The sequence below is a fragment of the Oncorhynchus tshawytscha genome, linkage group LG16 (assembly GCF_018296145.1).
Source record: "Oncorhynchus tshawytscha isolate Ot180627B linkage group LG16, Otsh_v2.0, whole genome shotgun sequence".
NCBI lineage: Eukaryota > Metazoa > Chordata > Actinopteri > Salmoniformes > Salmonidae > Oncorhynchus > Oncorhynchus tshawytscha.
In genome coordinates, this window is record NC_056444.1 from 27,086,103 (window position 1) to 27,213,698 (window position 127,596).

At 43.1% G+C, this 127,596-nt stretch overlaps 3 protein-coding genes across 19 annotated transcripts in view; all 3 read right to left on the bottom strand.

Annotated features, from left to right (window-relative positions):
• Positions 1 to 9,983, bottom strand: part of LOC112253188 (E3 ubiquitin-protein ligase MARCHF8-like) — a 153,102-nt gene extending 143,119 nt beyond the window's left edge. Inside the window, exon 1 of one of the 2 annotated variants that reach the window (XM_042299048.1) lies at positions 9,860 to 9,983. The gene's annotated coding sequence lies outside the window, so the exon portion shown is untranslated. Of the gene's footprint in view, positions 1 to 9,587 lie in introns of both variants that reach the window. The other variant, XM_042299049.1, reaches the window with a different exon arrangement.
• Positions 9,984 to 39,422: 29,439 nt separating this feature from the next.
• On the bottom strand, positions 39,423 to 78,223 carry LOC112253186 (AN1-type zinc finger protein 4). 2 transcript variants are annotated; one of them, XM_024425198.2, is made up of 11 exons: positions 77,985 to 78,223; positions 77,742 to 77,823; positions 76,276 to 76,585; positions 67,269 to 67,344; positions 66,242 to 66,309; positions 62,729 to 62,918; positions 62,119 to 62,275; positions 59,107 to 60,402; positions 58,752 to 58,803; positions 42,683 to 42,800; positions 39,423 to 39,653 (listed from the first exon to the last, which is right to left on the bottom strand). In XM_024425198.2, the coding sequence occupies exons 3-11, from the start codon at positions 76,457 to 76,459 to the stop codon at positions 39,518 to 39,520; spliced, it is 2,277 nt and encodes a 758-aa protein (XP_024280966.1). In that variant the 5' UTR covers positions 76,460 to 76,585; positions 77,742 to 77,823; positions 77,985 to 78,223; the 3' UTR covers positions 39,423 to 39,517. The 2 variants fall into 2 exon arrangements, with proteins under 2 accessions (XP_024280966.1, XP_024280965.1); XM_024425197.2 differs by having other exon boundaries at positions 77,742 to 77,827.
• A 6,561-nt stretch (positions 78,224 to 84,784) lies between these two features.
• Positions 84,785 to 104,300, bottom strand: LOC112253184 (WASH complex subunit 2). Of its 15 annotated transcripts, none has more exons than XM_024425186.2 (29): positions 103,996 to 104,181; positions 103,402 to 103,545; positions 102,944 to 103,108; positions 102,396 to 102,464; positions 102,120 to 102,290; positions 101,789 to 101,882; positions 101,591 to 101,652; positions 101,395 to 101,451; positions 100,983 to 101,075; positions 100,625 to 100,709; positions 98,701 to 98,816; positions 98,446 to 98,500; positions 98,150 to 98,203; positions 97,466 to 97,645; positions 97,070 to 97,209; positions 95,615 to 95,713; positions 94,357 to 94,449; positions 94,165 to 94,266; positions 93,048 to 93,205; positions 92,790 to 92,913; positions 90,905 to 91,138; positions 90,532 to 90,714; positions 90,308 to 90,439; positions 89,989 to 90,123; positions 89,822 to 89,905; positions 88,849 to 89,004; positions 88,046 to 88,726; positions 85,730 to 85,889; positions 84,785 to 85,550 (listed from the first exon to the last, which is right to left on the bottom strand). In XM_024425186.2, exons 2-29 carry the CDS (start codon positions 103,543 to 103,545, stop codon positions 85,402 to 85,404), a joined length of 3,975 nt encoding a protein of 1,324 aa, XP_024280954.1. In that variant the 5' UTR covers positions 103,996 to 104,181; the 3' UTR covers positions 84,785 to 85,401. The 15 variants fall into 15 exon arrangements, with proteins under 15 accessions (XP_024280954.1, XP_024280955.1, XP_024280953.1 ...); XM_024425187.2 differs by having other exon boundaries at positions 100,625 to 100,727; positions 102,944 to 103,125; positions 103,996 to 104,178; XM_024425185.2 differs by having other exon boundaries at positions 100,625 to 100,727; positions 101,395 to 101,448; positions 103,996 to 104,177.
• Positions 104,301 to 127,596: the final 23,296 nt, after the last annotated feature.

Consider the following 127,596-nt stretch of genomic DNA (forward strand, 5'->3'; position numbering starts at 1 on the left):
ACAGCGAGAGAAAGAGAGAGAGAGAGAGACACAGAGAGACAGAGAGAGAGAGAGAGAGAGAGAGAGACAGAGAGAGAGACAGAGAGAGAGACAGAGAGAGAGAGAGAGACAGAGAGAGAGACAGAGAGAGAGACAGAGAGAGAGAGACAGAGAGAGAGACAGAGAGAGAGACAGAGAGAGAGAGAGAGAGACAGAGAGAGAGAGAGAGAGAGAGAGACAGAGAGAGAGAGAGAGACAGAGAGAGAGACAGAGAGAGAGACAGAGAGAGAGAGAGAGAGAGAGAGAGACAGAGAGAGAGAGAGAGAGAGAGAGAGAGACAGAGAGAGAGAGAGAGAGACAGAGAGAGACAGAGAGAGAGAGACAGAGAGAAAAAGAGAGAATGACTTTGAAAGTGGAAAATGAGAGAGAGAGAGAGAGAGAGAGAGAGAGAGAGAGAGAGAGAGAGAGAGAGACAGAGAGAGAGAGAGAGAGAGAGAGAGAGAGACAGAGAGAGAGAGAGAGAGAGAGAGACAGAGAGAGAGAGAGAGAGAGAGAGAGAGAGAGAGAGAGAGAGAGAGAGAGAGAGAGAGAGAGAGAGACAGAGAGAGAGAGAGAGAGAGACAGAGAGAGAGACAGAGAGACAGAGAGAGAGACAGAGAGAGAGAGAGAGAGAGAGAAGAGAGAGAGAAGAGAAGAAAGAGAATGACTTTGAAAGTGGAAAATGAAGAGAGAGAGAGAGAGAGAGAGAGAGAGAGAGAGAGAGAGAGAGAGAGAGAGAGAGAGAGAGACAGAGAGAGAGAGAGACAGAGAGAGAGACAGAGAGAGAGAGAGAGAGAGAGAGAGAGAGAGAGAGAGAGAGAGAGACAGAGAGAGAGAGAGAGAGAGAGAGAGAGACAGAGAGACAGAGAGAGAGACAGAGAGAGAGAGAGAGAGAGAGAAAAAAGAGAGAATGACTTTGAAAGTGGAAAATGAAGAGAGAGAGATAGAGAGAGAGACAGAGAGAGAGAGAGAGAGAGAGAGAGAGAGACAGAGAGAGACAGAGAGAGAGAGAGAGAGAGAGAGAGAGAGAGAGACAGAGAGAGAGACAGAGACAGAGAGAGAGACAGAGAGAGAGACAGAGAGACAGAGAGAGAGACAGAGAGAGAGAGACAGAGAGAGAGAGACAGAGAGAGAGAGAGAGAGACAGAGAGAGAGAGAGAGAGAGAGAGAGACAGAGAGACAGAGAGAAGAGAGAGAAAAAGAGAAAAAGAGAATGACTTTGAAAGTGGAAAATGAAGAGAGAGAGAGAGAGAGAGAGAGAGAGAGAGAGAGAGAGAGAGAGAGAGAGAGACAGAGAGAGAGAGAGACAGAGAGAGAGAGAGAGAGAGAGAGAGAGAGAGACAGAGAGAGAGAGAGAGAGAGAGAGAGAGAGAGAGAGAGAGAGAGAGAGAGAGAGAGAGAGAGAGACAGAGAGAGAGAGAGAGAGACAGAGAGAGAGAGAGAGAGAGAGAGAGAGACAGAGAGAGAGAGAGAGAGAGAGAGAGAGAGACAGAGAGAGAGACAGAGAGAGAGAGAGAGAGAGAGAGAGAGAGAGAGAGAGAGAGAGAGAGAGAGAGAGAGAGAGAGAGAGAGAGAGACAGAGAGAGAGAGAGACAGAGAGAGAGAGAGACAGAGAGAGAGAGAGAGAGAGAGAGAGAGAGAGAGAGAGAGAGACAGAGAGAGAGAGAGAGACAGAGAGAGAGAGAGAGAGAGAGAGACAGAGAGAGAGAGAGAGAGAGAGAGAGAGAGAGAGAGAGACAGAGAGAGAGAGACAGAGAGAGAGAGACAGAGAGAGAGACAGAGAGAGAGAGACAGAGAGAGAGAGAACACCCACACAGTAAAACATCATGTTAACTCAGTTATAAAGACTCATTGACTTTATTAGAGCCTCAGAAAACCCACTGGAAAGTTTTATAGTGTACAACATCCTGCTCTGGCCATGACTTCTGATAAGAGTAAATTCTCTTGATTCGACACACATTTCATCAGAGCCTTTGAAACCCCTGGAATGTTTCATAAACAATCCTCTCCTGACTAGAGAGGATATTTTATAGTCTTCACCTGACTAGATTTAATACAGTCCTCTCCTGACCACATTTTATACAGTCCTCTCCTAACTACATTTTATACAGTCCTCTCCTGACTACATTTGATACAGTCCTCTCCTGACTACATTTGATACAGTACTCTCCTGACTTCATTTGATACAGTCCTCTCCTGACTACATGTTATACAGTCCTTTCCTGACTACATTTGATACAGTACTCTCCTGACTACATTTGATACAGTCCTCTCCTGACTACATGTTATACAGTCCTTTCCTGACTACATTTGATACAGTCCTCTCCTGACCACATGTTATACAGTCCTTTCATGACTACATTTGATACAGTCCTCTCCTGACTACATTTGATACAGTCCTCTCCTGACTATCTCCTGACTACATTTGATACAGTCCTCTCCTGACTACATTTGATACAGTCCTCTCCTGACTACATTTGATACAGTCCTCTCCTGACTACATTTGATACAGTCCTCTCCTGACTACATTTGATACAGTCCTCTCCTGACTATCTCCTGACTACATTTGATACAGTCCTCTCCTGACTACATTTGATACAGTCCTCTCCTGACTACATTTGATACAGTCCTCTCCTGACTACATTTGATACAGCCCTCTCTGACTACATTTGATACAGTCCTCTCCTGACTACATTTGATACAGTCCTCTCCTGACTACATTTGATACAGTTCTCTCCTGACTACATTTAATACAGTCTTGTCCTGACTACATTTAATACAGTCCTCTCCTGACTACATTTGATACAGTCCTCTCCTGACTGACTACATTTGATACAGTCCTCTCCTGACTACATTTATACAGTCCTCTCCTGACTACATTTTATACAGTCCTCTCCTGACTACATTTTATACAGTCCTCTCCTGACTACATTTGATACAGTCCTCTCCTGACCACATGTTATACAGTCCTCTCCTGACTACATTTGATACAGTCCTCTCCTGACTACATTTGATACAGCCCTCTCCTGACTACATTTGATACAGTCCTCTCCTGACTACATTTGATACAGTTCTCTCCTGACTACATTTGATACAGTCCTCTCCTGACTACATTTATACAGTCCTCTCCTGACTACATTTTATACAGTCCTCTCCTGACTACATTTTATACAGTCCTCTCCTGACTACATTTGATACAGTCCTCTCCTGACCACATGTTATACAGTCCTCTCCTGACTACATTTGATACAGTCCTCTCCTGACTACATTTGATACAGTCCTCTCCTGACTACATGTTATACAGTCCTCTCCTGACTACATTTGATACAGTCCTCTCCTGACTACATTTTATACAGTCCTCTCCTGACCATATTTTATACAGTCCTTCCTGACTACATTTGATACAGTCCTCTCCTGACCACATTTATACAGTCCTCTCCTGACTACATTTGATACAGTCCTCTCCTGACTACATTTGATACAGTCCTCTCCTGACTAGTTATACAGTCCTCTCCTGACTACATTTGATACTACAGTACCTCTGACTACATTTTATACAGTCCTCTCCTGACTACATTTGATACAGTCCTCTCCTGACTACATTTGATACAGTCCTCTCCTGACTACATGTTATACAGTCCTCTCCTGACTACATTTGATACAGTCCTCTCCTGACCACATTTTATACAGTCCTCTCCTAACTACATTTTATACAGTCCTCTCCTGACTACATTTGATACAGTCCTCTCCTGACTACATTTGATACAGTACATTTGATACAGTCCTCTCCTGACTACATGTTATACAGTCCTTTCCTGACTACATTTGATACAGTACTCTCCTGACTACATTTGATACAGTCCTCTCCTGACTACATGTTATACAGTCCTTTCCTGACTACATTTGATACAGTCCTCTCCTGACCACATGTTATACAGTCCTTTCATGACTACATTTGATACAGTCCTCTCCTGACTACATTTGATACAGTCCTCTCCTGACTATCTCCTGACTACATTTGATACAGTCCTCTCCTGACTACATTTGATACAGTCCTCTCCTGACTACATTTGATACAGTCCTCTCCTGACTACATTTGATACAGTCCTCTCCTGACTACATTTGATACAGTCCTCTCCTGACTATCTCCTGACTACATTTGATACAGTCCTCTCCTGACTACATTTGATACAGTCCTCTCCTGACTACATTTGATACAGTCCTCTCCTGACTACATTTGATACAGCCCTCTCCTGACTACATTTGATACAGTCCTCTCCTGACTACATTTGATACAGTCCTCTCCTGACTACATTTGATACAGTTCTCTCCTGACTACATTTAATACAGTCTTCTCCTGACTACATTTAATACAGTCCTCTCCTGACTACATTTGATACAGTCCTCTCCTGACTACATTTGATACAGTCCTCTCCTGACTACATTTGATACAGTCCTCTCCTGACTACATTTATACAGTCCTCTCCTGACTACATTTTATACAGTCCTCTCCTGACTACATTTTATACAGTCCTCTCCTGACTACATTTGATACAGTCCTCTCCTGACCACATGTTATACAGTCCTCTCCTGACTACATTTGATACAGTCCTCTCCTGACTACATTTGATACAGCCCTCTCCTGACTACATTTGATACAGTCCTCTCCTGACTACATTTGATACAGTCCTCTCCTGACTACATTTGATACAGTCCTCTCCTGACTACATTTATACAGTCCTCTCCTGACTACATTTTATACAGTCCTCTCCTGACTACATTTTATACAGTCCTCTCCTGACTACATTTGATACAGTCCTCTCCTGACCACATGTTATACAGTCCTCTCCTGACTACATTTGATACAGTCCTCTCCTGACTACATTTGATACAGTCCTCTCCTGACTACATGTTATACAGTCCTCTCCTGACTACATTTGATACAGTCCTCTCCTGACTACATTTTATACAGTCCTCTCCTGACCATATTTTATACAGTCCTCTCCTGACTACATTTGATACAGTCCTCTCCTGACCACATGTTATACAGTCCTCTCCTGACTACATTTGATACAGTCCTCTCCTGACTACATTTGATACAGTCCTCTCCTGACTACATGTTATACAGTCCTCTCCTGACTACATTTGATACAGTCCTCTCCTGACTACATTTTATACAGTACTCTCCTGACCATATTTTATACAGTCCTCTCCTGACCACATTTGATACAGTCCTCTCCTGACCACATTTGATACAGTCCTCTCCTGACTACATTTATACAGTCCTCTCCTGACTACATTTTATACAGTCCTCTCCTGACTACATTTTATACAGTCCTCTCCTGACCACATTTTATAAAGTCCTCTCCTGACTACATTTTATACAGTCCTCTCCTGACTACATTTTATACAGTCCTCTCCTGACTACATTTTATACAGTCCTCTCCTGACTACATTTTATACAGTCCTCTCCTGACTACATTTTATACAGTCCTCTCATGACCACATTTTATACAGTCCTCTCCTGACTACATTTTATACAGTCCTCTCCTGACTACATTTTATACAGTCCTCTCCTGACTACATTTTATACAGTCCTCTCATGACCACATTTTATACAGTCCTCTCCTGAACGTGAGTTCTCATAAGAGGAAATGCTCTTCTATAGACACAAACTAATGTTGAAGATGATGAGGATGAAAAGGAGATCAGGGAGAGATAAGTCAGTATTTAGTGTGTATTGTGATGCCTTATTCCTGAACAATTTAAAAATAAAACACATTTGGAATCACACTTGAAAAATGACAGTTGACATACATACTCGCTATACACTCCAGACAGAAACACAAGTAGGCATTTTGAAACACAGCCATTGTTTGACGTTAATGAAATATGACAAGCCAAATATGATTGAAGCCAAAAGAGCTGCAAATGTATGTTGCACCTGGTAACAATCCATACAAAGATGACTATTATTGAGTACATTTCCTGAAAAGGCAAGGGCTTTCTAGGAAATAGTCTACTTGTCCTCGCTACCCACAATTAATTTGGTTTAAAAACCTATTTCTATTTAAATGAACACAATAGGGAATGAGTGATAACTGACAAATACATCTACTGCTACTCCAAACTCACTTTTAACTGCAAGGACATTCTTAAGAATCACCACCATACTGTGTCACACCTAGGGCTGTGATGGTCATGGAATTTTGGATAAAGGTAATTGGCCATTTTTCCTCTTCTCTCCTCCGCTCCTGACTGCCTGTGCCATAGAAATAGAATGAATAGAACGGGCATCCTCATTCTAGTCAATGATGGAGTAATGGGTGAACTGGCAGCCATTGCGAGGAGAAAGCAGGAAGTAAAAGCATGAAGTGTACCCATTAATATGTGTTGTAATTTGTTGAATCAATGCAACTGACTACAAAAACTACAGTGCATTGCATGACCACATCAATTAACATAATTTGAATGATCATTCTACATTAACATTGAAATGATTGCATTACAATACCAGGCAGCCATTTCAAGTGTACCCCCATGAGTTTACAAGTCAAATTGCCATACAAATGCCCGGCTGTCCCATCTTCAGTCAGCTACTCATTTTTGTATGATTTATTTTATTTTAACCATTACGATATATATATATATTTTTTTCATGACGGTATTCATCCATAACTACCAGTTACACAGTTATATGGTAATTGTGCCAACCCTAGTGACAGAGTAAAAAAAAATGAAGATTAATAGTTAATTGGATAAAATTACTCTCCTCAAAACGCACCTCTAAGAGAACGAATTATGAATTGATTTCATAGCAGACAGTAGAAAGTCGCTTGGCTTTCTCTCTTCTCCCCTGTCGTTTTTTCACCACGTTCATTGACAGCCCCCTGTCACGGGCTTTCTCCTGATTTAGCTTCTTAATTGGGAAGCTTAAATATAATTTCTCTCTCTGTCTCTTGACAGGTCTCTCTCCTCTTACGTTTGTAAGGAGGACTGTCAGCTTTAACAAAGAAAGTCAATTACCAAGATGTCTACCCAATGGAAACCCCTCTCTGATCACACAAGTGTCATGGCAGCTGCACTCATGGACAAACTCATGGACAAACTGCTGCCTGAATAGAAACAAATACAATACAACACAACTGCCTGAGTTTACTTTACTCTATGTTTCTTATGGAAGTACTGGCTTGTTGGACCTCTTGGTTTGACTTAAAACCCCTCTGACTATACGGACTGTTGACAATCCATCCCAGAATAGATTAGCTTTAACACAAAGACAGCAAGCTGATACTGTATGGAGAACACACAGCTGAAGAGAACAGCAGAGCAGAGCCAGGCCAGATGGGCTGTTCGCCACCCTTTAAGACCAATGGAATAGTCTCAAATAAATAATGCTATGACCCATTATATAACCATATGCTTTCTGTACATTGACACAGGAGTGCATATCCCCACTGCACATTCACACATTTGGTCAAATACATATTTTTAACCAACAGAAAGCAATCAGAAACTCCACAGTGACTGACGTTGTCCACGGTGTTTTGAGAAAGCCAACTACAGTATAGCAGGTATTCCCATGATGACAGATAGCAGCAGTATTAGTTACCGTAAGGCCCCACCACAGGAGACATTGTGTTATGCAGGTGTATGCCTGCATGCTACTCAAGATACAAGAGAGCAATAAGAAAAAGAAAGAGGATTGACACCCACCATCTCAGATTGTTCTGAAATCATTTCTGTAGCTAGAAACAGATCGGATTAACATTCCTGAAACATTATTTTGTTGAAATGTAATTTGATCTCAGAGAAATTAAGCTAATTGATTGCACTCAAATTCACCCTTTAAATGTTTAGGATTCACATAATATTCAATAAATATAGTACCCAGCATCCGATATTGACCAAACGTCTTCCTACCATTGAGTAAGAGGAATCCAATAAAATGATCAAAGCCACGGACCCCCACATCAACCCCACCCCAACAACCAGTATACACTATCAGCTCTATGTTTGACAAGTAGTATGGAGCTGTGGCTTATAGTATTGCTTATTCATCATTTGCAATCTATTCCCTGTGAATCTGGTGATGTTTTCCCCCATTCAGAGATATTAGCCATTGAAGTCGCTTGCATTATTTTACCATAAATTAGTGTGAAAGTACCACGGTTTTTCCACTAGATGCCGCTGTTCCTGTTACTGCCGTCACGATGTAACCTGTTGCTGGTGTGATGTAACACACACATACCCTGCCTGTTAAAGTACTGGACTATAATGTACACAGAACACATCAGGCTTGTTCATTAGCCTGTTGCAGTACTGTACACAAAACACAGCACACACAAGATTGCCCGCTCATACTCATTACATTCACATTTAAGTAATTTAGTAGATGCTCTTATACAGAGCAGCGACTTACACAGGCACGCATTCACACATGGATGCATAGCCTACACGCGAGCAAACACACCCACCTATCTAAAATACAAGGAGTCTGAGAAATTTGTTCAAGAATAAGGATCCAATTGAGGTTGATGAAGTCCAAAGCACTGCAGTAAATGCATTGGTGGGAAATTGAGTTTAGTGGCAGCGAAGAAGAAAAACGGATCCAACCGTTCATCATGATGAAGTGATACTGAAGTAAAGAGGAAAGAAAACTTGAGAGAGAAGAAGATGATGATGATGATGAGTCCATTTGAGGACATACAGAGAGAGAGAAAGATCTGCTCAGAATAATGATGCCAGATCATTAATGTATTTGCAACATTCACTATTTCCTCTCTCACCATTATCGCTCAAATTAAACCACAAGCTAGTTCCTAAACCTGCCCATTCATTGCGTCAAGATGGGCTACTACAGCTGCACCCTATCGATCGCATCTCTCTCTCCCTGTTCATTACCTACCGGGGACCCGCTCTCTGTTTATTACCTACTGGGGACCGGGCAGTTTCGAAAGAGACCGGATGGTGACCGGAATGTCTATGCTGGAACCACATGACCAAGAAAAGAAACACACTCATTAGGCTTTTGTCTATTAACTACATAAGGTACACGATTCGCAATAAACGTAATAATTGGAGATATGCTAGGTAAAACATCAGATCTATACAATGAAACAAACCTTCCCGTTGTAGGCTTGGCTATTGCGCAACAGCAGCGCAGTTTAGGTTCGCGCAGTTTGATTACAGATAATGAAATATGAAAATGAAAGCTACATTCTCATCCCTTCACCGACCCATAGTTTATCTAATATACTTGATGATAGACTAAAGAACAGCGCAATATTATTCATGTTCTCCTATCCTAGAATATTTCATCTGGATTATCTCACGTTATCACAAATAAAACATTATTCATGTCAACACTGGAATACCTAGTGGTTGCATTCCCAAAGAGGAAATGAATGTGTGACGGAAATATTGTGCAAATTAAATGAAAAACAGCAAGAATACCTATATAGCCTGGCGCTAGTTGAAATTAATAGCCTATTATGCAGAATAAAGCAGCTGATTCGCTCTGCGTCCACATATCGCTCATATAATATTTTAAGTAATATCACACCCACCGTATTTTTTATACTTCCGTATGTTGTAGAATTGCTGACAGTTATGTATTTCTGTAGGCTACAGCAGCGGTCGTGAAATGCAGATATTAACACAATTTTATGGTCCAAACTAGTCCATCAAGCCACGCGTCGTCTCAGGAAGAATTATTTTATAAAAGGCGCAGCAGTTACAATGTAGCCAGATAATTTACTGAGGTGCTCCGCGGTGATCAAATGCTCAAATCCCAGTTCAAAATGTACGCAACGTGCAGAACAAAACAATGAACACTCACCGCCGCTTTCTCCCGAACTAAATGGCGATGATGTTTTGTTTATTTCATAGCCCCCATCTGCATCTGAATGTACAGTAGACTATATGCGTCACTGACTTCCGCGTTAAAATGGAGTGAAAAAAATGTGACGGGTAGAAAAAAACGTCGTTAAAGGGCAGGCGCTTCAGCAGAGAAGGCGTCAAGTCATGTTGCATTGATTGATAAGGGCTGGTCATATTAATGTTGAGATATTTTCATGATGATGATGATGATAAGGATGATTTTCGTTGACTGTTAAAATGTACATACACCTGAAAACTATCCACACTGACTAAGCAAGATATTATGTATTCATTGTAGAGTATGTTTCTTCTTCTAAGACATAATGAATACAGACCATGACTAACCTGACAATGTCACATTTTATTGTAAACCTATTCACCTAAAGAGAGTAGCTATACTGAATAGTGAGTGAATAACCCTCATCTAAAACTTTATCCCCTGTTGACAGAGAGCTCTTGCTCCATCTCTGTGAGGCCTGTCACTGTGTTTGATGTGATTACTGATTCCCAGTCTGTCTCTGTGTGGTTGGGGGCTGGGGCAGGACAACAGGGCCTCTGTGTGTGTCTGGAGTGTGTGGGCACCTCACGGGGACCGGCGGATGCCAAAGGGACGCGCGTGTCTGGGCCACTGAGTGAGTGTGTGTGTGTGTACGTGTGGAGTGTGTGTGTGTGTGTGTGTGTGTCTGTGTGTGTGTGTGGAGTGAGTGTGTGAGAGAGAGAGAGAGAGAGAGAGAGAGAGAGAGAGAGCTTGAGGGAGAGGGGGGAATAGAGAGAGAAGGAGAGAGGGAAAATGAGGGAGAGCGAGTGAGAGTGAGAGTCATAATGACAGAGAGAATGAGAAGGAGAGAGAGACAGCATGATTAAAAACAGTTATTGTTAAGGACAGAAACAGTGAAATCCAAAGATTTATTTCAACAAGCTATCTTTCCATTGAGGGCCTCTTACCTCTCTCTCTCTCTCTCTCTCTCTCTCTCAGACCAAATGAATGACTGCTGTGGCATATCAAACTGTTGTGGTACACAGTATGACTGTGGTATGCCAATGCTCTTATGTGCTTATAAATCCAGTGCACTTTGAGATGGACTGAGGCATGGATTCTTCTGAGTGTTTCCTTGTTTTTCCCTGTTGAATGAATCTGGCAGAGGCATAACACAGTCATGTGTACCACAACAATTTGATATGCCACAGTAGTCATCCATTTGGTCTGAAGGGCAATGGGGGAGAGAGGGAACAGGAGAGGGACAGGGGGAATGAGAGGGGAGAGAGGGAAAGGGGGAGCGATAACAGTTTGAAATAAGAGTATATATTCTATATACTATAGTCTCTTGTGATTATGTTGAGTTGTCAAACATCTACACACACATCTACAAACGTCTACCCACCCATCTACACACGTCTACCCACCCATCTACACACACACATCTACACACTCACGTATCTACACACACACGGAAACCTTCACTTTGTCTTTGGGTATTGTTGTGATGTGGTTAGGCTAAGATAAACCTGTCAGACAGGTTGTGCTTAATCATCTTGTTGTCGTCCCCAGCCCCCCCTCCCCCTCCCCCACATTTCACTTCCTCCTCACGTTAATATTTGACTCAGCAGAGCATGGCACATTCATTCCACAGAGACACATTATCAGTGTGACACACACACTGCCACATTATCCCGGTGTCATTGTACATTTCTAATTCACCGTTAAAAGAAAGGAAGACAGCTTTTACAGTCTTTGTGTGTTCTGTCTGTTACAGCCAGTTAAGAGGAACTTGGCACAGTCATACGGTTGAACAATTCAGAAACAGAAACTAGAATCAAACAAATTCCTGTGTGTCAGTAAATAAACACTGCATTTCCCAGGCGTGGGTCAGCAGCAGGGGACTCTGGGAATGTTGATACATAAAGGGAGACTCATTGACAGTATTTTGTCTTTTGGCACTTGGACGAGTTAAATCAATTATGGCTGTCCGTGGCCTACTCCAGCCAAGCACTCCTATCTGCCTGGCCGTGCCAAACCTGGGTGCACTTCTCTTGACTTCAATTCTCTTGACTTCATTTAGCTGGCTATTGACTTGATGTCAAACAACGCATGTATTGCTTTATTCTCAGGAATAGATTTCTATCAAACTTGTTGGTCTTTTGAGAGGTATGATCAATACACTACGTTGAAGGATATTTTTGACTGTGATTGTTCAATTTTCTCCAAAAGTTGGAGGGAATTTGAAAGTGTGATGATATAATTACAGAATTCTACTGAACAATAGTAGTAACCGAAACACCAATTGTTAACACTATACTGAAAGCCTGCAGGTATAATGCATTATAATGCAGATACATTGTAAGTCTTTCATGAGCCTTTTATAATGTCTTATTACCATCTGATAATGATCCTTTTTTACACAATCGATAAAGTAAAGTCACCCCCACAGAATGTTCTCTGTGCAGGCGGAAGGGGCCAAGAAATAGGTAGAGGGAATAGGATGAGGGGTAGGGAGGGACAGTTGTCTCAAATTCCAGCTGCCCTGTTTGAGGATATGTGATTCAACACATTAAAGATTCTGAGTGTCGGAACGAGGCGCTAAATGAGGAAAATAGGACAGCAAATTCTAATGTTATGGCTGAATTACCCATTTCAAGTCCCCGGCCAAAGTTGAGCTCTTCATACAGGAGGAGGATATTAGGCAGGGACAAGAGATTGGTGTCCGTCCGTCCGTGTGTGTGTGTGTGTGTGATGTGTGATGTGTGTGTGTGTGTGTGTGTGCGTGTGTGTGTGTGCGCGTGCAAGGGACAAGAAGGAGAGACTGTGGTCCATTGTCACTGCTGATGCCTCTTAAAGGCCACTGATTCTGAGGTCCAATACTAATGAGTACCTCACTTTCTTCCTGCTGGACATGTAGACTATAAGAGCTGGTTCTGTGAACTACGCTGGGATGGTGAGTAAACCGATGTTCCACACCTGAACATTGTGTTGCTCATGTTAGCTCCCACTCAGAGCTGACATCTAGGTTTTAGCTCAGTGGGCTATCATGATCTTGAATTCTGCAGAAAACCTTGGCCAAAATGGAGAAACAACTGAATTGTCCAGATCTTTCCTATCAGTGTGGATGAAAGGGAATTGACAATAGGAGACTAGAGGAGACAAACAGAGGAGATGAGGAGAGGAGACAATAAGAGGAGATGAGGAGAGGAGACAATGAGAGGAGATGAGAAGATGAGGAGAGGAGATAATGAGATTAGATGAGTAGAGGACATAATGAGAGGAGATGAGGAGAGGAGACAATAAAATGACATGAAGAAAGGAGATGAGGCGAGTAGACAAAGAGAGGAGATGAGGAGAGGAGACAATGAAAGGAGATGAGGAGAGGAGATGAGGAGATGAGGAGAGGAGCAAATGAGAGGAGCTGAGGAGAGTAGACAATGAGAGGAGATGAGGAGAGGAGATAATGAGAGGAGATGAGGAGAGTAGACCATGAGAGGAGATGAGGAGATAATGAGAGGAGATGAGGAGAGGAGACAATGAAAGGAAAGGCCTAGAGGAGGCAAATCATTGCTTCTCGACTGCCAAGGCAGTCTGTTAACAGTGAAGTGAATGCACTTGTGCTCCACTTCTCCTTTCCTGGTGTGTTCTAATATGACTCATTACAACACAGACAATATACCAGAGAATAGTCTAGTTGAATAATTCTAGTCACCCTATAAAAGGTCGATAACTGGCTGTTAGAATGTAACAAATAAAAGGATTTTCTAAATTAACATAAAATGAAGAAAAGTAGCCTACTCACTCACATAACAAATGTGGTACATACTTTATGTGCATACCGTGGTACATCCTCGAACAGATTGTCTATCTGTGAGAAGCTACCCAGGAAAGGGCTGAAAATAGCCCATATTAAAATATTGTATGTAGCCTTAGAAAAAAGGTTAATGAACTCAATAACTTGTTAACATCAGATAATATTCATATATTAGCCATTTCTGAGACTCACTAAGATAATTCCTTTGATGATACAGCAGTAGCAATACAAGGATATGGCATCTATAGAAGAGACAGAAATGCTTATGGGGGAGGTGTTGCTATTGTTGTGTCTTTGGCTATGCCGGATTATGTGATATGACTTGCTATTCTATCAAATAATTTCTCCATAATTAATATCACCTGATTGAGCTAATCATGTAAATGTTATTAACTAGAGAGTCGGGCACCACAAAATAATATTTATAGAGCTGATATCTTCCAAATAAACTCTTAAAGACCTAGTAATATTTACATCCATAACAGTCAACATTAATCTTCATCTTACTTCAGTCTCATCTGAAAGTTGTAAATTCTTGGTTATCTGCAAGAACCCTGGCTAACAATTTGAATCAGCAATACAAAATTGGGATTCATAATTTATTTACTAAATACCTAACTAATCACACAGAATTACACATACACATAATTAAATCATCACTTGATTACAAATGACATCATAAAGGAAAACGTCCCTAGCGGGCGGAACAGATATGACAGATTGTTACACAAAAGAAAAGGGTCTGGGTTGAGTGAAAGAGCAGGAAGACAGGAACAAAGGCGAAGCTGTGCTATCGTAACTACAGTATCTTATGCATTCTAAATTACCGCCCATTTGGAAAAGGAAAATGCAATAAATATTTACTCTGAGCTGCACTTCAGTAGGTTGGTGGTAGATGGAAGGCCGTGTTGCCAAACCGAGTCCTTTGAAGAATGTCTCTGGTTGTCAATTGGATACGTTGTAGTTGGATACGTTGTACTATCAACAACATCGTTGTGCGATAGACGGGATACTATGTCTGTTTCTTCCTAACCTGCGTTTGCAGCTGCGGTCGCTAACTCAACAGCTAGGAGCTATCACTTCTGTAGTGAATAAGAGTTCAAAGTTCATACCATTCGCAACCAAAGCTCATGCTAATGTTGGCTTCGTTTTGAACCATTTTCTGAACCATTCTGACATAGGATCGTCATCCTACCTCATCGGAACAGGAAGTTCTATTGTCGTCAAGGCTTTATATAGGAAGTGAGAATAGGGCGTGTTTGAAAAGTTTTTTCGCCCATATCTCTTCACAGAGGGGGGCCACTGAGTGAACAGCCCTAATTTATGAAAACCCACATCTCACATTTTAGAAGCTAAAATCACATTTCATCCCATCACAAATAATTTCATATTCAAACATTTAAATTGAACAACAATTCCATGTGAATCTGATAACTCTGATGTGTAGACTTTCCACTGTATAGTTTATGTCATCTTATCATTGATGAGAATGTCTCAGATGTCAACCGAACTGACATCATATTCATTAAGTACCACCGCATATGTTCAATTGTTCGGATTACCAGAATATAGTTCACTTCCCCCCCACCTACTTATGTTCCCAGAATCTCTATGTTAACCAAGGTTTTTTTATATGTAACCTCAGTAGGTTAGAGAGAGGAAAAAGGGAGAAGAGGTATTTATGACTGTCACAAACCTATCCCCCCAGGCCAACATCATGACACTAAATATACTGTACAAAAAATATAAACACAACATGCAACAATTTCAAAGATTTTAGTGAGTTACAATTCACATAAGGAAATCAGTCAATTGAAATAAATAAATTAGGCCCTAATCTATGGATTTCACATGACTGGGCAGGGGTGCAGCCATGGGTGGGCCTGAGAGGGCATAGGCCCATCCACTTGGAAGCCAGGACCACCCACTGGGGAGCCAGGCTCAGCCAATCAGAATGAGTTTTTCCCCAAAGAAGAGCTTTATTACAGACAGAAATATTCCTCAACATTTCTGGGATCTTTTATTTCAGCTCATGAAACAGGGGACCAACACTTTAGATGTTGTGTTTATATTTTTGTTCAGTGTTTATTCAGAGCCATTTCCCTGTAATGCTTAGAGAAGATCTCAAGTCAAGTGTTATTGAAGTGCTGTGGTTGTGGGTTCATCTGCCTCATCTAAAGCCTATTGTTTTGGGGTGCTATAGGCCACCAAGTGCTAACAGTCAGTATCTAAATAATGTGTGTATCAAGGCACAAGGCGAGACCCAAATAAAGACACAGGAGGCAGATGGTTGGAGTATTACAATGTTTATTAATCCAAAGGGGTAGGCAAGAGAATGGTCGTGGACAGGCAAAAGGTCAAAACCAGATCAGAGTCCAGGAGTGGCAGGCAGGCAGAATGGTCAGGCAGGTGGGTACAAAGTCCAGAAACAGGCAAGGATCAAAGCCAGGAGGACTAGAAAACAGAGAATGCAAAAAGCAGGAGAACGGGAAAAACGCTGGTTGACTTGGAAACATACAAGACGAACTGGTACAGAGAGACAGGAAACACAGGGATAAATGCACTGGGGAAAACAAGAGACACCTGGAGGGGGTGGAGACAATAACGAGGACAGGTGAAACTGATCAGGGTGTGACAGTGTGTGAAATGCTTGATACTGTTTCCACATACACTACCGTTCAAAAGTTGGTCTTCACTTAGAAATGTCCTGGTTTTGAAAGAAAAGCTTTTTTTTTGTCCTTTAAAATAACATCAAATTGATCAGAAATACAGTGTAGACATTGTTAATGTCGTAAATGACTATTGTAGCTGGAAACGGCAGGTTTTTTATGGAATATCTACATAGGCGTACAGAGGCCCATTATTAGCAACCATCACTCCTGTGTAACCAATGGAACATTGTGTTAGCTAATCCAAGTTTATAATTTTAAAAGGCTAATTGATCATTAGAAAACCATTTTGCAATTATGTTAGCACAGCTGAAAACTGTTGTCCTGATTAAAGAAGCAATAGAACTGGCCTTCTTTAGACTAGTTGAGTGTCTGGAGCATCAGCATTTGTGGGTTCGATTACGGGCTCAAAATGGCCAGAAACAAGTAACTTTCTTCTGGAACTCACCAGTCAAATCTTGTTCTGTGAAATGACGGCTATTCCATGCGAGAAATTGCCAAGAAACTGAAGATCTCGTACAATGCTGTGTACTACTCCCTTCACAGAATTGGCTCTAACCAGAATAGAAAGAGGAGTGGGAGGCCCTGGTGCACAACTGAGCAAGAGGACAAGTACATTAGAGTGTCTAGTTTGAGAAACAGATGCCTCACAAGTCCTCAACTTGCAGCTTCATTAAATAATACCTGCAAAACACCAGTCTCAATGTCAAGAGTGAAGACGTGACTCCAGGATGCTGACCAGAAAAACTAAATCAACTCCATCTTTCATCGAATCAGATGGCTTATTCATCACAAAACCCTTTGATGTTGCCTATTTTTTTAATGATTACTTCATGGCCAAAGTGGGTAAACTTAGGCAGGAAATGCCAACAATGAACAGTGAGCCATTTTATTCATGAATAAGTAAAACAATAATGAAAGAAAAGTGTTGTAAGTTTGAATTTTATAAAGTTAGTGTGTGAGAGATGGAAAAATTATTGTTATTGATCAATAATGACAACTGACATGGAAGCTACTTCCAAGAGTGTGCAAACTGTCATCAAGGCAAAGTGACTACTTTGAAGAATCTAAAATATATTTAGACTTGTTTAATACTTTTTTGGTTACTACATGATTCCATGTGTTATTTCTTCATTTTGATGTCTTCACTATTATTCTACAATGTAGAAAATAGTAAAAATAAAGAAAAACCCTGAAATGAGTAGGTGTGTTCAAACTTTTAACTGGTACTGTATGTGTTATTGATTTTCAAATCTCTGACATATCGTGGATTCAGATGCTGTCTATCTAATATAACTCAGAGGGTTTTCTTTAATGGAAGCCTCTCTAATGTCAAACATGTAGGGAGTGGTGTACCGCAGGGCAGCTCTCTAGGCCCTCCACTCTTTTCTATATTTTACCAATGACCTGCCAGTGGCATTAAACAAAGCCTGTGTCCATGTATGCTGATGATTCAACCATATACAGTACTGTAGGAATGTATTCAGACCCCTTGACTTTTTCCACATTTTGTTAAGTTACAGCCTTATTCTAAAATGTATTTTTAAAAAAACATTTCCACAGCAATCTACCCCATAATGACAAAGCGGAAACTGTTCTTTAGAATTTTTTGCACATTTATTAAACACAAAAAACAGAAATACCTTATATACATAAGTGTCACGCCCTGATCTGTTTCACCTGTCCTTGTGCTTGTCTCCACCCCCCTCCAGGTGTTGCCCATCTCCCCATTATCTCCTGGGTACTTATACCTGTGTTTTCTGTCTGTCTGTCCCAGTTTGTTTTGTTCATCAAAACTACCTGCGTTTTTCCCCCTGCTCCTGTCTTGCCTATTGTTCCTGTTTTTCCCGGTTTTGACCTTTTCTGCCCACCCTGACCCTGAGCCTGCCTGACATCCTGTACTTTTGCCCCACTACTCTGGATTATCAACCCTTGCCTGCCTTGACCTGTTGTTGCCTGCCCCCGTTGCTGTAATAAACATTGTTACTTCAACACAGTCTGCTTTTGGGTCTTACCTGAAACGTGAGTAGTATTCAGTATTCATAAGTATTCAGACCCTTTGCTATGAGACTCGAAATTGAGATAAGGTGCATCCGGTTCCATTGATCATCCTTGAGATGGTCCTACAACTTGATTGGAGTCCACCTGTGGTAAATTCAATTGATTGGACATGATTTGGAAAGGTGGAAACCTGTCTACACTACCGGTCAAAAGTTTTAGAACACCTAATCATTCAAAGGGTTTTATTTATTCATGCCATTTTCTATAATAGTGAAGACATCAAAACTATGACATTTTTATTTATTTCACTAGGCAAGTCAGTTAAGAATAAATTCCTATTTTCAATGACGGCCTAGGAACAGTTTGTTGACGACAGATTTGTACCTTGTCAGCTCGGGGATTCAATCTTGCAACCTTTCGGTTACTAGTCCAACGCTCTAACCACTAGGCTACGCTGCCGCCCCAAATAACACATATGGAATCATGTGGTAACCAAATGAGTGTTAAACAAATATATTTTATATTTGAGATTGTTCAAATAGCCACCCTTTGCCTTTATGACAGCTTTGCACACTCTTTGCATTCTTTCAACCAGCTTCACCTGTAATGCTTTTCCAACAGTCTTGAAGTAGTTCCCACATCTGCTGAGCACTTGTTGGCTGCTTTTCCTTCACTCTGCAGTCCAACTCATCCCAAACCATCTCAATATGGTGGAAGTCGGGGGATTGTGGAGGCCAGGTCATCTGATGCAGCACTCCATCCCTCTCCTTCTTGGTAAAATATCCCTTACACAGCCTGGAGGTGTGTTGGGTCATTGTCCTGTTGAAAAACAAATGATAGTTCCACTAAGCCCAAACCAGATGGGATGGCGCATCACTGCAGAATGCTGTGGTAGCCATGCTGGTTAATTGTGCCTTGATTTCTAAATAAATCCCAGAGTCACCAGCAAAGCATCCCCACACCATAACACATCCTCCTCCATGCTTTACGGTGAGAAATACGCATGCGGAGATCATCTGCTCACCCACACCGCGTCTCACAAAGACACACGGAACTAAAAATCTCAAATTTGGAATCCAGACCAAAGGACACATTTCTACTGGTCTAATGTCCATTGCTCGTGTTTTTTTTGGCCCAAGCAAGTCTCTTCTTCTTATTGGTGTCCTTTAGTAGTGGTTTCTTTGCAGCAATTTGACCATGAAGGCCTGATTCACACAGTCTCCACTGAAGAGTTGATGTTGAGATGTGTCTGTTACTTCAACTCTGAAGCATTTATTTGGGCTGCAATTTCTGAGGCTGGTAACTCTAATGAACTTATCCTCTGCAGCAGAGGTAACTCTGGGTCTTCCATTTCTGTGGCGGTCCTCATGAGATCCAGTTTCATCATAGCGCTTGATGTTTTTTTAGGACTGCACTTGAAGAAACTTTCAGAGTTCTTGAAATTTTCCGTATTGACTGACCTTTATGTCTTAAAGTAATTATGGATTGTTGTTTCTCTTTGCTTATTTGAGATGTTCTTGCCATAATATGGACTTGGTCTTTTGCCAAATAGGTCTATCCTCTGTATACCCCCCCCACCTTATCACAACACAACTGACTGGCTCAAATGCATTAAGAAGGAAATCAATTCCACAAATTAACTTTTAAGAAGGCACACCTGTTACTTGAAATGCATTCAAGGTGACTACCTCATGAAGCTGGTTGAGAGAATGGCAAGAGTGTGCAAAGCTGTCATCAAGGTAAAGTGTGGCTATTTGAAGAATTTCAAATATAAAATCAAATCAAATTTTATTTGTCACATACACATGGTTAGCAGATGTTAGTGCGAGTGTAGCGAATTGCTTGTGCTTCTAGTTCCGACAATGCAATAATAACCAACAAGTAATCTAGCTAACAATTCCAAAACTACTACCTTATAGACACAAGTGTAAGGGGATAAAGAATATGTACATAAAGATATATGAATGAGTGATGGTACAGAGCGGCATAGGCAAGATACAGTAGATGGTATTGAGTGCAGTATATACATATGAGATGAGTATGTAAACAAAGTGGCATAGTTAAAGTGGCTAGTGATACATGTATTACATAAGGATGCAGTAGATGATATAGAGTACAGTATATACGCACTGCTTTTAATCAGGGCAAGGTGTCTGGTAAAATAACTGAATACAAACAGTGCAGCTATTCCCTCCGCAAGGCTATCAAACAAGCTAAGCGCCAGTACAGAGACAAAGTAGAATCTCAATTCAACGGCTCAGACACAAGAGGCATGTGGCAGGGTCTACAGTCAATCACGGACTACAGGAAGAAACCCAGCCCAGTCACGGACCAGGATGTCTTGCTCCCAGGCAGACTAAATAACTTTTTGCCCGCTTTGAGGACAATACAGTGCCACTGACACGGCCTGCAACGAAAACATGCGGTCTCTCCTTCACTGCAGCCGAAGTGAGTAAGACATTTAAACGTGTTAACCCTCGCAAGGCTGCAGGCCAAGACGGCATCCCCAGCCGCGCCCTCAGAGCATGCGCAGACCAGCTGGCCGGTGTGTTTACGGACATATTCAATCAATCCCTATACCAGTCTGCTGTTCCCACATGCTTCAAGAGGGCCACCATTGTTCCTGTTCCCAAGAAAGCTAAGGTAACTGAGCTAAACGACTACCGCCCGTAGCACTCACATCCGTCATCATGAAGTGCTTTGAGAGACTAGTCAAGGACCATATCACCTCCACCCTACCTGACACCCTAGACCCACTCCAATTTGCTTACCGCCCAAATAGGTCCACAGACGATGCAATCTCAACCACACTGCACACTGCCCTAACCCATCTGGACAAGAGGAATACCTATGTGAGAATGCTGTTCATCGACTACAGCTCGGCATTCAACACCATAGTACCCTCCAAGCTCGTCATCAAGCTCGAGACCCTGGGTCTCGACCCCGCCCTGTGCAACTGGGTTCTGAACTACCTGACGGGCCGCCCCAGGTGGTGAGGGTAGGCAACAACATCTCCTCCCCGCTGATCCTCAACACTGGGGCCCCACAAGGGTGCGTTCTGAGCCCTCTCCTGTACTCCCTGTTCACCCACGACTGCGTGGCCATGCACGCCTCCAACTCAATCATCAAGTTTGCGGACGACACAACAGTGGTAGGCTTGATTACCAACAACGACGAGACGGCCTACAGGGAGGAGGTGAGGGCCCTCGGAGTGTGGTGTCAGGAAAATAACCTCACACTCAACGTCAACAAAACTAAGGAGATGATTGTGGACTTCAGGAAACAGCAGAGGGAACACCCCATCCACATCGATGGAACAGTAGTGGAGAGGGTAGCAAGTTTTAAGTTCCTCGGCATACACATCACAGACAAACTGAATTGGTCCACTCACACAGACAGCATCGTGAGGAAGGCGCAGCAGCGCCTCTTCAACCTCAGGAGGCTGAAGAAATTCGGCTTGTCACCAAAAGCACTCACATACTTCTACAGATGCACAATCGAGAGCATCCTGGCGGGCTGTATCACCGCCTGGTATGGCAACTGCACCGCCCTCAACCGTAAGGCTCTCCAGAGGGTAGTGAGGTCTGCACAACGCATCGCTGGGGGCAAACTACCTGCCCTCCAGGACACCTACACCACCCGATGCTACAGGAAGGCCATAAAGATCATCAAGGACATCAACCACCCGAGCCACTGCCTGTTCACCCCGCTGTCATCCAGAAGGCGAGGTCAGTACAGGTGCATCAAAGCTGGGACCGAGAGACTGAAAAACAGCTTCTATCTCAAGGCCATCAGACTGTTAAACAGCCACCACTAACATTGAGTGGCTACTGCCAACACACTGTCAATGACACTGACTCTACTCCAGCCACTTTAATAATGGGAATTGATGGGAAATGATGTAAATATATCACTAGCCACTTTAAACAATGCTACCTTATATAATGTTACTTACCCTACATTATTCATCTCATATGCATACGTAGATACTGTACTCTATATCATCGACTGCATCCTTATGTAATACATGTATCACTAGCCACTTTAACTATGCCACTTGGTTTACATACTCATCTCATATGTATATACTGTACTCGATATCATCTACTGTATCTTGCCTATGCTGCTCTGTACCATCACTCATTCATATATCCTTATGTACATATTCTTTATCCCCTTACACTGTGTATAAGACAGTAGTTTTTTTGGAATTGTTAGTTAGATTACTTGTTCGTTATTACTGCATTGTCGGAACTAGAAGCACAAGCATTTCACTACACTCGCATTAACATCTGCTAACCATGTGTATGTGACAAATAAAATTTGATTTGATTTGATTTGATTTTGAATAATGTAGGGTATGTAAACATTATATTAGGTAGCATTGTTTAAAGTGGCTAGTGATATATTTTACATCAATTCCCATCAATTCCCATTATTAAAGTGGCTGGAGTTGAGTCAGTGTGTTGGCAGCAGCCACTCAATGTTAGTGGTGGCTGTTTAACAGTCTGATGGCCTTGAGATAGAAGCTGTTTTTCAATCTCTCGGTCCCAGCTTTGATGCACCTGTACTGACCTCGCCTTCTGGATGATAGCGGGGTGAACAGGCAGTGGCTCGGTGGTTGCTGTCCTTGATGATCTTTATGGCCTTCCTGTGACATCGGGTGGTGTAGGTGTCCTGGAGGGCAGGTAGTTTGCCCCCGGTGATGCGTTGTGCAGACCTCACTACCCTCTGGAGAGCCTTACGGTTGTGGGCGGAGCAGTTGCCCTACCAGGCGGTGATACAGCCCGACAGGATGCTCTCGATTGTGCATCTGTAGAAGTTTGTGAGTGCTTTTGGAGACAAGCCGAATTTCTTCAGCCTCCTGAGGTTGAAGAGGCGCTGCTGCGCCTTCTTCACGATGCTGTCTGTGTGGGTGGACCAATTCAGTTTGTCTGTGATGTGTACGCCGAGGAACTTAAAACTTACTACCCTCTCCACTACTGTTCCATCGATGTGGATAGGGGGTGTTCCCTCTGCTGTTTCCTGAAGTCCACAATCATCTCCTTAGTTTTGTTGACGTTGAGTGTGAGGTTATTTTCCTGACACCACACTCCGAGGGCCCTCACCTCCTCCCTGTAGGCCGTCTCGTCGTTGTTGGTAATCAAGCCTACCACTGTTGTGTCGTCCGCAAACTTGATGATTGAGTTGGAGGCGTGCGTGGCCACGCAGTCGTGGGTGAACAGGGAGTACAGGAGAGGGCTCAGAACGCACCCTTGTGGGGCCCCAGTGTTGAGGATCAGCGGGGTGGAGATGTTGTTGCCTACCCTCACCACCTGGGGGCGGCCCGTCAGGAAGTCCAGTACCCAGTTGCACAGGGCGGGGTCGAGACCTTAGGGTAGAGGTGATATGGTCCTTGACTAGTCTCTCAAAGCACTTTATGATGACGGAAGTGAGTGCTACGGGGCGGTAGTCGTTTAGCTCAGTTACCTTAGCTTTCTTGGGAACGGGAACAATGGTGGCCCTCTTGAAGCATGTGGGAACAACAGACTGGGATAGGGATTGATTGAATATGTCCGTAAACACACCAGCCAGCTGGTCTGCGCATGCTCTGAGGGCGCGGCTGGGGATGCCGTCTGTGCCTGCCCCCTTGCGAGGGTTGACACGTTTAAATGTTTTCCTCACGTCGGCTGCAGTGAAGGAGAGCCAGCATGTTTTAGTTGCGGGCAGTGTCAGTGGCACTGTATTGCCCTCAAAGCGGGCAAAAAGTTATTTAGTCTGCCTGGGAGCAAGACATCCTGGTCCGTGACAGTGCTGGTTTTCTTTTTGTAATCCGTGATTGACTGTAGACCCTGCCACATACCTCTTGTGTCTGAGCCATTGAACTGAGATTCTACTTTGTCTCTATACTGACGCTTAGCTTGTTTGATTGCCTTGCGGAGGGAATAGTTACACTGTTTGTATTCGGTCATGTTTCCAGTCACCTTGCCCTGATTAAAAGCAGTGGTTCGCGCTTTCAGTTTCACGCGAATGCTGCCATTAATCCACGGTTTCTGGTTTGGGAATGTTTTAATCGTTGCTATGGGAACGACATCTTCAACGCACGTTCTAATGAACTCGCACACCGAATCAGCGTATTCGTCAATGTTGTCGTCTGACGCAATACGGAACATATCCCAGTCCACGTGATGGAAGCAGTCTTGGAGTGTGGAATCAGATTGGTCGGACCAGCGTTGAACAGACCTCAGCGCGGGAGCTTCTTGTTTTAGTTTCTGTCTGTAGGCAGGGATCAACAAAATGGAGTCGTGGTCAGCTTTTCCGAAAGGATGGCGGGGCGGGGCCTTATATGCGTCGCGGAAATAGGAATAGCAATGATCCAAGGTTTTTCTCGGCCCTATATTTTGATTTGTTTAACACTTATTTGGTTACTACATGATTCCATATGTGTTATTTCATAGTTTTGATGTCTTCACTATTATTCTATGTAGAAAATAATACAAATAAAGGAAAACCCTTGAATGAGTAGGTGTTCTAAAGCTTTTGACTGGTAGTGTATATAAGATCCCACAGATGACAGTGTATGCCAGACCAAAAACCAAGCCATGAGGTTGAAGGAATTGTCCGTAGAGCTCCGAGACAGGACTGTGTAGAGGCACAAATCTGGGGACGGGTACCAAAACATTTCTGCAGCATTGAAGGTCCCCAAGAACACAGTGGCCTCCCTCATTCTGAAACGGAAGAAGTTTGGACCCACCAAGACTCTTCCTAGAGCTGGCTGCCTGGACAAATTGAGCAATCGGGGGAAAAGGGCCTTGGTCAGGGAGGTGACCAAGAACCCGATGGTCACTTTGACAGAGCTCTAGAGTTCCTCTGTGGAGAAGGGAGAAACTTCCAGAAGAACGAACCATCTCTGCAGCTCTCCACCAATCAGGCATTTATGGTAGAGTGGTCAGATGGAAGCCACTCCTCAGTAAAAGGCACAGGACAGCCCGCTTTGAGTTTGCCAAAAGGCACCTAAAGACTCTCAGACCATAACAAACAAGATTCTCTGGTCTGATGAAACCAAGATTAAACTCTTGGCCTGAATGCCAAGTATCACATCTGGAGGAAACCTGGCACCATTCCTATGGTGAAGCATGGTGGTGGCAGCATCATGCTGTGGGGATGTTTTTCAGCGTCAGGGACTGGGAGATTAGTCAGGATTGAGGCAAAGATGAACGGAACAAAGTACAGAGTGATCCTTGATGAAAACCTGCTCCAGAGCCCTCAGGACCTGACTGTGGCGACGGTTCACCTTTCAACAGGACAACGACCCTAAGTACACAGCCAAGACAACACAGGAGTGGCTTCGGGTCAAGTCTCTGAATGTCCTTGAGTGGCCCAACCAGAGCCTGAACCCGATCAAACATCTCTGGAGAGACCTGAAAATAGTTGTGCAGCAATGCTCCCCATCCAACCTGATAGAGCTTGAGAGGATCTGCAGAAAAGAATGGGAGAAACTCCCCAAATACAGGTGTGCCAAGCTTGTAGTGTCATACCCAAGAAGACTCAAGGCTGTAATTGCTGCCAAAGGTGCTTCAACAAAGTACAGAGTAAAGGGTCTGAATACTTATGTAAATGTGATATTTCAGTGTTTTATTATGAATAAATAAGCAAACATTTCTACAAAACAGTTTTTGCCTTGTCATTATGGGGTATTGTGTGTAGATTCATGAGGGGAAAAAACAATTTAATCAATTTTAGAATAAGACTGTAACCTAACAAAATGTGGAAAACGTCAAGAGATCAGAATAATTTACAAAGGCCCTGTTCCTGTCAGCAACCACAGCTAATGAAGTCACTGAAACCCTAAACAAGGAGTTGCAGTCAGTTTTGGAATGGGTGGCCAGTAATAAACTGGTCCTGAACATCTCTAAATCTAAGAGAATTGTATTTGGTACAAATCATTCCCTAAGCACTAGACTTCAGCTGAATCTGGTAATGAATGGTGTGGCAAGTTGAAGAGACTAAATTACTTGGTGTTACCTTAGATTGTAAACTGTTATGGTCAAAACACAGATTCAATGGTTGTAAATCTGGGGAGAGGTCTGTCTATAATAAAGAGATGCTCTGCTTTTTATGACACCACACTCCAAAAAGCAAGTCCTTCAGGCTCTAATTTGGTCTCATCTTAATTATTATGGTCAAGTGTTACAAAGAAAAAATGAGTTAAGCTGCAGCTGGCCCAGAACAGATCGGCACGTCTTGCTCTTCATTGTAATCAGAGGGCTCATATAAATACTATGCTGCCAGTCTCCCTTGCCTAAGAGTTGAGAGACTGACTGCATCACTTCTTCTTCTTATAAGAAACATTAATGTGTTGAAAATGCCATATTGTTAGCATAGTCAGCTTACACACAGCTCTGACACACTTACCCCACCAGCCATGCCACTAGGGGTCTTTTCACAGTCCCCAAATACAGAGCAAATTCAAGAAAGCATACAGTATTATATAGAGCCATGATTGCATGGAACTTTCTTCAATCGCACATTGCTCAAAAATGAACAGCAAACCATATAAAAAAAACTGATAAAGCAACACCTCACGGCACAATGCCTCTCCCCCATTTGACCTAGATAGTTTGTATCTATTGATACTGTAATGTAGGCTGTGTGTGCCGTTTTTAAAGGTATGTAGTTCTGTCCTTGAGCTGTTCTTGTCTATTAATGTTCTGTAATATGTCATGTTTCATGTTTTGACTAGGGCCCATAGGACTCTGGACAAAAGTAGTCCACTATACAGGTAATAGGGTGTTTTGTGTGGACCCCAGGAAGAGTAGCTGCTGCTATCGCAACAGCTAATGGGGATCCTAATAAAAAACTGAAAACTCAACACCAAATAGATTTCAGTCGATAGAGAATGTTTCCTACTTTATCTGATATTTTGGAATTCTCCTGGCTTACCTTTTCCTTTGCAAATGCACACATACACGATACATCTAAATTCTGAACTCATGCCAGTAATTAATATGAAACCACTCCTAACAAAGCTCACTTAGGTTACTGGAGGTAATTTATCTATTGTCTTCCTATCGATCTAAGCACAAATTATGGTTAGTCACTTTTCAGTCACAAACCATTGTGCTGGAGGTTGGACATCTTTTATAATGATGCGTCTCAAATGGCACCCTATTCCCTTTATAGTGCATTACTTTTGACTAGGGCCCATAGGACTCTGGACAAAAGTAGTCCACTATACAGGTAATAGGGTGTTATTTGAGATGCATCATTCTGAAAGACGTGCTTGAGGTTGGACAATGGTTTGTGACTAAAAAGTGACAGTCCAGGGCTGTTCTGACCCGGAGTCCTATTAGAAACAGATTGCCTGCACCCTGCTCTGCATCTGGGGGGGTCGATCAGCCATGTGAATCCATTTATGGAAACAAATGGCCTTTCCCTCATTTTCCCATGAGTGAGATTTGGAGCGGTGTTCTACCTTCCCCACGGTAATCCCTCCTATTTCAATAGTGATTTTGTAACAATAGTAAGTTATATGATGTGAGGTTCACAGGTCCTTTCCTTTTCTCTTGCCTAAAATCGGCTTGATTCTATTTCTCTTACAGACAGACACACACGGCTGTGACAAGTCATTGAGGTCAAGAGTGTATTACAGAGTTCTTATATCCGCAGATAAGCTCTAGACCCTGTAATGAGATGGAGTCTGAGTATAGAAACCTGTTCCCAGCCACTGTATCTCTACTCCAAGCCAAAGGGCATATTGCTGAAATCAGTTTCCTGAATGAGTTGGGACTTATTCCACTTTGGGTAAAAATTTCCCATAATCACAGATCTAGGATTATTTTACCCGTCTCAAATCTTAACCTCAATCATAAGGTGGTAAACACATAACTGAGTTTGGATCACGATGTCCTCCTGTCCTCTTGGATCACGATATTACTCCTGATCTGGGTCAGTGCTAAAAACTGACCCAGATCTAATCTGATTTCAGATTAGAAATATATAATTGCTTATGGATCTCAGTTCAAGACAGTGTGGCAAAACAATGGTCATTAGTCTAATCAAATTGTATTTGTCACATGTGACGGATAAAACAGGAAATGCTTACCGTGAAATGCTCACTTAGAATCTAGATGTGTAATGCCTGATCTATAGTATAGGGCCAAACTGAACCATTCTCTGCTACGGTGGATGCGGAACCGGGCCAGCCCAGTACAGCTTGGCTTGGCTCTATAGTGTGAATCAGGCACAGCAGTACTGGGCCTGCGAATAGAGACAGTTTTGTGGTATCCAATTGGTAGTTACAGTCTTGTCCCATCGCTGCAACTCCAGTACGGACTTGGGAGAGGGGAAGGTTGAGAGCCGTGCGTCCTCCGAAACACAACCCAGCCAAGCCACACTGCTTCTTGACACAACCCCTGCTAACCCGGAAGCCAGCCGCACCAATGTGTCAGAGGAAACATCATACACCTGGCGACCGTGTCAGCGTGCACTGCCCCCGGCCCGCCACAGGAGTCGCTAGAACGCGATGAGACAAGAACATCCCTGCCGGCCAAACCCTCCCCTAACCCAGGCGAAGCTGGGCCAATTGTGCACTGCCCCATTGGGTCTCCCGGTCGCGGCCCGCTGAGACAGAGCCTGTACTTGAACGAGGATCTCTAGTGGCACAGCTAGCACTGAGATGCATTGCATTAGATTGCAGGATGAACCCTTTAACCTCTCTAGGGTATGTCGCTAGAGCGCGAGCATCCAGTGAGATTGCAGTACGCCAAATTCAAATACAGAAATAATCATTATAAAAATTCAGAAAATATACAACTATTTTACATAGGTTTAAAGATTAACTTCTTGTGAATCCAACCACGGTGTCAGATTCAGATTTACGGCGAAAGCATACCTTACGATTATTTAAGAACATCGCCCAGCAGACAAATCAGACATCGCCCAACAGTAACCAGCCAAGTAGAAGAGTTACACAAGTCAGAAATATAGATAAAATTAATCACTTACCATTGACGATCTTCATATGGTTGCACTCCTTTTGTTCAATAAAGTCTCTTTATATCCAAAACCTCTGTTTTGTTCACGCATTTTATCCAGTAATCCACAGGCTCGAACGCAGTCACAACAGACAGACAAGAAATCCAAATTGTGTCCGTAAAGTTCATAGAAACATGTCAAACGATGTTTATATTCAATCCTCAGGTTGTTTTTAGCCTAAATAATTGATAATATCTCAACCGGACAATAACGTATTCAATATAAAAACAAGAAAGGCACTCGGTCGCATGCATGAAAAAGCTCTGTGACACGGCAGGGTCCACTCATTCAGATTGCTCTTACTCCCTCATTTTTCAGAATACAAGCCTGAAACAATTTCTAAAGACTGTTGACATCTAGTGGAAGGCATAGGAACTGCAAATTGAGTCCTAAGTCAATGGATACTGGAATGGCATCGAATAGAAAACTACAAAACCCCCCAAAAAATGACTTCCTGAATGGATTTTTCTCAGGTGTTCACCTGCCAAATCATTTCTGTTATACTCACAGACACTATTTTAACAGTTTTGGAAACTTTCGAGTGTTTTCTATCCAAATCTACCAATTATATGCATATCCTATCATCTTCTGGACCTGAGTAGAAGGCAGTTTAATTTGGGCACACTTTTCATCCAAAATTCCAAATGCTGCCCCCTACTCTAGAGAAGTTAAGAAACACCATCTCCATATCAAGGTGTGCTGTAATATGTTCTCCTCTTGACTTCTCTTCCCTCCTCATCAGAATGAATAATAGAGCGAGGTCTTAAATTCTTCATGTTAAAGGGATAATTTAGGATTTTGTCCATTTATCTACTTTCCCAAACAGATTAACTCATTGATACTATTTTTATGTCTGCGTGCAGTTTGAAGGAAGTTGCTAGCTAGCATTAGCGCAATGACTGGAAGTTTTTGGTAACTGCTAGCATGCTGATAGATACCACAGATTTCCAGTCTTTGCACTACGCTAGTTAATATTGGCTTTCAAAACTACCTTTAACTTCTTTCATACTGGATGCAGAGACATAAAAATGGTATCCATGAATTCATCAGACTCTGGGGAAGTAGAGAAAGGGCTGCATTGCCAAAATCACAAAGTAACCCTGTAATAAAAGCCAGCTTGTTGCACATCAGGTGGGTCTGGGCAGAGGAAGTGGGTCTGGGTGGGTCTGGGCAGAGGAAGTGGGTCTGGGTGGGTCTGGGCAGAGGAAGTGGGTCTGGGTGGGTCTGGGCAGGGGAAGTTCTATGTGGCATGAATCAGTTAATGATTTTCTATTCTATTTAACAATGAAATACATTGCCAGTCTCTGAAAAGGAGTGTACTACATAGGGAATAGGGAACCATTTCAAATTTGCTTAAATATCCTATAATTCACAGAATATAGGATCTCCCTGGCCTACTGTCAGGGTCTGAAATGTAGAGTACTACTTCTGTCACCCTGTTCGCTATATAGTTCCTATACATTGTGTTTTGTTGATGCTTGTGGACTGGTGATATCAACTTCCCTCCTTGGGAACATTTAGGTTCTACTGCAATACTACTACAAGTACTGCACTATTAAAGACCAGAGACCAACACCCTGTTCCCAATCGTGCACATCTTTTCACCAGTGCCCTAGTAACTAAGCCTTGACTGAGTCATAACGACCCATAAGGAAGGAGCCTATCTCCTGTTTCTGTAGCATGTGCCAGCTTGATGTACAAGTACCCCCCCTGGATAATGATGCTAGTCTGTTGCAGGGCACTAACCCCAATCAATATCCCTAATGCCGAGTGCCAAGCAGAAGAATCAGGTCCCATTTTTAGTCTTTGGTATGACTTGACCAGGGATCGAAACACCAACTTTTCAATCTCAGAGCAGACACTAACAGGCCACTGAGTTGGTCACCTAGTAGTTAGTGAACTAGGATAACTGGAGAATACCTGTCAGAGCCCATTGCGTAGGCAATCATCCTCTTATATCCCAGAATGTTCAGAGAGACATTTTTAGGAGAGAAGAGGCATGTGGAGGACAGAAGGTCCCTTTAGTACTGTTGTGCTTGAAGAACAGGATGCCTCTAGATTGTACTGAGTACAAAACAAAATACTTACAAGACCTCTCAAAGGAGGGTGATAAGAGTAGGCTCAGGGAAAGAGGTATGCTAAGTACAGTAGTGATAAGGAGGTATGCTAAGTACAGTAGTGATAAGAGTAGGCTGAGGGAAAGAGGTATGCTAATTACAGTAGTGATAAGGAGGTATGCTAAGTACAGTAGTGATAAGGAGGTATGCTAAGTACAGTAGTGATAAGAGTAGGCTGAGGGAAAGAGGTATGCTAATTACAGTAGTGATAAGGAGGTATGCTAAGTACAGTAGTGATAAGGAGGTATGCTAAGTACAGTAGTGATAAGGAGGTATGCTAAGTACAGTAGTGATAAGGATGTATGCTAAGTACAGTAGTGATAAGGATGTATGCTATTTAGCAGAAACTTTGGGTGTCCCTGGGAATTTAACCAACAATCCTGGCTTTGCAAGCACCATGCTCTCCCAACCGAGAAAGTACAGCAGATATATGGACGGATATTACAATTCACGTGCCGTTATCACATAAAATGAACATGTGAAGGTCGTGAGCTACGTCCAAACATATGATAACTGCTGAACTTGTAATGGTTACGTTCACATTAGGCATTTATGTTCCAGTCATTTCTCTTCACAGACAGACAACTGACCAGTTCTTGTATAAAAAAAACACACTACTCATTCAAACATGTTAGCAAACACATTACTGTTTACTGTTACATTTCTGCAACAGTTGTGCAATTAGTAAATGATACAAAATCATGTTTTTTTATAGCAATTGGCAGCCACAAACTGGAATTCTATATGACCGCCGCCCTCCTGCATTACCATAAAGTATAGTCGACAAACGTCCATAAATTATACAATTTGCATACTTATGTAAAAGCTGCACTTGTGAAGGTGGTAAATTACATTTTAATGGCATCAGACCGAGGCTCTGCATCTGTCCTCGTGCTCCTAGACCTTAGTGCTGCTTTTGATACCATCGATCACCACATTCTTTTGGAGAGATTGGAAACCCAAATTGGTCTACACGGACAAGTTCTGGCCTGGTTTAGAATTTATCTGTCAGAAAGATAGCAGTTTGTCTCTGTGAATGGTTTGTCCTCTGACAAATCAACTGTAAATTTCGGTGTTCCTCAAGGTTCCGTTTTAGGACCACGATTGTTTTCACTATATATTTGACCTCTTGGGGATGTCATTCGAAAACATAATGTTAACTTTCACTGCTATGCGGATGACACACAGCTGTACATTTCAATGAAACATGGTGAAGCCCCAAAATTGCCCTCGCTAGAAGCCTGTGTTTCAGACATAAGGAAGTGGATGGCTGCAAACGTTCTACTTTTAAACTCGGACAAAACAGAGATGCTTGTTCTAGGTCCCAAGAAACAAAGAGATCTTCTGTTGAATCTGACAATTAATCTTGATGGTTGTACAGTCATCTCAAATAAAACTGTGAAGAACCTCGGCGTTACTCTGGACCCCGATCTCTCTTTTGACGAACATATCAAGACTGTTTCAAGGGCAGCTTTTTTTCCCTACGTAACATTGCAAAAATCAGAAGCTTTCTGTCCAAATATGATGCAGAAATAGTAATCCATGCTTTTGATACTTCTAGGTTAGACTACTGCAATGCTCTACTTTCTGGCTACCCGGATAAAGCACTAAATAAACTTCAGTTAGTGCTAAATAAGGCTGCTAGAATCCTGACTAGAACCCAACAATTGTATTATATTACTTCAGTGCTAGCCTCCCTACACTGGCTTCCTGTTAAGGCAAGGGCTGATTTCAAGGTTTTACTGCTAACCTACAAAGCATTACATGGGCTTGCGCCTACCTTTCTGATTTGGTCCTGCCGTACATACCTACACGTACGCTACGGTCACAAGATGCAGGCCTCCTAATTGTCCCTAGAATTTCTAAGCAAACAGCTGGAGGCAGGGCTTTCTCCTATAGAGCTCCATTTTTATGGAATGGTCTGCCTACCCATGTGAGAGATGCAGACTCGTTCTCAACCTTTAGGTCTTTACTGAAGACTAATCTCTTCAGTGGGTCATATGATTGAGTGTAGTCTGGCCCAGGAGTGTGAAGGTGAACGGAAAGGCTCTGGAGCAACGAACCGCCCTTGCTGTCTCTGCCTGGCCGGTTCCCCTCTCTCCACTGGGATTCTCTGCCTCTAACCCTATTACAGGGGCTGAGTCACTGGCTTACTGGTGTTCTTTCATGCCGTCCCTAGGAGGGGTGCTTCACTTGAGTGGGTTGAGTCACTGATGGGATCTTCCTGTCTGGGTTGGCGCCCCCCCCCCCCTTGGGTTGTGCCGTGGCGGAGATCTTTGTGGGCTATACTCGGCCTTGTCTCAGGATGGTAAGTTGGTGGTTGAAGATATCCCTCTACTGGTGTGGGGGCTGTGCTTTGGCAAAGTAGGTGGGATTATATCCTTCCTGTTTGGCCCTGTCCGGGGGTATCATCAGATGGGGCCACAGTGTCTCCTGACCCCTCCTGTCTCAGCCTCCAGTATTTATGCTGCAGTAGTTTATGTGTCGTGGGGCTAGGGTCAGTCTGTTATATCTGGAGTAATTCTGTCTTATCCGGTGTCCTGTGTGAATTTAAGTATGCTCTCTCTAATTCTCTCTTTCTCTCGGAGGACCTGAGCCCTAGGACCATGCCTCAGGACTACCTGGCATGATGACTACTTGCTGTCCCCAGTCCACCTGGCCGTGCTGCTGCTCCAGTTTGAACTGTTCTGCCTGCGGCTATGGAATCCTGACCTGTTCACCGGATGTACTACCTGTCCCAGACCTGCTGTTTTCAACTCTCTAGAGACAGTAGGAGTGGTAGAGATACTCTTAATGATCGGCTATGAAAAGCCAACTGACATTTACTCCTGAGGTGCTGACATGCTGCACCCTCGACAACTACTGTGATTATTATTATTTGACCATGCTGGTCATTTATGAACATTTGAACATCTTGGCTATGTTGTTATAATCTCCACCCAGCACAGCCAGAAGAGGACTGGCCACCCTTCATATCCTGGTTCCTCTCTAGGTTTCTTCCTAGGTTTTGGCCTTTCTAGGGAGTTTTTCCTAGCCACCGTGCTTCTACACCTGCATTGCTTGCTGTTTGGGATATTAGGCTGGGTTTCTGTACAGCACTTTGAGATATCAGTCTGTGTGTAAAATAAAAAGTGGTTAATGTGAACCTAACTCACAGCTAAAAAATGTAAAGCAAGCAATCCAATGTTATTTGTTGTCTAGACTTTACTGCAAATGACACTCAAGTCTTGAGGGACAAAAAACAATACACTAATATTTCAGTTAGCCATGAAAGCCTTTATAATAGAACACTTGTGACCGCACACATAAATATTGCACTTGGGAAAAAAACAAAGTAGAAATAGAATGAAACAAACAGGCATTATAGTTTTGCTCTATTATAGTGTCCACTATAGACGATCATGTTCGCAAGGTACGTGTGCAAAAACAACGTTCACTGAATTTAAAAAAGTATAATCCCCCTCACACACACACACACACACGTGTGTTACTGTCAAGTTCAACACAACAAAAACAATGTCTTTAGGCAACACTGCACATTATTAAAATTGGACACTTTCTGCCTGTGGACATCTGTTCTACAATGTGCCAGCAAAAGTGAGAAAGGGGGAAAGTGTGTGGTGTTCCTATCAGCTCTATAGTGGCACCAGTTTAAGCCAGGCCCAGCTCCAGCTACACTTGATCCCTGAATCCACTTGTTTAAAAAGCAACGCCTCATTTTCACCTAATTCTCTCAGTCTAAAAAATTAACCATGTACTGTAGAGGGAAAACATTAGTTAACAGCTAGTGGTTAGTTCGTTAACATTTCATACAGACTGCCGGGGTCAGTAAGCAACTTGAGTCGTATACCAGTTAATACTATGGTGAATTGGTTAGGTTACTAATGTTAGCTCATCTGATGTTGTAACGTTAGCTATCTGACTTTATTAGCAAGCTAATTTTCACACCATAACCTAAATTATTTGATCAGATAAATTGGCAAATTATGCTCAACATTTCTCTGGCTATCTAACAGAGAATTCGATCCAGCTAGCAAGATACTTAAAAATGCTAATACTTCTCCCTCAACTCAAACTTTCCAGTTTTTTGGTTACAGCTCATGAAGTACACTTCATCACCTTCTCATCCCCGTCTCCGTGGTCAGGCTTCTCACCTAACGTTACCTCTTCGTTATTGTTCAGGGGACGCGCTGCTGTAACTGGCAAGCTGACTTTCCAGAACGCGCACCGATGCTGTAGTAAATTGGTTGTCTCTTCTTTCTTCAGGTCACGTGTAGCGCTGCATTCTATTATGTTAATGATTGGCTGAGCCTTGGATACAGCCAGTATTGCTCGAAACGCGCAGCACTCGTTCGCTTACAGCCAGTAGTGATCCAAACCCCTTGTGTTTGTTGTCCATAGCTTTTGCCTGCTCATACCATAACCCCACCGCCAACATGGGGAGCTCTGTTCACAATGTTAACAACAGCAAACAGCTCGTTCACATGGATTAATCCCAGTTGAAACCCGGATTCATCCGTGAAGAACACCCTTCTCCAGGGTACCAGTAACCATCGAAGGTGAGCAGTTGCCCACTGAAGTCAGTTACGACACCAAACTGCAGTCAGGTCAAAACCCTGGTGAGGAAGACGAGCATGCAGATGAGCTTCCCTGAAACGATTTCTGACAGTTTGTGCATAAAATCTTTTGGTTGTGCAAACCCACAGTTTCATCAATTGTCTGCATGGCTGATCTCAGATGATCCTGCAGGTGAAGAAGCCGGATGTTGGAGGTCCTGGGCTGGCGTGGTCTACGATTGTGAAGCTGGTCGGACATACTGCCAAATTCTCTAAAACACAATTTGTGGCAGCTTATGGTATAGATAAATTAATTCCTCTGGCAACATTTCTGGTGGACATTCCTGCAGTCAGCACGCAAACGTGAGACATCTGCGGCATTGTGTGACAAAACTGCACAATTTAGAGTGTCCTTTTATTGTCCCCAGCACAAGGTGCACCTGTGTAATGAGCATGCTGTTTAATCAGCTTCTTGATATGCCACACCTGTCAGGTAGATGGATTATCCTTGCAAATGAAAAATGCTCACTAACAGGGATTTAAACAAATATGTGTGCGCAATGAGAGAAATAATATTTTTGTGCATATGAAAAATTTCTAGGATCTTTTATTTCAGCTCATGAAACATGGGACCAACACTTTACATGTTGCGTTTACATTTTTGTTCAGTGTAGTTTCTCATCAACGGGAAGTGTTATACCCTTTAGTAAAATACGTGTTGTAAAGGTGATGCCAGTATGTACAGTTCCAGTCACAAGTTCACACACCTACTCATTCAAGGGTTTTTCTTAATGTTTTACAATTTTCTACATTGTAGAATAATAGCATAGACATCAACTCTTAATCAACACATATGGAATCATGTAGTAACCAAAAAGTGTTAATAGGGATAGGGGGCAGTATTCAGAAGTTCGGATGACTGACGTGCCCAAAGTAAACTGCCTGTTACTCAGGCCCAGAAGCTAGGATATGCATATAATTGGATAGAAAACTCTGAAGTTTCTAAAACTGTTAAAATAAGGTCAGTGAGTGTAACAGACAGGGCATGCACCTCGTTAGTTATCTCCGGTATTGAACACACTATTCTCAGTCTTAAATTGTATCGTTTATTTATATATTAGGGTACCTGCGGATTGATTAGAACCGTTGTTTGACTTTAGACTAAGTTTATTGGTAACCTTTGGGATTCCTTTGTATGCATTTTGAACGAGTGGAACAGGTGGATTACTCAATCAAACAAGCCAACTAAACTGACTTTTTTGGGATATAAAAAGGACTTTATCGAACAAAACGACCATTTGTTGTGTAGTTGGGACACTTGGGATGGCAAACAGAGGAAGATCTTCAAAAAGGTAAGTAAACGCTATTTCTGACTTTTGTGACGCCTCTGCTGGTTTGGAAAATGTTTTTAATGCTTTTGTATGTGGGGCAATGTCCTCAGATAATCGCATGGTATGCTTTGGCGTAAAACCTTTTGGAAATCTGACAAAGCGGCTGGATTAACAAGTAGTTAAGCTTTTAAATTATGTATGACACTTGTATTTTCATGAATGTTTAATATTACTATTTTTGTATTTTGAATTTCGCGCTCTGCAATTTCACCGGATGTTGTCGAGGGGGGCACTAGCGGCACGTCAAGCCCAAAGTTAAACAAATCAAAATATATTTTACGTAGCCACACTTTGCCTTGATGACAGCTTTGCACACTTTTGGCATTCTCTCAGCCAGCTTCATGAGGTAGTCACCTGGAATGCATTTCAATTAACAGGTGTGCCTTGTTAAAAGTTATTTTGTGGAATTTCTTTCCTTCTTTAATGCGTTTGAGACAATCAGTTGTGTTCTGACACGGTAGGCTTGGTATACAGAAGAAGATAGTATGGACTTTTACCATATTTCAGCTGTTATTGCCATAGTCATATGAAAAGATAAATGACATTTTCAGTCAATCCTGAAAATGTCAAGAACTTTTAAAGTTTCTTCAAGTGCAATCGCAAAAAAACCATCAAGCGATATGATGAAACTGGCTCCCGAGGATTGCCACAGGAATGGAAGACCCAGAGTTCCCTCTGCTGCAGAGGATAAGTTCATTATTAGCGTTACCAGTCTCAGAAATTACAGCCCAAATAAATGCTTCAGAGTTTAAGTAACAGACACATCTCAACTGTTCAGAGGAGGCTGCGTGAATCAGGGCTTCATGGTCAAATTGCTGCCAATAAAACACTACTAAAAGAAGACAAAATAAAAACAAGACTGGCTTGGGCCAAGAAACACGAGCAATGGACATTTGATCTGTCCATTGAGTCCAAATTGGAGATTTTGGTTCCAACCTCTGTGTCTTTGTGAGACGCAGAGTAGGTGAACGGATGCATGTGTGGTTCCCTCCATGAAGCATGGAGGAGTTGGTGTGGTGGTGCATTGCTGGAGACCGTGTCAGTGATTTATTGAGAATTCAAGGCATACTTAACCAACATGGCAACCACAGCATTCTGTGGCCTCTGCATTCACACAACCCAATTGAGATGATTTGGGATGAGTTGGACTGCAGAGTGAAGGAAAAGCAGTCAACAAATGCTCAGCATATGTGGGAACTCCTTCAAGGCTGTTGGAAAAGCAATCCAGGTGTAGCTGGTTGAGAGAATGCAAAGCTGCCATCAAGGGAAAGGGGGGCTATTTGAAGAATCTAAAATATAGTTTGATTTGTTCAATACTTTTTTGGTTACTACATGATTCCAATGTGATACTTCATAGTTTTGATGTCTTCACTATTATTCTACAATGAAGAAAATAGTAAAAATAAAGAAAAACCCTTGAATGAGTAGGTGTGTCCAACCTTTTGACTGGTACTGTATGTGCCCATAGAAGCAGGAGACAGGAGAGATGGGTACTGGATATAAAAACATGATACAGTAAGACAACAAAAACACTTCATTACGAAAAGAAAAACAGCAGCCTTCCCTCGAAAAAATGTCAAAGTCAAATATTGGTATATAAATAGGATAATTCTAAAGTGCATCTCTCAAAGACTGATTTGCAGTCCTATGTTTAGAAACAATCTGATAAAGCAAAAAATATAAAGATATAACATTATACGCTTGGAGTCATGCACTTCTGTTAAAACATGAAATAGACAGACATTCTGCTTTAAAAACTACAAAATGTACATGCAATACTTTTCTGCTCTGGAAAACAATCAAGGTTACTGTATGAGGAAAAGCGGATGAACAGTTCATTCACATTGTCCAGAGCGAAGGAAACAGCTAGCTACTAAAGTTAATTTGCTAATATTCTGTGTTCTCCGTTTTGTTCACACTTGGTGTTTGAAGTCGTTAAGTCAATTTAAAAGCGTGGTGATCATGTTCTTTCTTTTTGTTTTTAAATCATTCAGGTACATCTGTTATTTTCTCTCTCTTCATCCCAAAGAGGAAAGAGGAGTGCAGGGATAGAGGGGGGACATGGGGAGGGGCTCAGATCTTGGGCAGCTTGGGAGCGTTGACGATGGGGTTGGTTTCCTGGAGGAAGCGGCGTCCGGCGCTCTTGTAGTTGTACGTGCAGTCATGGGTCTCTGCATAGCGGTGGGTGGCGCAGAAGTTATTACCACACCTGAGAAAAATAACACAACAGCCCTATTCAGACAGTATGGCTGTGACTGTTCCATTTTAAACCTCCCGAAGTTGGAGGGGATTTGAAAGTGTGATGATATAATAACAGATTTCTACTGAACAATAGTAATAAGTAGAACACCAATTGGTAACACTTTACTGAAAGTCTGCAGCTACAGTGCATTTGGAAAGTATTCAGACCCCTTGATTTTGTCCACATTTTCTTATGTCACAGCCTTATTGTAAAATTGATTAAATTGTTTTCCCCCTCAATCTACACACAACACCCCATAATAACAAAACACTGCAAAGGGGCTGAATACTTTACGAATGACCTGTATATCTAGCTTTATTCAGACATCTATCCCTTCTCCATCCCAGAGGAACTGAAAGAGACAAAAAAAGTGTGTGTGTGTGTGTGTGTTGGTTCGTGCTAGGCAGCTAGGGCTAAGGAGTCATCCAAGGGCACAGTATTGAAAGTTGTTGCATCATCATTTCCAGTATTCCCCTTGACTGCTCTATAGTCCTCTCATCTCCTTTCCTTCATCCTAACTCATAAAACCATGGGTGCACCATCTCCTTTCCTTCATCTGAACTCATAACACCATGGGATGGTGCATCTCATTGGTCTAAACTGGATTCCTCCCCTCAAGTTTAAAGTTTTAATGTCACATGCACAAGTACAGTGAAATGCCTTTCTTGCAAGAACTAAACCCAACAATGCAGTAATCAATATCAATGTAGTACTAAAAATAACATAAGGTAGAACAAAAACACAAAGAAAAATAAGAACTAGAGAAAGTAAGCATACTATATACAGGGACCCCTTTCCTTTGTCTTAACGCCTGTAGAAAAATATTGGGCACCCTCCACATTTATTTAACTCTGACTAGCTATATTTTCATATCCGTTTTCAGATGAAGGGGAAACTACAGACTAGGGGCGTGTTACAACGCAACTGTCCTACTTTCAACCACACACACCAAGTGTAACACTATCACAGATAGCGCTGTGTGATCGAGTCCAAGTACAATTAGAATCTTTAGCACACAGCGTGACTCCAACATCAGATGGTTAAGCGTTATGACCAGGAGTTTACACAGCTCCAGTTACTCTGTTGCGTCACCACCACACACTGTGTTCTCTAAGCAAGGACAAGGAGCGGGGAGAGGAAGGGAGGAGGAAAAGGAGGAGGGGAGATGGGGAAGAGGGTAGAGATAAGAGTTGTGGTGGTGGAGACTTAAGCCAGCATGTGATGTGATATCTTGTTGATGACAAACTCCTAGACATGAACAATCCCTTTCCCAAAACATGTGTAAATATTGGACAATATATTGTGCCTTCCTGTATTATACTTATGCTAAAAAGTTTATTTTATTCCACTGAGCCATTATCTTTATGTTCATATTATTATTATCATCGTATTGTCGAGAAGGAACCTGCAACTAAGCATTTTGTTGGACGGTAAATACCATGTGTATCCTGTACATGCTAGGAATGTACACGGCTACATTTCTTCAAAAAGACGTTAGTATTCAAATGCCTCTTTAACACTGAAAAGACTGTCATTAAATTCAAATATCCATGTGACGTACAAGGATATACCATGACATTTCAAATAATGCATTTAATAAAACAAACATTTACATTTTTATGACGTGCATGGTGCGCCCTATAAAAAAAAAAAGACGGGTAGCCAACTGGTAACCTTCACAGTGTGTAGCTTGTTGTTAATGTTGGCCAATCAAAGTGGCAAAGAGGCTCAATGTGGAGCAAGTGGAGAAGGATGTTCACTAATGCAATGCAATATGGAATACATTTTTGGAATAATAAGTTTGCAATTTGAAGGAGTAGGAGACAATGAGCAACCAGCAGGTAGGCTGTTTTATATGAATGGGGTTGGGAGAAAGTGCAGGATGTGCGCCTCAATTAGCCTGGCTAGCTTGGCTGGCTGGCTAGCTATAGCTTCTCTAGGTTACAAGACATTTATCATCCCATATAATAGTGCATAACATTGTGGCTGCTACTAGTCAGCAAGTCTTGGCTGTAGCCAAATTGCGATGGTGTCTCTCGCCATGTCTGCGCGCTACACACACCTCCCAAATATAACACCCGGAGCCAGCTGCAGCAATAGCGCACCATCCTCTCTCCCTCACGCAGCAATTCTCAGGTTAAAAAGTACTTTAAAAAAAATAAACCTGTTTTGAATATCCGAATATCTGATGAATGATACTATACAATGTGAAATTATTTCAAACTAATAAAACGTCAAACTTTAATTCCTGGCATACCTAGTAGTAGGACAGATACACACAATTGTTTTATGAAGTGGTTTGTGTGAGAAGTACAGGCAGGATGTGTGATAACCCATGTGGCGTTTCACCTCAAGTTACCCTACAGGTACATTATATTCACTGTGTTAATGCAAGTTTTTTGGGACATGCTTACTAAATACAGATACTATATTATTGCTAATAGCATAGCTAATAATATGGACCATGCATTGGCTATATGCATGGTCCAATATGTTAAGTTGCACTATGAAGAAATCGCTCTGCCATTTCCTGGTTGCTAAAACTATAAAACAGAGTAAAAGATGCAAAAACAACAAAAACCTTCCAGGAAGCATAGAAATAGCAACATAGAAAAGATCTACCGCTTCGTAGACTTGCTTAAAAGTAGAATGATAGATCTATAACTAACTTTTTATGTGAATTTGATCGGGTCGCCCAACAAGTTATATATTGACACTAAAATAATTTATTGGGCTAATTTCTAGACGTGGAAATCATATTTTAGATGGTGTCAGCATCATTTCATTTTTATTTATTTGAGAGTATAACATCCTTTTAAAAGTCACCAGAACTGAGCTTCTCAATCCTAGTACATACGACTAATGAAACTAACTTCTGGCATCCATAGGAGTAGGACAGACACACAAAACAGACTTGATTGAAATACAATGATTAATGAGGGAGAGAGAGGCAGGTAGGGAGGGAGGGAGAATGATAGAAGAATTGAGAGGTGAACCTGCACTCGTAGCTGGTGGCCAGACCAGTCTTCTTGCCACAGAGGAAGCAGTGTTTAGATTTCTTCTTCTTCTTTGCCAGTGGAACCTTGACTGAAGGCAGGTGATATGCAGGGGGGCCTGGAGGGAGGAGACCAGAATAAGAAGATAGAAAGAACATAACTGAGTAATCAAAATAAAGTAAGCCAAGATCACTGAGGTGATATTAACATCAAATATATCACTCTTAAATTATGTTTAGTTTCCTAACTATTACCAAGGTAACACATAAAAGAAGAGGCTCTCTCAACTGAATGTCCTCCCTTGGGTCCAGTGAGGGAATTGTGATCACAATCTTACACTCCTCGCAGCAGATAGAAATGATTCCCATGTTAATTAAGTTTACGAGGGCCTCCCGAGTGGAGCAGGCACTGCATCTAAGGCACTGCAGTGTCAAGAAGCAGTACAGCTCGGTTGGGATTCAGAGGCATGGCTCTCGACCTTCGCCTCTCCCGAGAACGTACGGGAGTTGCAGCGATGAGACAAGACTAACTACCAATTGGATACCACTAAATTAGAATGAAAAAGGGGTAATATATACACACACACACAGTTGAAGTAATAAGTTGCCAAATACATTTAAACTCAGGATTTCCACAATTCCTGACACTTAATCCTAGTAAAAATTCCCAGTCTTAGGTCATTTTGGGTCACCAATTCATTTTAATGTGAAATGTCAAAATAATAGGAGAGAGAATGATTTAGTTCAGTTTTTACTTCTTTCATCACATTCACAGTGGGTCAGAAGTTCACATACACTCAATTAGTATTTAGCAGCATTGCCTTTAAATTGTTTAACTTGGGTCAAGCATTTCGGGTAGCCTTCCACAAGCTTCCCACAATAAATTGGGTGAAATTTTGGCTCATTCCTCCTGACAGAGCTGGTGTATCTGAGTCAGGTTTGTAGGCCACTCCAATACCTTGACTTTGTTGTCCTAAGCCATTTTGCCACAACTTTGGACGTATGCTTGGGGTCATTGTCCATTTGGAAGACCCATTTGCGACCAAGCTTTAACTTCCTGACTGATGTCTTGAGATGTTGCTTCTATATATCCACCTAATTTCCTCCCTCATGATGCCATCTATTTTGTGAAGTTCACCAGTCCCTCCTGCAGCAAAGCACCCCCACAACATGGTGCTGCCAGCCCCATGCTTCACGGTTGGGATGGTGTTCTTCGGCTTGCAAGCATCCCCCTTTTTCCTCTAGACATAACGATGGTCATTATGGCCAAACAGTTCTATTTTTGTTTCATCAGACCAGAGGGAAAAAAATACGATCTTCGTCCCCATGTGCAGTTGCAAACCGTAGTCTGGCTTTTTTATGGTGGATTTGGAGCTGTGGCTTCTTCCTTGCTGAGCGGCCTTTCAGGTTGTCGATATAGGACTCATTTTACTGTGAATATAGATTATTTTGTACCCGTTTCCTCCAGCATCTTCACAGGGTCCTTTGCTGTTGTTTGTGGTGGTTGAAAAACGAGTTTTAATGATTCCAACCTAAGTGTATGTAAACTTCCGACCTCAACTGTACACAAACTGTGCGGTTAAAAATAGGCAAAGAACAAACACATACATTTCTTTCCACAGGGCCATGGGGTGAGACAGAGATACAGCTTAAACCCTACCTTCTTCAAAATATATATCAACGAATTGGAGAGGGCACTAGAAAAGTCTGCAGCACCCGGCATCACCCTACTAGAATCTGAAGTCAAATGTCCACTGTTTGCTGATGATCTGGTGCTTGTGTCACTAACCAAGGAGGGCCTACAGCAGCACCTAGATCTTCTGCACAGATTCTGTCAGACCTGGGCCCTGACAGTAAATCTCAGTAAGACCAAAATAATGGTGTTCCAAAAAAGGTCCAGTTGCCAGGACCACAAATACAAATTCCATCTAGACACCATTGCCCTAGAGCACACAAACTATACATACCTTGGCCTAAACATCAGCGCCACAAGTAACTTCCACAAAGCTGTGAACGATCTGAGAGACAAGGTAAGAAGGACATTCTATGCCATCAAAAGGAACATAAATTTGACATACCAATTAGGATCTGGCAAAAAAAAATACTTGAATCAGTTATAGAACCCATTTCCCTTTAGGGTTGTGAGGTCTGGGGTCAGGTCACCAACCAAGACTTCACAAAATGGAACAAACACCAAATTGAGAGACTGCATGCAGAATTCAGCAAAAATATCCGTGTACAACTTATCAAAATCCAGAAAAGATACGTTAAATCCTATAACCACCTAAAAGGAAGCGATTCCCAAACCTTTCATAACAAAGCCATCACCTACAGAGAGATTAACTTGGAAAAGAGTCCCCTAAGCAAGTTGGTCCTGGGGCTCTGTTCACAAACACAACCCACAGAGCCCCAGGACAGCAACACAATTAGACCCAACCAAATCATGAGGAAAACCAACAAATGATTACTTGACACATTGGAAAGTTTTTACAAAAAATCTGAGCAAACTAGAATGCTATTTGGCCCTAAACAGAGAGTACACAGTGGCAGAATACCAGACCACTGTGACTGACCCAAACTTAAGGAAAGCTTTGACTATGTACAGACTCAGTGAGCATAGCCTTGCTATTGAGAAAGGCTGACGTAGGCAGACATAGCTCTCAAGAGAAGACGGGCTATGTGCACACTGCCCACAAAATGAGGTGGAAACTGAGCTGCACTTCCTAACCTCCTGCCCAATGTATGACCATATTAGAGACACATATTTCCCTCAGATTACATAGATCCACAAAGAACTCAAAAATAAACCTGATTTTGATAAACTCCCATATCTACTGGGTGAAAATCCAGTGTGCCATCACAGCAGCAAGACTGTTGACCTGTTGCCACAAGAAAAGGGCAACCAGTGAAGAACAAACACCATTGTAAATACAACCCATATTCATGTTTATTTATTTTCCCTTGTGTACCCTTAACCATTTGTACATTGTAACACTATATAGACATATCACATTCGTAATGTCTATTGTTTTGAATGTTCTGTATGTGTAATGTTAACTGTTAATATAAAAAAGTGAAATAATCAAAATTATCTACCTCACTTGCATTGGCAATTTTAACACGTTTCCCATGCCTTATATATGAGACAGAGAGAGAGAGAGAGAGAGAGAGAGAGAGAGAGAGAGAGAGAGAGCGAGAGAGAGAGAGAGCCAGAGAAAGTGAGAGCGCAAGATCAGGAGAGAGCAAGAATGAGAGAGAGACAGAAAAAGACAGACCGAGATATAGGGGTGAAGCCCAGGCGTAACAGGACCGATATAAACAGAGGTTAGTGTGACATAGCAGACAGGAGAATCTCCCAACCAGGTAGGCAATGGGCCATGAGATTGGATGTTATGTCCTCCTCACTAATCTGCTCTGATATACTATTACAGTATGTACTACACTGTTTCTGCTGCAGTCATTTAGCTGTGGCGCTGTGCCACAGCAAAATCACTGCTGCCACGCTCCCCCAAAAAATGGAATATGAAAAAAATAATTGTTGAGGCGCACTTTGAAGATCCTAGAACAGTCCACATTTACTTTCCCTCTGCAAACACCACAAGTAATGACTAGAAAAACCATCCTACTACGGAGTTGTCTGGTGTATCTATTGTCTGGTTTATCTATTTAGTTCAACCACAATATTTGTTGTATTATTTGTTATTTCTTTTCAGGTGGATTAAACTGAAATTGCAAACAACTTTCGATGGCTTGTTAAAAAAATAACTACACTTTGGAGATTATTTAGTTTTCAAATACCTGGAAGTGAACAGTTGTAATCTGACTAAAGGGACAAAGGCCATTCTTGAACATGGGGTTTCACCTCAAGTTACTCTACAGGTACATTATATTCACTGTGTTAATGCAAAAAAAAAGTGGGGACATGCTTACTAAATACAGATACTATATGCTTCAGACTATTTATTTATAGCCACCATGCTGCAAGCATTTCACTACACCCACAATAACATCTGCTGAAATATGTGTATGCAGCCAATAAAATGTGATTGCATCCGTTGGGCTACATGTGATAATGCTTATTGCTAATAGCATACCTAATAATATGGACCATGCATTGGCTATATGCATGGTCCAATATGTTAAAATTGCACTAAGAAGAAGAAATCGCTCTGAAACCATTTCCTGGTTGCTAAAACTATAATAGTTTATGTGACAAAATAAGCTGGTATAGTGTAGAGAATCATTGTACCATCATTAACAAACAGTTGTTTCAGCTGGTTTGTCAAAACCGAAAGTAAAAGATGCAAACACAAAACTTAACAGGAAGCATAGAAATAGCAACATACCGTTTAGTAGACTTGCTTAAAAGTAGAAAGATCTATAACTCACATTTTTATGTGAATTTGGTCGGATCGCCCAATAACTTACACATTGCTACTAACAATTTATTGGGATAATTTCTAGAGGTGGAAATTATATTTTAGATGGTGTCAGCATCCTTTTAAAATTCACTAGAACTGAGCTTCTCAGTCCTACATAAAATTACTCTGGGGGAGACCCCAGACCCCCAAAACAAGGGGAGAGGGACCCCTCCTTGAACCGCACCAAGATGACCTTTTCCCCCACTGCTACAAATGTTTCAAGAGGAAACACTGGTACGTTCTCAAAGGCCAGCCACACTAAGATGAGCTATTTGAAGAGAATCAGTTTGAGCAAAGTGAGACACAGAATCGCTCATCTTGATTACATAATGAGTTGTTATTTCGGATGCAAGGTCATTTGCAGATTAGTGATCTGTGCAGGCCGACTGCAATGTAGCCGATCTCAAAGATGTACTGCAAGCCTGTCCTTGGCTCATTGCATGGTGTGTATAGGTCATTGTGTGCACAAACGTGTGTGAACATGAGCATTCTCTCATTTACATAAGTTCACACACCCCTGAGTTAATACTTTGTCGAAGCACCTTTGGCGGCGATGACAGCTTTGATTCTTCTTGGGTATGTCTGTATCAGCTTTGCACATCTGGATTTGGGAATTTTCTCCCATTCTTCCTTGCAGATTTCCTCAAGCTCTGTTAACTTCTTCGATATAGGGGGCGCTCTTAATTTTTGGATAAAAAAACTTTCCCGTTTTAAACCAGATATTTTGTCACGAAAAGATACTCGACTATGCATATAATTGACAGCTTTCGAAAGAAAACGCTCTGGCGTTTCCAAAACTGCAAAGATATTATCTGTGAGTGCCACAGAACTGATGCTACAGGCAAAACCAAGATGACATTTCAAACAGGAAATGCCCCAGATTTTGAAGGCGCTGTGTTCCAATGTCTCCTTATACTTTGTCTTAGACTTCCCCAAGGTGTCTGCAGCATTGTGACGTATTTGTAGGCATATCATTGGAAGATTGACCATAAGGGACTACATTTACCAGGTGCTCGCTTGGTGTCCTCCGTCGCAATTATTGCGTAATCTCCAGCTGCGTGTATTTTTCCATTTGCTTCCGAGGAGAAACCCAACTGCCACGAATGATTTATCATCGAATAGATATGTGAAAAACACCTTGAGGATTGATTCTAAACAACGTTTGCCATGTTTCTGTCGATATTATGGAGTTAATTTGGAAAAAAGTTTGGCGTTGTAATGACTGAATTTTCTGTTTTTTTTCTTAGCCATACGTGATGAACAAAACGGAGCGATTTCTCCTACACAAATAATCTTTTTGGAAAAACTGAACATTTGCTATCTAACAGAGTCTCCTCATTGAAAACATCCGAAGTTCTTCAAAGGTAAATTATTTTATTTGAATGCTTTTCTTGTTTTTGTGAAAATGTTGCCTGCTGAATGCTAGGCTTAATGCTATGCTAGCTATCAATACTCTTACACAAATGCTTGTGTAGCTATGGTTAAAAAGCATATTTTGAAAATCTGAGATGACAGTGTTGCTAACAAAAGGCTAAGCTTGTGAGTGAATATATTTCTTTCATTTCATTTGCGATTTTCATGAATAGTTAACATTGCGTTATGGTAATGAGCTTGAGGCTATGATTACGCTCCCGGATACGGGATTGCTCGACGCAAGAAGTTACGTTTATTTTTTTATTTCACCTTTATTTAACCAGGTAGGCTAGTTGGGAACAAGTTCTCATTTGCAACAGCAACCTGGCCAAGATAAAGCAAAGCAGTTCGACACAAACACCACAGAGTTACACATGGAATAAACACACATACAATCAATAATACAGTAGGAAAATCTATATACAGCATGTGCAAATGAGGTAGGATAAGAGAGGTAAGTCAATAAATAGGCCATGGTGGTGAAGTAATTACAATATAGCAATTAAACACTGGAATGGTAGAATGTGCAGAAGATGCTTGTGCAAGTTGAGATACTGGGGTGCAAAGGAGCAAGATAAATAAATACAGTATGGGGATAAGGTAGATTGGATGGGCTATTTACAGATGAGCTATGTACAGGTGCAGTGATCTGTGAGCTGCTCTGACAGCTGGTGCTTAAAGCTAGTGAAGGAGGTAAGACTCTCCAGCTTCAAAGATTTTTGCAGTTCGTTCCAGTCACTGGCAGCAGAGAACTGGAAGGAAAGGTGGCCAAAGGAAGAATTGGCTTTGGGGTTGACCAGTGATATATACCTGCTGGAGCGCATGCTATGGGTGGGTGCTGCTATGGTGACCAGTGAGCTGAGATAAGGCAGAGCTTTACCTAGCAGAGACTTGTAGATGACCTGGAGCCAGTGGGTTTGGCGACGAGTATGAAGCGAGTGCCAGCCAATGAGAGCGTACAGGTCGCAGTGGTGGGTAGTATATGGGGATTTGTAGACAAAACGAATGGCACTGTGATAGACTGCATCCAATTAGCTGAGTAGAGTGTTGGAGGCTATTTTGTAAATAACATCGCCAAAGTTGAGGATCAGTAGGATGGTCAGTTTTACGAGGGTGTTTGGCAGCATGAGTGAAGGATGCTTTGTTGCAAAATACAAAGCCAATTCTAGATTTAATTTTGGATTGGAGATGCTTAATACAAGTCTGGAAGGAGAGTTTACAGTCTAGCCAGACACCTAGGTATTTGTAGTTGTCCACATATTCTTAGTCAGAACCGTCCAGAGTAGTGATGCTAGGCGGGCGGGGGGATGCGGGCAGCAAATCGGTTGAAGAGCATGCATTTAGTTTTACTTGCATTTAAGAGCAGTTGGAGGCCACGGAAGGAGAGTTGTATAGCATTGAAGCTCATCTGGAGGTTAGTTAACACAGTGTCCAATGAAGGGCCAGAGGTATACAAAATGGTGTTGTCTGCATAGAGGTGGATCAAAGAATCACCAGCAGCAAGAGCGACATCATTGATGTATAACAGAGAAGAGAGTCGGCCCGAGAATTGAACCCTGTGGCACCTCCATAGAGACTGCCATAGGTCCGGACAACAGGCCCTCCGATTTGACATACTGAACTCTATCGGACAAGTAGTTGGTGAACCAGGCGAGGCAATCATTTGAGAAACCAAGGCTGTTGAATCTGCCAATAAGAATGTTGTGATTTACAGAATCGAAAGCCTTAGCCAGGTCGATGAATACGGCTGCACAATGTCTCTTATCGATGGCGGTTTTGATATCGTTTAGGACCTTGAGCGTGGCTGAGGTGCACCCATGACCAAGTTAAATGGGGAGCGGTGGTGAACAGCAATCTTCAAATCTTTTCACACATTTTCAACGGGATTCAAGTTTGGGCTTTGGCTGGGCCACTCAAGGACTTTCACATTCTTGTTCTGAAGCCATTCCAGCGTTGCTTTGGCTGTATGCTTGAGGTCATTGTCCTGTTGGAACGTAAATTGTCACCCCAGTCTGAAGTCATTTGCACTCTGAAGCAGGTTCTCATCAAGGATTTTCCTCCATTCATTGTTCCCTCTATCCTTACCTGTCTCTCAGTCCCTGAAAAGCATCCCCATAGCATGATGCTGCCACCACGATTTACGGTAGGGATGGTGTTAACCAGGCACAACTCACCACCTGTCTTTCTCCAGACATAGCGCTGTGCATTCAGGATAAAGAGTTACATTTTAGTCTCATCAAGCCACAGAATCTTTCAAAGTCTTTCACATGCCTTTTTGCAAACTCCAGGTGTACTGTTTTGTGCCTTTTTCTCAGGAGTGGCTTCCGCCTGGCCACTCTCCCATAAAGTCCAGATTGGTGATAGGCTGTAGAGACTTGTCTTTCTGGCAGGTTCTCCCATCTCAGCCAAGGAACTCTGTAGTTCTGTCAGGGTGGTCATTGGGTTCTTGGTCATCTCCCTGACCAAGGTCCTTCTTGCCCGGTTGGTCAGTTTGGTCGGACGGCCAGCTCTAGACATAGTCTGGGTAGTTCCATATTTTTCCCATTTCCCAATGATGGAGACCACTGTGCTCTTGGAAATTGTTTTAAACCCTTCCCCAGATAGAGTATATGCCTCATCACAATTCTCTCAGAGATCTATGGACAGTTCTTTGGAATTCATGGTATAGTTTCTGCCCTGACCAGCACTGTCAACAGTGGAACCTTATATAGACAGGTGTGTCTTTCTAAATCATGTCCAAACAATGGAATTGGCAACATTTGGACTTCAAATCGAGTTGTAGAGACATCTCATGGATGATCATGATCATGCGTGCAATTTAGAGTGTCATTGCAAATGGTCTGAAAACTTATGTACTGTAAATGCAATATTTCTGTACTTCATTTTCACTAAATTTGCAAACATTTCTAAAAACATGTTTTCACGTTGTCATTATGGGTTACTGTGTGTAGTTGGGTGAGGGTAAAATCATATTGAATCCAATTTGAATTCAGGATGTAACACGGTGGCGTGCAACTGGCAGCCCGCAGGCCGCCCACCTTTGGAAGGATCTCGGATCTATATTTTTAAAAATATATAAATTTAGCAACTCAGTTGGGGTCTCAATTTACTGTTTCCAGTTAGTACATAAGGTGCAACTTCATAATTAGATTTTGCGTCAGCAGACAGTCACTGATACGCAAAACATTTCAAAATAATTGACTACCTTTAATTAGGCAAGTCAGTGAACAACTAATTCTTATTTACAATGACAGCCTACCGGAGAACAGTGGGTTAACTGCCTTGTTCAGAGGCAGAACGACAGATTTTTTTAACCTTTTCAGCTCCGGGGATTCGATCCAGCAACCTTTCAGCTATTGACCAAACGCTCTAATCACCAGACTACCTGGTGTCCCAATTAGCCCATGGCAATCTAAACATTTTTAGTTGACAAGTTAGTCAGTCTCACTCAGATATTAAAACCGACAAACATTTCTCTCTGCCCCATCGCAAAATGAGTAGAATTGCATGAAATTAGTTAAAAATGGCTAAATATTATCTCCGCCCCATGTCAAAATGTGTAGAATTGCAGCAAACTTGCTTTAAAATTGCAACACTTTCTCTACACCCCATGGCAAAATGTAGATAATTGCATTAAAATGTACTTGCTGTATGTATGTGTTCTCAAATGGTACTAATCCTAGGTCAGTGAGCTGCTTTGTTACTGTGTACATGCTTATACATGTGTGTGTGGTGCGTCTGTCTATGCGCCAATGTATCTGTCTGTAAGCATGCGCCCTCAGTTTGAGACTACCCCTGGGTCGGTCAGAGTGCGGTTCTCTGTCTCTCTGACACTGTGTGTGTGTGTGTGTGTGTCTCCGCTCTGTCGCAGTGTGTTGATTGTGGCCACCCACCCTGCCTCACCAGGCCAGAGACACAAAGACAACTGTCTACAGGACAGCATTATACTGCATACTACAGACCCTGTGCTGGGCTACTCAGATACACATGTTGCTTTCACAAAGACTTGGGTTGAAAACGCACCAGCAACCAGCAGCCTTTTCATCTCAATAAAGAGGGTATACATAGTTTTGCCCGACCGGGTGATTCTCAAGACATTTGGAAGTTCGGATTCTCATGAAATTTGGAATTTCCCTTCCAGATATCTTCCACCAGATTTCCTCATGGATTCAATGAGATTATGATCTGAGAAAGTCTCATTCTGTCTTATTACAGGACAAATAGATATTTCTATTAAGGGATAGATTTTCACTCAAACACCAGTTGTAACTAACCTGATTCAGCTTATCAACAAGCAAATTATTAGAATTAGGTGCACTAGATTAGAGTTGGAGCTAGATCCTACATAAGGGTAGCTCTCCAGGAACAGGGATGGAGGTTAAATCTAAAGAATGGTAGCTCTCTAGGAACAGGGTTGGAGGGAAAACCTACAGAATGGTACAGTGGTTTGTCCTTTAAAAGTTTCAGCGTACTGCAGCACAGCTTGCGTGGTGCAGCAGAATTCTATGGCACGTTATTTAAGTGCCAACATACTGGTTAGCTAGTTAGTGCTAGTTTGACCACCAGAGGGCATCTTCGAGACGCATATGATAGCCTTCAATAGTGGCTGTACTCGAGAATTTAAAACCTTTTTTTGTAAGAACATAGTATGAGACTGATTTTAAGAAATGTTACTTAATTTGATTAATATTATGGTGTTTCTATTGAAAAATATATATATGATGCTGTACAACGTGACGGTCAGGAGTAGGCTACAGTACTGGGTTATTTAGCTAAACTAATCCCCGTGTCGTGCGGGCACACAGGAGACCTGGGTTCAATTCCCCGACAGGGAGGAAGGAATAGGCTGTCCTTGTAAATAAGAAATTGTTCTTAACTGACTTGCCTTGTTAAATAAAGGTTACACAAGAGCATAACATTTCTACACCCTAATTGTAGTCTAACCAATAACCAAACGGAGATTCAGTCAAAATAAAATCTCATTGATTTATCAAGACCAGTCCCCATGCTTGTCTCAGAGCTGCGTGAAATGGTGTTAAAATAGTTGTAGGCTATTGCTTCAAATCCGATTGCTTCTAACTTCAATATGCTCTTTAAATAAATAAGACCTACACCACATTACTCAACACTAGAGAGACTCATGTTGCCTATGGTAGGCCTACTGTATATTGAAAAATATGACGTGACTCTCGTCAATAATTACATTTAGAGGATTGGAGGATTCTAAATTAAAACCAAATGCTGCCTCATGGGTCTCCCGGCGGCAGCCGGCACAGGTATCTGTAGCAACGCATTTTGCATTGCATGCAGTGACTTACACAGCTGCGCCATTGGGGAGGCCCCATCCACAAAAAATCAAAATACAGAGAGGTGTTGGTAAAGGTATTGTCATGACTGCCCTGATCAGGTCAGGTTACAGGAGACCACAACCCTACAGATTATCTCTCAACCCCAACAGAGGAGAAGCGATCTAGGGGTGTAAAGAAGTGGGGTGTTTTATGGCCCCTCACGCCCCTGGTAAATTCCTTTGTCCTGTTACTATGAAGAACCAGCCTCAGAACATTAAACAAGAACTAAAGGGACTTTGCAACAATGGTTTTCGTCAGCCACAATGGTGGTCATGACGATAGATGGAATATGAAAATGTCATTTTTGTTTTGTTATTAAAGATTAATAGATGACGTTATTACGAAAACATTGTAATGTGAAGGGTTTTCCTAGTATATGTTTGATGTTTATACATTGTACGTTGTATGGAAAGTATCCAAATCAAAGAGAATGTTTTGGGGAATATTAAATGTTAAGTTAGTGGTCTAAAATTGAATTTGAGTCAAATCTGGGCCTTGCGTCATTAACTTGGTACGCCCAGAGAATTGCCCTAAAGGCGGCTATGCCCACTTCTGACCCAAGGGTATAAAACCTGTGAGTATAGAATTTACAGAAGGACTACGTGACCCCAGCTGCAGCGAGGTCTAAAAAAGTCAACGAACCCAGAACGCAACGCAAGTTTGAGGACAAAGAAATCCTTTTCTACCCAAGCTACGGATGAGTAGTTGTGTCTAAGAGGGTGAATTCAAGTCAAACCACCTAGCCTCCATCTCCCATCGAATCGTGGTATCTAAAGGGTTTCATTCCTATGCTGTGAGCTCTGAGCTTCAGAGCTGTCTGTCCTCAGAAGACCCCTTCCAGAGAAAAGGGTGAGGGAACAGACTCCTAAGCCAAAAAGGACACCGACATCGGGAGGACAAGCAGGGAGGTGCGTAGGAGAAGTGCGTCATCGAACAGCGGAACGGTCCACGCAGAGAATCATCGGAGATCATCCCCACATAATTACATCATTATATTCTGACCCATAAGAGCGGCAGTTTGGGGAAAGGCTAGGGTTAGAATAGCATAGCTGACAAATTCACCCAAATGTATATTTCTCATGTACCTTCTTTTTTCTCTCCTCTTTTGAAATCCTCATTGTGGGTAACACGCGCCATAGTGTGTTTTGCCCCGTTATACTAAGTTCTAATCAATAGCCTAGACTGTGTTTTGTCTATGTGTATCTTTTATCATCATTTTAGCTTTTTAGTAAATAAATATTCAACTAAGATTGGTGTGGTACGAATTCATTGGTGAGACCTGGGTCCGTGCAGATTCATGGGCTATACGACGTTCAGAACGAGATTGGTAGAGGCAACTGGTTAATTAGTGGCTGTTGTAAAAATCGATATTCTGATATTCTTTGAGTTAATTTGGGAAATAGAAACTCAATAAAAACTAGTTTTCCCATGGTGCCCCAGATTAATGAGTTAATAATTGCTTGATTCAGTTTATCACGCAATTAGAAACTTGTGATCATTCGATGAGCAACAGTCGTCACATTAACTAATACAACGTCACAACAGTATATTGTCCTGCTAATAGCCCATAATGGGCTGTACATGGTGTCCAGGTCAGGATAACTAAAACATTTCTTTATTAAAGACTATTAGAAAGAATGTTGGTACTTATTGATTTTGATCCAAAGCCATGAATGAGTGAGTCACTCAGCTTTATGTAGGTGCCGCTGACTGTGCCATCAACTTGATAATATATAACGATAATTGAGGTTATTTTGTAAAAAAAAAAAAAAAAAAGTGATAGAAACACTGGGCCAATTGTGCGCCGCCCTATGGGACTCCCAATCACGGTTGGATGTGATACAAAATTATAATACTTTTTGTTGTATTATTTGTTTTGTCTTTAATGGTGGATTAAACTGAAATAGCAACCAATCACGGCCTGGTTGTGATACAGCCAACTTAACTAAGAAATACATTTGATGATAGAATTCTCCCCCTACCCTCCTTCTAGGCAAGTCTATTGTCCAGCTACCTGCTAATAGCCATAAATGCGCTGTACAACGTGACCGTGTGTTTAAAAGAGTATTTTCCAGTAAGCAACAATTTATTTACCTTCAATAGGCAACTTTGATCCAATATTTCTGTAATTCAGTGATATTTATTCCCATAGTAATTCATTATGGATCCATAACTAAATGAACGTTGGCATTTTGGAAAAGTATTTATATCATTATTTTATTAACGAAAGCATAAAGATACCATTATTAGTTACATTGTTTTAGTTTGAACGTGCAGACTGGCACTAGGAACAGCGGAAATGTTTCCCAAGTCTGCACCATTATTAGTGCAATGCCCCTTAAAGTGTTGCTCTGTGTTACAGAGTGTGGCGGGGTGGGGGTCCACCGCCTCCCCCTTCCTCCCTTCCCCATGGGCTAGGTCCGTCTTCTGTGCGCGGCTCTGCGGCCTGTCCCGTGCCCCGTGCCCTCGTGCCTTGAACCTCGTGTGCTTTCAGTGGATACAGCTGGAGAACTGCAAGGCAATCCCATTGTGAGCCACTCGGGAGCCATGACCAATATATATTGTCCTGCTAATAACAGGGTTAATAATATATTTCTGAGAATATCCAAGGAGCTTTATACACTGCTCAAAAAAATAAAGGGAACACTTAAACAACACAATGTAACTCCAAGTCAATCACACTTCTGTGAAATCAAACTATCCACTTAGGAAGCAACACTGATTGACAATAAATTTCACATGCTGTTGTGCAAATGGAATAGACAACAGGTGGAAATTATAGGCAATTAGCAAGACACCCCCAATAAAGGAGTGGTTCTGCAGGTGATAACCACAGAGCACTTTCCTGGCTGATGTTTTGGTCACTTTTGAATGCTGACGGTGCTTTCACTCTAGTGGTAGCATGAGACGGAGTCTACAACCCACACAAGTGGCTCAGGTAGTGCAGCTCATCCAGGACGACACATCAATGCGAGCTGTGGCAAGAAGGTTTGCTGTGTCTTGTCAGCGTAGTATCCAGAGCATGGAGGCGCTACCAGGAGACAGGCCAGTACATCAGGAGACGTGGAGGAGGCCGTAGGAGGGCAACAACCCAGCAGTAGGACCGCTACCTCCGCCTTTGTGCAAGGAGGAGCAGGAGGAGCACTGCCAGAGCCCTGCAAAATGACCTCCAGCAGGCCACAAATGTGCATGTGTCTGCTCAAACGGTCAGAAACAGACTCCATGAGGGTGGTATGAGGGCCCAACGTCCACAGGTGGGGGTTGTGCTTACAGCCCAACACCGTGCAGAACGTTTGGCATTTGCCAGAGAACACCAAGATTGGCAAATTCGCCACTGGCGCCCGGTGCTCTTCACAGATGAAAGCAGGTTCACACTGAGCACATGTGACAGACGTGACAGTCTGGAGACGCCGTGGAGAACGTTCTGCTGCCTGCAACATCCTCCAGCATGACCGGTTTGGCGGTGGGTCAGTCATGGGGTGGCATTTCTTTGGGGGGGCCGCACAGCCCTTCATGTGCTCACCAGAGGTAGCCTGACTGCCATTAGGTACCGAGATGAGATCCTCAGACCCCTTGTGAGACCATATGCTGGTGCGGTTGGCCCTGGGTTCCTCCTAATGAAAGACCATGCTAGACCTCATGTGGCTGGAGTGTGTCAGCAGTTCCTGCAAGTGGAAGGCATTGATGCTATGGACTGGCCCGCCCGTTCCCCAGACCTGAATCCAATAGAGCACATCTGGGACATCATGTCTCGCTCCATCCACCAACGCCAAGTTGCACCACAGACTGTCTAGGAGTTGGCGGATGCTTTAGTCCAGGTCTGGGAGGAGATCCCTCAGGAGACCATCCGCCACCTCATCAGGAGCATGCCCAGGTGTTGTAGGGAGGTCATACAGGCACGTGGAGGCCACACACACTACAGAGCCTCATTTTGACTTGTTTTAAGGACATTACATCAAAATTGGATCAGCCTGTAGTGTGGTTTTCCACTTTAATTTTGAGTGCGACTCCAAATCCAGACCTCCATGGGTTGATACATTTTATTTCCATTGAGAATTTGTGTGTGATTTTGTTGTCAGCACATTCAACTATGTAAAGAAAAAAGTATTTAATAAGAATATTTAATTCATTCAGATCTAGGATGTGTTATTTCAGTGTTCACTTATTTTTTTGAGCAGTGTAGAATTCTAAATTATTAATAAATCACTGTTTATTTTGGAGAGGATTTTGTTTTCAAATGACGTAAAATGAGTGACAAAAAGGCCGTTCTTGAACGTGGAGTGAGACATTGTTAATAATTTGTAAATACAGCCTGTTTGTTATTTAGAATTATTTCTGTTTGGAGAGGGAGCGAAACCAAAAACCTATAGTCATCTCATGGGTCTTCCAGTCGAGGCCACCACTCAGGCGCTTTACAACGTGACCAGTCAGGAGTGGCCTACAGTACTACAGTAAGAGAAGAGTAATCCTAACAAAATAAAATAAAAACCTTAGCGTCACAACAGTTTTAGTAAGTAATACTGAAGTTGTGCACAATTATCAGTTTATATTTAGGTTTATGTCGCTCATTCATTGTCAGTTAGAGACACAGTAGCACCCAAAAGCATAATCAGTGCTCTACCTCCCCCTTGCGCTGGTTTGGAGCAATGAAGTACTGACACAGGGTACCGTCCTAACCCACAAATTACCTCTAAGTACCACAGCATAATCACACAACTTTTAGTGGAGCATCCACTGTAGCTCTCTAGGAACAGGGTTGGAGAGGCCTACCCTAGTATATAATGCACTACTTCTAATTGGGGCCTCATTTGAAAATGGCATGCTATTCTCTAGTGCAGTACTTGGGACTCCTTTTGAGCAGACCTGGATCCCTGGTTTTACCACTCACCTGGTCTCCTTATTGAACTGGAGCCTCCAGCTGATCCCAGGCTGTTGGGTGCCTGGAACAATGAGAGGTTTCAGACCAAGTCAATACAAGGATATTGACAACGCCTGGGTATCATTCCACTCCTTATCATGCTAAACATTGTTTGGCAATGACACAGTAGGAGTGGAATGTTAGCAAACAGGTTAGATTTCAGACTACGCACAAACTATACAGTGAACAAGAGTACTGTACTATCATTGTGCTGCTTTGATTTGCTAATTTCTATTTAGGCAGTTCATCAAGTCCTTATTTGTGGATAGTAACCATTTTCCTGCCTAGCTGGGTTGTATATCAAAAGTCTGTCCTCATGACTCACCATGTAAGAGGCGGTCGCTCTGTATAGTGGGGACATCCGTCGGATAAGGTCCTCCTGGAGCAGCTGGATGTTGGCTTGTAGGGAGGGGGCCGTAGAGCCTAGCATGCCCAGCCTGGAGGCCCCAACAGCGGGCAGCTCCAACCCAAATCCCAGGCTCTGTCCCAGGCCTTCCCTGCTACTGCTGACTGGGGTCCTGGAGGAAGAGGACAGGGAGGCCAGGAGCTCTGTGTTGCTGAGGGACTCGAGAGGGTTCATACAGGCCTGGTTGGCCAGCTTGGTGATGCCCCGTGCCTCACTTTTACTCATCATCTCCGGCCGCCTGCCTGGGGAGTCCATCTTGATTCCTCGCAGATGAGAGCCATGTGGAAGAGAGGAGGGGAGAGATGGAGCAGGGGAGAAGAGAGTGGTGGAGCGGGAGGAGGGGGGATTGGATTGTAGGGTTGGCGTTACTGAGCCTGTGAATTCAAAGGGTTGTGGTAGTTTCCATCTACTAGAGGGGGATGATGAAGAGGGGGAAGATGAAGAGGGGGAAGGAGAGTCGGGTAAATTATCAAGGGTGTTGCCTAGTAACTGTGTCCTCTGACCTTTGCAGGCTAACCTATCAGAACCACCCATAGCCCAGTTGTTTAAAGAGTTCATCCCCTCAGCTTGGGAGAGGAGAGAGGGGGTGGAGGAGAGCTGGTGCTCTGCTCCAAACCCCAGGGCTCCTAGCCCATCCAACCCACCCAAACCCTCCTCTGGCTGGGTAGAGATGTCCAGGATGAGGGGGTCTGTGAGCAGGTTTCCGTACAGAGCTCCAGGCGGTGTGGGCTCCAGCAGGCTTGCAACCTCCTCCAGCAACTCCAGCCCCAGTGCCTCTCCTCTGGAGTCAGGCAGCTCCACTGTCCCCTCAGCCTGCCCCCTGCTGGGGAGTGCGGGGAGCTGCGGATACACACAGTCCCTCATGAGCCTGGTGCTGCCGATGTCCAATCGGGACACTTTAGGAGGGGGCCGGATCGACTTGGGGCTGGTCTCCCATGGCTCCTCTTCCTGAAGCATGTAACAGGACGAGGAAGAGAAATAGGGCGGCGCCTGGCCGCTGATTGACAGGTGGGTGGCAGAGGTAGTAGCAACGGGAGTAGAGGGATTTGCGGATCCCTGGTCCCTGATTGGAGGTAAGTATGAGGTGGAGTGGTGGGATTGGTTGATGTGGGGCAGGACACGGAAGAGGCGGTGGTGTCTGGGGAGCCCCAGAAAGTTGCTGCAGGGACGGGCACTGACAGGTGACAGAGGTTTCAACTTGGCAGACCTCTTAGGCTGGGAAGACAGAGAAAGTCATACAGCCCATTTGAAGGGATCAGTTTGAGCAAGGGGAGGCAGAGAACTACACATTTTGATAACAAAATTAGTAATTATTTGAGATGCAAGTTGATTTGTAAATCACTGAGTCGTCACCTGGACTTGCATTTAAGGTTTAGGTTGCCGTTAAGCACTTTGCCAATAAAATGTTGGATAATAAAGACGTCCATTCTCTTCTATCCTAACCATGTGTCATGACGTTGGCCTGGGGGGTAGGTTTATGACAGTCATAAATACCTCTTCCCCCCCTTTTCCTCTCTCTACCCTACTGATGTGACATTTGAAAACCCCTTGGTTAACATAGAGATTCTGGGAACATCAGAAGGTGGGGGGAAATGAACTATATTCTGGGAATCCGACCAATTGAACATATGTGGTGGTACTTAATGAATATGATGTCAGTTCGGTTGTCATCTGAGACATTCTCATCAATGATAAGATGACAAACTCTACAGTGGAAAGTCTACACATCAGAGTTATCGGATTCACATGGAATTGTTGTTCAATTTAAATGTTTGAATATGAAATTATTCATGATGGGATGAAATGTGATTTTAGCTTCTAAAATGTGAGATTTGGGTTTTCATAAGGTTAGGGCTATGCTCAATCAGTGGCCCGGCCCTGTGAAGGGACATGGGCTATAAAACGTTTCAGACACCCTTCTCGCTCCACCCTATAAAGCCTTGACGAAAATGTAACTATCTGTTCCAAGTCCGTGAGGTCTACAGCCTCTGCGTTAAAAGGACTAACATGTCAACTACAGAACTAAGCCAACCTAAGCCAAGCGAATGGTATGAACTTTGAACTCTTATTCACTACAGAAGTCATACCTCCTAGCCATTGAGTTAGCAACGGCAGCTGCAAACGAGGGTTAGGAAAGAACAGAGAGTATCCCGTCTATCACACAACGACGTTACTACAATGTATCCAATTTACTTCCAGAGACATTCTTCAAAGAACAAAGGACTCGGTTTGGCAACACGGCCCTTCCATCTACCACCAACCTACCGAAGGGCAGCTCAAAGAAAATATTTATTGCATTTTCCTTTTCCAAATGGGCGGTAATGTAGAATGCATAAGATACTGTATTTACGATAGCACAGCTTCTCCCTTTGTTACTCAGTCTTCCCGCTCTTTCACTCAAACCCAGACCCTTTTCTTTTGTGTAACCAGCTGTCATATCTTTTCCGCCCGCTAGGGACGTTTTCCTTTATGACGTCATTTGTAATTAAGGTATGATTCATTCTTTGTATATGTATTTCTGTGTGATTAGTTAGGTATTTAGTAAATAAATAATTCAACCCAATTTTGTATTGCGGATTCAACTTGTTAGCCAGGGTTCGTGAAGATAACCAAGAACTTACAACTTTCAGATGCGACTGAATTAAGGTGACGATTAATATTGACTGCTATTGATGTAAAATATTACTAGGTCTTTTTATTTGTTTATTCGGAAGATAACAGCTCTATAAATATTATTTTGTGGTGCCCCGACTCTCTAGTTAATTACATTTACATGATTAGCTCAATCAGGTAATATTAATTACAGAGAAAGGATTTTATAGAATAGCATGTCATATCACTTAATCCGGCATAGCCAAAGACACGACACATGTTAATGGATAGAGAATAATGACATCCTAAGGAAAGAACTAGGAAGTCAAATCCATCTACCTTCTTGTTGATGTTCATGTCCTCCATCTTGGCTTTGAGCAGCTTCATCTTGTTCATGGTGATAGAGTTCTCCAGGGATGGCTGTCCCAGAGCCAAGCCCCCTGTCTCGTCGTCGTCGTCGTCCTCCTCTGTGTACATGTTGAACACTGAGCCACCACTGGAACACACATGGAAACAAAGACACACATATTAACAACTTGGACAGAAAATGCAAAGATCACACATAGACAGGCCTTTTACGGGGGAAGAGATCAACAGCTAACAGAGAAATATATCCTGTTCTGAACTGTCCTAAACTACTTTAGTCCACAATGTCGTCACACATTCACCCATCCTAACATTGACCAGAAATTTGAGGAAGAATATAAACTAGGCCTATTTTTAGACTGTCTCTGTGTAGAACTGTCATTTTAATGACGTATTGTTGACATGCTGGACCTAACCCTAAACAATTTCATTCCCTATGCTTAACCTTTGGACCTGACACCTACTCTTCCTAATAAAGCACACAGATCTAAGATCTGTATATCGTCTCAGAGTGGAAAATTATGTAATTGAATTGGGACTGGGAAATTGGTATTGCACTATTCTGAAAGTGGACTGTGCTCACCTGAGTGATTCTGAGACAGGGGTCAGAGTTCCGTCCCCTCGGTCGACAACCCGGAAGAAGCTGAGCTGGTCTCCCTCTCGGTACACCAGAAAAGTGACCTGCTTGCTGCCAGGCAGACTCTTATCCCAGCCCTCCTCCCTGCCTCCCTCCATTACCTCCACCATATCCTTCACTGGGTCCTCAACAGGCACTGAAGGAGAGAGAAATATGCTTCTACATCTGCATTTCTTGCTGTAAGGGGTTTTAGACTGGGTTTCTGTACAATAGTTTGTGACATCGGCTGATGTAAAAAGGGCTTAATAAATCAATTTGATTGAACACGTCAGGCAGGCAGGCAGGCAGCCAGCCAGCCAGCCAGGCAGCCAGCCAGCCAGCCAGCCAGGCAGGCAGCCACTCAGCCAGCCACTCAGCCAGCCAGGCAGCCAGCCAGGCAGCCAGCCAGGCAGCCAGCCAGCCAGGCAGCCACTCAGCCAGCCAGCCAGCCAGCCAGGCAGCCAGCCAGCCACTCAGGCAGGCAGCCACTCAGGCAGGCAGCCACTCAGGCAGGCAGCCAGCCAGGCAGCCACTCAGCCAGGCAGGCAGCCAGGCAGGCAGCCACTCAGCCAGGCAGGCAGCCACTCAGCCAGGCAGGCAGCCACTCAGCCAGGCAGGCAGGCAGCCAGCCACTCAGCCAGGCAGCCAGCCAGGCAGGAAGCCAGACAGCCAGGCAGGAAGCCAGCCAGCCAGGCAGCCAGCCACTCAGGCAGGCAGGCAGCCAGCCACTCAGGCAGGCAGGCAGCCAGCCACTCAGGCAGGCAGGCAGCCAGCCACTCAGGCAGGCAGGCCAGCCAGCCACCACTCAGGCAGGCAGGCAGCCAGCCACTCAGGCAGGCAGGCAGCCAGCCACCAGGCAGGCAGGCAGCCAGCCACTCAGGCAGGCAGGCAGGCAGCCAGCCACTCAGGCAGGCAGGCAGCCAGCCACTCAGGCAGGCAGGCAGCCAGCCACTCAGGCAGGCAGGCAGCCAGCCACTCAGGCAGGCAGGCAGCCAGCCACTCAGGCAGGCAGGCAGCCAGCCACTCAGGCAGGCAGGCAGCCAGCCACTCAGGCAGGCAGGCAGCCAGCCACTCAGGCAGGCAGGCAGCCAGCCACTCAGGCAGGCAGGCAGCCAGCCACTCAGGCAGGCAGCCAGCCACTCAGGCAGGCAGCCAGCCACTCAGGCAGGCAGGCAGGCAGCCAGCCAGCCACTCAGGCAGGCAGGCAGCCAGCAGGCAGCCACTCAGGCAGGCAGGCAGGCAGCCAGCCAGCCAGCCACTCAGGCAGGCAGCCACTCAGGCAGCCAGCCACTCAGGCAGGCAGGGCAGGCAGCCACTCAGGCAGGCAGGCAGCCAGCCACTCAGGCAGGCAGCCAGCCACTCAGGCAGGCAGCCCACTCAGGCAGCCAGCCACTCAGGCAGGCAGCCAGCCACTCAGGCAGGCAGCCAGCCACTCAGGCAGGCAGCCAGCCACTCAGGCAGGCAGGCAGCCACTCAGGCAGGCAGCCAGCCACTCAGGCAGGCAGGCAGCCACTCAGGCAGGCAGGCCAGCCACTCAGGCAGGCAGCCAGCCACTCAGGCAGGCAGCCAGCCACTCAGGCAGGCAGCCAGCCACTCAGGCAGGCAGGCCAGCCACTCAGGCAGGCAGGCAGCCACTCAGGCAGGCAGCCACTCAGCAGCCACCACTCAGGCAGGCAGGCAGCCACTCAGGCAGGCAGGCAGCCACTCAGGCAGGCAGGCAGCCACTCAGGCAGGCAGGCAGGCAGCCACTCAGGCAGGCAGCCAGCCACTCAGGCAGGCAGGCAGCCACTCAGGCAGGCAGCCAGCCACTCAGGCAGGCAGCCAGGCAGGCAGGCAGCCACTCAGGCAGGCAGCCAGGCAGGCAGGCAGCCACTCAGGCAGGCAGCCAGGCAGGCAGGCAGCCACCAGGGGCAGGCAGCCAGGCAGGCAGCCAGCCAGGCAGGCAGCCAGCCAGGCAGGCAGGCAGCCAGCCAGCCACTCAGGCAGCCACTCAGGCAGGCAGGCAGCCACTCAGGCAGGCAGGCAGCCACTCAGGCAGGCAGGCAGCCAGCCACTCAGGCAGGCAGGCAGCCACTCAGGCAGCCCAGCCACTCAGGCAGGCAGCCAGCCACTCAGGCAGGCAGCACTCAGGCAGGCAGGCCAGCCACTCAGGCAGCCATTCAGGCAGGCAGGCAGCCACTCAGGCAGGCAGCCAGCCACTCAGGCAGGCAGGGCAGCCAGCTCAGGCAGCCACTCAGGCAGGCAGGCAGCCACTCAGGCAGCCACTCAGGCAGGCAGGCAGCCACTCAGGCAGCCACTCAGGCAGGCAGGCAGCCACCAGGCAGCCAGGCAGGCAGGCAGCCACTCAGGCAGGCAGCCAGCCACTCAGGCAGGCAGCCAGGCAGGCAGGCAGGCAGGCAGGCAGGCACCAGCCACTCAGGCAGCCACTCAGGCGGCAGCCACCACTCAGGCAGGCCAGCCACTCAGGCAGCCAGCCACTCAGGCAGCCACTCAGGCAGCCACTCAGGCAGCCACTCAGGCAGCCACTCAGGCAGCCACTCAGGCAGCCACTCAGGCAGCCACTCAGGCAGCCACTCAGGCAGCCACTCAGGCAGCCAGCCAGGCAGCCACTCAGGCAGCCACTCAGGCAGCCAGCCAGGCAGCCACTCAGGCAGCCAGCCAGGCAGCCACTCAGGCAGCCAGCCAGGCAGCCACTCAGGCAGGCAGCCACTCAGGCAGGCAGCCACTCAGGCAGGCAGCCACTCAGGCAGGCAGCCAGGCAGGCAGGCAGCCAGGCAGGCAGCCACTCAGGCAGGCAGCCACTCATCAGTCAGTCAGTCAGCCACTCATCAGTCAGTCAGTCAGCCACTCATCAGCCACCACTCAGTCAGTCAGTCAGCCACTCATCAGTCAGTCAGTCACCACTCATCAGTCAGTCAGTCAGCCACTCAGCCAGCCACTCATCAGTCAGTCAGTCAGCCACTCATCAGTCAGTCAGTCAGCCACTCATCAGTCACTCAGTCAGCCACTCATCAGTCAGCCACTCAGTCAGCCACTCATCAGTCAGTCAGTCACTCAGTCAGTCACTCATCAGTCAGTCAGCCACTCATCAGTCACTCAGTCAGCCACTCATCAGTCAGTCAGCCAGCCAGTCAGCCACTCGTCAGCCACTCAGTCAGTCAGCCAGCCACTCGTCAGCCACTCAGTCAGTCAGTCAGCCACTCAGTCAGTCAGTCAGCCACTCAGTCAGTCAGTCAGCCACTCAGTCAGTCAGTCAGCCACCAAGTCTTTCATGGACACTGACCAAGAGAAAAAACCAACCAAACACTTCATGGACATTAGGTGTGAGAGTCGAGACTGTTAGGGTAGTGTTCATCAAATCAACATGTTGCTATAGAGGCTTACAGGACTAGAATAGGTGAATTTACTGTGTGTGAATACTTATGGGTGTACAGTAGTGAAGGCAGAGAAATCCCAACACATCTCCCCCTAGCTACCTACCTCTCCTGGTGTTGATTGGTCCTCCTCTCATGGCTAGCACCAGCTTCAGAGTACAGCCCTCAGCAATACTGCATAAACACAAATAGACAGACCACAAGATAAATGTCAGCAATGTTGAAGCTTTCCCAAGTCCCTTGGATGGATCGGTTAAGCTATCATCTTATTGCTTTGCCTTACAGCTAGCTTGATCGTTCAGGCACGGGTGGTGTTCATTAGGGCACGCAGCAGAAAACGTATCATTATCAAAAAACAAATGTGCATTTCCAGGTAGTCTTTCCCTGTTTCAGTTGGTTTTCTTAAGTTTGGTGCCCAATAAACATCGACTGGGAAAACGATAATTATTCCGGAACAAACATCGTTCCTCAGTCAGTCTGCGCTCCAGATGAACTTATGCACACATCTGGGAATTCCATTGGAATTCAAACGGAACGTCCGTTTTATACAAATCTACCCGCTCTCGCCCTCCATTTCTCAGACTTCAAAAGGATGTTTTGTTGTTACTCAGACCTAACTAAACCTCACCGGGGACAGATCATGTGGAAAATTAAGCGACAAGCATTCATGACGCAACCACCATCTGCAATCTGTAGACTGGGTCTGTATCTAATAAAACTGACAACTCACAAACACATTCAATATGTGACCGTAGCCAATTCGGCATCTTTGGTTCATTGATATCAGGGCTTGGGGAGAAAATGTATTCAATACAAGGAGAGTTCATTTCAAAGCATATAGTCAAGTCCTCCACTTCACTAAGTTCAATTAACCACTAATTACAAGATCAAAGTTGATGGTTCATTTACAGGGCATTGCTATATATGAAAATAGGTCCCAGTTAACTGACCAGAGTTGAATTATTATATATATATATATTTTTTAAGGGTTATGTTAATTAGGGCACGTAACAGGAAACATTTTTAAATGCTTTGGAACATCAAGGTAAAATTACTACTTTTACTTGGTCCAAGTAGACCCTCCCAGTTTCATTCAGTTTGGTGCCATATGAACACGACCTAGTTAAACTCACCTGTAATCATGCAGACAGTACTCATCCTCCAGCTCCAAGTTGTTCCAGATCAGGTGTTGCTGGGCAACAGGGATACCTGGGGGTGGGGGGGCACGAGAGAGCAAGACGACAGAACAGACAGAGGTGAGTTTACACAAGATCTCCCTCCAACCTCATAACCAAGTAAGGAATTACCGTACAGAACACCCCTCTCATTTCCACCAACCTTTTAGGCTAACCACACAGGAAGAACTCCAGTACAGAACATCCATGAACAAAAGTACTACAAGACACTGAGAAATCAACTAACTTATGTGGTTAGAAAGTAAAGCAGAGAAAGGTAGTCACCTCATAAAAGTACTTGGGAATATGGCTAGACAGTACACTGTCCTTCTCTCAGCACAAAGATGCAGGCTTAAAAATCTAGACTATTGTAATCGCTCCTCTTTTACTCCTTCTGCCAAACTAACCCTGATTCAGATAATCATCCAACCTAATCTAGATTACAGAGACGTAATTTATAGATTGGCAGGTAAGGGTGCTCTTGAGCGGCTAGATGTTCTTTATTGTTGTCTCTACCTTCTTGCCCTTTGTGCTGTTGTCTGTGCCCAATAATGTTAAACCATGTTTTGTGTTGCTGCCATGCTGTGTTGTCATGTGTTGCTGCCATGCTGTGTTGTCTTAGGTCTCTTTTTATGTAATCTTGTCGTGATGTGTGTTTTGTCCTATATTTTCATTTTATTTTAAATCCCAGCCCCCATCCCCGCAGGAGGCCTTTTGGTAGGACGTCATTGTAAAGAAGAATTTGTCCTTATTTTAACTGACTTGCATAGTTAAATAAAGGTTAAATAAAAAAACGATTTAAAAAAGAACCATAGCCCGACAACTCAATTCGTCCGCTGCTCTGTCAATCGCTACATACTTTTAGTCTGAGACTGCCATCATTGAAGTCGTCTGTGGTGACGAAGGGCATAGTACGAAACAAAGGCCACCAGCTGTTGGATCGTCTAACCAATCAAGAGTATCAAAGCCAATGACATTTTAAAACCGCCGCAATACCCACACGTGTTCTGGCCCAACGCATCAGTTTGTGGACCAATCAGAAGGTCCCGAATGTGTTCGCATTTGGTGAAATCGTGGAGGTACTCTGCTCCAGACTCATTGCGGAGAAGAAACTAACGTCTGTAGGCGTGGTGTAATTTTGGACCGTAGCAAGGAGTGTGGGTAGCCAGGCAACAAGAAACATACTTCATTTCTAGTATGACCAGAAAGTGACGACACTATAGAGGCCATATTCACAAAACATTTCAGAGTAGGAGGGCTGAACTTGGATCAGGTACCCCGTCAATATAATCTTATTCAGTATCTTCATAAGATTACATTGACAAATTTCAGGCACTAGATTCTGAAAATATGTTCACATTACTTGTTTTATGAATTTCCCACCGTCTTCTAAGTCAGAACACAAAAAAGACAGTTCTAGGACACTCAGAGGCTTCTCAGTTGAATAAACGTGTCTCTGGCTCCATCCTGTGGGAGGCTGAGTCATTACAATCCATTTTGTCAGGTCAAATAGGCGAGACCCTTAGAAAAGCAGTTCTAACTTCACTGAACAAAAATATAAACGCATAGAGGCACAGAATAAGTTTGAGGAAAAACAAAAAGAAACGAAGAAACTTATTCAAGAAAGATCAAGCGTACTATATTATAAAATAAAGCAAACTGGATGGAATATGGGGAAAAATGCTAATTATTTTTCAATCTTCAATATAGAAATGCTACCAAAACAAATGTATTGAAACTTGTTACAAATGGAGTCACGCACAATTCACCGAATGATATTTTGAAAGGGGAAGTAAAGTACTAAGTACTTTAAGAATATGTTTTCATTTCAGTCTCCACTAACTGAAACTAATTGTATGGATTTTTTCCCCCTCCTAATAATAAATGTAAAATTAACATCTGTACAGAAAGACTCATGTGAAGGCCAAATTGCAGAGGAGAAACTTCTTGATGCAATTAAAGCATTTAAAGCTGGGAAAACTCCAGGGCTGGATGGCATAACAGTGTAAGTATACAAAACTTTTATTTATTTATTATACTCAAAGGACCATTATTTGCATGTTTTAACCACTCCTATATAAATGGTAGATTATCAGACACGCTACAAGGTCTGATATCATTACTATTGAAACAGGACCCAAGTGGTATATATATAAAGATCCAGTCCATTAAAAAAAAATTGGAGACCTCTTTCACTTCAGTGTTGTGATGCAAAAATCCTAGCAAAATGCTTGGCACATACAATTAAAAAAGTATTGTCAAATATTATTCATCCTAATCAGACAGGTTTTTTACATGGACAATACATTGGAGATAATATAAGAGAAGTACTGGAAACAATAGAACACTATGAAATATCACCAGCCCTGGTTTTCATGGCTGATTTTGAAAAGGCTTTTGATAAAGTATGACTGGAGTTTATATATAAATGCCTAGAATATTTACATTTTGGGGAATCTCTTGTAAAATGGGTTAAAGTTATGTAAAGTAACCCTAGGTGTAAAATAGTAAATAATGGCTACATCTCAGAAAGTGTGAACTATCTAGAGGAGTAAAACAAGGTTGTCCACTATCGGCATATCTATTTATTATTGCCATCGAAATGTTAGCTGTTAAAATTAGATCAAACAATAAAATTAAGGGATTAGAAATCCGTGGCTTAAAAACTGGTGTCATTGTACGCTGATGATTCATATTTTCTTTTAAAACCACAATTAGAGTCTCTCCACGGCCTCATAGAGGATCTAGATACTTTTGCTATCCTCTCTGGATTAAAACCAAATGATAAGTATTGGATCACAAAAAAATGCAAATGTTACATTACCGTGTAGTTTACCAATTAAATGGTCAGACGGAGATGTGGACATACTCGGTATCCCAAAAGAAAGAAATTCTCACTCCAATAAATTTTTACAGAAAGTTAGCAAAAATAAATCTGATCTTGCTACCATGGAAAGGAAAAACCCTGTCTATTTGTGGTGAAATCACCCTGATTAACTCTTTAGTCACATCACCGTTGACCTATTTGCTTATGGTTTGCCTACACCTAGTGACCTGCTTTTTAAATTATATGAACAAAAACCATATTCCATTTTATTTGGAATGGCAAGCCAGACAAAATTAAAAGGGCCTATTTATATAATGAATATGAATTCGGAGGGCAGAAATGATTAAATATTAAAGCATTAGACCTCTCACTAAAGGCATCAGTTATATTTAAATACAAACTGGTTCTCTAGTAAATTGGTAGGAATGTCTCATCCTATGTTCAAGAAGGGCCTTTTCCCTTTATTCAGATAACACCTGCTCACTTTCAGGTTGTGTGAAAAGGAAATAATCTCCAAAATATCGTTATTTTTTAAACAAGCCTTAGAAAGTTGAAAAGACAGAACAAATAATACAACCAATAGTGGCTAAACTCAAATATACTAATTGATTTTTAAAAAACATATTTTTCAAAGAAATGTTTAATAAAAGGTATAATTTGTGAATGATATCATAAAAGGATTGGTGGAGTTGTCAAACATGCAGCTAACACAGACATATGGAAATGTCCGCTCTACCCAAAATTACAACCAACTAATTGCAACATTACCACAAAAATGGAAGAGGCAAGTAGAAGGGGAAAAAAGTACGGAACTTGTATGTCGGCCCTGTATTAAAGAACATAAATGGTTAAAGAAAGGTGTGATAAATAAAAACATTTACCAATTTAATTTAAGGACCAAAAAAAAGACAGCTGTGCCATATAAATTGCAAAATAGTTGGGAAGAGATTTGCGATGTACCCATTCCATGGCACATGGTTTATTAATTGATACATAAAACAGCACCGGATTCACAACTTTGAATTTTTCAATAACTATACAAAATTCTTGCAACCAATAGAATGTTATACATCTGGGGGATTCATTCTTCCCAGCTCTGCAGATTTTGCTGTGAGGAGGCAGAGTCATTAGATCATTTATTTTGGTATTGTCCATATGTAGCTCATTTTTGGGCACAGGTCCAGGAATGGCTGAAGAACTGCAACACGTACCTGCAGCCAACGCCGCATATAGCAATAATGGGTGATTTGAAAAGCCATAATCAATCAATCAATAATATAATAATTATTTTGGCAAAAACCTTTATTTTTAATTTACAATCTGTAGAAGCTATGAGAATAGAAAGGTTCGGTACTTTTGTCAAGCATCACAGCACAGTTAGAAAATAGATGGCAAATAGAAATCCAAAATGGATGGTGTTGAAAGATAGATGGGAGGGGTTGAATGGAGCTGAAGGACTAATAACAAGAACCAATGTAAAACATATGGGGTCTGTAAAATGTATATAGGTTCAGAAATGTTGTGAAATAGCAGTTACAAATAGAACTCAAACTGGATGGACAAAAAAACAAACAAAATATAACTACTGTAAAAAAAATAGTCTGTAAAATGTGTATATGTAAAAACTGAAGATAAAAGCCTAAGTGTTAGTGTTTGAGTTTACTCCAATTGGGGGAAGGGTGGTAGGGTTTGCGGGGAATAATAAAGGTATATTCTAAAAGAATGTATATAAGTATGTGTATGTATGCATGTGTATGTATATGGATATATCTAATTACCCAAAAAATATATGGGGGATGGGAAATGATGCAGACATTTACATTGATGGAAGCAACATTAAGCTGATCCACCCCTTAAGAATTTGTAAAAATATATATGCGCAATGTGGTGGTCCCATGTTTCAGGAGCTGAAATGGTCCATATGGACAAAATGCTTATTTCTCTCAAATGTGTTTACATCTGTCAGTGAGCATTTCTCCTTTGCAAAAATTATCCATTCACCTGACAGGTGTGGCATATCAATAAGCTGATTAAACAGCATTATCATTGCACCTTGTGCTGGGGACAATAAAAGGCCACTATAAAATGTGCAGTCAGCATGCTGATGCTCTGGAAAATGTTCACCAGAGCCGTTTCCAGAGAATTGAACGTACATTTTTCTACCATCAGCCGCCTCCAACTTTGTTTTAGAGAATTTGGCAGTACGTCCAACCGGCCTCACATCAACGTGTATGGCATCGTGTGGGCTAGCGGTTTGCTGATGTCAACGTTGTGAACAGAATGTCCCAGGCCCATTGTTGTGCCATTCATCCGCCGCCATCACCTCATGTTTCAGCCTGATAATGCACAGCCCCATGTCGCAAGGATATGTACACAGTTCCTGGATGCTGAAAATGCCCCAGTTCTTCCTTGGCCTGCATACTCACCAGACACCCATTGAGCATGTGGGATGCTCTGGATCGACGTGTACAACAGCGTTTTCCAGTTCCCGAAAATATCCAGAATCTTCACACAGCCATTGAAGAGGAGTGGGACAACATTCAAATCAAATCAAAGTTTGTCACATGCGCCAAATACAACAGGGTGAAAATGCTTATTCCACAGGCCACAATCAACATACTGATCAACTCTATGCGAAGGAGATGTGTCACGATGCATGAGACAAATGGTGGTCACACCAGATACTGACTGGTTTTCTGATTCAGGCACCTACTTTTCTTTTAAGCTATCTGTTACCAACAGCTGCATATGTGTATTCCCAGTCATGTGAAATCCATAGATTAGGGCCTAATGAATTTATTTCAATTGACTGGTTTCCTTCTATGAACGGTAACTCAGTAAAATATTTGAAATTGTTGCATTTCTATTTTTGTTCAGTATATAGAATTACATTTGCTGTACGATAAATAATGCGACCTACAGACTCCCTTTTCTTTCTTTTTTTACATCGAGAGATAAAGGACATCAGAAGAACTGAGAAAAAGCACCCTTTTCACAGCATGTGAAATCCAAAGGCCATAGCTTTCTGGGTGATGGAAGAATAACCTAAAAGGCTAAACTGATCTTAGATCAGCACCCATACTCTGCCACTTTATAAATATGGGTCCAGATGTATTATTTGGAGAGAAAACATTGTGGTTATTTGTTGAGAGGTCAGTTTCACACAGTCAACATGTTCCGCTCTAGCAGACAGCTAGGCTAGGATAAACTCTATCCTGCAGCACCATCACCAAAGACCAGAAAGACGACTCACTCATGCCCCCTACAGGACATAGCATGGTAAAGACAGACTCGGGCCACAATGCTAACTTTACTTTGAAGACCATGAGAGACTAGCACTTGACTTGAGTTTGAAAACACTCACACATTGACATCTCACGACAGATAAGCTCGGCATAACTAGAGAGCATGACACTTGCAGTGCATAAACAGGCAAGAGTACTCTTCTCTCACTCTACAACCATACTTTGGTACTTGAGTTGTGATTTATTTTCCTTCTCTCTACAGCAGAGATTGGAACCTTTGATGGGGTGGTGGCCACTAAAAATACAAACTCATCATGAGGTGCCGCAGTTAAATCCCCCGGAGAGAAATTAATAAAGTTAATTTTGTTCAATTCAACACATTTCACCATGGGGTATGGAGAAAATGTTGGTGTTTAAAAGCTAGTTTGGTACAATTACACACATTTTGCCATAGAGGCAGAGAGAAGATTTAGAATTGTATAACTCATTTCACGCACATTTTTTGATTTTAGTGTTAATTGTCGGCAATTCTACACGTTTTGCCATAGGGTGGAGGGAAATGTTTGCAGTTTTTAATATGATACCTGAGTGAGACTGACTAACAAACTCAATGGGGGCCCTGTCTCTATTTCGACCATGATTAATACAAGTTTAGATAGCTGGCCGTTAGACTAATGTTTGCTGACATGGGCTAATTGAGTGGCTATCAGTGACTAACATACTGTAAGAGAAACTGTTTGTGCACAACCAAATTTCTAAATTTCACCTTGTGTATTCTACCTCGCAACAGTAAGTTCAGAACCCCCAAAAAGTCCCCCACCCCCCAAACAAAAAAATGCAATCCAAGGGCCTTCAAAAAGGGGGCCGCATGCCCATCCCTGCTCTACAACAATGCTGGGGTACTTGAGGATTGCCCCCCCCGACAGCATCCCATATGGCACCATACCCCCTATACCGTATATAGGGGGCGGGGGGGGGGCTGTGGTCACAAGTAGTGCACAAAATAGGATGTAATTTGGGACACAGCCTCCCTCCCTCTTTCCAGCTCCTCTCCCCACACTGAATACACTCATTGGCCCAGTGAGTGCTGGAGGGAACCCAGTGTTTGTGAGTGGGCCAGAGCAGTGCCATACTACTCTATTGTGAAGAGGCATGCCCAGTCACGCAGCCCTGACTAACACACCCCCCACTGACTGACTGCAAGAGAGCACAACACGCAGAGAGAGAGGTAGAAATAAAATGAGTAGAACCACAAACATCCTCAGATAGGGAGCAAGACAAAGAAATACAACAAATTGAACACCTTAGCCCTGGGAATCTCGGCATGGTTGCGTCGCTATGGAAATGATAGGCATCTACTATCTAATGATAGTCGACATCCAACCTATTTTCAGATGAGTATGAGTAGGATGAGGAGACAAGCAGGAGGCTACTGTAGACTACTGAGATGCATCCAGAGTAGTTCAAAGAGTCTGTCTCCTGACAGAATTGTTTGTCAATCTCAGCTAGAGACTTTCACCTCTCTGTTGTCAGCACTAGTGCCTGTTAGCCATCTCGAACCTGAGCTTCCTGTAAATCAAACTGCAGTTGAAAGGATCTAAATGGCTGTAATTAAAGGATAAAAATTTAAGCAAGGCTTGGGAGGTAGGCCTACCACTGAAGCAAGTGGTAAGCAAGAGCTGCAAGGGACTTACGCTTTTACCAAGCTGTGCGTCATTTTTTACAAAGCCAATTTGTGGTGATCAATATTGTAAGATATGGCATGATCCTGTCAATTATCTTAGAGCATTAGTCAAATAATGGCTATTGTAGATAACTAAATAAAACATTGAACATATGTGGACAGAAACTACAAAGATTCTTAAAGAGCATTATGTATAAATAGCCATATCAATAGTATTAAATAGGAACATGATTTGTGAGGCGAATCAGTGTCCACAGATTCAGTTACTGGTACCATTTACCACACCACTGACAACCGTAGAGAACATATTGACTCCCCTCTGCCTCTTCCGATAGGCTCTCGTACAATATTAAAACCTGAGGAAGAACATGCATAGCTGCATCATAAACGCCTACTTTATTTTTTACAACCGCCATCACTCTACACACAATCTGCATCCCAAACGGCACCCTATTCCCCTATGAGCCCTGGTAAAAAAAGTAGTGTACTATATAGGGAAGGGTATAGGATGCCATTTGGGACGCAACCGATGTTCCTCTCCCGAACGCCTCCATCCCCCCCGGCTGTACTTCATCACTACTAAACACACTGGCTCCCAGAGCCTCCCACCTCACCAGGCCCAGCTCAGCTCAGCCGTGGCTGGATTGATGAGGACGTTTGGGGCATTTAATATCCCAAACGTGCAGTGCTCTATCGAGCTCTCAAGGAAGACGGACGGAGGATGAGGCCGAATAAATGATGAAAGTGAAGTGCTTGGATTAAATAAGGTTTAAGGTGTGTGGAAAGCCAACTAGCCAGAGCCCTTGTCTGCTTGGCCGGAGGAGCAGGGTGATATACTAAGTCTGATGCTGTGAGGATATAAATGTTTCTACTAAAACAGAAAGCCATTCTTTGCAATGGAATACATTTGTATCCATCCCTCTTCTTGGCTTAGAAATGTATTTTGCATTGCTTAGCTCATCTTCTGTGCAAGAAGAAAGTGAACATCAACATACCTATTATTCTAGGCAGCCAAGATTAGTATTGCATTGAGTCTGAGCTTATTCATAGATCATTTTCAATTGGCCATTTTTCAGGTCGCATTTCACCAGACAGTGTTAGACAGGGAGGGAGCCTATCCTGCTTAAGTAAAGGAAGGGGAAACAGTACAGCCTTGTAGCCTACATGCTGGGTTAGTAAGAGTCACTACTGTACTGTTATATACCGTACCTTCCAGCCTCTGGATCTTGGCCTTGACAGAGATGACAGTCTCGATGGGCGAGACACGCAGCTCAAAGCAGGTCCCCGTCAAAGTTTCGATGAACAGCTCCATGGTCTCGTAGAACGGCAACTTGTACTGGAAGGTCCCCACACTGTCGTCGTTATAGATAGGCGGCTCCTTTCTGTCCGGCATCTTGGTGAGGTCAGGACTGCTTTAGGGGGAGGGGGGGGTGGGAGGGGCGGCGGCCCAGGGGAAGGGAGAGGGGGATGGGTGTTCTCCGTTGTCACCACGGTAACACATCATGCAGGAAGCCCCAAGCTGTGGAGAGAGAGAGGTCTCAGTACCTTGACCTTTCTTCTAAGTCCAAGGTCATCCGTTCTGCTCCTCATACAGACACCATGAGGAAAGAGACAAAAACAGTGATTTGTAGCAGTCTAAGGCACTGCATCTCAGTGCTATAGGCGTCACTACAGACCCTGGTTCGATTCCAAGCTGTATCACAACCGGCTGTGATTGGGAGTCGTACAATTGGCCCAGCGTGGTCCAAGTTAGGGTTGGCCGTCATTGTAAATAAGAACTGTCGTGCCTAGTTAAATAAAGGTTAAATAAAAATGTAAGTAGGGAAGGAGGGGTGGAGTTGACATGCCTGTATGAACCTGGTAGGTAAGGAGTCCTTTACTTCCCTGACAACAAACAATCAACTATCAACATGAAACATCTAGGTCCTACATTATGCAAGGAGGCCTAAGCCCTCTGTTAATAGGAGTGAGCAGAATGCAAAGCATTCCATTATGTCATTCGGAAGAAATGCGTATTAAAATATTATCACACCAAGACACACACTGAAATGTCACAAACTCTGTCACCTTAAATAGGCATAGGTCTATATGAGAGAGCAATAGTTCAGATCAAGAAATTACAGTCAAATTTTAGTGACAAGTGTAAATCTTTATAAGCACCTTCATGAAACATTTTGCAGAGAACAAGGCCCAGGCCACAGCTCCTGGCTGCAATATAGTCAGCTGTTAGCCTATATAAAGCCATTGGGAGGAGTATGTGGTGTCAAACACACAGACAGCTCTCTGCAGGCACTGTGGCAGGCCTCTTTGACAGTTAACCCGTATTTTATGTGACTGCAGGAACATTTACATTTTAAAAGCATGCAAATGCAAAGTTGTGGGCTGATTGATAGGCAAACAACTAGAGATCCCTTTCACACCAACACTGTAATGACCACGTTAACTGTATTCCCAATGTTTAAGGCTATATTATACCATTTTAACAGTCAGCTGCCCTAAATGTGTGTCAATCGTGAAAACAAAGGGTCTTAATATTTCCTTTATCAGTGACTTGCTTGTTACACATGGCAAATACTTGACAAAGGATGTTAACTTGAAAGCTATCTAGTTAATACACGACCAGACAGCAAGCTTTTCTCTGTGTCTCACCAGAAACCCTAGCGTTTTGAACTCACCTTAGCAGCATCCCAAGACTAGCTGGCAAGAGTACACCGGCGATGGCTGTCGTCCCAAGACTACAAATACTCCGTATGTTAGCTAGCTTGACACAATAAAATAGCACAAATGAAAGACAGTAGTAGCGAACTAAATGCATTCATTATTTAGCTAGCTAGGAAGTTCGTTAATCTAAATATGTAACTAAATATGTTGCCGCTAGCTACCGAGCTAACCAGTTTAGCAACCCAAACAATGGCTACCTTGCTGGGGTCGATGGCTGGCTAGCAAGCTGCTTCGCCTACTCTCCTCTTCATATTCGACATTGTAGATTAGAATCAAAAGGGTCTGCTTATCTTCATGCTTAAATAGAAAAAGAAAAGCCTGAAAGCTTCCCTTATTGCCCATGAACTGTAATAGATTGGTAAACCTTTCGGTTTTCGTGAACTCTACTCATCTCACCTGTCAAAAAACAGGAGGCTCCTGAACCAGCCCATTGTGACTCTCTTGATTGACAACAAAGGCATCCAATGACGCAACGTGAAAAGTCGAGGTGTTCCAATGAGGAGTACACAGACAAGGGACCAATATTATTTGGTCACAGAGACAGACCCTTTCTGCTTCAACACTGGCTTCAGAGTTACAAATAATGGAATAATGCAAACGGTTGTCTCTCTACATTTCAATAACTGGAAGTGTAAACTCTATGGCTTTATGCCACAATGACTAACACCACAATGACTAACGCCCTGTAGCACTCACATCTGTAATCAGGAAGTGCTTTGAACTAGACACACTCCAATTTACATACCGCCCCAACAGATCAATAGACAACAATGTCAACACTGCTCTCACCTACCTAGATAAGGCGAATATCAATGTGAGAATGCTTTTCATTGACTATAGCCCAGCGTTCAGCACCATTGTTCCCTCCAAGCTCATCACCAATCTTAGGACCATGGGACTGAACACCTCCCTCTGCAGCTGGATCCTGGACTTCCAGATGGCCGACCCCAGGTGGTGAGGGTAGGCAACATCACCTCTGCTACACTGACCCTCGCACAGGGGCCCACCTGAGGTGTGTGCTTAGTCCCCTCTTATCATCACCCAGTGCCTGGGCTTACCTCTGCTGTACCCGCACCCCACCATACCCCTGTCTGCGCATTATGCCCTGAATATATTCTACCATGCCCAGAAATCTGCTCCTTTTATTCTTTGTCCCCAATGCTCTAGGCGACCAGTCTTGATAGCCTTTAGCCGCACCCTCATACTACTCCTCCTCCTCTGTTCCGCGGCTGATGTGGAGGTAAACCCAGGCCCTGCATGTCCCCAGGCACCCTCATTTGTTGACTTCTGTGATCGAAAAAGCCTTGGTTTCATGCATGTCAACATCAGAAGCCTCCTCCCTAAGTTTGTTTTACTCACTGCTTTAGCACACTCTGCCAACCCTGATGTCCTTGCCATGTCTGAATCCTGGCTTAGGAAGGCCACCAAAAATTCTGAGATTTCCATACCCAACTATAACATTTTCCGTCAAGATAGAACTGCCAAAGGGGGAGGAGTTGCAGTCTACTGCAGAGATAGCCTGCAAAGTAATGTCATACTTTCCAGGTCCATACCCAAACAATTCGAACTACTACTTTTTAAAATTACTCTCCCCAGAAATAAGTCTCTCACTGTGGCCGCCTGCTACCGACCCCTCTCAGCTCCCAGCTGTGCCCTGGACACCATTTGTGAATTGATCGCCCCCATCTAGCTTCAGCGTTTGTTCTGTTAGGTGACCTAAACTGGGATATGCTTAACACCCCGGCAGTCCTACAATCTAAGCTAGATGCCCTGAATCTCACACTAATCATCAAGGAACCCACCACGTACAACCCTAAATCTGTAAACAAGGGCACCCTCATAGACGTTATCCTGGCCCTCCAAATACACCTCCGCTGTCTTCAACCAGGATCTCAGCGATCACTGCCTCATTGCCTGTATCCGCTACGGAGCCGCAGTCAAACGACCACCCCTCATCACTGTCAAACGCTCCCTAAAACACTTCTGCGAGCAGGCCTTTCTAATCGACCTGGCCCGGGTATCCAGGAAGGATATTGACCTCATCCCGTCAGTTGAGGATGCCTGGTCATTCTTTAAAAGTAACTTCCTCACCATCTTAGATAAGCATATTCCGTTCAAAAAATGCAGAACTAAGAACAGATATAGCCCTTGGTTCACTCCAGACCTGACTGCCCTCGACCAGCACAAAAACATCCTGTGGCGGATAGCAATAGCATCGAATAGTCCCCGCGATATGCAACTGTTCAGGGAAGTCAGGAATCAATACACGCAGTCAGTCAGGAAAGCAAAGGCCAGCTTCTTCAAGCAGAAATTTGCATCCTGTAGCTCTAACTCCAAAAAGTTCTGGGACACTGTAAAGTCCATGGAGAACAAGAGCACCTCCTCCCAGCTGCCCACTGCACTGAGGCCAGGTAACACGGTCACCACCGATAAATCCATGATTATCGAAAACTTCAACAAGCATTTCTCAACGGCTGGCCATGCCTTCCTCCTGGCTGCTCCAACCTCGGCCAACAGCTCCCCTTCTCCTTCTGAAAGATGTTCTGCTGCAAAACCTGGACCCGTACAAATCAGCTGGGCTTGACAATCTGGACCCTCTATTTCTGAAACTATCCGCCGCCATTGTCGCAACCCCTATTACCAGCCTGTTCAACCTCTCTTTCATATCGTCTGAGATCCCCAAGGATTGGAAAGCTGCCGCAGTCATCCCCCTCTTCAAAGCGGGAGACATCCTGGACCCAAACTGTTACAGACCTATATCTATCCTGCCCTGCCTATCTAAGGTCTTCGAAAGCCAAGTCAACAAACAGATCACTGACCATCTCGAATCCCACCGTACCTTCTCCGCTGTGCAATCTTGTTTCCCAGCCGGCCACGGGTGCACCTCAGCCACGCTCAAGGTACTAAACGATATCATAACCGCCATCGATAAAAGACAGTACTGTGCAGCCGTCTTCATCGACCTGGCCAAGGCTTTCGACTCTGTCAATCACCATATTCTTATCGGCAGACTCAGTAGCCTCGGTTTTTCTAATGAATGCCTTGCCTGGTTCACCAACTACTTTGCAGACAGAGTTCAGTGTGTCAAATCAGAGGGCATGTTGTCCGGTCCTCTGGCAGTCGCTATGGGGGTGCCACAGGGTTCAATTCTCGGGCCGACTCTTTTCTCTGTATATATCAATGACGTTGCTCTTGCTGCGGGCGATTCCCTGATCCACCTCTACGCAGACGACACCATTCTGTATACTTCTGGCCCTTCCTTGGACACTGTGCTATCTAACCTCCAAACGAGCTTCAATGCCATACAACACTCCTTCCGTGGCCTCCAACTGCTCTTAAACGCTAGTAAAACCAAATGCATGCTTTTCAACCGTTCACTGCCTGCACCCGCACGCCCGACTAGCATCACCACCCTGGATGGTTCCGACCTAGAATATGTGGACATCTATAAGTACCTAAGTGTCTGGCTAGATTGTAAACTCTCCTTCCAGACTCATATCAAACATCTCCAATATAAAATCAAATCTAGAGTCGGCTTTCTATTCTGCAACAAAGCCTCCTTCACTCACGCCGCCAAACTTACCCTAGGAAAACTGACTATCGTACCGATCCTCGACTTCGGCGATGTCATCTACAAAATAGCTTCCAATACTCTACTCAGCAAACTGGATGCAGTTTATCACAGTGCCATCCGTTTTGTTACTAAAGCACCTTATACCACCCACCACTGCGACCTGTATGCTCTAATCGGCTGGCCCTCACTATATATTCGTCGCCAGACCCGCTGGCTCCAGGTCATCTACAAGTCCATGCTAGGTAAAGCTCCACCTTATCTCAGTTCACTGGTCACGATGGCAACACCCACCCGTAGCACGCGCTCCAGCAGGTGTATCTCACTGATCATCCCTAAAGCCAACACCTCATTTGGCCGCCTTTCCTTCCAGTTCTCTGCTGCCTGTGACTGGAACAAATTGCAAAAATCGTTGAAGTTGGAGACTTTTATCTCCCTCACCAATTTCAAACATCTGCTATCTGAGCAGCTAACTGATCGCTGCAGCTGTACATAGTCCATCGGTAAATAGCCCACCCAATTTACCTACCTCATCCCCATACTGTTTATATTTATTTACTTTTCTGCTCTTTTGCACACCAGTATCTCTACCTGCACATGACCATCTGATCATTTATCACTCCAGTGTTAATCTGCAAAATTGTAATTATCTGCCTACCTCCTCATGCCTTTTGCACACGTCGTCGCGCTAGAAAGAGGCCTGTGTTCCGAATGTACAATTCCGAGTTGGATGAAAATTCAAAACGTATTTTCCCAGTCGTAGCTCATTTTTCCACAGTTTCCATTTGTCTTGAACTCACTAAAGTCCGATTTTGCAGTTCCGAGTTAACAGTTGTTTCGCCACAAATCATGCTTCATTGACAGCATGGCCGATGTTGAATGTTTATCATTTTCAACTAGGAAAAGAGACCACACATCCACTCCACTGAATAGCAGGATAATGATTGCTTTGCAATGCTTGCAGTTAGCCACACTGATTCCTTGCAAACCACTTTTTGTTGAATTTGCGATTTCCAACTTGTTGTGTAATGTTTATGTCCAATGGCCAATGAGCACAAATACGTTTTATCTATAATTTCTCTTCATTATTTGTCTTCATATGACAAGAATTTAAAAGGATTTGCCATTAGACTGTAGACTTGATTCATGATGATGACAGCTAACTAAGATTTTGAAAGTTTGATGTTGACATGATCAGTCCAAAGCTACAGTTCATACAGTGGGGAGAACAAGTATTTGATACACTGCCAATTTTGCAGGTTTTCCTACTTACAAAGCATGTAGAGGTCTGTAATTGTTATCATAGGTACACTTCAACTGTGAGAGACGGAATCTAAAACAACAAAAAAAATCCAGAAAATCACATTGTATGATTTTTAAGTAATTAATTTGCATTGGCAGAACACTGACATTTCTGTCTTGCAGGAAATCACGCACAGAACAAGCAGTATGGCTGGTGGCATTGTCATGCTGGAGGGTCATGTCAGGATGAGTTTGCAGGAAGTGTACCACATGAGGGAGGAGGATGTCTTCCCTGTAACGCACAGCATTGAGATTGCCTGCAATGACAACAAGCTCAGTCCGATGATGCTGTGACACACCGCCCCAGAACATGACGGACCCCTCTATCTCCAAATCGATCCCACTCCAGAGTACAGGCCTCGGTGTAACGCTTATTCCTTAGACGATAAACGCGAATCCGACCATCACCCCTGGTGAGACAAAACTGTGAATCGTCAGTGAAGAGCACTTTTTACCAGTCCTGTCTGGTCCAGCGATGGTGGGTTTGTGCCCATAGCGACGTTGTTGCCGCTGATGTCTGGTGAGGACCTGCCTTACAACAGGCCTACAAGCCCTTAGTCCAGCCTCTCTCAGCCTATTGCGGACAGTCTGAGCACTGATGGAGGAATTTTGCGTTCCTGGTGTAACTCGGACCGTTGTTGTTGCCATCCTGTACCTGTCCCACGTGTGATGTTCAGATGTACCGATCTTGTGCAGGTGTTGTTACACGTGGTCTGCCACTGCGAGGACGATCAGCTGTCTGTCCTGTTTCCCTGTAGTGCTGTCTTAGTCGTCTCACAGTACGGACATCTGCAGTCCTCATACCTCCTTGCAGCGTGCCTAAGGTTCGTTCACACAGATGAGCAGGGACCCTGTGCATCTTTCTTTTGGGGGGTCAGTCATTAGAAAAGTCTTTAAACATGCAAAACAGGAAAGCCCCCCCCACCCCAAAAAAACTTTTTTTTTCTGTCTAAGAATGCGTGGGGCAGAGCCCTGAATGATGGGTCACTACTGGTTCTCTATCAGGCGGTGTGAATGGAAGGTCCGGAAAATCGTTAAAGACTACAACCACCAGAGACATGGACTGTCCTCTCTGCTTCCACATGGCAAGGGGTACTGGTGCATCAATTCTGACACCAACAGACTGCTGAACAGCTTCTATCCCCATGCCACAAGACTGTTAAATAGCTAACAAAATGGCTAGAAGGACTGAGTTGACCCCTGTATTTAATTCTTATTTTACACTCACAGGGCCCTACAGTGATACTCCAACACACATACACTCACACACAATATGCACATACATTTATAGACTCTACACATGAACACCCACTCAAATAAAATCATATACTGTATGCTGCTGCTACTGTTTATCATATATCCGGATGCCTAGTCACTATATATATATATATATGGCTATTTTTTTTTGTACCTTTATTTATCTAGGCAAGTCAGTTAAGAACAAATTCTTATTTTCAATGACGGCCTAGGAACTGTGGGTTAACTGCCTTCTTCAGGGGCAGAATGACAGATTTTGTACCTTGTCAGCTCGGGGATTCGATCTTGCAACCTTCTGGTTACTAGTCCAACGCTCTAACCACTAGGCTACCTGCCTACATACAGTATCTACCTCTAGTGATCCAGCATCCCTGCACATTATAAACATGGTACTGGTACTGACCCTGTATATAGTCTGGCGACATATTTAATCTTGTTTTTCTTATACGAGATATAAGAATACATGTTTGTTTCACCTTATTTGTAGTATTACATTGTTATTATTGCATTTGGAGTTTTCAATTAAAGCATGTCACTGTACTTGAGCATGACATTAAAACTTGGAAATTGAAACTTAAATACCATCCGTGATAGATTTTCCTTATTATTCTAAAATGTAGCAGAATCCTCTAAATGCACCAGTGCAGTTAGTCAACATTTAAAAGTTGATTAGAGATGGCAGTGAATCTTATGTATTAGTAGAATTGTTATAAAAGGATAGGAACCGTGGAAATGGAGTCACAGTGGACCCGAGTAACAGTTATGTTCCTCTTTTAGCTGCATTAGTAATTCCACAATTCATTATCTTAACAAAATACTTTAAAGTAGGTGCTGCAGATCTTAGAAACAAACTTAGCACACATTAAATTTAGCAAAATATAATTTAATTCTTTAAAAAAATAATCTATTGTCATTTATCACAGGCAAAGTTAAATGTAACAATTTCATATTAATTGAAAAACAAAAACAATGATTTCATAACGGTGATATGGCACAGCCCGATGGTGACATGTAATCTCAGAATGGCAATGTTAAACCACATACCCAGAACTCAACTACATGTATAAATCATTGACTATTTCTTTATTAGCAGCTGGCCTAATGATGGCTAAGTCCTGCTACCATGGACATTAAATAAAGACAAATAGTTACTTGTTATCAATCAATCAGAGATGGGTTTAAATCTTAATCCTGGGTTTAAATTTCCATCCGAGGTTATGCTGATCGATGGATTTCTTTTATAGAAAGTCTCGATATAGAAATAGTTTCTCTAAGAACAGTGTTAATATCTCCAACCCCTTTTTCAGTCCTCCAAAAAAAAAAAAATGTTTTCTACACAATTGTAGTTAGTGACAGCATCCCAAATGGCACCCTATTCCCCACAGTGCACACCCTATGAGCCCTGGTCAAAAGTAATGAACCATCTAGTGAATAGGGTGCCATTTAGGACACAGAGTTTTAGTTAATCAGGAACAGTCCACGGTTCAGTTCCCACCCAGAGCATCGAGAGGGTCGTCGAAGATGTTGCCCAAGCCATCCGCTGCACTGGTGTCCTGGGAGGGAGGGCTTTTCCTGAACTTGGATGGAGGCTGCTTGGCCATTGGCTTCACAGTGCTGGGAGAGAAGACGTCATCTGTACAGAGAGAGCATGTCCAGTAGATGTTTCAGTTCAACCTGGTGGCAATGGCATTGTAAGAATGTGTGTGTAAGTATACCCATGTCTGTGGTAAATTTCAACGTGCATGTTGAAAGTTATTGAGGAACAACAAACAATGCAAGATATTCTGAAATATGTGCTCTGCAAACACCCACCCATATCATCATGAAATATGGATTTAGTCTCCGCCTTCTTGAACTTCTCTTTTGGTTTTGAAGTGGCCGTCAAATCAGCAAAGATGTCAACTTTGTCGTCAAACAGGCTGGAATCCAGAGATTTGTCTTTGTGAGCTTTGGGGGTCGTCTCCCCTTCACCCTGGACAACAGAATAAGACACATTCAGAAAAAAAGCAGACACACTTTCCAAGGAATACATGGATTTCCCTCCACCTCCTGTTGCAGAGATCGTGACTCTTGGATAAACTGAGGCAGCATGCACTGAGCCAGACCAACTGCATTTAGACTACTACAATGTACTGTAGGGCTGAGAATTGCCAGGGACCTCAAGATATGATATTATCACGATACTTAGGTGCCGATATGATAAGTATTGTGATTCTATATGTATTGCGATTCAATACTGTGATTTTATTGCAATTTCATGTTTAAAACATACTCACTGACTATATAAAACATTAAGAACACCTGCTCTTTCTATGACATACTAACCAGGTGAAAACTATGATCCCTTATTGATGTCACTTGTTAAATCCACTTCAATCAGTGTAGATGAAGGGGAGGAGACAGGTTAAAGAAGGATTTTTAAGCCTTGAGACAATAGAGACATGGATTGTGTATGTGTGCTATTCAGAGGGTGAAGGTGCAAGACAAAACATTTAAGTGCCTTTGAACTGGGTATGGTAGTAAATTCCAGGCACACCAGTTCTTGTCAAGAACTGCAATGCTACTGTCTTTACTGTCAACAGTTTCCCATGTGTCTCAAAAATGGTCCACTACCCAAAGGACATCCAGCCAACTTGACACAACCGTGGGAAGTGCTTTTGGGCCAGAAGGGGGGGGGGTACAACTCAATTAGGAAGGTGTTCCTAATGTTCAGTTTACTCAGTACTCTGCTGCAGACAGACAAAAGAGCATGAGAAATTTTGTTTTAATCTGTCATGGAAAGAAAAGTGCTGAAAACATGTCGACTAAACATTTAAAAAGAAGATGGAAAACTTGCTATAGGATGAAAAATACCTGAGTTTCGGCACAGACACCACCGATTAGTGCTGGCTGACGTTACCGAATGCTACCCAGCAATAAAAAAATACTTGCGAGTCAAAGTATCGATATAATACCGTCCAAAATAATATGCGATATGTAACTGTATTAAGAGGTCAACCGATTAATCGGAAGGGCCGATTATTTAGGGCCGATTTCAAGTTTTCAAAACAATCGGAAATCGGTAATTTTGGACGCCGATTTCGTTAAAAAAATGTTTACACCTTTATTTCATCTTTATTTAACTAGGGAAGTCAGTTAAGAACACATTCTTATTTTCAATGACTGTTAACTGCCTTGTTCAGTGGCAGAATGACAGATTTTTACCTTGTCGGCTCAGGGATTCAATCTTGCTAACTTACGGTTAACTAGTCCAACGCTCTAACCACCTGCCTCACGAGGAGCCCGCCTGTTCCGCGAATGCAGTAAGAAGCTGGTGTAATGATGTGATGTGAAATGGCTAGCTAGTTAGCGGGGTGTGCGCTAATAGCGTTTCAAACATCACTCATTCTGAGACTTGGAGTGGTTGTTCCCCTTGCTCTGCATGGGTAACGCAGCTTCGAGGGTGGCTGTTGTCGTTGAGTTCCTGGTACGAGGGAGGAGAGGGATGGAAGCTATACTGTTACACTGGCAATACTAAAGTGCCTATAAGAACATCCAATAGTCAAAGGTTAATGAAATACAAATAGTAGAGAGCGAAATAGACCAATAATAACTACAACCTAAAACTTCTTACCTGGGAATATTGAAGACTCATGTTAAAAGGAACCACCAGCTTTCAAATGTTCTCATGTTCTGAGCAAGGAACTTAAAATGTTAGCTTTCTTACATGGCACATATTGCTCTTTTACTTTCTTCTCCAACACTTTGTTTTTGCATTATTTAAACCAAATTGAACATGTTTCATTATTTATTTGAGGCTAAATTGATTTTATTGATGTATTATATTAAGTTAAATAAGTGTTCATTCAGTATTGTTGTAATTGTCATTATTACAAATACATTTTAAAAATCGTCCGATTAATCTGTATTTTTTTTTTTTTTTTGTCCTCAAATAATCGGTATCGGTGTTGAAAAATCATAATCGGTTGATCTCTAAACTGTATCGATATTTCCTCCAACTAGTACGATGAAAAATAAACTAACATTTCAATGACTGTAAGATATTGTAAATTCCTGGCTGCACAATAAATAAAAAATACAGACAGATTGATTGTTCAAATTACTGACAATATTGATCATGACCATTACCTGGAAGAGGTCCTGTTTGGGAGTAGGGTTGCTCCCAGCAGTAATTTTAGTAGTGGGAGTAGAGCTATTTCCCAGCACAAAGATAACCTCTTCATCCTCCTCCTCCAGGAAGGAAGAGGCTTTTGCCTTCTTCGCCGACCTCGGCTTGACCTTCTCGAACAAGTCACCCATGGGGTCGTCAAAGAGGGACGGAGGGGTCGCTTCTTTCGGCGTCAACTCACCCTCCGTAGTCTTTGTGGCGAGTTTGGGGACTGGGGCTAGGGCAGGGACAGACCCAAACAGGTCAGCCTCGTTGGGAGAGGGCAGCACCTTCACCTTGCTTCCCATAGAAAAGTCTCTCTTTAGAGGGGTGTTGGACACTGGTAGTGTTAGAACTGATGGTCTGACAGAGACATCAGTGAGCGGGGGTTGGGAGGGTAAGGAGGCAGGTAAGAAGGAGGGTAAGCCAGTGGTTGGGGCTTGGTTGGGTAGACTAGGCCGGGGCAGGGTTAAGTTAGGTAGTGCCAGGCTAGGCTCAATTGGGTTAAGTAGTGCCAAACTAGGCTGGGTTGGATGAGGTAGGGTTGGGCTGTGTCCGGCCGGGTCCTCTCCCTGGTTTTTCTGGTCTACGGAGCTCTGTGCTGACATCTGCCGTGCTGCCCTGGTCTGGGGCCTGCGGCGGATGGAGCCTTTAGCTCGACACTACAGGAAGAGAAGACGCATGAAGTCATAACAGGGGCTGATTAAGGAAGGTACCAGGTTTAGCTTTAGGTGTGCTTTGTTTCCCCCACACCCCAGTGCCTGACCTCTGACCCTTAACCAACCTTGTTGGCACACTGTAGCACAGACACCTGGACAGGGCGGTCGAAGCTAAGCCCTCCTTCGCTGGGGGACTGGGTCCATGCTGGACTGGGGCTGAGGCCTGAGGAGCTGGGGCTCAGGCCTGTTAGGAGGGCAACAGGGTTGATCACCAGGTTGGTCTGAGAGTGGGGAGGAGGAACACATTTGTTCATCAACTAAAGTCCTTTATAAGAGAGTGTTTATAGCACAGTGAGGATACATACAAATGGTTGTCACATTATAGAATTGGATTTACAAGTAATTTTGTTCATGCAGTTCCTCATGATCATCAGAATAAAGTGGTAGACAGAGGAAAGAGAGAGCCCAAGAATAAAGCCAAAATGTAGACATAGGAATGACATCTATTCATGCAATTTCAGGAAGAAGAAAGGCTGAGCAATCGCTTTCAGTCTGATGGTAAAAAACGAAACATTATGCAAATCAATCTGACAGTCACGCTGTCGCAGTTTAGCTTTTATGCCAGCAGTGGAAAAGACGACATGATTCATGTCAAAGGCGGAGGTTCAAAGATGTCTGGCAGAGAACACATGTTGGACAAATAAACTCTCACTCAGAAAGAATAAAGAGAGTAAAACATTGAGTGATTTAAAAGAAGAAGTTATTTACTTGGAGTTTTCCTATCCATGACGAAGGCTCTTTAGATTTTACAGGGCTTCTGTGCAGTTGAACAACATAGATCAGGTAAAAAGCTCCAATGCAGCTGTTTCTCAATATGTCTCAAGTCTCAATATCAAATAATTTATTGGTAACAATTAAATAACTTATTTTTGACCATTTTATTTGAAAAACAAGGAACCAATCAGATCAGCTCTGAAAAAAAATCTAGTGTGAAAAGATATGCGATTGATCAAAAGACCAATTAGTTGAAAAACAAATATTAGAATTGGACTGCCTTTGTAAACTAGCCTTCGTAAGACTTTGTTTCATCAGCCTTACCTCACTCCCTGTGACTGGTTCTGTGACAGAAGGTTTTGGGGATGGCTCGTCTTTACCGGGTTTACTGGGCTTCGCCGATACTTTCTGAGGTCAAATGAAAGACAAGGACTGAGGGTGAAGTCATCAGTAAATTAATCAAGTTCTATTGTATTGATTGAATAGGGTACCGGCCGAAGAGCTTTGGGATTGACAGAGCTGAAGAGATCATCTTCATCCTCATCACTCAAAGGTGTTGGGGCTGCCGACCTCACTGAGCTGGGCCTGGACTTCACTGAGCTACTAGCATTACTGGGCCTGAACCTCTGAGACAGGAACACAGCACTTTATCACCAACAATATCATAAGTACAATTAATTTATCACTAAAAGTAATAGCAGGTAGTACGCGTCAATGTGCATCCACCCTGGTCCTGGTGAGTGCAGGCTTTTGCTCTCGCCCAACACTAACACCTTTCCCATCTCACTGAGTGCGGTCCCTAGAACTCACCACAAACTTGTCAGGCGTGGCGAAGATGTCAACGTCAGGGTGGTTGTCTCTCTGCTGAGTGTGACTGAAGAGCAGTTCCTCATCCTGGAACACCCCGGTACTGCTCTTGGTATGAGGACGCTCCTCTGCAGGCTAACGCACAGACATAGGATTTACACACATATACAGACAGACGCACGCACACAGGAATTGTAAGTAGTATGAATAAACAAACCCAGACAAACCTTTAGTGTGTTTATGGCAGCTGGTTTGCTAGGTATGGAGATAGGGACAGTCCAGTCAGCACCCTCCTCATCATCAAACAGACTGACGGTGTTCTTCTTCTTTTTGGACTCCTTTTCCATGGGGGGCGGGCCGTCAGACAGGAAGTCATCACCATCAGTCTTGTCCAATGTGCTCTTAGTCTGCTTGTTAAGTGACAGGAAGATAAAGAGAGTCTGAGTATAGCACCTTACACTTAGGAGCAGGGCTCCATCTCAATTCACCTTTCCTCTCTCCTTACCTCAATCTCAACCATACTGGAAGAGAATGTCCAAGGTCAGTCCTAGATTTGAGCTTAGGGGGAACTTCTACCCTCAGCCTTATGTAACGTCTCACCTTGACTGCTCCCAGTCGGTCTCCCAGCACGTTGATCCCTCCAAACAGACTGACGGCCCCTACTGGCTTCTTCTTACTCTCACTGCACTCTAGTAGAGAGGACAGGGGCTGTACCTCAGGACCCTGAGCTGCCCTCTCCTCTGCACGCCTATTCTCCACTGAGGGAGGAGGTGCCGTCACCTCAGGTTTGTCTGTGTGGACCCGTGAGGGGGCTGGGGAGGCCACAGCAGCAGCCTAGAGAACAGGGCAAGGGCACAGGAGACAAGGGTATTAACTAAGGGGTGAATGACAAGTTGTTTAAAATTCAATAATACATACATATCACTGCAGGGATGTTACCACACATATATTTCCATGAAGAGTACAACACAAACATGAATAAAAATAGTACTTTACCAAAGAAACTATGAATAAAAACATTTTCATTCTATATTTGAATAGATAAGAGCCTACATCCAGTGCATTCGGAAAGTAATCAGGCCCCTTGACTTATTCCACATTTTGTTAAGTAACAGCCATATTCTAAAATGTATTACATTGGGAGGGTTTTCCTCATCAATCTACACAATATCCCATAATGACAAAGCAAAAACGTTAAGAAAAAGAAAAACTGAAAAATGACACGAACAGAAGTATTCAGACCCTCAGTACTTTGTAGAAGCACCTTTGGCAGCGATTACAGCCTTGCGTCTTCTGGGGTATGATGCTACAAGTTTGGCACACCTGTATTTGGGGAGTTTCTCCCATTCTTCTCTGCAGATCCTCTCAAGTTGTCAGGTTGTATGGGGAGCGTTGCTGCACAGCTATTTTCAGGTATCTCCAGAGATGTTTTGATTGGGTTCAAGTCCGGGCTCTGGCTGGGCCACTCAAGGACAATCAGAAACTTGTCCTGAAGCCACTTCTGCATTGTCTTGGCTGTTGGCTTTGGGTGCTTGTCCTGTTGGAAGGAGAACCATCTCACCAGTCTGAGGTCCTTAGCGATATGGAGCAGGTTTTCATGAAGGATCTCTTTTTTCCGTTCTTCTTTCCCATAATCCTGACTAGTCTCCCAGTCCCTGCCGCTGAAAAACATCCACACAGCATGATGCTGCCACCACGTTTCACCGTAGGCATGGGACCAGGTTTCCTCCAGACTTGACGCTTGGCATTCAGGCCAAAGAGTTCAATCTTGGTTTCATCAGACAAGATAATCTTGTTTCTCATTGTCTGAGAGTCTTTATATGTCTTTTGGCAAACTCCAAGCGGTCTGTCATATTCCTTTTACTGAGGTGTGGCTTCAGTCTGGCCACTCTACCATAAAGGCTTGATTGGTAGAGTGCTGCAGAGATGGTTGTCCTTCTGGAAGGTTCTCCCATCTCCAGAGGTACTCTGGAGCTCTGTCAGTGTGGTGAGTGTCTTTCCAAATCATCTCCAATCAATTGAATTTACCACAAGTGAACTCCAATCAAGTTGCAGACACATCTCAAGGATGATCAATGAAACAGGATGCACCTGAGCTCAATTTCAAGACTCATAGTAAAGGGTCTGAATACTTAAGTAAATTAGGTATTTCGGTTTATTTTTATATACATTTGCAAACATTTCTAAAAACCTGTTATCACTTTCTCATCTAGGGGTATTGTGTGTAGATTGATTTTTATTGGCTTAATCCATTTTAGAATATGGCTGTAACATAACAAAATGTGGAAAAGGGGAAGGGGTCTGAACACTTTCCTAATGCATGGTATTACTGAATTCCATTGTTGCCTCGAAGGCTTTTCACCTTTAGGTTATTATTCATGTCAGTGGCTACTTCCCAAAATGGCAACCTATTCCCTATATAGTGCACTATATAGGGAACAGGGTGCCATTTATGACATAGACCGAATCTGTAACCCAGGCTTACTTTAGGGTCAGCTAGAGTAGAGCTGTTGTTTATGGCTGGTTTGAAGACGAAGAGGGATCCCTTATCTTCACCATCCTCAGTCTCATCTTCAAACAGGAGAGACGCTCTCTGTGGCTTCTTTGGACTGCATCAACACAGACATTTACACCCATCAAAACACCACCAAGACCCTAACTAGAGAGTGATTTCACTTTCTTTTTTTAACACTACTCAAACATTTTAGCACAGTTTCTCTTTTGTTGGGGATATAAAGTTTACCTCAACTCCTTGGTAGCAGCAAAGAGATCGTCATCATACTCATCGAACAGGCTGTCGAAAGGATCTGCTTTGACACTGGGTAGACGATAAGGGTTGCTATCACTGGACTTCATCCCTCCAGTCTTTCCTGCACTATGCTTGGAGCTCATCCAATGGTCCTGATACAGACAGAATACAAAGGGTTAAATAGATAGCATGTGTTGAAGTATTAGTGACAACCTTCACTATCAAGCCCGGTTCAAAATCTACCCCTTGCCCCCTACCCTTCTGGTGTTTGCAGATTTGTAGGAATAGGATGGTTGTAAGATATATCTGAAGCTGTGCTGAGCCCATTGGATGGAGTTGCCATCACCATATTGGCTATGGGAAATTCCACGGTTACAGAGTGATGCAGAAACTCAGATCTTACACTTTAAAATATATGTCAAACAAAAACCAATGATTGAAAAGTTACGCAAACCATACAACCCTAATCCCAAGGACAACAAACAATTTCCACAGAAATTGTTACAAAAACTACATTTACTTGAAGAACAGTGCAGATGTAAAGTTTGGTAACAGAATGACGGTTTGTTCCATCTGTACTGTTCTTCAAGTAAATGTGTTTTTGTAAAATGTTCTGTGGAAACTGTTAAAAGTAGTCTTCGTGCATAGAGTTGTATGGTTTATAAAAATAAATATTTACACTACTGGTCAAAAGTTTTAGAACACCTACCACGAGTGTGCAAAGCTGTCAAGGCAAAGGGTGGCTACTTTGAAGAAACTTAAATATGAAATATAGTTTGATTTGTTGAACACTTTTTTGGTTACTACACAATTCCATATGTGTTATTTCATAGTTTATGTCTTCACTATTATTCTACAATGTAGAAAATAGTAAAAAAATAAAGAAAAAGCCTTGAATGAGTAGGTGTTGTAAAACCTTTGACCGGTAGTGTATATATATTTTTTTACAGAAATTATCACTCAGATACTGTGGAATTGCCCACACACCTGTCCAGTTATTTCAGATCTGTTAATACAAAAATGGGTAGTGGCTACAGAAGGAGGCATTCTTTTCTGAAAGGCTGATGTTGAACTGAAGTTTATGCAGCAAGGTTCCGTTCCCTCCCATTACCTCGTCATCACTGAAGACGGCACTAGAAACCGGTTTCTTGACTTGTGGTGTGGCATCTTCAGTTTGGCTTGATTTAGACTTCTTCGCAGACACAAACAGATCCTGCATAATGAAAGAAAGTGGTTAGATATGAAGAGGAAGGTACCAATTCATTATATTTTATGGGCCGATAGTCATAGCTCATTTTCTCACCTCATCCTCCTCGTCAACAAATATGGACAGAAGAGCTTTGCTCTGAAGTGTCGGTTCTGGCTTGGACTGACTCTTAGGGATGGTTGGACATATCTGTAGAAAGACAGGGACAGAAAGTTGAGGTCAAATCTGTGAAACAAAGTGTGCTCCATGATCACCCTGACAATTCTACAGGGTTCACACAGTGGCAAGTCAAATTCAAGGACTTAAGTACTTTTTCAATCACTGATATTTATTTTCAAGGACCATCAATCTGTAACTGTTCATATTATGTCATTGTTTCTAGACGCCACCAGATGGCAGTAAATGGAGGAACCCAATGAAGGGGGGGAAAAAGTAGTTTCATCACTACCTTACAAGTTCTACTCAATAATACATTGTTTCACTACATACATGAGTGGTATGTCAGTACTGATGAGGTTCTAATTTGAGTAGTGATGAGCAGAGTTTTGTGACATGCCTACTGGTGAACACACATTACTACACAACTCCAGCTTAATGACTGTGCTTTTATTCTGCATTTGGGAATCTATTACTTAATAGCTACGAAAAGCGCCTCGTTTCCGACTGGCAGCTTTAGTGTCGCCGGCCGGGAAAAGGGTGGGTTGGCTGTGTGAGGAACACGGCACCTTAACAGCCACCAGAAGGGCAGGAGCACAGCCGTCACGCGATAAAGCGGGCAAAAAAGCTTTGGAGGAAGTTCCAGAGAAAAAGTCACAAATGTAGAACTGGCGCCAGCGCAGGATGCAGCGTTGTCATTCCCCCTTCATGTGGCTCTTCAGGAGCAATTCACCCATGCTCGCAATGTCAAAGTCTGATGCAGTTTTTTGCACCTTACATGGTGTGGGTTGGTTGGTTCCACTGATGTAGTGGTAAAAAGGTGGGTAAACTATACTATACAAAAATATAAAACGCAACATGTAAAGTGTTGGTCTCGTGTTTCATGAGTTGAAATAAAAAATCCCAGAAATGTTCCATATGGACAAAAGGCAGGATCTAATTTTACCGCCAATTTAGGTATCAATGTGACGTTTGAGGAAACAAAACTCAGTAGTCTGCCTGGAAAATAATTCGCAAGACCAATAGAATTTTCATGTTGACATATTTTATCATTATCTGTTCTCCTCTCATCTAATTCAACTACATTCAAGTAATGGACCCTTACTTGAGAATAAGTGTTGAAAAGCACACCTGTGAGTTAGAGAGAAAAAGAGATATTGCATATAGAGATGATGGATGGATAAAAGATGATTCCCACCTCCTCTGACTCTTCACTGGGGGAGGGCCGTTGCTTCTTTAGTGTCTCAGTCAGCAGGGTCTTGGTACCAGGACCAAACATGGAGACATCTGCTGGCATCTAAACACAACCAACAACCTCATCACTGAAACCAACAACCATCATCAGTGCAACATGTAATCATGATACCCAATTCCCCTAAATCAATAACCATGATCATGATCACGTATCCAACTTAATATGTAGGTTGTTCACCCATAAAAGTATTAATTAATTCAAGGTTTATACAAATATGTCCATTCAACAGAGAATTGCGTCAGAAAAACAGTAGTCTAACCCCCATGTCGCTACCATAGATGGTTTAAAAGTTAGACAATTTACTCTGAGAATTTAGCATGTTTAGAGTGAATGAAATGTAATCACAGGCATGATCAAAGTGGCCACTGCTCCATAGAACAACATCACTAACAGAACTCCCGAGCGGCACAGCGGTCTAAAGCACTGCTTTGCAGTGCTAGTGGCGGCATACAGATCCGGGTTTGATCCCGGGCTGTGTCACAGCCGGCTACGACCAGGAGACCCATGAGGCGTCCGGCGTCATCCGGGATGTCCTTGTCCCATCCCGCTCTAGTGACTACTTGTGGCAGGCCGGGCATATGCACGCTGACTTCGGTCGCCAGTTGTACGGCGTTTCCTCCGACACATTGGTGCAGCTGGCTTCCAGGTTAAGCGAGCAGTGTGTCAAGAAGCAGTACAGCTTGGCAGGGTCGTGTTTCGGAAGACGCATGGCTCTTGACCTTGGCCTCTCACGAGTCCGTACAAGAGTTGCAGCGATAGGACAATTGGATACCACGAAATTGTGGAGAAAAAGAGGTAAAAAGTCAACTAGTGGTTGCAGGTCAAACGAGTGGGAACAAAATAGGCTTTTTCTAAATGAAATATGCAGTATAAAAACAAAATAGGGACTAAATATGTATTTATTTACAAAGCTAACAGACAATTTCAATAATCACCCTCCATGAAGACAATATGTTCATGTTTGTTGTGTATTTCTGAATCTTTCCCTTTAAATCGGCATAGAAATGGCACCTCTCAACGTAGATTGGTATCAAGTTGATTTTGATTGGTCTAACCTGCAAAAACACCTCCAAATGGTACCACCTCCCAATGCCAAATATGGAAGGGATAGACCCAAGAGCAGCACAGTCGAAACTAGCAACGGTCACAACAAAACGAACATTCTTATTTCATCAACACTTTCAAGTATAAGTATACTAAAGTTAAATTGCAGAGAACAATGTAATGATTCATTGTGTGTGATTTATAATGACATGGGACAAAGAAAACCATGTTTTGACAACTTTCATAGCATCCTCTTGAATTGCCCCGTTTTACTCTACATTCTAAGGTAGTGAGCGGAGTCCCTATGATACAGTATAGGTAAAAACAATGCTCTGTGCACGTGTGTATATTCACCTGTTCTTCCTCCTCCACCACCTCCCTTCTGCTCTGTAGAGGGGGCAGAACACCAGAGCTTTCACTGAAGATGTCACCATCCTCATCACCTCCTCCAAACAGATCCACTGTCTTCTTCTGCTTGGGTTCCTCCTGTCCAGCTGAACACAGGTAACAACACATTATAACAACACATTAACAACACATGCTAAAGACAGTTATAGTGTGGCAAGATCTAAGATGTGAAACTTACTGCATGAATAAAAATAAGGTGAACACTTGATTCACACACCTAACTGATGTATTGGCGTGATGTCAAAGTAAGGTTTTCACTGATATTTTACGATCATTGATCTCAAGATGGGACCTCGCCCACCATGCTAGCGAGAGAGAGAGGTTACGGTTTGATTGACTTACCTGAGCTGGATTTATTAAGGCTTTCGCCAGTGAAGAAGTGATCCTCCTCATCGTCAAACAGCCCCCCTAAAGCGGTCTTTCTAGGGGCTGATGTCTGAGTCTTGATGGGTTTGGCTGGACTGCCGTTCTCTCTACCCTCCACTGAGTCAGAGTCATTAGGTGTGCCAAACAGGCTGTTCTCTATGGGGAAAGAGGACAGGATAGACTTGTCAGATAAAATCTGGAGGATAAAATTGTCAATACCATCACAGAATTGTCAACATAGTACAGTAGACGGTCTGTGGTCATGTATTGTAATAGTATTTAGTATGAATTTAATAAATCCAATTCAGAAAGGCAGGACGATATCTTCAGAGGCATTATGTTTTCAAGCCACAGAAAACTGTCTATCATTTGAGTAACACTGTTATTACGGTTTAATCTTTCAAAGGCCTTGGTTGTCCTTAGGGCATGTTTCTATGCTCCCGAGTGGCGCAGCGGTCTAAGACACTGCATCTCAGTGCAAGAGGCGTCACTGTAGTCCCTGGTTCGAATCACATCCGGGCTTGATTGGGAGTCCCATAGGGCGGCGTACAGCATCGTCTGGGTTTGGCCGGTGCAGGCCGTCATTGTAAATAAGATTTTGTTCTTAACTGACTTGCCTAGTTAAATAAAGGTTCAATAAATACATACAAATTGTATTACCTGGGAAAATTGGCACAGCCCCTGAAGGAATCTTCTTAGCAGGCTTGACAGGTTCTGGCAGGAACACAAAGGTCAAATGAATAAGGTAACCCACGACAAATAAATTATAAGCAGTGACCACAGCCATTACACAAAATTAACAACATTCTCAATTCACTTACAAGAAAACATCCTGAAAAGGAAAGCAACCATCTAAACTTGCAGAAAAAGAAAAAAAAGTTGATTGCAAAACATCTAGTGTGTCCTAATGAAAACATCCTTGGTGCTTCAACAGATAGTTGTATGGCTATTATTACCTGTGGTCTTCTCCTCCGCTACAGGCTGTTTAGGTGGATCAGAGAACAGATCCCCCTGGACAACAAACATATTATCAGACAAAACTAATTTAATGTACTCTTCGGGAGCTTTTAAAAGGCTGTAGATTGATCTGGTTCTTTTTGAACAGTTCACTTATTGATTTCTATCCATCATATTATGTGAAACAACAATGGGTAAGTAACATGTAAAAAGTAAGACATGGAAGCTACAAAATGGCGTTCATGTGAGCCTACCTCATCAAACAGTCCTCTCCCTCGACTGAAGAGGCCCCCTTTTCCTCCAAACGGAGAGAAGTCCTCGTCCTCCATCTTGGGTGGCCCGAATAACTCCTCGCTGTCATCTTCATCAGCTACAACACAAACAGGTAACAACAAGTCAAAACAAATACTGGTAAACACTGCAATGTCATGACTGCTTGTCAAATGACATCTAATTCAGTCACTTTGGAGCGAGACCAACTCCACTAATGCTCTTCTGACTGAAGTGTTATGAATTAACAGTTAGCTTAGCAGGTACAATATAATTGGATACATAGTGTGAGAGATTAGGTGCTTGTACACAATGCGCAGTAAAGAAAACTCTTTTAGATGAGTGCACTGCTGTCCTACCCAGTGGCCTCTCAGCCTTGGGCTCTTTCTTTGCTTTACTGTTCTTCTTACAGGATTCAGAGAAGTGACACGGGGAAGGAAACATGAGCATGCAGAAAGAACAATGATATGTAGTGAAACATGTATGTGCTGTTGTAATCTGCCAACATTATTTGCATTATGAAATCACATGTTGTAGTATGGCCTACATCATGTGCAAATGTACTAACTGAAAACACATCTTGGAACGTGTATGGAGCAAATAGTGGCCATAATAATCAAAACAGAGTACAGACACATGAATTTAGGTAGATTGTTATTGAGTGAAGTGTATGATCATTAGTCTGGGTGCCAGACTGTGTTCCGCATAGTCATATCAAGATGTCATCCAATATTTTAAGCCTGAATTGAGAATTACAGTGGCCAGAAAAAAGTATCTGAACCCTTTGGAATTACCTGGATTTCTGCATTCTACATTGGTCATCAAATTTGATCAAATCTTCATCTAAGTCACAACAAGACAAACATAGTGTGCTTAAACTAATAAGAAAGGAGAAAAAAAAGGCACAGCACACCAACATCAAAACCTCACCCAACTGTAAAGTATTGTGGAAGGAGCATCATGGTTTGGGGCTGCTTTGCTGACTCAGGCCTGGACTCCTTGCTATCATTGACGTAAAAATGAATTCCCAAGTTTATCAAGACATTCTGCAGGAGAATGTTAGGCTGTCTGCCAATTGAAGCTCAACAGAAGTTGGGTGATGCAACAGGACAACAACCCAAAACACAATTAAATCTTCAACAGAAGAAAATACGCCTTCTGGAGTGGCCCAGTCAGACTACTGACCTCACCCCAATTGAGATGCTGTGGCATGACCTCAAGAGCGGTTCACAAACATCCTCAAGAATATTGCTTAACTGAAAGCGTTTTGTAAAGAGGAATGGTCCAAAATTCCTCCTGACCGTTGTGGAGGTCTGATCCGCAACTACAGAAAACATTTGGTTGAGGTTACTGCTGCCAAAGGAGGGTCAACCAGTTCACATACCTTTTCCACCCTGCACTGTGAGTGTTTACACAGCGTGTTCAATAAAGACATGAAAATGTATCATTGTTTGAGTGTTATTAGTTTAAGCAGACTGTGTTTGTATATTGTTGTGACCTAGATGAAGATCAGATCAAATTTTATGACCAATTTATGCAGAAATCAAGGTATTTCCAAAGGGTTTACGTACTTTTTCTTGCCACTGTAGATAAAAAAATGTAAGCAATTGTCTGAGGATGGTGCTGGACCATCTGACATAAAAAGAAAGGACATTTTGATGAAAAGGCTTTAAATAAAAAGGGTAAAAATCCAGGCATGTCACATTGCTGCAAAAGACACAGGGCCATACGATCATATGGCGATAAGTTAGCTAAAGCAGAAACACACTGGTACCCAGGCTAGCATATGAGCTCATACAGTTAACCTTCATAGAAACCATGATATGTTTAACATAAACCAAAACATGGTAGAGGTGATAATGGACGTGCTGAATAGTTTGTAATTCAGGTCATATCAACCCAACATACATGTGCGATCTCCCTCTGGCTTGCTGATAGGTTCCCCTTTGATTCTGGCGGCCAGCTCATCAGCAAAGGATGATGGTCTTGGGTTCTGAATGTGACACAACGACTTCCGTAAAAGAGAGGTGGAATAGATCATCAATATTCATGTAAGGGGACATGCAATTAACTACAACAAATATTTCACATTTATGTCTACATTCAATAGCGGAGACATGACACAATCATTATGCTCCCTCAAGTCATAAAACAGATGTATTAGCAATGTTGACTTAGCTGGATAAAGGCTAGTTATATTTCATAAATGATCTGTCCATCATATTATTAGTACCAGTCTCCACCAGCAAACCATAATCAGACATACCTTTCTGTCATCATCATCATCATCTTCGTCCGATTCTCCGAATATGTCTGAATCTCCCTCCTCGTCCTCATCATCACTCAACATAGACAACTTCTGAAGGGGAAATCATTCAATGTCATCCATGAGGTTGGAAATAAAATCACAATCCTCACTAAGGTGTAATCATTACCATCATCGCCATAAACAGCAGCATGCTTATGGCCAGTGTCTAGAGTGTAGGTAGGATTCAATCAATCACACTTTTCTGTTGTGTTTCATCATTGATTAAATTGGCAAATACCTCAATCATCCCTTGTCAGAATTGTGCACACAGCGATACAATCCTGTACGTTTGTTATTGTTATCACAGAGATATCAACTAACTCTGGGTTAGATCTTCGACCCTGACAGTCACAGTGAAATTGACCTTCACCTTCTTCTTAATGGTGCCTGGCCCCTCCTCATCCTGGTCGAAGTCATCGTCTGACTGCTGTTCACATAAACACCACAGGGATAATACAGTTATCTAAATCAAATTGTCAGTATTCTCAACTTATTTTGAGGATAATAATAATGCCAACTTCACACTTAAAAAAACATTGACTCTTTCTGGATGAAAAAAGACTTACGTTAGCATCTTTGCCATCTTCGCTCACAATGACGGTGTCGTGATCACTGTCGACTGACATCTCTGTGAAGTAAAGAATGACATCAGTTTCACTTTCTCTGAGAAACACGGCTAATGTTAGACGAGAAACACTATGCTTGGAAGAGTGTTTAACACGAACAATATAAACACATGCCAAGAATACACAGAGGTGATCTACCTTCACTGGAGAGGTCTCCCAGTCCAACATCTTCTTGCCCCATAAAGAGCTGAGAGCCAATCAGATATGGTAAAGGCCTGTCCACATACAGGTCCTTCACACAGAGAGAGGTGGGTTAGAGAAGGAAAGAAGGGGAGGAAGCGGTAAGAGAAAACGAAGTGCTTAACCTGTCCTACACCCCAAAGACAAATCAAAAACAGTGGCATGGAAACATTGGCCATCCTCCCTAGACTAGACTGGGCAGATACTAATTCTAACGTGATATCTGGAGGCGTGAATAACTTGAATTCTCTCTCTAATCCTGTATGTTTCCAGATGATTCCAAACTCACCTTGGGCTCCAGTATGGGCTCCACTCTGTCTGTGGCCTCCTCGTCCTCCGAGTCAGAGTTTCCTGCCTTGATGTCTAGCTGCTCAAATGCAGAGTCCAGCACCATCAGACCGTAGTTCACTGCTTCCTGGACCTTAGGAATCAGCTGGGCTTCCTTCTGCTCACGAGTCTTCTAATGCGGGGTAATTGAATTTAACTATCCCCGGGGAGGAACTCACGTTGTCACAGTGCTATACATGTCACAGCACATCAAGGAAGGAGTAGGTAGATAATTTACCTGCTCAGGCAGTCTCTCCAAGGCCTCAGGCTTTGGCACCGCCTCCTCCACCTCCTCATCATACACTCTCTGATGAGGTCAAACAAACAAATATCAATAACACATCACACAATCAATAAAAGAAGAATGAGTTAGAATCTATCAATGTAACACAGCACCTTGTGATAGTGAACAAAAAGAGGCGGCACCATGAGCAAGCAGATCATTAAACACAAGAGTCATCAGTTCCTCATAGTTCTGTACCGTGTAGCACGATTCATCTTTTCTTCATTTTGTTAAAAGCTTGTGAAGTTTCAAAATATCTGGGAAATGTAAAATACGGCACAACCATCCTCTAAAGAAGAGGGGCACAAAGCTCAACAGAGGAACAAGACATTGGTCGTGTTCTTTTGGGCACACTGTAGTAAAACAAATTTGAAGCAAAAGAAAGTACATCTGGATTACTTAGACAAGTCAAGGACAGGTAGTCCTTCCCCTGTTTCAGTCCGTTTTCTTCCATTAAAATGCTCTAATGAAGACGACCATTGTATTTCCAGTCCACAACGTACGTTTTCAATGAATTGTGTGTTGGAGAGCATGAGGAAGTCGTTGAAGACGGTGTGCATGCAACAGTCTGTGGCCTTGGTGTCTCTGATCAGTCCATCCAGCCGCTTCTCTATCTCATGAGTCTTTGACAGCATCCTCTGGGAGAAGTCTTGCAGGAACAGGAAGAGCTGTGGAGGAGGGGATACTAACAACTGTTTAATCTTCATCTATTCAACAGTGTATCTGATTATTCAGTAGCGGACGTTGTCTTTGCCACAGCTTAAAGGCTAGTTAATCTGTTGCATTGCTGTTTACAACGCTCTGTGAATGCTCTACCCATAACATGTAGAGTTAGAGGCTGAGAGCCTGCCTGCCAGTCTGTTTCTGCTTCAGCCACCAGATGATACACTGTTAAATGCATTAGAAACAGCTGGGAATTCAGAAACTGAATAATAACTTGGAGATAATAACCAAAGCCTACTCCTGAGTCTGCAGCCAGGGACCATTTGGCGCTGGTCTGTCGCATCTCTTCCAAGGTCCAGAGTCTCTCCCACACCTGGCCATCCTTCCCTGTGTGATTGCTCTTGCTGGGGACATTTGCCATGCCAACCCGCAACCCGCTCATCTGAAACAATATTGAAGGATTTATTCAGTGGGAATAACCTGGAGAAAACATTTCAAACGGGAGTTCAGCATGGACAATAACGATTTAAAAGTTACCTACTGTTTAGTGCAAACTGAATGCCATCAATTACGTGATTTGTCAAAAATAAACCCAAATTATATAATTTAGGTAGTAACACAGGCATGGGGTTGGCAAATGCGAGCCAGATTAGCTAGCTAGTTTGGTACCCTAGTTAGCAAGCAAACTAGTTTTCGAACATTGTAGGTGCAATGCTTCATTGGGAAGTCGCAAGCTTTCGCAAAATGTCATTTGGAATGTTAGCATAGTATATATAGGACGTTAGTTAGTTTAATAAATGTTGATGCACTGCCAGAGACTGGCTGTCTAGCTAGGCAATGAATCATTGAGAGCATACTCTCGCACTTTAAGGGATATTTTTACTAAACTCACCTTAGTAACTGTTGTAAAAACTGTTGTCCACGTTAGTGAAATATGAGCCCCAAAAGTCGTAAAAAGAGACTCGATTATGTTAAACTCAGCCGTTCCTCAATGAGCTTCTGACAGGTCGGCCATATTCTGTCTGGAGGCAATCAGCTGACGGCAGTCACCTGACTCAATGCAACGTTACCACATCAAATTGGCAATAGTAATCAATACATACAGGTCTTTGTTTGTATGGGATGTAATGTGTATGTTGAATGCATTGTCATGTTATTGAATTGCATGCAGTTTTCCTTAGCTAGAATTGTTAATTTATTTACTCTAGGCCTAGTCTAATCTTTTAAGAAACACTGCAGTTCATTCATTTTGTGGACTTTCTACCTCTGACGTCACCCCATTGAAGTTGACGATTCAAACGGTCCAAGGTTAAGGTTAGGTAAGGGTTACGGGTAGGGGTTTGCTAGAGACGTCCCAATGATAACGTCTCAAGGTTTAATAAAAGTTAAATGAAATAAAAAAATAACATTGGGTTGTCACTAGTTATCACAGCCACAAAGTCGAAATTTACTATATGGTTAAAATGTATAAATACAAAAATGAGATTTTTGGCCTTTAAGGTTAGGCATTTTTATTTATTTATTTATTTCCCCTTTATTTAACCAGGTAGGCTAGTTGAGAACAAGTTCTCATTTGCAACTGCGACCTGGCCAAGATAAAGCAACGCAGGTCGACACAACTGACTGAAGAGTGGTACTCAGTGATGTGTTACATTAGCCCCAAACATAATGCTTTATATTCAGAACATAAAGTTCTGAACATAAAGTGAATTTCTTTGCCAATTTTTTTTAAATTTTACTTTAGTGCCTTATTTTATTTATTTTATTTAACCTTTATTTAACCAGGAAGGGCTCATTGAGATTTGACGTCGCTTTTTCAAGAGCGTCCTGGAGAAGATAGGCAGCAAAATCATTACACAATTACAGACAGACAACATGCAAAACTACAAGTAATCGAGTGAAAACAATAGAATTCACAATAGTGTAACAAAATCATAAAACAGCAAATTAAAAACATTGATAGGTCAGGGAATCAGTCTCAAAATCCTTCATCTGTGATTTAAAAACACCAATTGGGACAAGTTCTTCCAGTTGAAAAGTATTTTGTAAGGCGTTCCAAGACGATGGCGCAGAGTACATAAAAGCCCTTTTACCAAATTCAGTTGGGACATTTGGAACAGTTAGCAGGGTAAATTCCAGCAAACAGAGAGAGTACCCACCACATTTCTGAACAGTAAAAATGGCCAAAAATAATGATAGTTAACCCAAAATGGCTTTGTAAATAAAAGTATACCAATGACTGAGCCTACGAGTGACTAGAGAAGGCCAGCCAACCCTGGTATACAAAGTGCAGTGGTGCGTAAGGGTTTTGCAGTTTCAAATAAATCTCAAAGCGCCATGGTAAAGGGTGTCAATTGATCTCAAACACTGAGCGGAAGCATTCATATATAAAATATCCCCAGTCTAGTTAAGGCATAAATGTAGCTGATAATAGCCTCCTTCTGGCTTCAAAAGAAAAACAGGCCTTATTCCTAAAATAAAATCCCAACTTCAGTTTTAAAAAAATTGTAAGTTGTTGAATATGCAATTTTAAAGAGAATTTTAACTTCTAAAAATTCCAAGATATTTATATGAGGTTACGGTCTCAATCTCATTTCCCTGACAGGTTGTAATAAGAGAAAGGTTCAGAGATCTATTTCTTGCTTTAGAAAACCACATTAGTTTAGTTTTGTCAGTATTGAGGATAAGCTTCAACTGACACAAGGTATGTTGAACAGTATAAAAAGCAGTTTGCAAGTTCTGGAAAGCTTTTGTGAGAGACGAGGCACAACAATAAATAACTGTATCATCAGCATAAAAGTGAAGTTGTGCATTTTGCACATTTTTGTCTTAATTATTTATATAAATAGTGAATAAGAGGGGACCAAGTACAGAGCCCTGGGGCACACCATTACAGACAGACAATTTAACAGACATGAGCCCATCAAATTGACTGCACGGAGTTCTATCAGACAGATAGTTAGCAAACCATGCAACTGCATGCTCCAAAAGACCTACACTCGACAATCTCTGCCTCAGTATAGCATGATCAACTGTATCAAAAGCCTTAGAGAGATCAATGCAAAAAGGGTGCATGTTTTGGAATACTGTTATTCCGTACAGGCTTCCTTCTTTTTACTCTGTCTTTTAGATTAGTATTGTGGACTAACTGCAATGTTGTTAATCCATCCTCAGTTTTCTCCTATCACAGCCATTAAAAAAGGATCTGACCCTTTTTTTTCCATTTTCGCCTAAAATGACATGACTCAAAATGACCCAAATCTAACTGCATGTAGCTCAGAACATGAAGCAAGGATATGCACATTCTTGATACAATTTGAAAGGAAACACTTTGAAGTTTGTGGAAATGTGAAGTTATGTAGGAGAATATGACACATTTAATCTTGTAAAAGACAATACAAAGAAAAAACACGTGTTTTGTAATGTATGTAATGTATTATTCCAGCCCAGGCGCAAATTTAGATTTTGGCCACTAGATGGCAGCAGTGCATGTGCAAAGGTTTAGACTGATCCAATGAAACATTGCATATTTGTTCAAAATGTTGTATCAAGATTACCCAAATGTGCCTAATTTGTTTATTAATACATTTTCAAGTTCATAATTGTGCACTCTTATCAAACAATAGCATGTTATTCTTTCTTATTTATTGACTCAAGAGATATCATTTCTAAAAACATAATTTCACTTTGACATTATTGTCACGCCTACTCCTGCTCCCCGCTCCAGCGCTCGACGTCGCCGGTCTACTAACCACCTGTCACGTTTGTTGTAAGGAAGAGACCAAGGTGCAGCATTTGTACGCGTACATTCTTTATTTAAGAATGAACACTGAACAAACTAACAAAACGAACCGTGACGCTAATATGAGTAGTGCAGACAGGCAACTAAACATAGAACAAGAACCCACAAACACAAAAGGGCAAATGGCCACCTTAATATAATCCCCAATCAGAGACAACGATAAAGAGCTGCCTCTGATTGGGAACCATATCAGGCCACCATAGACATATAACCTAGACCTACAAAAACCCCTATACATACAAAAACCCTAGACAATACAAAAACTACCATACCCACCCTCATCACACCCTGATCTAACCAAAATATAAAGAAAACAGCGATATTAAAGGTCAGAGTGTGACATCACCGGTCCTGACAATCATTACGCACACCTGCTCCCCATCGTTACGCACACCGGGACCTCATTATCACCTTGATTACTCTACCTTTATTTAGCCCTCAGTAGCCTCAGTCATCAAGCAGTATTGGTTTTGTTAACGTTCTGTACACTTCTCCTGTTTTGTTTATCTTCATGATTCTCATTATTAAACTCACCTGCATCCTGACTCCCAGCGTATACGTCACAATTATGGGAGTTTGTGTCTAGATCAGAGACCCAAAATGTGGAAAAAGTACTTTCTTTTATTTATTTTTTTGAGGTATCCGATTGGTAGTTACCGTCTTGTCTCATCACTGCACATCCCGTACGGACTCGGGAGAGGCGAAGGTCGAGAGCCATGAGTCCTCCGAAACACAACCCAACCAAGCCGCATTGCATCTTGACACAATGCCCACTTAGACCAGAAGCCAGCCGCACCAATATGAGATAGAACAAGGTCATCCCTGCCGGCCAAACCCTCCACTAACCCGGACGATGCTGGGACAGAGCCTGAACTCGAACCCAGAATCTCTAGTGGGACAGCTAGCACTGCGATGCAGTGACTTAGACCACTGCGCCACTCGGGAGGCCCTAGTGTGAATACTTTCTGAAGGCACTATAGCAGCAAGAGGCAAGGGTTACCTAGCGGTGTATGCACCCACTCCACTAGGGGCCTGGCAGTGTTTTGGGCATTGTTTAAAGGGTTGACTATAGGAGAGATTTGTGCTGCGGTGAGTTGGGCATAATTTTTGTGATGTTTTATCGCTCGGATGTCACTACAGGGGAAAGTCACGAGGCAGTGTGCCGCAATACCCAGACTGCCGCATCTGGCAGGGTCAGGTCTGGGCGGTCTGCCATGGGCTGCCTCATTTAGTATCAGTTAGGGTTGGCTTGGGCAGGATTATATTTCCCCTTGGTATGTTATACCCAAGTCGACTGACTGAAAGGGACCGTAACGTTATGACTATAACTACTGTTCCCTGAAGAAGAGAAATGAGGTACGACACCTGTTTGGCTCCGAGCCACCTCTTCCTGGGCTCGGGGAAGAGCGGGTATTAAATTGAAGGAATGAATCCGAACCTCGCGCTTATCACCTGTGCAAGGCGGGGCTTCCAGCGAGACGCGGATTTCATTGGCTGCTTCTACTTTTCCAGCACCATTTCTACTTCAACATTTCAACATAAACTAATCACCTATGCTTAGTCTAATACACTGACAACTAAAATATACCAAAAACGATCTAGTCCAATCAACCTAAGCTAAATATGATGTGGCTGTCCATGGTACTGATTTATTTGTGTGTGTGTGTGTGTGTGTGTGTGTGTGTGTGTGTGTGTGTGTGTGTGTGTGTGTGTGTGCAAGTAGAAAAATATCACTCTACTTATAGAGAAACGCCAATGCCATCCTCCTCTTTCATGTTGCCTAAATGGTCTATGACTCTGTCACTACAGTACACGCTTTTTATTTGCTCCCTAGCCTAACTTCCTTTCATGGGCAACGGTACGCCAGGCCAGCTAGTTAAAATTAGCATAGTACATCTAGCTACATGTTGACATCCATCCTCGCAGGCCAGGGGCACAATGAATGTATGACTTTATGGTTGGATCAGAATTGTCGTTATAATAATTGGCCAGTACTGAGAATTAAGTAAAACCAGAAGTCCAAATCCTTATCTCCATCGATGGCAATTTTTTTGCTAGCTAGCCACCGGAGGACAACAACAAAACTAGATGCAACAATTCAAGTTTTTTTCTGTCAATAATGGTGTTTGGCTTGTGATCTGATTTGCCTGAAGCCAAATCCAAACTAACTTTCCTTGACACTTTCTTTTGGTGCACCAGGACCATTCACAACTGAGCTCACTCTGTTTAGCTCAACGCTGATTGGCTATTATTTTATTTTTAAAATTATGAAGGGAGGCCAAATGCTAGCTGGCTTCCCTTACATTCAATGCTACGGGCGGCAACAATGTCATGCTCTTTCTGACCAGACAGCATCAGATAGATGGCCTACACATACAGAGACAGAGGGGCCCTGTATCACTCTCTCTGATGATTTCTCTGGTGAGATACATTCAGCCACCTGCTAATTGAAGGAAATGTATTACATTTATTAAAACACACAGAGACGAAAGATAAATTCCCAGTAAATTTTTTCTTTGTAAATTTTTGGGGGGAGGCTTCCCTTGGCATCCATGAATACATGCCACTGCCTTCTACCAAGACAAACCAGCTAACAATTCTAGGGAGAGTGAACAGTTTTGTAATGTTACCCATAATGTTCCCCTGATGTTTGAGTGTCCAGTTTTCCTTTAGTTAGGGGAACTTTCCATTCTAACTTTTCCATGTTAGAAAAAACCTTCTGAGAACGTTTATTACCTGTTTTAAAGTTTTAAGTTTGAATGTCACGTGCACAAGTACAGTGAAATGCCTTTCTTGAACTAAACCCAACAATGCAGTAATCAATATCAATGTAGTACTAAAAATAACACAAGGTAGAACAAAAACACATGCAAAATAATAATATGAAATAAGAAGAACATGACAAAGTAAGTAAGCTATATACAGGGTCAGTTCCAATACCATATTTACAATGTTCAGGGATACCGGATTGATACAGGGAGATACTGTACGTATAGAGGTAAGGTAACTAGGCATCAGGATATAAACAGTGGCGATCAAACGCTGTGCTATTGCCATACCAAAGAGTGATGCAGCCAGTCAAGATGCTTTCAATGGTGCAGCTGTAGAACCTGACTGTGCGCGTGTGTGGACCATGCTAAGGACTTAGTGATTTGGACACAGAGGAATTTGAAGCTCTCTACCACTGCAGCCCAGTCGATGTGGATGGGGTGCGCCTGCAGTCCACATTCAGCTCCTTGGTCTTACTGACGTTGAGGGAGAGGTTGTTGTCACGACACCACACTGCCAGGTCACTGACCTCCTCCCTGTAGGCTGTCCAATCATTGCCAGTGATCAGGGTCCTAAGCTTGGTGAAGCATTAGAGTTCTTGGGAACAGGAATGACGGTGGTCAGCTTAAGATGTGGGGATTATAGATAGACTGGGACAAGGAGAGACTGACAATGACCGTGAATATGTCTGCCAGCTGTTCTGCGCATGTTCTGAGAATGTACCCTGGAATACTGTGAGGCCCCATGGCCTTGTGATTAAAGACCTTACTCAATTCAGCCTCAGAGAGCGAGATCATCCAGTCCTCTGGGTTGGTGGGGGCCCTTACCCTCAGTGGTGTAAAGTACTTAAGTAAAAATACTTTAAAGTACTACTTGCAATAAGTCGTTTTTTGGGGGTATCTGTACTTTACTATTCATATTTTTGACAGCGTTTACTTTTACTTCACTACATTCCCGAAAGAAAATATTGTACTTTGTATTCCAATTTCATTGACACCCAAAAGAACTTGTTACATTTCGCATGCTTAGCAGGACAGTAAAATGTTCCAATTCCCATCAAGAGAACAACCCTTGTCATCTCTACTGCATCTGATCTGGCAGACTCACTAAACACAAATGCTTCATTTTTAAATGATGTCTATGTGTTGGAGATAGGCCCTGACTAGCCGTAAAAAAAAATAATGGGGTCTGGTTTGCTTAATATAAGGTATTTGAAATTATTTAAACTTTTACTTTTGATACTTAAGTATATTTCAAACCAAATACTTTTAGATTTTTACTAGTAGTATTTTACTGGATGACTCACTAACTTGAGTCATTTTCTATTAAGGTATTTTTACTTTTAGTCAAGTATGACAATTAGGTCCTTTTTCCACCAATGCTTGTGCATGGCATGGCGTTGTTGTAGAAGCGTGCATAAAATGCATTGAGTTCGTCTGGTAGAGGAATCGTTGGGCAGATTACGGCTGGGTCTTCCTTTGTAATCTGTAATGACTGTATCCCCTGCCTTATGTTGCGGGCTTCTTAGCCTGTGTAATATGATTCCACCTTATTCCTATATTGTCCTTTTGCTCATTTGATGACCATGCGGAGGTCGTAGTGGGACTTCTTGTACTTATTCCTGTCTTCGGCTGTAGCCTCAGGGTTGACTGTGAAAGCTTTGTGTGCTGTAGCACTGTCCTTGTCACGATCAAGTGTAGAGACGGACCAAGGCGCTGCGTGAATGGAGTTCCACATCTTTATTATGTGAAACTTAAAACAAAACAAGAAACAAACAACGACCGTGCAGTACTGAGGTGCAACATGCACTGACTCAAAAACAAGATCCCACAAAAAAACAGTGGGGAAATGGCTGCCTAAATATGATCCCCAATCAGAGACAACGATAAACAGCTGCCTCTGATTGGGAACCATACCAAGCCTTCATAGACATAAAACAATCTAGATAACCTACCTTAGTCACACCCTAACCTAACCAACATAGATAATAAAAGGCTCTCTATGGTCAGGGCGTGACAGTACCCCCCCCCCCAAAAAAAATTGGGTCTGTCTTTTGGGCTTTCCATGTGGCTGCGAACCCCGGCATCATCGCTGTCTTTCCTTCTCTCCTTGCGTCTGTTTCCACGGAAGGCTTTCGTCTCCTGCCATAATTCCTCCCAAGTCCAGGATGTCTTCTCCTCCTTTATCTCCTCCCAAGCCCAGGATACCTTCTCCACCTGGGCACGCTGCTTGGTCCAGTTGTGGTGGGATCTTCTTTCACGTTCGTTTGAAGCATACTCGGACCAATGTGCAGCGTGCTGGTTTCCACATCTTTATTTTTGTGAAACTTACAAAAGAAAAAGAAAACAAACAACGACCGTGCAGCACTGAGGTCAACATGCACTGACTCAAAAACAAGATCCCACAAAAAACAGCGGGGAAATGGCTGCCTAAATATGATCCCCAATCAGAGGCAATGATAAACAGCTGCCTCTGATTGGGAACCATACCAGGCCAACATAGACATAAAACAACCTAGATAACCCACCCTAGTCACACCGTGGGCGTGACAATCCTTTAGTTTAGCGCCAACCTCTGTGTTAATCCAGGGCTTTTGATTGGGGAAACAGCAAACCTTCACTGTGGGGCCGACTTCACCGATACATTTCCTAATGAAGCCAGCGACAGTGGTGGTTAGCTCATCAATATTATCGGCGGAGTCTCTGAACATATTTCAATTAGCGCTAGCAAAGCAGTCCTGTAGAGTAATTTCTGATTCTGATTACCATTTCTCAATGTAGCGAATCACGGGTACTTCCTGTTTGAGCTTCTGCTTGGAAACAGGAAGCAGGAGTACGGAGTCATGATCTGATTTGCAGAATGGGGGACGAGAGGGCCCCGTTTGCTTGATTGTGGGAAGAGTCTCAGTGGTGTAGGACTTTATTGTCCCTAGTGGCGAAGGAGATGTGTTGGGCATCACGTGTCTTAATGACACAGAATTAAAACCACCAGCAACAAGAAAAGCAGCCTCTGGGTGCAAGTTTTCCTGCTCGTTTAAAGCCTTGTACAGTTTGTTAAGTGCCAGCTTGTTATTTTTCTTGTCCTGAGGTGGAATGTATACAACAGTCACAATAACAGCTGAAAACTTCCTTGAGAAGTAGAAGGGTTGGCATTTGACTATCAGGTATTCCAAGATGGGTGAACAATGGGTCGACTGTGCTCGAGTCAGTACACCATTTGTTGTTGATGAAGAGGCAAACCCCTTCCTCTCTTGATTTCCCTGACTCCACTGTCCAATCTGCTCGGTGAATGGAGAATCCATCCAGTTGGTTAGCCATGGGGGGTATCTTGTCCAAAAGCCATGTTTCAGAGAAGCAGAGAATATACAGTATTTTGGCGTTACAGTTATGAGAATATACACTTAATGTCAAACAGAACATACCCAGAACATGGTTACCATGTTCTCAGAATATACAATATTAATGTTCTAGACACGTTTCATTCAACGTTTCAAGAACACCTTGTCACAGCTATGATTCTGACTCAGATGAGGAGACATGCTCTTGGAACCAACCCCTCTCATCCGAACACATCAGCACTGCCTGCAGGGTATTCACTGACATAGAGACAGCCATGACCGAGGATGAAAGTCTGCCCTTGTCTCCATTGCTTCCTGCCAGAGAAGTGGTGGTCAACCTGGTCACCAACCTTCTGATGGACATCGGACCTGGCCATGGGTCATGACCTCTGAAAGGTCAGCTAGGGCGACCCTGAGTGACATCTGCACTGCAGGACCTGGCAAGCGACCAACTGTTGAAAATAACCATAGATACTGTGGAGACCATCAAGGATCTGCTACTGCACTACTCCAGATCAGTGAGGCCTAGGATTGTGAAATCACTCCACAGGGATGGTGGGGCCAATGGGATCCTACTTTGCACTGAGAAGAGCCGTCAACACCGGGAACATGAAGCTGACCACTGCCATTACTACAGTGGTCACAAGAGAGATTAAACAACTTGGGGTTCGTTTTCAACACTCCTCAGCCTCAAGCTCAACCTCAAAGCCAAGTTTGGTCACAGCCATTCATACACAGACACACGACAACTCTACACCGTCAAGCCATACTTAATGTATGTACAACAACAGGTATACAGAGAATCAGCAGTGTTTGTGACGTTGAAACATATAGTCCCCCTGCTGTTTTGAGACTGGACCAGTATCTGCTGAGAGCAATCCCCAGTATAGGTTGAGAACTGACCTTTGCAAGGTAGATGCATTTGCCTGTATGAAACCCAAACTACAACTGAACAAAATGCAGTCCTAGCAGTTGAACTTCACCCCTGGTGATCTCTTGAATAAAACTCTTACAGCATTCTTAGACCAGATCTGTGGTAAAGCACTCCTAATTAACACAGAGCTGCTTTCTACACGTGAAGCTCTGGTAGACCAGCTGCGAGTCCTAGTCCAGAAACATCTGTCAAGAAGTTCTCAAAGATGCAACAATATCAAAATCAAACTGAGACAACTGGCCAAATCCAGACAGGACAGAATCACTGCCAGCATACTGACAGAGGCCATCTACCTCCACTTTGTCCACATAGTTCCTTCAAATCAGATCAGGAGATGTACATGTACAGTTGAAGTCGGAAATTTACATACACTTAGGTTGGAGTCATTAAAACTCATTTTCAACCACTCCGCAAATGTCTTGTTAACAAACTATAGTTTTGGCAAGTCGGTTAGGACATCTACTTTGTGCATGGCTTCTTATGGATTAAATCCCATTATCGGGATCAATTTGACAACATCCGGTGAAATGGCAGAGCGCCAAATTCAAACTAAATTATTAGAAATATTTAACTTTCATACAATCACAAGTGCAATACAGCAAAATAAAGCTTAACTTCTTGTTAATCCAGCCATAGTGTCAGATTTCAAAAAGGCTTTACAGCGAAAGCAAACCATGCCATTATCTGAGGACAGCACCCCATCAAACAAACACATGACAATCATATTTCAACCCATCAGGCGCAACACAAAACTCAGAAATAACGATATAATTCATGCCTTACCTTTGAGGATCTTCTTCTGTTGGCACTCCAATATGCCCCATAAACATCACAAATGGTGCTTTTGTTAGATTAATTCCGTTGTTATATCCCCAAAATGTAAATTTATTTGGTGCGTTTAATTCAGAAAAACACCGGTTACAACTCGCCCAACATGACTTCAAAGTATCTAATAAATTACCTGTAATCTTGGTCCAAACATTTCAAACAACTTTCCTAATCCAACTTTAGGTATTTTAAAATGTAAATAATCAATCAAGATGGGATAAACTGTGTTCAATAGCGGATAAAATGAAAGTGGGGTGAGCTCCTGGTCACACACCCCAAACAAAACAGTCCACTTGGCTATACACCCAGAAAGGAAAGGGCTACTTCTGCATTACTCAAAAGAAAAACATCAACCAATTTCTAAAGACTGTTGACATCTAGTGGAAGCCATAGGAACTGCAAGCATATTTCTATTAAAACAGGCTTGCCATAGAAAACTGATGGAAAACAGATTGAGTAATGTCTGTGAGTATAACAGACAGGTCAAACAGTTTTAGAAACTTCAGAGTGTTTTCTATCCAAATCTACTAATGATATGCATATCCCAGCTTCTGGGCCTGAGTAGCAGGCAGTTTACTTTGGGCACGCTTTTCATCCGGACGAGAAAATACTGCCCCCTATCCCAGAGAGGGTTAGGACATCTACTTTGTGCATGGCACAAGTAATTTTTCCAACAATTGTTTACAGACAGATTATTTCACTGTATTACAATTCCAGTGGGTCACAAGTTTACATACACTAAGTTGACTGTGCCTTTAAACAGCTTGGAAAATTCTAGAAAATTATGTCATGGCTTTAGAAACTTCTGATATGCTAATTGACATCATTTGAGTCAATTGGAGGTGTACCTGTGGATGTATTTCAAGGCCAACCTTCAAACTCAATGCCTCTTTGCTTGACATCATGGGAAAATCAAAAGTAATCAGTCAAGACCTCAGAAAAAAATTGTAGACCTCCACAAGTCTGGTTCATCCTTGGGAGCAATTTCCAAACACATGAAGGTACCACGTTCATCTGTAGTATAAACAAGTATAAACACCATGGGACCACGCAGCCGTGATACCGCTCAGGAAGGAGACGCGTTCTGTGGTGCGAAAAGTGCAAATCAATCCCAGAACAACAGCAAAGGAACTTGTGAAGATCCTGGAGGAAACAGGTACAAATGTATCTATATCCACAGTAAAACGAGTCCTATATCGACATAACCTGAAAGGTCGCTAAGCAAGGAAGAAGCCACTGCTCCAAAACCGCCATAAAAAAGCCAGTCTACGGTTTGTAACTGCACATGGGGACAATGATCGTACTTTTTGGAGAAATGTCCTCTGGTCTAATGAAACAAAAATAGAACTGTTTGGCCATGATGACCACCGTTATGTTTGGAGGAAAAAGGGGGAGGCTTGCGAGCCGAAGAATACCATCCCAACCATGAAGCACAGGGGTGGCAGCATCATGTTGTGGGGGTGCTTTGCTGCAGGAGTGGACTGGTGCACTTCACAAAATAGATGGCACATGAGGAATATTATGTGGATATATTGAAGCAACATCTCAATACATCAGTCAGGAAGTTAATTGGTCACAAATGGGTCTTCCAAATGGACAATGACCCCAAGCATACTTCCAAAGTTGTGGCAAAATGGCTTAAGGACAACAAAGTGAAGGTATTGGAGTGGCCATCACAAAGCCCTGACCTCAATTCTATAGAACATTTCTGGGCAGAACTGAAAAAGCCTGTGCGAGCAAGGAGTCCTACAAACCTGACTCAATTACACCAGCTCTGTCAGGAGGAATGGAACAAAATTCACCCAACTTATTGTGAGAAGCTTGTGGAAGGCTGCCCAAAACATTTGACCCAAGTTAAACAATTTAAAGGCAATGCTACCAAATACTAATTGAGTGTATGTAAACTTCTGACCCGCTGGGAATGTGATGAAAGAAATAAAAGCTGAAATAAATCATTCTCTCCACTATTATTCTGACATTTCACATTCTTAAAATAAAGTGGTGATCCTAACTGACCTAAGACAGGGAATTTTTGCTAGGATTAAATGTCAGGAATTGTGAAAACTGAGTTTAAATGTATTTGGCTAAGGTGTATGTAAACGTCCGACTACAACTGTACGTGAATGTTTCAGAGATGCTAACCCAAAAGCAGCTGGATCATTGGAGCCAGTCTGAACTCTTCTGGTGTGTCTGACACTTTGGGAAGAGCTCTGAGCAACACCCATTATCCCTTCTCACCAGCCCTACCTCTTGTCCCCGTGGAAACGCAATAACAAGTCTGAGCTGTCTAGACAAAATCCACCTGCTCAAAAGAAGGGAAAATCAAGGATATGGAAGTCACCTTTCATTGAGGTTTGTTATTTCCGCACACTATTATTGATAATCAATGCTAGATTATTTATTGTAAGTCATTCTTCCCACTGGGCATAGATGTAATTTGAACGTCTAGTTTTGATTTACATTTGGTTGAGTTGCCAACTAACATGGATTCAACGTGAAAATCAAGAAATTCACAGCGCATTGAATTAAGGTCAAAAGTGGGGTTAAAAAAAATACAAAATTCCCTTTACATTGATTACTTTTTACAAATCCCATCAGTTTTCCATGTTGATTCAACATCACCACATTGAATTGTTTGGTTATCGCTGCCCAGTGTCAGCAATTGTTTGGTTATCGCTGTCCAGTGTCAGCGATTGTTCGGTTATCGCTGCCCAGTGTAAGCGATTGGGTGCAGAGTGAAAGCGGAGTCAGGCGCAGGACACAGGTATGGAGTAATCCTACTGAGTTTACTCAAAGAATAAAGCAAAATTCCAAAATGGAACAGACAACAAAACTATAACACAACCACTAACGACATAAACAATCACAGACAGAACAGAAATGTATGTCAGATGGTTAAATAGGGAATGTAATGAGGGAATGTAAAACAGGTGTGTGTGTAATCAGACAAAACAAAACGAAACAGAAAAATGGATCGGTAGTGACTAGAAAGCCGGTGACGTCGACCGCCGAACACCACCCGAACAAGGAGAAAGGCCGACTTCAGTGGAAGTCGTGACACCCAGTGTCTTACCTTTGTTTTACAGGCCAGGAAAAGCAGCAATGCTGAGGATAAACAGGCTGCAGACATCTACTGCTCTTTCTGTTACAACCAGACAGGTCAGATGGGATCCTTTTTAGGGATCTTTATGGAACTGTTGAGTTCCTGTTGTCAAGTAAATGCAAAGTGACAGAGATTGGATTCATGTCTCTCTAAGGTTGTGTCACAAATGGCACCCTATTCAATATATAGTGCATTACTTTTGACCACAGCCCTTTGGACCATTTGAGGCGCAGGCTAAGGTTTGCCTACATCTAGAAACTCCTTCTGGAAACCCTTGACTCTTGAACATTCCTTAGCTAGGAAAACGAGTAGAAACTCTAGAAATAGAAAATGCAGTTGTGTAAAGTTAGTGTACAGTTTATTGTAGCATTAACGGGTCCACTCATTAGCTAGGTAACTAACTAGAAGAACGAGGATATGGTAGCTCAAGTTGAACCGGCGAACAAAGTTTTATTGCCCTTGGAGTACAGGCTAACAGAGGGGTAGGAGGGAAGCCCCCCAAATTTAAAAATAAAATAAATCATCTGGCTCACTCTAACTTGGTAGAACTCAGAGGATTGGTTATCATTGTCCATTCAATCAACCCACTAAACTAGTGTTGTATCAGATGTAACTGAACCAGGGGTGACTCCCCCCCATACTATCCCAATAAGCCCCCCTCCCCACATAATAGACCTAGAGGGTTGTTACGATATTCTTCTCTGTGTAAATTATAACAATTTATTTTTCAGGTGGGGTTGGAGATGGAGACACCAAATAAGGTGGGTGTCTGCTGGGATGTGGCAGAAGGGTGTGGCAGTCAATACCGTATACCCACTTGCAGTGTGCTATTGATGAGGACAATTAAAGTGATATCAAAACATATTGCACTGAATGACCAGAATTTACAGACCTTGAATTGAACTTATAATCAAAATAAAGTATGTATCTGATGTGATCCCCTCTAGGTATATTTTCAGATAGTTTTATTTCATTTTATTTATAGCTCAGTGGTTAACATGTCATGGAATACATCTACCTGATGGCAGCCTTGTGGTACAGCAGTTTCTTCAGCTAACTTTAACACTTTCGCTTGGAGGACATCTGTGGTTTTGAGCTGTGTTTATGACCAGGGTTTGTTTCCTGTATGGATACAGATAACGATTGATGTTTCTCTTTCTATCGTCTCAAGATCTGTGTGCTTTATTTTGAGTCAGAAAGAGTTCATATCTTGATGTTGTAAAACATTGAATAAAAATTTAAGGACCGACGCCGGACTGGAGAAGCAGGTACAGGGAGTCAAACATTGTTTCAGGAACGGACATGGAACACGACAGGAACAGCGTCAGCACACAGGAAAACAAGGACATAAGACCAACAATCCCGAAGCAGGGAACAGAGATAGGAAACATACAAATATAGGGAAGGAAATTACACAAGTAATTGAGTTCACGTGAGCCCAATGAGCGCTGATGCATGTGACGGGGAAGGCAGGTGTGCGTACTGAAGGTGGCTTGAGTGGTGTAATGTTGGGGAGACTGGTGCCTTCGAGCGCCAGAGGACGAACGGGAGCAGGCGTGACAGTACCCCACCCCCCACACAGCGCCACCCAGCGTCCAACCTGGGTGAACCGGTCAAGAAAGGGGGAGCAGGGGTGACAAAAAAAACATACTGGGGTTGTGGTAGGCCTAATCGTGGGCCAGAACCTGGTTTTGTTTTGGTCTGTGCCTGTGGAGATCTTGGTCAAAATAAATGACTCTACTTAAGTTTTCGTCTACAAATAATTTAAATGCATTAAATAAAACCAATTTGTATTTGTAAATCAATTGTAGTGGCTAAGAGCCTTGGGTTAAACTCCTAAAATATAGGCGTATTGCTATCTGCAGCTGAGGGGGGCAGGCCCTGCCTTTCATAAAGTCAACACAACTTTGAACATTGGGTTGCAAAAGATAATGATTACTGAATGTTGCTGAGTGATCTGATTCAGAGTAGGCCTATTTACAGTACTGATGAGCATTGAATGCATCAGTATTGTATTGATTTGCATTGTGGTTGAAGACTCACTGAACACAGTAAATCATCCCCCTACAGACAAACAACTTAACCCTGAGTTCTGGCCTGTGTACAGCCATATTACATAAAAAACAGAAGCAGGAAGAGTGTTACAAACATTTATATCTATAAACATCAGAATGTAGAGTCAGTGTCTTTTGTGCCTTGATCCTTGACACATACATTTGTGCATGCATAGCCTAACCACATGAAAAAATAATATAGTATACTATGGTATGAATAGTATTTATTGTAGTATATACTGTACTATTTACTGTAAAAGTAAGCATTTCACAGTAAGGTCTACACCTGTTATATTCTGTGCATTTGACAAATAAAATGTTATTTGATTTGTAGCATAATGTAGTATACTGCAGGGGTTTGAACCGATTCAGGGAACAGAACCCAAAAATATTTTGGGGGGTCGAGGAACAGAGTCAGAACCAGGAACAAAAGTGATCTACAGTATATTGTTCCAGAACATAACCTTTTTTTTTTAAAGCATGGGAATTGGTTCATAATTTCTTATGTTCCATGCTCCTGTCCAAAGCCCTCACTCCTTCACTCAGCAACGTATTCCAGTGTCTGCCTACCTGCACAAGGAACGAACCCCAACACTACACATGAACGAGGGATACTACAGTGTGTAGTATAGCATTCTACAGCATACTACATTTAATTATAGAACTATATAGTAATTACTGTAGTATTCAATAGCACAATCACAATTCCAGTGGGTCAGAAGTTTACATACACTTAGTTGACTGTGCCTTTAATCAGCTTGGAAAATTCCAGAAAATTATGTCATGGCTTTAGAATCTTCTGATAGGCTAATTGACATCATTTGAGTCAATTGGAGGTGTATGTCACGCCCTGGTCTTAGTATTTTGTGTTTTCTTTATTAATTTGGTCAGGCCAGGGTGTGACATGGGTTTTGTATGTGGTGTGTTTTGTCTTGGGGTTTGTGTTAGGTATTGGGTTTGTATTATAGTAGGGGTATCTAGCATAGTCTATGGCTGTCTGGAATGGTTCTCAATCAGAGGCAGGTGTTTATCGTTGTCTCTGATTGGGAACCATATTTAGGCAGCCATATTCTTTGAGTGTTTCGTGGGTGATTGTTCCTGTCTTTGTGTTTGTTGTCACCAGATAGGCTGTTTAGGTTTTCGCAAGTTTATTGTTTTGTTAGTTTATTCATGTATTGAGTCTTTATTAAAGAAACATGAATAACCACCACGCTGCATTTTGGTCCGACTCTACTTCACCTAAAGAAAACTGTTACAGAATCACCCACCACAACAGGACCAAGCGGCGTGGTAACGGGCAGCAGCAGGAGCAGCTTAATAAGGACTTCTGGACTTGGGAAGAAATCCTCGACGGGAGAGGACCCTGGGCAAAGCCAGAGGAGTGGCAGGAGCAGCGAGAGGAATGGACATGGGAGGAGGAATTGGAAGGAAAAGGACCCTGGGCACAGCCTGGAGAATATCGCCGCCCCAAAGAAGAGCTGGAGGCGGCGAAGGCGGAGAGGCGCTGGTATGAGGAGGCTGCACGGCGGCGTGAAAGGAAGCCCGAGAGTCAGCCCCAAAAATGTCTTGGGGGGGGGGCTCACAGGGAGTATGGCTACGCCAGGTAGGAGACCTGCGCAAACTCCCTGTGCTTACCGGGGGGCTAGAGAGATCGGGCAGGCACCCTGTTATGCTGTGGTGCGCACGGTGTCTCCAGTGCGGGTGCATAGCCCGGTGCGGTACATTCCAGCTCCGCGTATCGGCCGGGCTAGAGTGAGCATCGAGCCAAGTGCCATGAAGCCGGCTCTACGCATCTGGTCTCCAGTGCGTCTCCTTGGGCCGGCTTACATGGCACCAGCCTTGCGCTCGGTGTCTCCGGTTCGCCTGCATAGCCCAATGCGGGCTATTCCACCTCGCCGCACTGGCAGGGCGACCGGGAGCATTCAACCAGGTAGGGTTGGGCAGGCTCGGTGCTCAAGAGCTCCAGTGCGCCTGCACGGTCCGGTCTACCCAGTACCACTCCCACGCACCAGCCCTCCGGTGGCAGCTCCCCGCACCAGGCTTCCTGTGCATGTTCTCGGCCCAGTACCACCAGTGCCAGCACCACGCATCAGGCCTACAGTGCGCCTCGCCTGTCCAGCGCTGCCAGAGCCTTCCTCCTCTACAGCGCTGCCGGAGTCTCCCGCCTGTTCAGCGCAGTCAGAGCCTTCCTCCTCTCCAGCGCTGTCGGAGTCTCCCGCCTGTTTAGCGCTGCCAGAGCCTTCCGTCTCTACAGCGCTGCCGGAGTCTCCCGCCTGTTCAGAGCTGCCAGTCTGTAAGGAGCTGCCAGTCTGCAAGGAGCTGCTAGTCTGCAAGGAGCTGCCAGTCTGCAAGGAGCTGCCAGAGCTGCCAGTCTGCAGGATGCCGCCAGAGCTGCCAGTCTGCAAGGAGCCGCCAGAGCTGCCAGTCTGCAAGGAGCCGCCAGAGCTGCCAGTCTGTATGGAGCAGCCAGAGCCGCCAGTCAGCATGGAGCAGTCAGAGCCGCCAGTCAGCATGGAGCAGTCAGAGCCGCCAGTCAGCATGGAGCAGCCAGAGCCGCCAGTCAGCATGGAGCAGCCAGAGCCGCCAGTCAGCATGGAGCAGCCAGTCAGCATGGAGCAGCCGGAGCAGCCAGTCAGCATGGAGCAGCCAGAGCAGCCAGTCAGCATGGAGCAGCCAGAGCAGCCAGTCAGCATGGAGCAGCCACAGCTGCCAGTCAGCCAGGATCTTCCAGATCCGTTATTCAGCCAGGATCCGCCATTCAGCCAGGATCCGCTATTCAGCCAGGATCCGCCAGTCAGCCAGGATCTGCCAGCCAGCCAGGATCTGCCAGAGCCAACTACCTGCCTGAGCTTCCTCTCAGTGCTGAGCTTCCTCTCAGTGTTGAGCTACCCCTCAGTGTTGAGCTACCCCTCAGTGCTGAGCTTCCTCTCAGTCCCGAGCTAAGTCCCGACCTACCCCTCAGTCCCGAGCTACCCCTCAGTCCCGAGCTGCCCCTCAGTCCAGTGGTGCCTTTGGTGAGGACTACTAGGCCAAGGTCGGCGGCGAGGGTCGCCTATCTAAGGACGCAAGGCAAAGGGACTAAGACTTTGTTAGAGTGGGGTCCACGTCCCGCGCCGGAGCCGCCACCGTGGACAGACACCCACCCGGACCCTCCCCTATGGGTTTAGTTGTGCGGTCGGGAGTCCGCACCTTGGGGGGGGGGGGTTCTGTCACGCCCTGGTCTTAATATTTTTAGTGTTTTCTTTGTTAAATTTGGTCAGGCCAGGGTGTGACATGGGTTTTGTATGTGGTGTGTTTTGTCTTGGGGTTTTTGTTAGGTATTGGGTTTGTATTATAGTAGGGGTATCTAGCATAGTCTATGGCTGTCTGGAATGGTTCTCAATCAGAGGCAGGTGTTTATCGTTGTCTCTGATTGGGAACCATATTTAGGCAGCCATATTCTTTGAGTGTTTCGTGGGTGATTGTTCCTGTCTTTGTGTTTGTTGTCACCAGATAGGCTGTTTAAGTTTTCGCACGTTTATTGTTTTGTTAGTTTATTCATGTATTGAGTCTTTATGAAAGAAACATGAATAACCACCACGCTGCATTTTGGTCCGACTCTACTTCACCTAAAGAAAACCGTTACAGTGTACCTGTGGATGTATTTCAAGGTCTACTTTCAAACGCAGTGCCTCTTTGCTTGACATCATGGGAAAATCAAAAGAAATCAGCCAAGACCTCAGAAAATAAAATTGTAGACCTCCACAAGTCTGGTTCATCCTTGGGAACAATTTCCAAATGACTGAAGGTACCACGTTCATCTACACAAACAATAGTTCGCAAGTATAAACACCATGGGACCGCGCAGCCGTCATACCCCTCAGGAAGAACACGCTTTCTGTCTCCTAGAGATGAACGTAGTTTGGTGCGAAAAGTGCACATCAATCCCAGAACAACAGCAAAGGACCTTGTGAAGATGCTGTAGGAAACAGGTACAAAAGTATCTATATCCAGAGTAAAATGAGTCCTACAGTATATCGACGTAACCTGAAAGGCTGCTCAGCAAGGAAGAAGCCACTGCTCCAAAACACCATTAAAAAAAGCCAGACTACGGTTTGCAACTGCATATGGGAACAAAGATTGTACTTTTTGGAGAAATGTCCTCTGGTCTGATGAAACAAAAATAGAAATGTTTGGCCATAATGACCATCATTATGTTTGGAGGGAAAAGGGGGAGGCTTGCAAGTCGAAGAACACCATCCCAACCGTGGGGTAGCAGCATAATGTTGTGGGGGTGCTTTGCTGCAGGAGGAACTGGTGCACTTCACATAATAGATGGCATCATGAGGGAGGAAAATAATGTGGATATATTGAAGCAACATCTCAAGACATCAGTCAAGAAGGTAAAGCTTGGTCACAAATTGGTCTTCCAAATGGACAATGGCCCCAAGCATACTTACAAAGATGTGGCAAAATGACTTAAGGACAACTCAGTCAAGGTATTGGAGTGGCCATCACAAAGCCCTGACCTCAATCCTATAGAAAATTTGTGGGCAGAACTGAAAAAGCATTTGTGAAAGGAGTGTGCAAGGAGTCTTACAAACGTGACTCAGTTACACCAGCTCTGTCAGGAGGAATGGGCCAAAATTCACCCAACTGTGGGAAGCTTGTGGAAGGCTACGCAAAATGTTTCACTCAAGTTAAACAATTTAAAGGCAATGCTACCAAATACTAATTGAGTGTATGTAAACTTCTGACCCACTGGGACTGTGATGAAAGAAATAAAAGCTGAAATAAATCATTCTCTCTACTATTATTCTGGCATTTCACATTCTTAAAATAAAGTGGTGATCCTAACTGACCTACGACAGGGAAATTGTACTAGGATTAAATATCAAGAATTGTGAAAGACTGAGTTTAAATGTATTTGGTGTGAGGTGTATGTAACCTTTCGACTTCAACTTTACATGTTGACTGCATGAACTTTAGAAAAACCATGTGATCAAGTCTCCTTCAAGTCGGCTTCTCACCAACTATGCAGCCATCGCCTGGCTAGTGGGAGCATTATTTGTCAACCAATCATTTCGTCTTAACCCCCAAAATATATACACTGTATAGCACTTGACAAAATTGTGTTTGGTATGCAGTGGCAACCTATAAAACTGTTCAGTCTTAATATGCTGTAGCCTGGGTGCGTGCTTGTGTGTGTCAGAAAGAGAATGAGTGAGATTGTCAACTAAATTAAATGCAAATGGCTTTCAGAACAATTCAAATAAACCCCAAACTATATCCAGTAACAGTCCTTGAACCTTCATAACAATGGCAACTTTGTCTTTATTTACATTGAAGATCAGCCCAAGGTATCTGAATATTGGGAAAAGATGGTTCCCAATTTTACAGACACACTTTTACATCGCCGATAATAATCTTTTGTGGTGACATTTCTTTACAAAAAATGCATACCGCCTATAGCGAGTGCCAAACACTAGTCGCACATTCTGCAAGATTGATTGTCTATTGAACAATTTAAAATTAAATACTTCCTACTTACAAAAACAGCAGTAGGAAGTCAGTTAAAGACAGTCATCATAGTTTAGCTCCAGACAAAAAACATATCCTGTTCTGCAAGTTCCTTGGTTCCAAAGACGCTGTAGTAGAGACTAGACCAAAGATGGTGGATAAACAAAGATGTACCCTTCAGACCTTTTACCATTGGAAAAAAATGTTCACTGTTCAAGTCTGCTTAAAACCTCTTAAGGATCGGACTCTTTTTTTCAATTTTCGCCTAAAATGACATACCCATATCTAACTGCCTGTAGCTCAGGACCTGAAGCAAGGATATGCATATTCTTGATACCATTTGAAAGGAAACACTTTGAAGTTTGTGGAAATGTGAAATTAATTTAGATTTGATTGGAAAGAAAGCAGATAATGGGCAGGATGTTCATCCAGCGAGAGAGACTACCCCTGACCTAGTCTATAGAGACTACCCCTGACCTAGTCAAAATAGACTACCCCTGACCTAGTCAAAATAGACTACCCCTGACCTAGTCAAAATAGACTACCCCTGACTTAGTCTATAGAGACTACCCCTGACCTAGTCGATAGAGACTACCCTTGACCTAGCCTATAGACTCCCTCTGACCTAGTCTACAGACTAACCCTGACCTAGTCCACAGACTAACCCTGACCAAGTCTATAGAGACTACCCCTGACCTAGTCTATATAGACTACCCCAGACCTAGTCTAAAGAGACTACCCCTGACCTAGTCTATAGAGACTACCCCTCACCTAGTCTAAAGACTAACTCTGACCTAGTCTACAGACTAACCCTGACCAAGTCTATAGACACTACCCCTGACCTAGTCTACAGACTAACCCTGACCAAGTGTATAGAGACTATCCCTGACCTAGTCTATAGAGACTACCCCTGACCTAGTCTACAGACTAACCCTGACCAAGTCTATAGAGACTATCCCTAACCTAGTCTACAGACTAACCCTGACAAAGTCTATAGACTACCCCTGACCTAGTCTACAGACATTAACCCTGAGACTAGTCTAGACTAACCCTTCTAACCCTGACCTAGTCTAAAGACATTAACCCTGACCTAGTCTACAGAGACTAACCCAGATCTAGTCTACAGAGACTAACCCTGAGCTAGTCTACAGAGACTAACCCTGACCTCCTAACAAACAGCAGCACATATTCACACTCCCTCTTGTGACATCACAGGGGAATAAGGTAATAGTTATAAGACATCACTAAAGATGGTGGATAAATCAAGATAGTTCACTCAGGCCTTTTACCACTGGGGTAAAAATGTGATTTCCTTTCTGCTTAACGAGGTGGCTCTCCCTTAGACATCAATGTCTGGGTCTGGTCTGCTTAGTTCATTGACTTCAACTGATCCACTGTAAATGAGATATGACTATTCCAGAGTAAATAAAATAGTTCACAATGCTGTGAATGCTGTGATGAAATTTAGGCAGGTCATTATAGGCTAGAGTGGTAATTGGCTAAAGCACATAATGATGCAACTCTGCCTATCCAATTGTACTGTTTTGTGAAAGAACCCAAACTTGTCACACCTTCCGCAAGCTTCCAATAATAGATAGGCTAAATAAAATATAGAATATTCGTTACTGTCCAATATTTCTGTGGCTAGAAGGCACAGCAAATTCTGCCCCATCTGGTCGTAGGCATATTGAAGAACGTGGTCGTATATTCATTAGTGCACCTGGTAAAAAAATGTTTTGCAACGAAAACGAAAACAAGGATTTCTTATTGGACAAATTCAGGTAGGTCCCTCCCCTTTTCGGCCCGTTTGCTTCAGTTTGTTTCCAAGTGAATACGCAGCTATCCCAGCATGGCTGTCATTATTATTATGTCATAGACACACCCATTGATACGTTATTAGTCAGTGGTGTAAAGTACTTAAGTAAAAATACTTAAAAGTACTACTTAAGTCGCTTTTTTGGGTATCTGTACTTCACTTAACTATTTATATTTTTGACAAATTGTACAATTACTTCACTACATTCCTGAAGAAAATATTGTACTTTTTACTCCATAAATATTTTCTGACAACGCAAAGTACTCATTACATTTTGAATGCTTAGCAAAACATGACAATTGTGAAATTCACGCACTTTTCAAGAGAACACGTGGTCATCGCTTCTGCCTT

Bases quoted from the DNA above. Each gene is read 5' to 3' on its own strand.
- LOC112253186 (XM_024425198.2), bottom strand. From the start codon at position 76,459: ATGCCGGACAGAAAGGAGCCGCCTATCTATAACGACGACAGTGTGGGG. The intron at 67,345-76,275 runs GTACGGTATATA...CCCCACCCCCAG, and splicing joins CAAGATCCAGAGGCTGGAAG to GTATCCCTGTTGCCCAGCAA. The intron at 62,919-66,241 runs GTAGGTAGCTAG...TCTCTCCTTCAG, and splicing joins ACCAATCAACACCAGGAGAG to TGCCTGTTGAGGACCCAGTG.
- LOC112253184 (XM_024425181.2), bottom strand. From the start codon at position 103,545: ATGAGCGGGTTGCGGGTTGGCATGGCAAATGTCCCCAGCAAGAGCAAT. The intron at 98,817-100,624 runs GTATGTTGGGTT...TTTGTGTTGTAG, and splicing joins GCCAGAGGGAGATCGCACAT to CTGATGAAGATGACAGCGAG. The intron at 88,727-88,848 runs GTTGGTTAAGGG...CTCTTCCTGTAG, and splicing joins TGCTACAGTGTGCCAACAAG to TGTCGAGCTAAAGGCTCCAT.